The sequence below is a fragment of the Alnus glutinosa genome, chromosome 5, assembly GCF_958979055.1.
Source record: "Alnus glutinosa chromosome 5, dhAlnGlut1.1, whole genome shotgun sequence".
NCBI classification, from domain to species: Eukaryota; Viridiplantae; Streptophyta; class Magnoliopsida; order Fagales; family Betulaceae; genus Alnus; species Alnus glutinosa.
In genome coordinates this window covers 15024255-15162538 of record NC_084890.1, presented here as the reverse complement: position 1 = coordinate 15162538, position 138284 = coordinate 15024255, and the positions used below count along the sequence as shown (strand labels likewise).

General features: G+C 37.3%; 5 protein-coding genes across 9 annotated transcripts; 3 read left to right on the top strand and 2 right to left on the bottom strand.

Annotated features, from left to right (window-relative positions):
* Positions 1–14389: 14389 nt before the first annotated feature.
* On the top strand, positions 14390–18623 carry LOC133867624 (glycine cleavage system H protein 2, mitochondrial). Its single transcript, XM_062304374.1, has 3 exons — positions 14390–14568; positions 16529–16788; positions 18190–18623. The coding sequence occupies exons 1-3, from the start codon at positions 14490–14492 to the stop codon at positions 18316–18318; spliced, it is 468 nt and encodes a 155-aa protein (XP_062160358.1). The 5' UTR covers positions 14390–14489; the 3' UTR covers positions 18319–18623.
* Positions 18624–35019: 16396 nt separating this feature from the next.
* LOC133869544 (chaperonin 60 subunit alpha 2, chloroplastic) lies at positions 35020–49033 on the top strand. 4 transcript variants are annotated; one of them, XR_009900469.1, is made up of 10 exons: positions 35020–35154; positions 35326–35500; positions 43145–43266; positions 43369–43576; positions 43655–43800; positions 44508–44814; positions 45839–46089; positions 46871–47071; positions 47854–48207; positions 48632–49033. XR_009900469.1 is itself a non-coding variant. In XM_062306571.1 (9 exons), exons 1-9 carry the CDS (start codon positions 35101–35103, stop codon positions 48139–48141), a joined length of 1752 nt encoding a protein of 583 aa, XP_062162555.1. In that variant the 5' UTR covers positions 35020–35100; the 3' UTR covers positions 48142–48560. The 4 variants fall into 4 exon arrangements, 1 of the variants encoding a protein (XP_062162555.1); XR_009900468.1 differs by having other exon boundaries at positions 47854–48388; XR_009900470.1 differs by lacking the exon at positions 48632–49033 and having other exon boundaries at positions 46871–47795; positions 47894–48025.
* A 501-nt stretch (positions 49034–49534) lies between these two features.
* Positions 49535–51841, bottom strand: LOC133868628 (probable E3 ubiquitin-protein ligase ARI8). The gene has a single exon (XM_062305560.1). The coding sequence runs from the start codon at positions 51669–51671 to the stop codon at positions 50091–50093; it is 1581 nt and encodes a 526-aa protein (XP_062161544.1). The 5' UTR covers positions 51672–51841; the 3' UTR covers positions 49535–50090.
* Positions 51842–79868: 28027 nt separating this feature from the next.
* LOC133867692 (protein NAP1) lies at positions 79869–118712 on the top strand. 2 transcript variants are annotated; one of them, XM_062304458.1, is made up of 24 exons: positions 79869–80051; positions 81331–81762; positions 81862–81936; positions 83110–83190; positions 83981–84061; positions 84235–84317; positions 85425–85509; positions 86940–87065; positions 87220–87327; positions 91525–91569; positions 91687–91829; positions 94323–94455; positions 98760–98870; positions 98986–99064; positions 106463–106656; positions 110069–110214; positions 112228–112309; positions 113156–113266; positions 113766–113891; positions 113986–114125; positions 114230–114326; positions 116254–117245; positions 117556–117768; positions 117985–118712. In XM_062304458.1, the coding sequence occupies exons 2-24, from the start codon at positions 81349–81351 to the stop codon at positions 118478–118480; spliced, it is 4161 nt and encodes a 1386-aa protein (XP_062160442.1). In that variant the 5' UTR covers positions 79869–80051; positions 81331–81348; the 3' UTR covers positions 118481–118712. The 2 variants fall into 2 exon arrangements, with proteins under 2 accessions (XP_062160442.1, XP_062160443.1); XM_062304459.1 differs by lacking the exon at positions 79869–80051 and adding an exon at positions 80061–80253 and having other exon boundaries at positions 81378–81762.
* A 7640-nt stretch (positions 118713–126352) lies between these two features.
* Positions 126353–128934, bottom strand: LOC133868794 (sulfiredoxin, chloroplastic/mitochondrial). The gene is made up of 5 exons (XM_062305805.1): positions 128772–128934; positions 128488–128651; positions 127334–127367; positions 126836–126929; positions 126353–126740 (listed from the first exon to the last, which is right to left on the bottom strand). The coding sequence occupies exons 1-5, from the start codon at positions 128836–128838 to the stop codon at positions 126725–126727; spliced, it is 375 nt and encodes a 124-aa protein (XP_062161789.1). The 5' UTR covers positions 128839–128934; the 3' UTR covers positions 126353–126724.
* Positions 128935–138284: the final 9350 nt, after the last annotated feature.

Genomic DNA, 138284 nt, shown 5'->3' with positions numbered 1-138284 from the left:
GCATAATGACCAACCACAGCAAAACCCAAAAAAATACACAACAATATATATATACAAACCCAACAAAATCAATAGCATTGCATTGCATGGAAAAAAAACAAAAAATAGGTCATTGTTAATTGCTATATCCACGTATTGGAAAAGAAAAGCAATTAGGAAAATATCTAAACAAATACATTAAAATGTACCAAGTTCATTATAGCAAAAAAATCAAGAAAAAAAAATGTAAAAATTACTCACAATGGATTTTGTGGTGTAATTTATGATTCAAATATATGTGTACCTGCATTTTTGGGGGAGAAAAAATAATAATAATAATAATAAAAAAACACGTTAGATTACACTGTATGTACAAACCGAGAGAGAGAGAGAGAGAGAGAGAGCGAGAGATATTATAGAGAGAGAGAGGGAACTACTTCTCCACTGTGCACTACCGGAAAGAATGGCGCCGGCCAGAGTTTACCTCTTTTAGGTTAGAGAGAGAGAGAGAGATATTAGTGAGAGAGAGGGGGGATATCAAGCTGAGAGAGCTATAGAGAGAGTACACCGTGGACGGTGGAGGAAACACGCCGGAGGGAAGGCCGGACGCTCGGTGGTGGGGCTGCTGGCCAGTGGTGCTGTGACGGAGAGAGAGAGAGAGAGAGAGAGAGAGAGTGTGTGTGTGTGTGTGTGTGTGTAGATCGAAATGGGTAGCTTCCTCTGGAAGCTACCCATTTCATTATATTTTTTGTTTTTTTTTAAAAAAATTTAATTATTTTTTAAATTATTTTTCTTTGAAATAAATGGCCAGGTGGTGCGCAGGAATTGTCCAGCGCAGCGCACCTGGCCAAATTTTGGCCACGTGGCATTATACATGTGGCAAAATATATATATATTATGTATTTGTAAACATAAACACAAACCCTAACCCGACCCTAAGTGTATGTACTATACATATTGCTAAACCCTAAGCCCTAAAACATATATGTTTTAGGGTTTATATAAACCCTAACCCAAAAACTAACCCATAAAACTAAAACCTAAACCCTAACCCTAAAACTAACCAATAAAACTAAACCTTAAACCCTAACCCTAAAACTAAATCTTAAACCCTAACCCTAAGTATATATACTGTATATATAAATTTTTTAACGTGAATACTGTATATATAGTATATTCGTATTTAGCCACTTCACAAACTGTATAATATTTTATGTAAATTTAAAATACTATATATAAATATATATTTTTGGTGTTATTTGTAAAACGCAAATACAAACCCTAACCCTGAGAGTATGTACTATACATAGTACAAATTAAGCCCTAAGCCCTAAAGCATGAACCATATATAAGGAACTCAACCCATAAACCCTAAGTATACTATTTACATATAGCACATAGCCCTAAAACATAACCCTAAGTGTATATACTATATATAGCCATAAACCATATATATATATAGTTTTTAAACCGCTTACGTGAATTATGCATGTATATAGTATTAATTATAGGTTTTATATTTTTTTTTTTATATTTTTCATTTATACAAGGATTGTTAAGGCGATAGTATACAAAACTAAAACTAATTGGGTGCAATATATATATAGTTAGGGTATATATATAGTATTATATAGTATATATATAGTACCAAATTAGGATTTAGTTTTGTACAATATGCATATAGCACTAAACTAGGATTATGGTTCTATTAGTAAAATATACTATTAACACTTGTATATATATATATAATATACAAGGACTTATATGAGATTTGACTAAATGAGGAGAGTTCCACGAATGTAAACGCTAACCCTAATTAGGGTTAGGGTTTACTTATAAGTATACCATATGTAAGGAACTCAACCTGTAAACTCTAAGTATACTATTTACATATAACACATAGCCCTAAAACCTAACCCTAAGTGTATATACTATATATAGCCATAAACCCTAACTATATATATATACGCATACTATATATAGCACAAATCTAAGGTTAGGATATATACGAGTCATTATGCATGTATATAGTTTTTAAACTACTTACGTGAATTATGCATGTATATAATACTAATTATAGGTTTTGTATTTTTTTTATATATTTTTCCTTTATACAAGGATTGTTAAGGCAGTCTAAGGCGTAGAGCTGTGGTTTCTCTAGTCCTTTTCTAGGACGTAGAGCTGAAGCGGTGGTTTTGATTTTCTCATTGACGTAGCGCAATTAACCATTCTTGTCTGGGTGTTAGTTGTTTGTGATGGAAGAGATTTCGGCCATGTGGGGAAAACTATCGTTGAGAGAGGAGGAAATGATAGGGGTGTCTCTGGAGACTCCGGAGATAGTCCCTATGGTTAATCGTGACAGTTTGTGTTTGGTGGGTAAATTGGTGGCTGACAGAATAATTCCCAAGGAGTTCTATAAGGCTCCGCTGATGCGTGCTTGGAGACCTACAGGGTCGGCGTCATTTAAAGTGATTGGCAAAAACATGTTCATCGTTGAGTTTGAGTACGACTAGGACAAATCCTGAATTATGGAGGGAAGGCTTTGGCTGTTTGATGGTAATCTGGTGTCTCTGGCTGAGTTCGATGGACTCACACCGCCTGCTAAGATTAACTTCGACAGGGCATCGTTTTAGATAAGGATGTACAATTTACCTCTTGCTTGCATGGGAAGGAATACTGGTCAGAAGATCGGGGCTACTGTAGGTGTGGTGGAAGAGGTAGATGTGCTTGAGGAGGAGGCTAGTTGGGGAGAATATTTGAGGGTGAAGGTTCTGATTGATTTGTCTAAACCTTTGGCCAGAGGGAGAATGCTCCAGTTACAAGATAGTTCTACTTGGGTGGCTTTCAAATATGAAAAGTTACCCAAGTTCTGTTTTACTTGTGGTTTGATCAAGCATGGCCGCATGGGGTGTGAGAGGTCTTGACATCGCACAAAGACAGGAGATGCAGAAGAACAACAGTATGGAACGTGGATTTGTGTTCAATTTCCTCCGCATAGGGGAATGGGTGGTGAGAATCGCTTTGGGAGTTATCGGTACGAAGGGCACCCGGGTGAGGAACAGCATTTGAGGGCGGCTGGAAAATTTACTGATACCACTCCGACTAGTCCTCCGGCGGAGGGGTAGTGGTTAGGTGGCAGCGGGGAGCCTTCCGCACCAAACCCTAGTCTACCATGTATGGCTCCAGATATGGAAGGTGAGAAGATACGACGAGAGGAATTTGCTGCGGAGGATGCGCCCATGACAGCAGTGCGGAATTCCCACGAGATTGAGGGAGAATCAAAAAGGAAATAGGGGAGGTTTTTAGAAGGAAAGAAGTTGGTGGATGAAGGGGTCGTGGGAGATTTAAATATGGAAGGGAGTGGGCCAGCTGGAGGGTCAGATTTAGAAATGGAGAGGCCTATGGCAAAGAAGAAAAAGTAGTATTTGGGCCGCTGGGATTCCAAATTGGGCCAGATGGTGTACGAGTGTATCGATGAGGACTCTAGCACAATTTTGATGGAGAGGGACCCCCGCAGTGATACCTACCATCCACGTGTTGTTACCAGAAGTAAGGAGAAATGCTTGGCTGTCTCCAACTTAAGTGATAGAAATGGCAATCTCTCGAGGAAGCTTCCAGATGACAATTCGAGCTACTCAAACAAAAAGGTGCGCATGAAGCCCACAGAAGCACAATTGCAGACCCTCCCCTCCGGAAACACGAACTAAGGCACCTAATGGCTCGGTGTCCAACTGGAAGAAAAGGGCTAGACAGGGTGCAGCCTCTACATAGCTTAAAGATCAGAAGGGTGCTTCTGATGATGGACGCAAGGAGGATCAGAGAGAGTTGGAGGTGGCTAATTATCAATCGAAAAAAGGTAAGAAATCTATGGAAGCACAACCTTGTTTCATTCTTGAATCGGCGGTGGCTGTGGAACAGCTCCGCCAAGCCCAATGATTGTCTTGTGTTGGAACTGCCGGGGGCTTGGGAACCCCCAGCCAGTTCGGATACTCCACCGCTTGGTGCGAGTAAAGAAGCCCAGCCTGGTTTTCTCGATGGAAACCAAGCTTAGACGGAGTAAGATGGAGGCAATAAAATCAAGACTTGGCTTTGAGGGTCTATTTGTGGTTGATTGTCACGGACGTAGTGGAGGTTTAGCCCTAATGTGGAATCGGGAAGCTCATGTGAGTATACAAAATTATAGCAGAGGTCATATAAGTGTTGTAGTTCAGTCTGGGAGAGTGGGAAAGGAATGGAAATTTACGGGCTTTTATGGAAACCTGGATGTGGCCAAGAGATCGGACTCGTGGGCTTTACTCAGGCATCTTTCACGCCTGACCCCCGAACCTTGGCTCTGCGTAGGTGATTTCAATGAAATTACCACTGCCACAGAGAAATCTAGCTCTACTATTCGGCCTCCTAACCAAATGCAAGCTTTCAAGCGGGCCTTGGAGGACAGTTAATTAGCTGACCTAGGCTTCTCGGGACCTAAGTTTACATAGTGTAATGGGAGAAATGGTAGTACTTATACTAGGGAGAGGTTGGACAGGGCAGTGGCAAATGCGAGCTGGACACTGATGTTTGATGTGGTGGGAGTCGGTGTTTTGGCACGGAGCATTTCGGATCACCACCCCATTATAGTGGATTTTTCCAATAACAGAGATATCAGTTGGAATAAGAGCCGATTTTTCATATTTGAGGCTAGTTGGACAAAACAGAATGAGCACAAGGAAAACATTAAACAAGTGTGGAGGGTTAAACAGAAGGTTTAAGACCCGTGGCATACATTCCATAACAAGTTATTTAGATGTCGAAGTTCATTGAAACAATGGGTGAGAAAGCAAGCCAATACAGTAGAAGAGCGGATCCAATTTATAGAACAGGAGCTTCACCAACTGCAGGAGCAAGAGCTAATGGAGTTTCCTGTGTCTGAAGCCTCTCTCAAAGATGAAATGCATACCTTGATGGAACAGGAGGAGCTGAAGTGGAAGCAAAGAGCGAAAGAAAATTGGCTGCGAAGCAGAGACCGTAATTCCAAGTTTTTCCATGCATGTGCTAGTCAGAAGCACGGCCGAGGCAGGATATCAGAAATCAAAGATAAGGATGACAGACCATGTAGCTCTAAAGAAGAAATTGAGAATGCATTTGTGTCTTACTTCCAAGAGCTTTTCACGGGTGGAGCAAATCTGGAGGTGTCTGCTTGTATTGCGGCGCTAGAATGTAAGGTGACTGAGTCTATGAATCAGAAACTGGTGGCAACATTCACAATGGAGGAGATCTCGGTGGCATTAAACCAGATGCCCCCCCTCAAGGCCCCTGGGCCAGATGGTTTTACTGCGTATTTCTACCAACATAATTGGGCCACGGTTCACCCTGAGGTTTGCTCTGCTATTTTACACTTCCTCAATACTGGTAATATGGATGCTAGGATCAATATTACTCACATAGCTCTTATTCCAAAAAATGTGTCCCCTACCTCTGTCATGGATTTCCGCCCTATTAGTTTATGTAATGTTATCTATAAGCTGATTTCAAAATTATTGGCTAATAGATTGAAGGTTGTTTTGCCCGATATTATTTCTCCCACACAGAGTGCTTTCCTCCCAGGTCGGCTGATCATAGATAATATCCTTGCTGCCTATGAGACAATGCATTCCATGCAAACTAGGATGTGGAGTAAGACTAGATATATAGGCCTTAAACTTGACATGAGTAAGGCATATGATCGAGTCGAATGGGAATTTTTGGAGGCAGCTATGAGGCGGTTGGGCTTTGATGAAAAATGGGTGAATCTGGTAATAACTTGTGTCCGAACAGTGATCTATTCAATGGTGGTTAATGGCAATCCAGTGGGTAACATTCGGTCTTCTAGGGGCATAAGGCAGGGAGATCCTATCTCACCTTATCTTTTTCTCATTTGTGCAGAGGCCCTCAATGCACTTCTCCATAAGGCGGAGCAAAAGGGAATCATAACTGGGGTCCCTACCTCCCCTAAGGGCCCCCGGCTGAGCCACCTTTTCTTTGCCAACGATAGCATGTTGTTTTGTAGATCAAATTCTGTGGAGTGGAGAAGACTAATCAAAATCCTGGGGACTTACGAGGCGGGATTAGGGCAAAAGCTAAATCTGAATAAAACGTCAATTTTTTTCAGCCGCAATACAAGCTTTGAGAGAAAACAAGAGATCCTTTCACTTTCAGGTCTGACAGAAGCACATCGTATTGACAAGTACTTGGGGTTACCATCTTTTGTGGGCAAGTCTAGAAAATTGGCATTCCATGACATTATTGACAAAGTTGCACAAAGGCTTGGAAACTAGAAGGTGAAATTTCTATCACAAGTAGGGAAGGAGGTTCTGTTGAAGGCGGTGATCCAGGCAATCCCAACTTATTGTATGGGGGTGCTCCAGCTCCCTATCTCCCTTTGCAAAGAGCTTAACCAAATGATGCAGAATTTTTGGTGGTACCATGTGTCCCAATCGTCCAAAATTCATTGGATGAGTTGGGAAAAAATAGGTAGATCAAAAGCTATTGGAGGACTTGGGTTTAGAGACTTGGTACTCTTTAACAAAGTCATGCTCGCCAAGCAAGGTTGGCGAATCTTGCAGGAGCCTTCCTCTCTGACGGCGCAAATACTTAAAGCAAAGTACTTTCCAAAGGAATCTTTTTTGCAAGCATCATTGGGGTCTAGGCCCTCTTTTGCATGGAAAAGTATTTTTAATGCTAGATCATTACTGAGTAAAGGGTTGATGTGGAGAGTGGGAGATGGCAAAGCTATTAAGGTGTGGGGGGAGCAATGGATACCTACGCCTACCACCTTTACTGTTTAGTCCTCTCCAAGAATTCTAGATGAAAATGCTCTAGTAGCTGACTTGATAGACACAGAGACACAGGGCTGGAAAGTTGATCTAATAAGGGCAGTTTTTGGGGAGGAAGAGGCGACGGTAATCATTAATATTCCCCTTAGTCCGATGTTACCACGAGACCGGCTGATATGGAGGGGCACTGAAAATGGCGTTTTCACCGTTAGAAGTGCGTATCACTTGGGAAAGGAGCTACAAGATCAAGGAGGCCAATGCTCTCAAGGGCACAAGGGACAAAAGGTATGGAAAGCTATTTGGTCTTTGGAAGTCCCAAACTCGGTAAAGCTTTTTATGTGGAAGGCATGTAACGATTTATTGCCAACCAAGGCCAACCTATTTAAAAGAAAGGTAGTAGAAGCCAAGAGTTGCCCATGCTGCACTTTAGAAGAGGAGACTACCTTTCATGCCCTATGGTCCTGCCCTGCTGCTAGGGATGTTTGGGAAAGTCATCTTTCCTGTTTTCAAAAATGCTACTGTGAAGGTGCTACGTTTAAATCTTTAGTTGAGCATTGTATGGGAAAAATGAGTGAGGAGGACCTCGAGCTTTTGGCCGTCTTAGCCCGGAGGATATGGCTTCGAAGGAACACGTTGGTGTTTTAGGGAACTTTTGTCCACCATGATACTGTGTGCAAAGAAGGGGCCACCTCATTGAATGAATTCAAAAGATGCAATGGGAAGGAATGCATAGAACGTTCACCAAGGGGAACGGAACCCATCTTTAGACCTTCTTCCTAGATTCCACCTCCCAGTGGTATTTTCAAAGTAAATTGGGATGCCTCATTGAGCTTGAAAAAAGGATGGCTTGGGATTGGAGTGATTGACAGAGACTGTAATGGAGTCTGCTTGGGGGCTAGGAGTGTGACAAAGCAAGTGAAGGTAGACCCCAAGACAACAGAGGTTATTGCAGCTTTATTTGCAATGCATTTCAGCAAAGAAGTGGGCTTCCTAGATGTAATCTTTGAAGGTGATGCAGCCAAGTGGTCAAAGAAATAAATTCTACACCTCCTTATGTTTCACGAGTTGGCCATTTTTTAGAAAATATCCATCTTGAAAAGGGCTATTTCCGGTCAGTGAGCTTTGCTTATACCCCACGCGAATGTAATGCTGCAGCCCATGTTTTAGCTAAGGAGGCCTCTAGTAATAAAGTAGATTTAGGTTAGTTGGAAGAGACTCCAAGGAGTGTTAGTGATATTGTTTTTAGGGATTCTTTTTATCCCTAGATCCTTTGTTTCGATAGGATCAAGATTTGTTATTTTGAGTAATGAAAGTGGTGATGATTATTCTGTTAAAAAAAAAAAAGGATTGTTAAGGCAATAGTGTACAAAACTAAAACTAATTGAGTGATATATATATATATATATATATATATATATATATATAGTACCAAATTAGGGTTTAGTTTTATACAATATGCATATAGCACTAAACCGGGTTAGGGTTTACTTATAAGTATACCATATATAAGGAACTTAACACGTAAATCCTAAGTATATTACTTACATATAGCACATAGCCTTAAAACCTAACCCTATGTGTATATACTATATATAGACATAAACCCTAACTATATATATATATATATATGCACACACACACTATATATAGCACAAATCTAAGGTTAAGATATATATGGGTCATTATGCATGTATATAGTAATAATAATAAGATTTTATTTTATTTAAAAAAAAAAATTAAATATAAGGATTAATATGAATAGTGTACAAAACGAGTCATTATGCATGTATATAGTAATATTATTATGCAGTGTACAAAACCCTAACTATATATTTTTTTAATTTAAAAAAAAAAAAAAAAAAAAACTGTTGGCCACATGGCATATTGACACGTGGCACACATATGGCCATGTGCCCAAATTCCACGTGGCCATTTGGCCATGCACATTGGAACAAGTGGCGACATGGCCGAGTGTAAGAAATCCACATGGCGGACTTTGGCCACATGGATTTCAGGCACGTGTCCGAACGGCCACATGTATAAATCCAAGTGGTCGTTCGGACACGTGTATAAATCCACGTGGCCGTTCGGACACATGTATTTATTACACGTGCCCACATGGCCGTTTGGATCACTTACACGCAGCCATGTGGCCATGTGTAATAAATACACGTGGCCACATGTCTTCTAGCTGCATCGTGCCACGTTTTCATTAAGACACGTGGCTACCTGGCCACGTGGTTACAGTAACCGCTATTGTACTCACGTGGCTAATAGCACCATTTTTTGTGGTGGTAGCACTGAAATCACGTGAGACATGGAGGCGCAGGGAGACAAGCTAGTTTAATTACCTAAGTTGTGCATTCTTTCCAAAATTGGCATTCTTCAGATCGAATAGCACCAAAAGACCTAGCAAATTAGTCTATATATATATATATATATGAGTCTTTTCTCTTGTAAAAGTATGTGTGGACGGTAGGCAGAATTTCAGAGTTTTCTAGGGCAATTTGTGTGTCTTCTTTCTCTTGCAACGTTTTTTTCTTTCTAGTTGTTTTAATTTTGATGTTTTAAATACAAGTTAGCATGTTATTTTTAGCCATGAGAGATGAAAATTGAAATTTGACTTCTAAATAAAAAGACAAGTGTGTGCGCAAAGTGTCAACAAAAATAAACACAACAGAAAGTAAATGACACAAAGATTTTTGTTGACGAAGTGGAAACTCAATCAAGAGAAAAACCACTCCGGGGCAGCCAAACCCAGGAATTCCACTATTCAGAAGACATAGCTAGATACAAGATAGTAACACTCACATATACCTAATGCAGTGGTCGTACCTTGCTCTCTGACGTGTAATCCAACACGAACGCTTCCCAACCAAGTCTCCTACCTAAAAGGGTCTTCAATGGAATCCTTTACCTTAGGACCAACCCCTAAGATAGACTTCAGATGTAGCGCAACAACAGCACACTTGAAATAGCTTCAAAGGAAATATCACGTCTCTGAGCAGTTATGGAATTCAATACCGAATTCTTGCAATTCTCAATGCCCAGGGCCTCTATTTATAGGCTAGGAGCTCAAATGAGCGTCAGGCAAAATATAGCTGGGCGCCGTCCGGACGGACAACTGTGCGACAGATTTTTCCGAAAATTTCGCTAAGAAATCTTTCCTGTTTAAAAGCCACGTCCGGACGGGATGGTACATCGTCCGGACGGTCGCACGTCCGCTGCAAGTAATTTTCTTATAAGGCTTCGCGCGTCCGAACCATGGGGGATGAGCGTTCGGACGACTGAACTTCAACACGCATTTCCATATCTGCTATGCGCGCGTCCGGACCATGAGAGGCAATCGTCCGGACGGTTGAAGTCGAATCGGCAATTTCCATATTAGTTGCACGCGCGTCCGGACCAAGACTGACAGACGTCCAGACGGGGATATTTGAATTGCGATTCTTGCCTTACGGAGACGTGCGTCCGGACGGTTGGACGATCTTTCCTTTATCGAAACTTGGAAAGTATCTGAGACTGGTCGAGTACCGAGAGGCGTCCGGACGTGCTGCTGAAACATCTGGACGGATGCAAGCTGGATGGAACCTTCTCGACATAGTGGAGGGTCCGGACGTAAGTGCACGTCGTCCGGACGGATGATGCTTGGTCTGACTGGCGTTCGGACGGTATGGCATGTCGTCCGGACGGATGGAACAGTTGTCAGATGAGCGTCCGGACAGGATGGCTCGATCGTCCGGACGGCTGACAGGGAACCGAAATCTTCGCAGTGCAAAGTCTTCTGAGAGAGCTCTGAATAGTGAAATCCCTGTTTACAGCATCTTTTCACATACAAGTGATTTTGTCCAAAACACAGAATTAGGCTAAAATACTAACAAGAGGCTAAACCATCAACTAAGGTTAAGGATGAAGCCTCACTTATGATTAGCAACACTATTCTCATGTAATGTAATATTTTCCAATTTTAATGAGTTTGATTTTTTAATTTTTTTACTTCAACTTAATTTTGTGAAATGATTCTTGAATATCTTTTGTGATTCAATGATACATTTGATGATTTAAGATAGTTTCATAAAATTGTTTGTGCTTGGTTTTCTTTGTTTACAAAATGAATATCCCTTGTGCTTTATTTTACGGATACAATTGATGTTTTGATTTAAATTAGATATCTTGTTATGATTTACAGATATACTTGATGATTTGATTTAAATTAGATTTCTTTTGTAATTTGTGTAAATAATGGATACATTGGATAGTTTTGATTAAATATTTTAAGCAAAAGTAAAACATATTTAAGATTTTATTGTGAAAACTTTGGACAATATTATTGATCATGGGAATATATGTTGCTATGAATTTGTGAATGCATATTTCGATACCTTAATGCTTATTTTTTACTTGATTACATTCACTCTTATTTTGTTCATGCTTTTGGTTTTTTTTTTTTTTAATTCACAAAAAAATCTCTCAATTTTTCATAACTAGGTTAAGATTTGATTAATTTAGTTATAAATTTCGTTTTCAAAAGCACAATCCCCTGTGGGATCAACCTCGCACTTGTAATACATTAACTGCAAACGATTTGTGCACTTGTGAATACAATTAAAATTCACAACACTTTTCCTTCCAAAAACTCAGCTATGGATTTCATATCCGGCTTTCTCTAAGCCTGATCTATCACCCTCCGTTTATCCCTTCCACCAACGCACCGCTCCACTGTGTTCCTCGACATCTCTGCGCCCCGTCCATGTCCTCCTCACCGCCTTACAACCACCACTCGCAGTCATGTGGTCCTCACGTGCGGACGTGTGGATCTCACGTGTCTGTCAATGTTCTCTTATCGACACCCCCCACTAGAGCTGTTGTTTATTGGATTCTTTTTGTTGTTGTTTTTTTTTAATAATAATAATAATAATAATAATAATAATTTTCCCTATATTTCTATTGTTTTTTTGTGAGTTTTATTCTCCCTACAGCAGAGACTTTTGCAATTGGCGTTTGTGCCTCTTCATTGACAGTCCGTGTTTAGTTTGGTAGTGCTTCCCTTTCTTCAACCTCATTCCGGTGATTGTTGTTACCTTATGGTGGTTTAGGAATAGTTGAGAGGCATTTCGAGGTTCGTATCATTTTTCGTACCTCTTGGTTGTGCCATCCCCGGTACTCCTTTTCATACCACCTTAACTAGTGTCCATTTTTCTTGTGTTTGTGCCAAGAAATAAGGTCGTGCCATTCATTTGACACATTCTCCTTTATTTTAAGTTTTAGTGCATTGTTCTAACTGTATTAGAGCTTATTGTTGGATTGTCCGGTCTTTTTTTTTTTTTTTTTTTTTTTTGGTGTATTAGTCCCCTCCCCCTTGTTGTTGCTTAGAAAAATGACTATTTTTTTATTTGATAAAAAAGGACCATTTGAAAGATAAATAAACTAAATTTGAGGACTTAATTTTGGGCTTAAATTGTTTATTAATAGCCCTATTTAGACCCCCCCCCCCCCCCCCCCCCCCAAAAAAAAAAAAAAAAAAAGTGAAAGGGAAAAACTTTCATAAGTTGCATTAAAATTCTAATTAACAATTAACAAAAACTACAAATACCTTAGTTTATAGAACAATTACCAAATAAACCCCAAAATTTTGACCTTAGTTTTAATTGCATCAAAGTCTATACCATAGTATCAAAAACTATTGTAATAGGAACCTTCAAGGAGTTTTTATTAACTAAGAATTAATGAAAAAAATCATGTTATGCAAGTTCTCTTTGAGATATGCATGTATTCCAAAAATTCCTCTATTTGAATTACTGGAAGTATTTTAACATTAAAGGTGTTGGTAAATAATCCTGCCAAGACTAGCCCACTCCATGTGTATTGGGGAGGTTGGGTCTGCGTCGGCCCATGTAAATTTTTTAGTCGCTCAAAGCCCACTATGGTCCAATTATTTTGTACATCTCTAGCTCGGTGTACGCCAACCTCGATTAGAAAATTTTCTCTGGATGTCAAAAATGTCACGGTGAGGTCTTAACCCTAGATTCTCGGGGATTGGCCCTTATCCCTAACCCTTGGATTGGATCTTATCTCGAATTCTCTTGGATAAACATTCACTATGCATGATATTGGGATGAGAGACCATCTCAAATTCAAACAGTAACGGCCCTAGTCTACCAAAATTCATTGTCTATAAATAGACCAATACCCACGTATGAAAAACGATTTTGATCTTTATGCTTTTCTGTTCCATATGAATTACTTTGTAAGAATCTGACTCAATTATCGAAATGAGATCTTGTCGACACACCCAACACACTATTTTGTGTACTTTTATTATTCCAAAAAGTGTACGTCACGAATCCGAAAATTTTTCTAACAAAAGGGACTCACAAAATAGCTTTTTTCTGGTTAATTATATATGAAACAGGACATTTTTAATTCCAAGAGGGTCAACATTAAATAAAATTATAGGATTAATAATCCAATACCCACTTGACACTTGTCTGAAGAGTACCTCGGTACCATGAAAATTCCACAGAACCGCCATGGACCACGTGATATCGCCATCAAATCAAAGCCACCACTGGGCCACTCACCAACTTCTGCCTAATGGGTTTGTTGACACATCGACCCACCACCTTATACCATTTTTAATTCTCAATTCTGTCAAAGATTTTGGCCTGTTTATGTTTTATTTCCAGTAAAGAAACCAAGTAAAAGAACCCAACATAATTAAAATTAAAAAAATTAAAAAAAGAAAAGAAAGAAGGTACTTATACCTCTTTTTATTTATATTCAATTTGCAGTGTATTCTCGAAATATTGATTTCATTAATGTCCTTCTAAACCATAAAAAGTTTGTAATATTCCTAAATTTTTCAAAAAGACTTGTTTGTTTGGATATTCGATTTTTGAAATTAGAATTAAATTCTTATTTGGTTTACGAATTTTGAGTAAAAAAAATGTATTTGAATAATGAGTAGAATTTAAATTCTTTTTAAAATTGTGTTTGGGTGTTGGATTTTTGAGATTGAAAGTTAGTATTTTTTAATGGTAAGAAATGATTGAAGGTATGAACAGTTGTGTATAATGATTGGTATTATAAAAAGTAGTATGAAATAATAATTGAAATAATAATTATTTATTAGAAGAAAAAAAAATTAAAAAAATTATTATTTAATTTAAATAATTATTATTTGTGTTTAGTGGGTGTACTGTGCTAAAGGACGTGTGAGACCCACGAGAATTCACGGCAGGTTTTGAAAAATGGCTAAATTTCGAGTTGGATTCAAACACTTGGTTGGAAGGAAAAAACCCGAAGAGGATATGATTCTCTCTTCCGTTCCCAAACGAATATCTTTACAAATTTGAAAAAAAAAAAAAAAAAGCAAAAAGGAATGAAAGAAAAAAACCGTCGTCGAGGGTCACCAATATATATATATATATATATATATATATATATATAAGATTTTATTTTTTGTATTTTTTACTAAATTTTTTATTATTATTTTTAGTGGAAATAATTTCATGCAATTTTTAGTTGGAGATGGCAATAAAAATTGAATGTTAATTTGTGGGGATACGGATACCTCTACTTTTCCGTATAAATACTTATTGGAAGTTTGAAACACCCACCAACTCTCCAAACCCCCCACCTATATTTTTATAAGAGAGGGACGAGTTTAGTGTTGGTTGAGAGAAGGAAGCAGGGTTTTTGTTTTCAGGTACACGCATGGCTTCAAGGATGTTGTGGGCATCGAGGGCTGCCTCGTTCCTCAGGATCTCAGCGTTCCAAAGAGGCTTTGCTTCTGGTATATTACACGCTTTTGTCTTCATGCTGTCCTTTCTGTATTGATGGGTGATTCTCTGTTTGCTTTTCATTTGTATTTATTGATCGGAAAGGAGATGAATGCTTGTATAATATTTCGTAGCCTTTGATGGGGATGTGGATCTCTCGTTTATGTCTTTGTTAAAATGCTTGATCTATGATTCTTCCAGCAGAATATTTGACTTTCTTTTCGGAATATAATGGGTTTGTTTGCTTTTGTCATCCGTATCATATCTGCCAAGCTTCCGATTTTATTACTGCAGAGATCAACGGGTTCTTGAATCTGGGCGTTCATACATTCATGTACTCTGTCTCTGTCTCTGTGAAAGCAAGGAATTTGTCTTTTTTAGCTTTAATGATTGTAAGAAATGCTTTTTACAGTGCGGTAAAAAATCTGCAAAATTTTATTGATTAAATCTTAGGCAAATTTTTCTGTAAATTCTTTTCTTTTCAATGAAAAAATGAAACCTAAGCCATTGTCTCGCACGTTTTATTTTCAAAAACGAAACCCAAGTCCGTTTATTTTGAAGCTGAAGCTGTCACTGTCACTACGGACGATGATCTGGACTACAATGGTGGAAAGGTCGGAATGCCACTGGATCTTCTTGTTTGCCCCCTTGGGTTATATCATTTAATACTATGGCAACTGTTTGTTTGTCACCATTGGAGAAGGTTTAGGGAACAAAAGCTTCAATTTTAACTTCCAATATTCCACAAGCAACCATATATATCTTTTTGTTATGTTTATTTATATAAAAGCGGGTTGAGAATTTTGAGTGGCGAAGATTCTGTATGAAATAACAACCCAAAAATACTATGGGGTTCCAAAATCAAGTAATTATAATTACCATGAGAGGGTGTGTATAGAAATAAAAGGTAGGTACGATCATATGCTCTATAGAGTGTACTGATGTTATTTTGTGATGATTGATGCAGTGAATATTTTAGGGTTGTAAGCACTTGGAGTCTGATAAAAAAAGAGTATGATAATTAAGAAATACAGTCACATGCAGAAAGTTTTGATGATTTGTCAGTGGACAAATAAAATAATAAGTTTTTAAACGTTTCCACTCTTAAAGGGTTTCCAAAGTGATGCCCACAAAATCTGCAGCTCTAGTCTCTTTTTCATTTGAGAATGCAGTGGCACTCCTCATTTTCAATTAGCATAGCAACGAGCAGTGAACAGAGTTATACCTGTTGCATATTGTGATATTATTGTTATTAGTTTTAGCATTAACGTTATGATCATCTGTGTGAAAATCATTGTCTAAATTTCCCGCACAGGTTGTTGTACAAGAGCGCCCTAAAAAGCTGCAACTTTCATGATAATCGTTCTAGCTCCATTTTGACTCTTTGACAGATTCTTTTGTTCATACTAAATCCAAATGGTCCTCAACAAGGCAAACGTGATGCTTTTTGCAGCAATTCTCCCCCCCCCCCCCCCCCCCCCCCCCCCCCCCACCTGTTTTTGTCTATGTTCAACTATTTAAAATCTTTCAACTCTTTGTTTTAAAACTTTTTAGCACTCAGCAATAGACGTCATCTTTTCTTTTATTGTGATCAGTGTTACTGGTTTGCTTATAATATGGTTCATCATATGCACATGTTATATGGAGCTTATATGTATTAAGAGTTTGTACAAAGTTATGTAAAGATGATAGACATTTATGTTTTTGGTGGGCATACTTCAATTTCTCCATAACAGCATAAGCATTTACATTTATGGAAAAGCAAATTTCTTCAATGAAAATGTAACCATGCTACTATCAATTATCATGTGCCAAGACCATAAGGGGTGTCAAGAAATATTGTTGTGTGCTGCAATATTTCTTTTTGTTTCTAGAAATAGAATCACCTTAGTTAATCTTGATTTTGGGGAAATGTGGAAATGAGATATTGACCTGCCTTTTGTGCTTATAATTTTCTTCCCATTTCATGTGCAGTTGTGAAGGATCTTAAGTATGCTGACTCGCATGAATGGGTGAAAGTTGAAGGGAATTCTGCTACTGTTGGTATAACTGACCATGCTCAAGATCATTTAGGTGATGTTGTGTATGTTGAATTACCGGAAGTGGGGGCTCCTGTAACACAGGGCAGCGGCTTTGGTGCAGTTGAGAGTGTCAAGGCTACTAGCGATATATATTCTCCCCTTTCAGGGAAAGTGCTTGAAGTTAATGCAGAGCTCACCAACTCTCCTGGTCTGGTGAGTCTCGTGTTTTGATTTGAGTTTCAGTTCTTTTTGTGGATTTTTCCCTTTTTCCCTATGGTCTAGCCAAACTCCAGTAAATGCATAGAGTGGAACTGGAAAGAAAAGATAACCATATTTCCTGATAACCATATTTCCTTTTCCATGGTTGACTGAAACCGAATGTCTCTATGTTGTGAAACATCTAGGAGCTACACTAGTGTTTCAGCATTTGTGCCAGCAAAACATATACTGAAGTTGGTTTGTGTCAGTGGTACCCAAGGTTCTATTGGTTTATGTATACGAAATTCCAAGCACAAGTGCTCTTGAGCTCTTTTATTTTTGTAGTGGACTTACCAAATAAAGTACTCTCTCTCTCCCTTCTTTTTGTTTTTTTGGCAAACAGTCTTTCTTTATTATCTCCTCTTCATCCCAAAGCTTTCTGATAACCTGTTATTTTCCTTCTTCCTAGTCCCTATGTAACCTAAATAGCTCAATCAAACACTTTTTCATCTTCTAATCAACAGGCCAGCCAGTCCTCTTCGACGTATATCATTGCCCTTCTCATAGGTACTGTAGAATCCCCCCCCCCCCCCCCCCCCCCCAAGGGAAAGAGGTACCACTTTGCTGCAAAGGTTATGTTGGGTCAATCCAACACTTATTTTCTCCGTCTTTGACTGCGTCCCATAAAGTTGTAACTAATCCTACAATTTATATGTTCTGCCTTTTTTCCTGGGTTTTCCAACCCCTCTCCTAATCAGTTATGAGCAATTAATTGGTTCGTGCCGAGAAATACCTTGTTTTCTTGTATTATTTTCTACTTCCTCTTAGATGCCTTTCTTGTATACTTCCTGTGTACTTGATTGCGCTTTGCGCTTTTTAATGATATTTCTCTTACTTATCAAAAAAAAAAAAAAATACCTTGTCCAGCTACATTTAATGCAGACAATGCCTTGGTAAAACCTATTAGAGCCTCAATCTTCATCTCCAGCTGTTTGTTTGAATGCTCTGGAAGTTGTACATATTATGCCCCCATGGCTCTTTTGTGTACAGTAGTTTTTCCTTCCTTTAATTTGTGAAGTTTAATATGAAGTTTGGACTTCACTTATTTTATCAAGAATATGTCCTTTTCCCTCACGCTTCTATTTGTTGTATGGTTATTGTATCATTTGAAAATACTTTTTAAAAAATTACGATTTAAAAATGTAGAAAGTCTGCATTTTCAAATCGCTGACAAAGAAGTGCATTTTAAAAAACGCACGATTTTAAAAGCTAAAATGCTATTTTAAATGTCAAACTGTGATTTTATCAAACACTTGAGTAAGTTTTAAAAAATTGCGTTTTGAAATCGTTTTTTTTTTTAAATCACACGTTTTGAAATCACAAACTCAAATGGACCATATGTTTGATGTGATGCAGGTTAATGCAAGCCCATATGAAAAAGGATGGATAATTAAGGTAGAGGTGAGTGACAGTGGTGAATTGAAGAAGTTGATGGACGCAGATCATTACTCGAAGTTCTGTGAAGAAGAGGACGCAAAGCACTGAGTAGCTTTGGTCATGAAAGAAGTTGTAGTTGTAGGTGCTTTTTGTCATGGAGGGTTTGTTTCACGGATAATCATTTGACAAATCAAGGAATCCAGATGGTGCACACTGCACATTTCTTTCTTTCTGTTTTTATCCAAACATGTGCTTTCACTGCATGCTCTCCATTTGTTTCTTAAGAATAATCATCAGGGTTTCCACTTTTACCATTGGTGCTGCTCTGGTAGGTTTGGGGTTTGAGAACTATTCTTATTATAATGGAATTATTTTGCGGAATGCTTTATAAAGTTGGGAGTTAGCCGTACAAATTATGAAATTCTTAGAGATTATACTTTCATTTATTTATCTTCTTTCTGGGGAGGTTGTTTTATGGCCATTTTGTCTTTTGAGATTACCTTGGCGAGGCTGCTATTGCATTTACAGTAAGCAAGCTGGCAATTACAATTATATTTGTTGATTTAAACAATAAAGTTATCTTTTTAATTTAATCTAATGATATAGCACGTAGTGTGAAAAAGTTTGCAATGTCTGCAAGTTGATATAATGTCGGGACAAATGCTTATTCAACATGTGGGATTCCTTAATTTAAAAATAAAAATAAAAACGTATGGGATTCTTTTTCATAGTTGAAATTTAAAGTTAGTGTATTACCGTGTATCTAATGGTATGCATAATGTCATAGTGTTTATAATTTTTTTACAACTTATTTAAAAAAAAAAAAAAAAAAAAAAAAAAAAAAAAAAAAATGAATTTAATTTTTTTTTTTCATTTTAATTTTTTTAAAAAATTAGTTTTATTTATTTATTTTTTTAAATATTTTTTTTTATTAAGATGGACACATGTCACCATCTTGTTGGTGCTTACGTGGCGTTTAACGGAATCTGTTAAAAATTTTAATTTGTAAATTAAGTTAACTACAGGGATCTCTGAATTCATGTTGATACCACCGGGAGTAATTTGTAATTTAAGCCAATCACAGGGACCAATGGTGCAATTATCCCTACTAATGTAGCATTTTACGTGTAAACTGTCATAAATAAATAACACTAATTTTCATAAAATATAAACTGTCACATAAATTTATAAAGAATTAGTAAAAATTGTAGTACTCCTAACATTTTTCATGATGGTTATTCTCACTGCAGTGTTGTTAATTTTAGGGTTAAACGTGGTTTGAAAACTTTATTTATTACCCCCTATGTTTTCTTTTGTATCACAAATGGTACATGTAGTTTGGAAAAAGACCCGTTAGTTTTTCATCCAAAAACTAACGGTTGAACACATGTCAACTTCTGAGAATAGACACGTATCATTATATTAAAAAAATAAAAAAACTTTAAAAGTTAATAAAAAATTGAAAAAAATAAAACTTTTTTAAAAAAGAGTACTAAAAACTTTTCCATGTTGCCGGTTCGCCCACCTCCAAACCATTTTCAACAGCTAAGAAAAAAAAAAAAAAAGAAAAAAAAAAAAAGGTCTTGTTTGGCCCTTATCAAATGGCAATCATTATCCATTTCTTTCTTTGGTTCTGTTAGTTTTTTTATTGACTGCATTATGTTGACAAAACCATTATTATGTAATGTTGTTGTTTTCATAGGGATGTCATATGTTCCAGAATCTTTAAATTATCTAGAGTTTATTTCTCTAAGATGGAAGGAGCCTTATTATGACAAGTTCAGTGTCACAAGCATGAAGAATGCTATTTCAGAAGTTACAGGAAGATTCTGTGCAGATTCCAACTCAGAGAAGTCCGATTTCAAGATTTCGTCCGGATGGCCTTGTCTAAAGTCCGGACACTCTTCAGTCACCAACATCCGTCCAGACGACATGGTAATACCGTCTAAATGCCCATCAATGTCAAGAAGCTTCGAACAGTTCAAGTTTGCATACGTCTGGACGTCATGGCAACATGTCCGAACGCTCTTTAGAGTTCCAGAAGAATCCTGCATTCAAGTGCATCTGTCCGAACGACGTGATAATACCGTTTGGACGCCAGTCAGTGTTCAACAAGTAAAAGAATTTCCTGCCCATACAGATATGGGAAGACAACTGCAATCGTCTGGACGTCAAGTCTACACCATCCGGACACTATCCTTGATAAGGCAAGACATAGAGAAGATTTGCAACCATCAGGACAACACCGTTCGGATGCCATGCCTTATTATGGAAATTGCATGTAGCAGAAGTGCAACCATCCAGACGCTAGGGTAACACCGTTCGAACGCAACCTTATTCAAGAAAGAAAATCAGCGCTTTATGGAAAGCTAGTTGCACAGCTCACCGTCTGGACGGCCTTAGCTTGCGTCTAGACGCCGCCTAGAGAAAATCGAATCAAAGTCGATTTAGGTCTTCTGTAGCCTATAAATAGAGGCCTCTAGGCATGTATTATTTACAAAAATTGGTATTGAATTTTCTACAGCTTAGAGAGTGTGTTTAGGAAGATATTGAAGATCTGCTAACTCTCTAGCTGTTGCCAGTGTGTGATTTGATCAGCTGTGAAGTCTATTTTAGGAAGGAGCACAAAAGTAAAAGATTCCATTGAAGACCCCTTCAGGTAAGAGACCTAGTTGGGAAACATTTGCGTTGGATTACTCGTCAAAGTTCAAGGTACGACCACTGCATCAGGGGTATGTGAGTGCTACTACTTTGTAACTAACTTTGTCTTCTAAATAGTAGATATCCTAGGTTTGGCTACCTCGGAGTGATTTTTCTCTTAATTGAGTTTCCACTTCGTCAACAAAATATTTATCTCCTTTAAATTCCGCATTTAATATTTTTTTGCACACTGTTCACAGACACACAGTTAATTAGAAGTCATCTTTATTTTTTCAATTGGTATCAAAGCGGATACATTCCATTTAGAGGATTTAATTCCTGAGTGTGATGGATCTTTTGTGACTTCTATTTTTTTATTACATCTTTTATCATAAATTCTTCTCAATTATCTAAAGAGAATTATGATATTAAGCTCTTTAAGGTTTTTGATAAATTGAAAAATGCTAAAAATTCTAAAGTTTTTCATAAAGAACTTAAAAATGTGAAGCAAGAAAAAGAATCTTTAATTGTTCAATAATCTGAATCACATATTTAATTGACTCTTTAAAATCTGAGAATACCATGTTGCTTAATATTATTGATGCACTAGAGAATAAATTGGAAAAATTTTCTAGTGATAATTTGAAAAGCATGCTTTGTATTCATATAGATATTTCTAACAAGCCTGATTTAATTATTGATGATTTGAGTGTTTCTACTTCACATGCTTCTGATTCTGAATCAGATCCTATTATTATTACGCCTGTATAGTAGATACATCTTGTTTAGAAATTTCTTGCTTAAATAATCATGTGATGCCAAAATCCAAAGAATCCGGAACACAAGGTAAGTTTGTTCCTACTTGTCATAATTGTGGGAAGATTGGTCATATTAAACCAAATTGTTATTTGTTGAAATCCCACAGGCCTTGGATTAAGCAGGATGCTCCGAGGAAAGGTAAAGTTGAAAATTCTTCCTCATCTAAATATGCCCCTCTGCATATGAGACATATAAAAGGTAAGGGCAATGTTATTTGTGAGAATGCTAACCTTAAAACTGCAGAGACTGTCAAAAAGCATTCCAACAAAAGAAGCATGCCCACCTGTTATCACTACCGCATCACCGGTCGCATCCGACCTAAATGTCTACAGCTACAAGCTCAGAAGTCGAAGGTTCAGAGGGAGCTATCAACAAGAGCTACATCAGGCACTCTACCTCCGACGACATTTCAGGCTCCACGGCATCAACAGCAATAGCAGAAATTTGCTCATGCTAATCAGAGTGGCAAATCAAAAAAGAACAAATCAAGGCGCTACAAGAGAAAGCTGCAGAAGCCCAATGGCAGCCATGACTATGACGGATTGCTGAGCCTAATACAAAGTATGCTAAGGAGTATGGCCAACATGGACATGACCCGCAAACCACCTCCACGAGTCAAGCAGGTATGGGTCAAAAATGATGAGACCATTCACCCCTTGAGGGGGAGTGGACTCACCTAGTAAAGGTGAAGTCTCACCTAGTAAAGGTGAAGTCTCACCATGCCTAGGATTTTGGTTCTTAAATCCTAGTGCATATCAGGTATGTTTGCTTAACTTGGTCTATCATATTTTATCTTATTTATGCTTTGCATTCTGTTTGAGGAACCATCTATTCTATCCCTTATGTTTTCTCTTGTTATCTTGAGAAACCTTTACAGGTACTATTTGGGGATGACAGAAAAAGCACATCAAGCTGTTGTTTTTTTGTCTTGGTATGTCCAAACCTCTTTCCCTGAGGTCAGGCTTGATCTTACCATACATACTAGGAGTGTTTTTGCATTCATTGTCATATAGTATGTTTTTTGTTGTTTTTCTGTCTTTTTGTTTTCAACATTAAAAAAAAAAAAAAAAAAACAAAACAAAAAAATTGGGGGAGAAGATGCAGAATTTTATTTTGTTTTCTTTTGATAGCTTTTCAGATATTGCACATATTTTTGTCTGATATCTCAGTTCATTGCGTATTGATTAAATATGCTTATATATGATTAAGAGTCTATGCCTGATGTCTGCAAAGTTTTCTGTGCATCTTAATGCTAGATAGTTGATTTTCTCATGCGATGAAAAATGTGCACTATCCAAGGCTATCCTAAGGTACATTTTCTTTTCTCTCTAACTTTTAGCTTCTGAAAATTCTGATGAAAGAGATTGTTTTTTTGCTAAGATGGTCAAATTGACCAATTTGCTAGTCGAACCTAAAATCTAAAAATTCGTCATTCTCTCCAGGTTGCAGCACCAAGTGATAAAAATCATTTAAAATTCAGAAAATATGGATAAATAAAAAAGATCCACTGCTTTTGTACTATAAATCTATTCTTGAACTTATCCCTATAGAAAAATAGACAATCACTAAAGGACTAAGTAAAATAAAAGTGTTGCATCTTAGGGGGAGTGTATCAGATGAAGGTGGCCAGGCCCTAGTAATAAATAATGTTTGACTTTTGACTGATCTAACATTGATTTTCTCTTATTTAGAAAATCCGGTTGCTAAGTCATATTAGTAAACTTCATACCTTATTGAGAAAGCTTTCACACACACACGCATTGCATGAGTTGAGTAATCTATTTAAAATTTCTATCTGCATGGAAATTTGTGCTTATTGAATACTTAACTCTCATTTATATCTTTGTATATTTTTGCAATGTTATTTGATTGCTTTATCAGTTGATTTTACATGTGTATTCTGAAGCTAACTTTAGGAAAAATATTTTTTTTGCAAATTTTTCTCCAGTTTCAGATTTTCAATGTGAAGCATTCAGACAGACCTATTCTTACGTTCGGGCGAGCGCGGTCTTGCCGTATGCTAATCTAGCAGTAGCCATCCGGACGATCAAGTGACACGTCCGAACGGGATCTCTACAGGTTTAAGACTTGCGTCTCTTTCTTTGCCATCCGCACACCTCTGCATTTTTATTGATTTATCATGTCATGTTGTGTGTTTTTCTTGTGGATTTTTCCAGAGATTTTGGCATTCTTTGCACATCTATTCTCATTCGATGGTATTTGCTGTATCTTCCTTTGTTTTTTTAAGTTTTTGTGCTTTTTAAAATATTAGAATATTTGGTGATTGTAATATTTTCTTGAGATATTGTGCATGAAAATCCTATTCTGTCTATGTGCTAGTTTGATCTTGATATAATTATGCCTTATGAATTGCTTCATTGCTTATATTTTTCTTTGGCATCCAATTGACTACCGTCATAAATACCACATTATTTTTGGAACTAACAAGATCTGATTTTTCTTGGTAGTGGTATTTTTGGAGATATTTCTGTTTAATTTTTTTTTAAGAATATGTCATCCAGCTGCTTCCAGCAAAGTGTTCGACAGATGAATCATTTGGAAAATTAATTTTGTTTGAGGTCATATGTTCAATATTTCCAAAGGTCTCAGGGTTTAAGATGAGATTTTTCCCCCAACTCATGCATAGCCTTCCGTAGCATCTTCCTCAGATCTGTATCAGTTAGAGGTTCAGTGGTGAATCTTCTCATTAATCTTGCAGACCAGTTGCTTAGAGGATGTCAATCTGCGGATAAAGTTTCAGGCTTTGCAAAATCAAGCGACTGAAGGTTTTTCAGTCCATGGTTCTCGGTTTTTGGAGCTAGAAGCCAAAGTAGTACAAATCCAACATTTTATACGGCTTTTTCTCCGTTACTTGATTTCAATGGATCAGCAGGATTTGGTACTTCGAAAATTTTGGTTCCTCTCTTTTAGGCCACTTGCAAACTCTTCTCTATGTTCCTATTATTTTGGATTTTAGAACGTTTTTGTTTGTGGATTTTATATACTTTGTTTACCCTTGTCCTGTTGAGACATCAAGGGGGAGTATTTTATTACTGTGGTTTTTCTATACTCTGTTTACCCTTTGTCCTTTTGAGACAAAAAAGGGGAGTATGTTAGTTTTTGGATCGGGAATGTATTTTCAAACCGGTCAAGTGATTTTTGTCCCAGAATAGCCAAATGAGGAGTTTGTTAGTTTTTGATTGGCTGCATTCTGTTGACAAAATCACTATCATATAATGTTGCTGTTTTCATAGGGATGTCATATATTCCAGAATCTTCAAATTATCTAGAGTTTATTTTTCTAAGATGGAAGGAGCCTTATTATGACAAATTCAGTATCACAAGCATGAAGAAGGCTATTTTAGAAGTTCCAAGAAGATTTTGTGCAGATTCCAACTCAAAGAAGTTGGATCCCAAGATTCCATCTGGATGTCCCTGTCTAGAATTCGGACGCTTTTCAGTCAGCAACATCCATCCGGACGATGTGGCAATACCGTCCAAACGCCCGTCAATGTCAAGAAGCTTCGAACAGTTCAAGTTTGCATACATCTGGACGTCATGGCAACATGTCTGGACGCTCTTTAAAGTTCCAAAAGAATCATGTGTTCAAGTGCATCCGTCCGGACGACGTGGAAATACAGTCCGGACACCAGTCAGTGTTCGACAAGTAAAATGATTTCCTTTGCAGACACAAATATGGGAACATAGCTGCAACCGTCCGGACGCTAGGCCTTATTATGGAAATTGAGTGCAGCAGAAGTGCAACTGTCCAGACACTAGGGTTACACCGTCCAGACGCGGCCTTATTTAGGAAAGAAAATCTGCGCTTTATGGAAAGCCGGTTGCACAATTCACCGTCCAGATCGCCTCAACTTGCGTTCGGACGCTGCCTAGAGAAAACTGAATCAGAGTCGATTTGGGTCTTCTGTAGCCTATAAATAGAGGCCTTTAGGCATGTATTATTTACAGAATTCAGTATTGAATTCTCTATAGCTTAGAGAGGGTGTTTAGATAAATATTGAAGATCTGCTAGCTCTCTAGCTGTTGCCAGTATGTGATTTGATCAGCTATGAAGTCTATCTTAGGGAGGAGTCCTAAGGTAAAGGATTCCATTGAAGATCCCTTCAGGTAGAAGACCTCATTGGGAGGCGTTCGTGTTGGATTACACGTCAGAGTTCAAGGTACGACCACTGCATTAAGGGTATGTGAGTACTACTATTTTGTAACTAGCTTTGTCTTCTGAATAGTGAATATTCTAAGTTTGATTGCCCCATAGTTGTTTTTCTCTTAATTGAGTTTTCACTTCGTCAACAAAATATTTGTCTCATTTAAATTTCGTATTTAATATTTTAATGCACATTGTTCATACACACACAATTAATTAGAAGTCATCTTTATTTTTTCAAGTTCTTTTTCCTAAACTTTAAAAAATGAAATTCAAAGTCCAAATTTCTCGTTCTCTTCCAATTGAGCACCCATTCCTGTTTATGGATCTGAAGGTGGGGTCAATTTCATAGATCGATTGTTAAAGAAGAAGGAGAAGGAGAAGGAGAAGGGTAAGAGGAAAAGTCTTTCTCAAATGGTTTAGATTTTTGGCTGAAAGAATGGGCATATGGGTTTTGGTTGAAAGAAAAAGAAGAAGAAATGGGTGTTTGGGTTTTGGCTAAAAGAATGAGGAGGAAGAGGAAGATAAAGGCTATAATTAAGGGAGAATGAGAAATGGCAAGTTGAATGGAAGATGAATAGTACTGAGTATTGAGGAGGGCTCTTAGAGAGGCCCGATCTCTCAAAATGGAAAACAATTCAATCAAATTCCAGTCTACTCTCTTCCTATCCTTCCCCTTTCTTAAAAAGGCAATTCGGTTAGAATATATTCTAACTGGCTACCGTCCTTTCCCTCCAATATGAATGATTAACTAATCAAAGAAATGCAGAATGAAAAGATGCTTCTAGGCACACCGTTACAAGGTTAAAGCAGTAAAATAACATAGATGGGGTGGACTATGCTAGAAGCTAGATGAATATCCCCTCTGCAACCCGAATCCATTCCATCACTATGGGCTGCTGTTGACAAAGGAAGAATTCCAGCTGACCTATCCAGCATGCCCATAACAAGGCATCCCCCATTAGAGCACCTTGCCCACAAGGTGCGGGTACTATTTCTGGAGGGTCCACAAGAGCTCCCAAGTATCGTCATTTGAAGAAGCTCCATGCCAGCAGACGAGAACTTCAATCACGGCCCGGCCTTGGCGTTTAACAAGGCGGCGATCCACAATAAACTCGGGTTCCGAACGGATTTCACTACTGTTGTCCACCGGCAGCAAAGTGGATAACGGGGAGGAAGACTTGCCAAGTTTTTTCTTCAAGCAAGAGACATGAAAGACAATATGCAAACAAGACTCCGGCGGAAGGTCTAGACGATAAGCCACGGCGCCAATCCTACTCAACACCTGGAAGGCCCCAAAAAACTTGGGGGATAGTTTCAGATGTTTTCGTAAAGTAATGGATTCTTGCTGGTACAGTTGGAGCCTTAAGTAAACCCAATCTCCCACATTGAATTGGCGGTTGAACTTGTGTTTGTCTGCATAGGTCTTCATACGATTTTGGGCGTGTTGTAAGTGTTCCTTTAGTAAAGTGAGCACTATTGTGCGATCCTGCAATTGGGTATCGACGGCCATGTTTGTCAATGTGCCCAGCACATAAGGAAGGAGGGTTGGCGGGGCATAGCTGCAGACGGCTTCGAACGGAGTGTAGCCAGTGGAAGAATGGTGGCTGGTGTTGTACCACCACTCTGCCAGGAGCAGCCAAACACTCCAAGCTTTAGGCTTGGCCCCCGCATAGCAGTGGAGGTATGTCTCAAGGCACTTATTGAGGGCCTCAGTTTGCCAATCAGATTGTGGGTGATAAGCTGAACTAAAGGCCAAAGTGCTACCCTATAAGCAAAAAAGCTCAAGCCAAAAAGAGCTTGTAAATGTAGGGTCCTGATTCAAGATGATGGTAGATGGCATACCATGCAGTTTGAAGATGTTGGCCATAAATAGTTGAGCCACCTGAGAGGCCGAGTAAGGATGAGCCAAACGAAGGAAATGGCCATATTGGGTCAAACTGTCTACGATCACCAAAATGAAGAAAAACCCTTGCGACATAGGTAGACCCTCAATGAAATCAAGGGAGATGTTCGCCCAAACCCGGGAGGGTATAGGTAAGGGTTGGAGTAAGCTTGCCAGTAATAATATCTCGTGCTTATTTTCTTGGCACACTTGACATTCGCGGACAAAGGACTTGATATCCGCCTTCATTCCTTTCCAAAGAAAGTTGGCCTTTGCATGGTGAAGGGTTTTATGGTAACCGGAGTGGCCAGCCGCAGGATTGGAGTGAATGTACTTCAAAATTTGATGTTGGAAAGGAGACCTCTTGACAATCCAGATGCGGCATCGACAAAGGAGCAAGCCTTGCTAGAGAGTGAACCCATTGGAACTGGTGGTACTTGTTTGCAAAGTTGCCAAGATGTCCAAGGATCGTTGGTTCGATTGATAGGATGACTTCAATTTGGTTATCCAATCCGGGGTGGGAAAGAAAATCAAGGAAACAGAGAATTTAGCCTGCTCCGAACCACATTCGGCTTGCCTAGATAAGGCGTCGGCCACTTTGTTATCCCGGCCTTTTTTGAATTCAATGACAAAGTTGTAACCTAGGAGCTTCGACAACCAACGTTGCTGGGCCACAATTCCCACCTTTTGCTCCAAAAGGAACTTTAAGGCCTGATGGTCAGTGCAAACTATAAACGAATGCCCGAGCAAGTAGGGCCACCACTTCTGAACCGTGGTGACTAAGAAGATCAGCTCCTTTTCATAAGTGGAATGAAGGAGGGCTCGACCCTTCAAGGACTTACTGAGAAATGCAATAGGCCGCCTAGTTTGCATCAAGACTGCTCCTAACCCTGTGCCACTGGCATCACATTCGATAACAAAGGACTGCGAGAAGAACCCGGGGGGTTATGACTACCAACTTGAGGGCCTCAAAGGCTTGTGTAGCTTCCGGAGTCCAGAGGAATGAGTTTTTCTTCAAAAGGCTTGTCAAAGGGGCAGTTATCGGGTCATAATTGCGAATGAACTTCCGGTAGTAACCGGTGAGTCCCAAAAATCCATGCAAGGATTTAACTAATTGGGGAAGAGGCCAAGTCACCATAGCCGCCAATTTAGAAGGGTCTGCCCGCACCCCTTGCTGAGAAATCAAGTGGCCAAGGTACTCGATTTCGGATTCAGCAAACCTACACTTTGAGAGTTTGGCAAACGGGTGGTGCTGGACCAGAACCTGAAGCACAGTTTGCAAGTGTATCAAATGATCATCCAAAGAGCTACTGTAAATCAAGATGTCGTCAAAAAAGACGAGGACGAAGCGTCTGAGAAAGGGTTTAAAGATGTTGTTCATAAGCCCTTGAAAAATGGCTAGGGCATTGGTGAGGTCGAAGGGCATGACGAGGAACTCATAATGTCCCTCGTGAGTCCGGAAGGCCGTCTTGGAAATGTTGGCCAGGTGCATCCGGATTTGGTGATACCTGGAGAGCAAGTCCAATTTGGAGAAGATCGCCGCCCCATGGAGTTCAACAAGCAATTCATCGATGACCGGAATTGGAAATTTGTCTTTGATTGTATTGTGGTTAAGAGCTCAGTAGTCAACACAAAGTCTCAAAATTACCATTCGGCTTGCGGACCAGAAGGACTAGGGCAGAAAATGGGCTTTAACTTGGGCGAATGATGCCTGAGGTCAACATTTCTCGAATAAGTTTCTCGATTTCAGACATTTGGAAGTAAGGATAATGATAGGCCCACACATTGATCGGTTGAGAGGTGGTTAAGGGAATTTTATGGTTGTTAGAACGAGTGGGTGGGAGGTCAGTAGGCTTGGCAAAGGCTGATTTATAAATGTGAAGAAGGGATTGTATATCAGGTGGGTATGGTGGGGCTGACTGGTTTGCATTGCCTGAAATAAGTTTTAATAAGAATCCTTTATTGGTTGAAGTATTGGGTTTAAGAAATTGACCACCCTCTTCCAAAGACAACTCCATAGAGCCCAAACCTTTCAACAAGGCTATAACACCCCCATATGTGTACTGCATGGTCATAAGGGAAAAATCCCAAAGAACCAGCCCAAGGGTTTGTAGCCATTGGACCCTGAGGACCATGTCACACCCCCCTAAGGAGATGAGGTAAAATTCCACCAGAATAGGATGACCTTGGACCTTGAGAGATATTGCGTTGACCTGACCAAAGCACTGGATATTATCTCCATTTGTGATCTTCACTTGCAGCAAAGGAGTAAAGGTGACCGGAAGGTTGACTTTGGCCAAGGTAGTTGGATCCAGGAAGTTATGAGTGCTTCTTGAATCAATGAGGATGCTCACCCGTTGATGTTGCAAGACTCCTAGTAAACACATGGATTTTGAACCAAACGATCCAGAAATGGCACTGATGGAGATTTTAGGTTCCTTGCATTCCACCACATCAAATTCGGGTATCAGTTCAACCAAGTTCGTAGAGTCATAGTAAACGTCCTCTGGAGTATCTTCAGGAGGTAGCTCTAGTCCCGACATGAGGAAGAGTCGCGAAGACTTGCACTTATGATCCGGCAACCATTTGTCATCACAATAATAACAAAGGCCTTTGTCGCACCTCTCCTTCATTTGGGTTGGGGAAATGCGTTGGATGGGGAGCCTGGACGTGGTTTTGGCAGGTAAAGCCAGGGGGCTTGAAGACTGGGGTAATGTAGAACTAGGTGAGTTGCTGGTCTGTCCCTAAGATTGTTGATGTCCAAAAGAGAAGGAAGTTGAGGAAGAACGAAGCTGCCTTCAGGAAGTGAGAAGGTATTCTTCCTGCAACTTAGCCACCCAAAAGCTGCCACCAAGTTAGGTGGATGTAACATCTGTACCAGCAAGTGGATGTCATCTCGCAATCCGCTAAGAAAACTGTTGAGTACGTTTTTCTCTGAAATACAATGCAATCGATTTGAGAGAGCCTTAAATTGGGTTGTATAATCAGCCACTGTCGAGACTTGACGAAGTCGCATCAAGGATTCCATCGGGTCATCATATGTTGGGCCAAAACGGATGAGGAGAGCCTGGAGAAAGGCCTCCCAGGTGGGAAATTGACTCGATTCTTCCGCGTCCTGGAACCATATGAGTGCCTCCCCTTCCATGTGGAAGGAGGCCATTCGGATACGTTTATAAAAGGGGGTTTGATAATAATCAAAGAACTGGTTTACCTTGTAAGACCAGCTGGCCGGATTATAGCTGTCGAACCACGAAAAGTCAAGGAAAAAGGGTCCAGTCTGGAATAAGCGATCCTCCCGATGGTGCTTTGGATAATCATCCTCAAAATGGAGTTAGCATTCATCACGGACGTCCCAACCATCATGGCCCATTGGGCGATGGTTGTCACGAGGCAGACGGTGGTCATCACACCCATCCGGCCCATCACGACCCTCTCGTGCATGGACTCTATGGTCATCGCGTCTCGGGGCAAAAGGAAGGTGATAAGGTGGTGGTTCATCAGGGGGAGGGCGGTCACGAGGTGGCCTGGTTTGAGTGGCTACAAAGGTCCAGAACATTTCAGTGAGCTCTGTTAACTGCTGTTGGACTGCGACGTTGGTGGATTCTTGTTGGGCGATATGGTCATGGCAAGTTTTCAATGAATCAGTGAGGTGGGCAAGATGGGTTACGTCGGCCATGAGAAGAGAAAAACAAATTTTGTGGAAAGAATGGAGAAGGCGGAAGTAATGAGTGAGAAAGAATGGCTCTGGATACCACTTGTAAAGGTTATAATTAAGGGAGAATGAGAAATGGCAAGTTGAATGGAAGATGAATAGTACTGAGTATTGAGGAGGGCTCTTAGAGAGGCCCAATTTCTCAAAATGAAAAACAATTCAATCAAATTCCAGTCTACTCTCTACCTATCCTTCCCCTTTCTTAAATAGGCAATTCAATTAGAATATATTCTAACCAACTACTAGCCTTTTCCTCCAATATAAATGATTAACTACTCAAAGAAATGCAGAATGAAAAGATGCTTCTGGGCGCACCGTTACAAGGTTAAAGCAGTAAAATAACACAGATGAGGTGGACTATTCTAGAAGCTAGATGAATATCCTCTAGGCTTGGCAATTTTGACATGACCCGCGAATCCGACACGAACACGACACGAATATACAGGATTTGGGTTTAGGCTATAACTCATTTATGACTCGTCAACCCGTTGATGACCCACCAACCTGTTTATGACACGTTTATGACCCATCAACCCGTTTATGACATATTTATGACGCGTTAATGACACATTTTTTACCAAATTAGCTAAACGGGTTGACACGCCAACTAAATGGGTTGACACGACAACCCAAATTGCCAAGCCTAATATCCTCTGCAACCTGAATCCATTCCATCACTATGGGTTGCTGTTGACCAAGGTAGCATCCCAGCAAACCTATCCAACAAGCCCATATCAAGGAAGAGAGGAGGAAATGTCTTCGTCAAATGGTCTGGGGTTTTTTTTTGGTTGAAAAAATGGGCGTATAGGTTTTTGGGCTTTTGGCTGAAAGAAAGAGAGCGTTTAGTTAAATTTTGAAGGGTTAAATACATATTTGGCCCCTGTGTTTTACGAATTTTATTTTTTGCCCCCTCAGTTTTGTTTTGTACCAAAATTGGTACCTGTGGTATGGGAAAAGACGGAAATGGTACCTTCGTCCAATTTTCCGTCCAAAACTTACGTCCAGCCATGTCATCCTATAGGTGTCGGCGTACATGCGCGACACCTGTCCCCGTGGCACACCTCAGCGCTAACGTGGCTACCATTTTTTTTATTATTATTTTAATGATTTCTTATATATAATAATAATAATTGTGACGTCCCACATCGCATGGGAATGAAGATGTGCTTATATGTATAAATGCACCATTTATGACACAACACGTTTTAAAGCCGTGATGGTCATGAACCTATCAGAACTCCGTAGTTAAACGTGCTTCTGCGAGAGTAATCCCAGGATGGGTGACTTCCGGGGAAGTCTGGTTTGGGGAGCCAAAAGTGGACAATATTGTGTCATTGGGGGTGGGTCATTACAAATGGTATCAGAGCCATTGCCCAGCCTGAGATGGTGGGAGTGTGCACAAGCCCAATGAGGGACGCCAGCGGGGACGCTGGGTCCAAAGAGGGGGTGATTGTGACGTCTCACATCACCTGCGAATGAGGATGTGCTTATATGTATAAATGCACCATTTATAACACAACGCGTTTTAAAGCCGTGATGACCATGAACCTATCAGAACTCCGCAGTTAAGCGTGCTTCTGCGAGAGTAATCCCAAGATGGGTGACCTCCTGGGATGTCTGGTTTGGGGAGCCAAAAGCGGACAATATTGTGTCATTAAGGGTGGGTCATTACAATAATAATATATATATATATATATATATATATATATATATATATATATATATATATATATATATAAAATAAATAAATTTGGGGTGGTTGCCATCCCCATTTTGGCCAAGGGGGTGGCTGAGCCACCCTCAAGGTACCATTTCTGATATTTATTCAAACCACAGGGGACACATCATGAAATTTATAAAACCACAAGGATATATATGGGAAAAAATTTGTATTTAAGTAACAAACATTTAGTCATTTTTTAGGTTATATCAATTGGCCACGCATATAATTTTGTGTTTCCAATTGTTACACATGACTGATTGTGTTTTGTTTTGTTTTGTTTTTTTTTTTTTTAAGGGTTTAATTTTTGTCAACATGTTATTTTGATACACGACATGCATACATCTTACTTTTAGTTCAAAACAGGCATACCAAATATACTAAATATTATTTGTGTATAGAGTACCATTTATGATATAATTACAAAACTAAAGTACTATTTCTGGTACTTATTAAAACCACATGGGGCACATCATGAAATGTATAAAACCACAGGGGTATATATTGGAAAAAAAAATTGTAGGTTTTAATTTTAAGGTTTTTTTAAAAAATAAAAAAAATAAAAAAATTATAGCGGTGGCTCAGCCACCCCTTTGGGGCACTTGGGGTGGCCGAATCACCCATTGGCCAAAATGTGGGTGGCCGGCCACCCCCAAGGGCCAAAGTGAAAAAAAAAAAAATAAATAAATAAAAAATTAGGTTTTGGCCCTTGGGGGTGGCCGAACCACCCCCATGGGCCACGACCACCCCCAAGGGCCAAAACCTAATTTTTAATTTTTTTTTTTTCATTTTGGCCATTGGGGGTGGCCGGCCACTCACATTTTGGTCAAGGGGGTGATTCGGCCACCCCATGTGGCCCAAAGAAGTGGCTGAGCCACCGCTATAATTTTTTTTTTTTCAAAACAAAAAAGAAAAAAAAACCTTAAAATTAAAATCTACAATTTTTTTTTTTTCCAATATATACTCATGTGGTTTTATACATTTCATGATGTGCCCCCTGTGGTTTTAATAAGATCAGAAATGGTACTTTAGTTTTGTAATTATATCATAAATGATACTTTAATTTTGTAATTATATCATAAATGGTACTTTATACACAAATAATATTTGGTATATTTGGTATGTCTGTTTTGAACAAAAAGTAACATGTATGCTTGTCGTGTATCAAAATAACATGTTGACAAGAATTGAACCCTTAAAAAAAAAAAGACAAAACTAAACACAATCAGTCATGTGTAACAATTGGAAACACAAAATTATATGCGTGGCCAATTGATATAACCCAAAAAATGACTGAATGTTTGTTACTTAAACACAATTTTTTTTTTCATATATACCCCTGTGGTTTTATAAATTTCATGATGTGCCCCCCTATGGTTTGAATAAGTATCATAAATAGTACCTTGAGGGTGGCTGACCTTGGCCAAAATGAGGGTGGCAGCCACCCCAGAGATATATATATATATATATATATATATATATATATAAATATATAAGAAATCATTAAAATAATAATAAAAAAAATAGTAGCCATGTCAACCCTGGGGTGTGTTACGAGAACAGGTGTCGCGCATGTACGCCGACACCTGTAGGATGACGTGGCTGGACATTAGTTTTGGACGGAAAATTGGACGGAGGTACCATTTCTGTCTTTTCCCATACCATAGGTACCAATTTTGGTACAAAACAAAACTGAGGTGGCAAAAAATAAAGTTCATAAAGCACAGGGGTATCTAGCCTATTTAACCTAATTTTGAAATTCAAAATTTTTACACGTGGCATGTCCCAGGCCGTTCAATGTCACGAACGACCTAGATTGTTCGAAATGCTGAATCGACAATTTTAAAGAATTGTCGTGGATCCTGACCCAAACCCTCTAAAACCTTTGGAAATCCCCAGCGTTCAGAACCACCGTGTCCTCCAAAACCCATAAACCATTTCTTCAAGAAATGTCTGTTTCCTTCTGTTCTCCTTCACTCTTCTATCAAAAACCTCTCTTTCCTGTAAGTCTCTGAGTTTTTTTCTTCTTCTTTTTTTTTTCCCTGAGCCTGTAAATCTCTGAGTTTGTGTGTGTGTGTGTTTATTTTGGTTTTGAACTGATGGGTATTGTATTTGTTGATTTTGAACTAATGGGTATTGTATTGCTGGTTTTGAAATAATGGGTACTGCTGCAGAATCTTTTTGGGAACCAAAGAGTATCTGTGTTATGGAGAAATCCACATATTTTGAGGAAACTTGTGGTCAGAGCAGGCCCCAAGAGGGTATCTTTTGGAAGAGAATGTAGGGAGGCCTTGCAAGCTGGGATTGATAAGCTAGCTGATGCTGTTTCTATCACCCTAGGACCAAGAGGTATCTATCCCTGTCTTCATCTTCCTCTTTTTTTTTTCTTTTTTTTTTTAATCTTTGTGTATCTGAGTATTTCGCATTTCTCGTTTCTGTTTGTTTCTTTATTTATTTACTTAGTTCTAAATCTTTTAGTTTGCTACCATTATATACTGTCTCTTTATCTCTTTATTGTCCGGATACAGACCAGAGAAGAAGTTGAATCATTATTCAGGAATTGTTTGATGTGACGTGTGGTTAGTTCTTCTGGATAAATTAGTTATTGAGAGATTTGCTCTTTTTTTTTTTTTCAGTAAGACGATTGTTAATTCGGTGACAGTGTGCTGAATTTTAATTTGTTTGTTTATCTAGTTGTAATAATGATGGGAAACGTGCTGGAGACTCATAGTTCCATATTGCCAATGGATGTTTCTTTTAGATGCAGCTGCACATTGAATGAAATTGATCTATTTGAGTGAAGTGGGCCAGCCAGTGATTTGACTTTTATCTTTTAAATTTCCCTTGAAAGTTTGTGGTGCATGGCCTAATTGAGCCACCAAACAAATTCAGTCTGATGGAAGAATGCAGCACCACTTTGCAAGAGTTCAATTTGCAGCTTCATTGCAATTTTTTCTTACTTCACATTTGCATTAGACTGTAGTTTTGCTTATACTTCTTATGTTGTAATTCAGTAAGTCCTAATCAGTGTTTGCTATGAGTAGGGTCTAGAATCAGTTGAAGGCTTACAATCGAAGCTTTGCTTGAAAAGAGCCTTTCTTTTTCCCTTTAAGCTTTAGAAAACCAAGATGGCCTCAGTTTGGCTTTGTAAAGTCCTTATACTAGAGAACTTCAAATTTTCAATTTTTGGCATTGACTTTGGAAGCCATTTGAGCTATCCACTTGTGGCTTTGCCTACTTTCTTTGCAGATGAAGAAAAAAATGAAGTTACTGTAAAACATCCTAATTTTATCCAACATGTGATCGAATCTATAAGGTTAACAAGAAAATTACTTTTTTTTTTTTCTTTGTAAGTAAACAAAATATCATTAAAAGCACAAAGGCGCAACTCAAGTACACAGGGAGTATACATGAGAAACACCTAGTTAGAAAGAGAGAACAAGTCAAGAAAATAATGAAAACTAAATACATTAAAATCTAAAGCAACTGTCCAATGATAAAGAGTTTTGAAAAAAGAAAGACTTAAGTTTCGCCAACGTCTTGTCATTGTCTTTAAAACTTCTATCATTTCTTTCCCACTAAAAACATTGTAAAAGACATGACGACACCATCTTCCACACAATTGTGCCCTGAGGACTACCTCTCAACCCTCTCCAACATGTAAAAAGGTTTACTATTCTCTTAGGCATGACCGACGCCAACCCAACACGGGTGAAAATAGCACTCCACAAGGCACTGGCGACCTCACAATGGAGAAGGAGATGGTTTACAAGCTCCCTACTCCTCTTACACAACAACACCAGTCAACCACAATAACATGTCATTTCCTAAGGTCATCCATGGTAAGGATCTTCCCTAGGGTGGCTGTTCAAGCAAAAAGAATCGCTCTCAATGGGGCCTTTTTGCTAAATACTCTTCCAAGGAAAGGGGGTGCTATCACGAGGTACAAGGACTTTATAGAACGATCTAATGTTAAACTTCCTCCTTTAGAAGGGAACCTAACGGAGCTTGTCTTCACCTCTCTCTCTCTCATTCTAAAGGAGTACATGTAATGGTATAGGAAAAAACGCTAGCTATATCTGCGCTATCACCCTAAAAAGACTAGTCAATTTGGAGCTTCCTTAAAATCTCTTATGAAACTCAGTTTCACCTAGTAACTAGGCAATGTGAGACTTAACACTCATGATTATTTTTACAAACCACCCATTCTATGTGGGCTACTCTTTATCTTCTCAATGTAGGACCAGAGTGTCCCCCTTAAGCCCATGACGTCCTCGTTAGGGTCACGTCATTTGGTGCTCTAGTACCACATGGCCTGACGTTACTATGTGGCTCTGATACCATTTGTAACGGTCCAGAGAAAAGCGCTAGCCGCATTTGTGCTATCACCTCAAAAAGACTAAGAATTTTTCTATAATTCCTTATAAAGCCCAGTTTCACTTATTAATTAGGCAATGTGAGACTTAACACTTATGATTATCTTTGTAGACCACCCACTCTATGTGGGCTACTATTTGTCTTTCCAATGTCGGATCGGGGTGTTACAGTACAAGTTAAAAACCAAAGCAAATGCATCCACCTTCCAATCATGAGCATCTTTGATAAAGCTTACATTCCACTAATGAGAATCATTGGATAACTCCTAAGTAATCTGCCATGGAAGCATCCTTCACACAAGCAAAACTATACAAATCCGGGAAAATATCCTTAAAGACTTCAACCCCATACCATTTGTCATGCCAGAACCTAATTTCGGAGCCATCTCCCAACTCAAATATAGTATGGCTAGAAAACTCCTTCCAACCCCTCCTGATATACTTCCACAAACTCACCCCATACAACCCATGAACCTCATTGGAACACTACCCGCCCCACAAACTGACATATTTAGAATCCGCTACAACTCTCCACAAGGCCTCTCTCTTATGCAAATAGCACCCAAGCCATTTTTCAAAAAGTGCACGATTAAAATACTCATGGGTTTTCCGTCGGCTCGTGTAGGCACATGTCAACACCTCATTTGTTTTTTTGACGTCTCTCTGTTGAGTTTGTTGGTTATTGAAGATGGCTTATCTGAGTTGGTTTTATGTTGAGTCTAAAGCCTTCGAGCTTTTGGTGCTTGAAGGGGGGTCTTTTTTTGCAGTTAGTCAAGAGAAGACATGGGCTCTTCCGTGTTATGTTGGTTGGAAAATTTAGTGTTGCTTGGTGTAGAAGATCAGATTATTTCCACCGGGAGTCTTCTCAACACACTCACTAGGAGTCTTAATTGTTTGAGAACCGCAAGGAGTGTGTTGTGCGTTAATACTTGGCTAAAGAGATCGGTAGAGAAATTGGTTAGTCTGTCAAAAGGCTCCAATTTCGCCGATTCTTCTAGGGAAGGGAACAAGGCTTTCTTTGCCTAGGTAGGATCAAATAGAGCTAGCCGATTCTTGGAGGTGGCGGAGTACGCAATGGGTGGTCGGTGTGGGCTCATTTTAGTACCAGAGGGGCGTGAAGGGTGGGGATGGAAGATTCTCACCATTGAGTTGGGGAAGGCGGTGACTGTGTTTGATTCTCCTCTTGTTGTGCCTTCGAAACTTCATTCCAGAGACTTTGGGTTCTCGTTGTCAAAATCCATGGGTAAGGACCGGGTGGTGGAGCCGAGGATATTGTTGTCCACCAGTTACAGCGGTGGGAAAAGTGTTACAATCATGGCGGAAATGGGCCCTTCGTGGAAGAACGGAAACCGTTGTTTGCAGAGGTGGTTCGCACGGCAGAGCCTAGGCTTGGATTTGTGAAGGGGAAGGCATGCGCCTCAAAAGACCGTTGGGCAAGAAGCTTCCTATGGTAGACTCCGCTTAGGCTTAGATGTCTAGTTTCAAGGCTTGAGGCTTGATTTGTCCCTCGTGTTTCAGAGGAAGACACGAGCATTCAGAATGAAAAGAGGGAGGCTATCGAGGCTAGATGCGGGGACTTTGGCTGTGGAAAAGTTATTTATAGGATATTAAAATGGAGGTTGACTGGGCCCTTTTGCGCGTGATTGAAGGGCTAGAGGCCTTTGGGCTAGCTTCTTTATTTCACTCCAAGCCCAGTGGGTTGTTTCAAAAGCCACCCTTAAAGTTGTTGATGTCTAAGCCCGACAAGAAATGTAAGTTAGGCGTGAAGCTTTGGGCTGGCAAAGGTTTGGTCCAACTGCGTAAGCCCATTACCTAGAGGATTCATAAGCAACGCTTCTTCCCGGATCCGATATTATTATCGGGTTGTGAAGTGGGTCGTGAGCTATTCGACCTGGCTAGTGGGTCTCCGGGGGCTTCCTCGGTGATTGTTGTTCCAAATTTGATGGCGGAGCAAGTTTTTTAGACCCTGTCATCTCAGAATCCTTCGGCGTTGAGGGGTTCGGATATGGAGAACGTGGGTCTGGTTGTAGGTTCGTGTTCTGGGTATCGCAGGTATTTTGATGCGTCTGTTCTGGCCAAGTTGCTGATGTCTGTGGTAAAAGACCTTACCAGTGGTCCTTCCCAGATTGTGCCAAGGCCAACTTTGCTGGTTATCCTTGAGCGAGCTGTGCAGGCCTCTCTATGTGATTGTATTTATCCTCCTGATGGTTTCGTGGCAGAACGACTTACGAGTACCAAGGGGGGTGATCAGCAAAAGGAGGGGAAGGGAGATGTTGTCGATGATAGGATGGATGGGGGTGGTGATGATAGGTTGGAGAGGTCCTCCGAGACTATGCTTCTCTCTGCGGTGCCTAAAAGTCTATCTGGTTTGGATAGGCAAGGTGAAGTTGAAGCCCCTTCTTCGCTTATCACGTCTCTGGTTGTGACGGATAAGAGAGGTGAACAACCAATGGGAGAGAGAGGGAAAGATGTTGCTCTGTGTCTCCTGGATGGGATGGATGGGGGGTGGTGATGGTGAGGTTGGAGAGTTCCTTTATTCCCTTCTATGTATCTATCCCCTTGATGTGTTGGGAGATTCTGGTTACTCGGATTGGGCTCTGCATTGTGTGAAGGAGATCTATTCTATTTTGGGGATCTCTTGTGTGGGTCTGCTCTTTTGACAGTTATTGACGAGGAACATCGTTGTGAGGAATTGGCTTCTCTCTCTAGTCTTGTTATAAAAGGCTGCATAGAGCTAAAAAATTTGGAGTGTTCCATTAACTATGATGCCAGAGGCGATGTTCAAGTCGTGGAAAAGGTAAGGCTGATGCCTCGTAGCATTGTGCGTAGTTTATGGGGGTGTCATCATGTGGGGCTTCAGGTGTTATTTTGTATGTGGGACAAAAGGGTGGTTGGGGACTTCACCTTGGCTGTAATTCTGATAGGGTTAGAAGGCTTCTTTGGGTTGAGATAGTTGGTCTGCTCAGTTGGTGGAACTTGCCTTGGTGTATTGGGGGTGTACTGGGGGTGTTTTTGCTCTTTCTAATTAAGTGTTTCCTCTTGTGTACTTGCTATGTACGCAGAGATGCCTTTCACTTTTAATAAAATTTGTCGATTACTTATCAAAAAAAATAAAAAATAAAATTTAAGTTTCAGACCCCCAACCCTCCCTCACAAATTAGAGAGTAAACCTTGGACCAGCTTACCAAGTGAAACTTGAACTCATCGCCCAACCCACCCCATAAGAAATCTTGTTGAGGCTTCTCTATGCTATTGGCAACACCAACAGGAATGGGAGAAAGAGACAAGAAATACGTGTGCAAATTGGACAAGGTGCATTTTATTAAGGTAATCCTTCCACCTTTAGGCAAGTACATCCTCTTCCACCCGGCTAAACGATGCTCAAACTTTTCAATAACAGCATCCCAAAAAGCCTTAGCCTTGAAAGATGCTCCCAAAGGAAGGTGAAGATCCTTCATAGGCAAAGAAAACACCGTGCAACCTAGAATACAGGCCAGACCATCAACATTATTAACATTACTCACAGGAACCAATTCTGACTTGGTGAGGTTAATTTTCAAACTGGAGACAGCTTCAAAGATCCATCTTCTGGATGATACCCTGCTTCTTTTAACCAAGAACAAGAAGAAAATTACTGCAATTAATTTGTAAGTTTTGCCATTTACTAGTAACATTCTCAACACCAAAGGGTTAGCTCAATCGGATAGGGACCATGTCCCATGAAACGGAGGTTACTAGTTTGAATTTTTCCTGCTTGTTTTGAAGACGCCTAGGTGTCGGATAATTTGTCGGTAGTAGATGGAGTTGCACATTGGAATGTTGTCTTTACTCGCCTTGCACGAGATTGAGAGGTGGAGATGGTTATTTCATTATATGAGCGTTTGTATTCTCATTGGATTTGGCATGGAGCAGTTGTCAGGTTAGTGTGGAGTCCTTCTAAGAAGGACTATTTTGAGGTGAAGTCTTTCTATAAAGCCTTAACTAGTCAAGATGTTGTCTCTTTTCCTTGGAAGAGTATTTGACGTGTTAAGGTTCCGTCGCGAGTGTCGTTTTTTGTGTGGACAACGGCCTTAGGAAAGATCTTGACGCATGACAATTTGTGTAGGCGTCATATAGTGGTGGTTGAGTGGTGCTGTATGTGCAAGAAGAATGAGGAATCCATTGATCACCTCTTACTTCACTGTGATGTTGCACGTGATATCTAGAGTTTTTTCTATAGTTTGTTTGGGGTGGAATGGATCATGTCGAGACGGGTGCTGGATTTGTTGAGTAGTTGGGGCAACTCGCTGGGTCGTGGTCAAGTTCAGCAAATTTGGAAGCAGGTTCATTTGTATGTTATGTGGGGTCTTTGGCGTGAGTGGAATGCACGGCATTTTGAAGATGTGGAAATGCCGGGTTTGGAGTTGTGTTGTAATGTGCTTAATACGTTTTTTGTATGGGTCTTGGCTCATATCCCAAGTAGTGTTACGTTTGCAGAGTTTTTCATACTCTTTTATTTCCTCTAATTAGGAGCACTTTTCTATACTTCCCGTGTACTAGGGTTGTGCCTCTCTGCGTTTCTTAATGATATGAGATTACTTATCAAAAAAAAAATCTCTCATTCTCCCTCCCCTTGGGACCAATTACTTATTAAAAAAAAACACATTCAAGGCCCTTGATCCTCATTAGTTTGTACCAAGGAATATAAATATATATAAATATAAATATACACACACATATATATATATATATACATATATTATGCTAAAAAAGTTGTGGGAAACAAAAACTTATATAACCATATATAAGAAGCTCAAAATTCAAACAAACAGTTGATTGTTCCAATTTCGCCTCTGCTTATGTGCTTGTATCTTTGGTTTCTATGTGTTTGCATCTCTCATAGCAGTAGACATCCTCAGGGCTTCATGATTTGTCTTTTGTGAACCTAAACAATTTAGAAAGTAAGCCTGTGAGGTTCCCTTAAGATCTAATCCTTTGTGCCTTTTCTGACGCCATGAAAAGCTTTAGGATGCTTGATATCACCACATCCTTTAAATACTTAACAAAGAATTTAATTTTCTTTTTTAATCAAATTATTAGTTTTCATGTTGGGCGTCAATAGTGGTGGTAGAGTGATGTTATATGTGTAAGAAGAATGGAGAATCCATTGATCTCCTCCTTCATTGTGATGTGGCACGAGTTGTTTGGTGCTCTTTCTATAGGTTGTTCGGGGTGGAGAGGGTCATGCCAAGAAGCGTGCTGGATTTGTTGAGTGGTTGGGGTATCTTGCTTGGTCGTGGTCTTGTTATGCGTCTTTGGAAGCAGGTTCCCTTGTGTGTAATGTGGGGTCTTTGGCGTGAACGGAATGCAAGGCTATTTGAAGATGTGGAATTACCAGTTGTGGACTTGTGTCGAAATGTGCTTAATATGTTATATGTTTGGGTCTCGGCGCATAGGCCGAGTCGTATTATGTTCGCTGAGTTTTTACATTCATGTTCTTTTGTTTCCTTTGATTAGGGGCACTTTTGTATACTTCATGTGTACTAGGACTGCGCCCCTTTGCGCTTTTTATTGAATTTTATTACTTACCAAAAAATTTGATATGAGGTATTGATTTATTTTAAGTGAAATCATGCAGGACGTAATGTTGTTCTTTTTGAGTCTGGTGCACTAAAGGTAATAAATGATGGTGTTACAATTGCTCGATCCATAGAGCTTTCAGATGCAGTTGAGAATGCAGGAGCAATGCTAATCCAAGAGGTCATTCATGGATGCTAGATAATTCTGTCCCTTAATCTTGTGCTGGTGCTTTTTGGGACATAAGTAATAATAGATATGTAAATCTTCACATCCTACTTGCAGGTTGCAAGTAAAATGAATGATTTGGCTGGTGATGGTACAACTACTGCAATTGTTTTGGCTCGAGCAATGATCAAATCTGGGTCATTGGCAGTTGCTTTTGGTGCTAACCCAATCTCTTTGAAGAAAGGGATGGATAAGACTGTAAAAGAATTGGTCAAGGTCTTGAAGAAGAAAAGTGTGCCTGTAAAAGGAAGGGATGATATTAAAGGTATTGCTTCTCTTTGCAGTTCATTGGTAAAATTCATGGAGTCCAAGCATATGTTTAAGTGTCTTTTCCATTTTGCAGCTGTGGCCTCAATTTCTGCCGGAAATGATGAGTTCATTGGGAACTTAATTTCTGAAGCTATAGAAAAGATTGGCCCTGATGGAATAATCTCTGTCGAGTCATCCACATCATCTGAGACCTCAGTGATAATTGAAGAAGGAATGACGGTAATTAAGATAATTTTGAATTAAAATGATTGTTAACAATCTCTGACAAGGTTCTGATGATAATTTGCATTAGAGAATGGCTAAGTTTCATGTTATAGTTCAATACCAATTTTTCTCCTGGTAAAGTGTGACCCAAATCTTTAAATTTTGGGAAAAAAATTAAATTGATGGAGAAAATTTAACCATAATTCAGGTTCTTAATTATAAATTTTTATTTTTTATTTTTTATGAGTAATCGAAATATCATTAAAAAGCTTAAGGCGCAACCCGAGTATACAAAAGAAAAAACTAAGAAGAATAAACAAGACCAGGGAAATCATGAAAGCTAAGCACGAAAAGAGCTAAAACCGCAGCTGTCCAAGTATACGGAGTATTAAAAAATAAGGACATTCCAATATCCTCTCGCGGTCTTCATAACATCTATCATTGCGTTTCCTCTAGAGACATAGGCCACTCTTTTCTTTTTCTTTTTTTATGACATCCAAAAGAATGCATGTCCCATGGTTTTAATGGTTAGGGTATTCTAACTGCAAATATGTCAATGCTTTGGCAGATGGTCTGCATGTTTGCTAAAAGCTTTTTGCTCTTAGTAGCCCATTGTTGGATTGTTTAAACTTGATCTCTGATTCCTTATTTTAATTTATTTTATTTTATTTTTTTATCATTTTTTTTTCCTTTCAATTTATTCTATTAGATCTTCTGTACAGATTGGCAAAGGTTACATGTCACCCCACTTCATTACAGACCACAACAAATCTGTAGTGGAGTTTGACAATGCTAAAGTTCTAGTAACTGATCAGAGGATTTCTACTGTCAAAGAACTTGTTCCTTTACTGGAAAAGACCACACAACTGAGTGTCCCACTGCTAATCATTGCAGAGGATATCTCCAGGCAAGTACTGGAAACACTAGTGGTGAACAAAATGCAAGGTCTACTAAATGTTGCTGTTGTCAAATGCCCAGGTTTAGGAGAAGGAAAGAAAGCTCTGCTGCAAGATATTGCCCTAATGACAGGTCAACTTATGTACTGCATGCCAAACTTTATTTGCTTGGTAGTTTGATTTTTCCATGGCATATCTCAACAATGAATAAATTTATTAGTCCGAATCAAAGGCTTTTTGATGTCAATTAGAAACTATAATGACCATGACCTGGTTCTCATTCACTAATTTCTTTATTTGTTGGTTTGGTGACGCAGTTCAATTTCATGCTAGCATGTTCTTAAGATCTGTAAATTGTAAAATGATGACTTAGTTCACATGGCAGTTGATATATTCATTGATATTTTTGGTTTCCTAGTTTGCTGGTCCCCACGGTCATATCGAGAGCCTTGCTCATATCAAGAAACTATTGTGATTACGAGCTGGCTCTCATTCACTAAATTTATTAATTTGTGTGTAAATTTTAAACTGATGAGGTAGTTCACATAGGAGCCCAGATATTCATTCACATTTTTAGTTTCGTAATTTCCTGGGCCTCAGGGTCATATCAAGAGCCTCAGTGTTAGTTATGGTAGTGTTAATTAAAACTGAGCTCTTGAGCTTCCATTTTTTTTGAACTTTAAATGAAATTCTAACATTCATATATAAAAATTATGTTAAGTTGATGCAAGGGATGAAGCCCGAAATATTGGTCCACCTAATTGTATTTAGGTCATGTTAATTAATGGGGTTATTAGTATTTAATTTTGAAGAGTCAAGGGTGTTCTTGTAATTTAATAAATAGGTGTTGCCCTAGATTATGTTTAGTAAGTCAATAAATGGGCATTGCCCTAGGGTTTAGTCATGAGTCTATTTAAGTAAGATTTGTATTTCAATGAAGGCAGACTTGATGGAATAAAAAAAAAAATGAAGAATTGATTCTTCTCTCTCCTTCTCTTCCCCCTCTTCTCTCTCTCTCTCTCTCTCTCTCTCTTCCCCATAGCTGCTTCTCTCTTTGTCTCTCTTCTCCCCCTTGCACTTGTCATCAATAGTATTTCTTCTTGAAGAGATTATGTTTCAGCTCCAATTTCTCATTGATGTAGTATTAACATCTTTAGGTGCTGATTTTCTCTCTGGAGATTTGGGTTTGACGCTTGATGTTGCAACATCAGATCAGCTTGGCATTGCACGAAAAGTAACTGTGACGAGTAATTCAACAACCATAGTTGCGGACCCTACTACTCAAGCTGAAATTCAGGCAAGAATTTTGCAGATCAAGAAGGATCTAGCGGAAACAGATAATGCATACTTGTCAAGGAAACTCTCAGAAAGAATTGCTAAACTCTCTGGTGGTGTGGCTGTGATTAAGGTCTGCAATGTGTACAAGTGCTCTTTCTAAATACTATTTTAAAGAAACCTAGTAAAAGAGGTGTCTTCTTCCTTGATGGTGGCTTCATTATTTCTGTCCTATAAAAGATGATTGGCTTTGATGTTAGTTTCAAAACTCAACAAAATTGAGACAGTTTCCAAAGCACTATCACAGAAGGAATAAGAAATTTTGATTATGACTTGAAATGCCATAATTGGGAAAAATGTAGGGTCTTGGATTTGTTTACAAATATAATACCCTAATTCAGTGGTACGATAATTTGATTTGCACTCTCTCTAAAGCATAGGTGCATTTGAATTTCATTATATAATAGGAAGTTTATTGTGTGCACACATAGACTGACATGGAATTTAATTTTAATGAAACATAAACTGATAAACAGATGGCAAGTAGATAATATGTCAATTAAAAAAACTATTACATACTAATTTTTCTCATGTTCTAATACATTGTGGTTAGCTTTTAGCCAACACAGATGTGTCATAAGAATAGGCATATTGGCCTTACTGCACATTTCCATCAGTTTGAACAAGTGTGAAAAGTTTAGTGGAACAGAATTGTGGCAGAAAGGAAATTTATTATAAGAGGTGAAACTTGAAAGATATGTAGGATGAAGAATCTGATCTACATGTATTGGACTTTCAGAAATTCATTATGGTCTTTTGGATCACGACGGATATTCAGAACTTCTATTCATAATTGTTTTACCACTTTCACCTATTGTTATGTTTACGCTGTTAAGAAAAGTGAGTGGGATCAGGTAGGAGCACACACTGAGGTGGAACTTGAAGATCGGAAACTCAGAGTTGAAGATGCAAAGAATGCCACATTTGCTGCCATGGATGAAGGGATAGTGCCTGGGGGTGGTACTGCATATGTACACCTCTCAGAATTGATTCCCATCATAAAGAATTCTATGGAAGATCTAGATGAGCAGATTGGTGCAGATATTGTTGCAAAGGTCTGGTGTCTATTTGTTTTTATCTTCTGTTGGCAGATTTTTCTTCTCTTCTTAATCAAAAAGCCAGATCACAAGAATTTGATCAGGAACTTCCTAAGGTGGCCTTCATGTAGTATCTGGCATAATTTTCTTCCTTGAATCTGGAGACATGTTCTCGGAATACAGAAGAGAAATTAAATAAAAAGATATGTTTCTGACAGGCCTTTTCTGACTACTTATCTTGTTGTCATTGCACCAAATCACCAACCATGTTATGGGAGTTGGCTTAAGAATGCATTGGTGCTTAAGCAGCTTCGGAGCAGATCCATCTTCAGGCCCATTTGATTGAGCTTGACTGACCCTTTTACAAACATGTAAATTTAGGCATTAGACTAATTGAGTCAATGGTTTAGATACTAAACCAAAATATTTTGATCTATGATGTAATAACAATAAGTTTTTTCTCGTATGGTGTAATGGACAAGAGCCCTTATCACCATGCTGATAATTTGATTTGAAGGAGTGATTAATTAAGATGTTCTTAAAGATGGTTGGTACCATGATACATAAACTGGATGGGGCCTAAAGCAGAGATTGCCTGATATGAATTGTGAGCATAGGATTTAATTCGAAGGATTGGGTCTACATGTGTCACCACCTACAACTGGCACTAGTTATGCTGTGACCAATTAGCAAGAAGTATTGTAAGGGACAGTCGAGGGAAAACTACTGTCCTTCATCTAAGGTCTGTCCTTGACATCTACTTTTATGATTTTATAACTATTTCTAATGTTGAATTGCAGGCACTTCTTGCACCTGCAAAATTAATTGCTACCAATGCAGGAGTCGATGGAGACATTGTTGTAGAGAAGACTAGAACCTGTGATTGGCGAACTGGATACAATGCAATGACATGCAGGTATGAAGATCTTCTGAGTGCTGGAGTTGCAGATCCTTGTCGGGTTTCAAGATGTGCACTTCAAAGTGCGGTGTCAATTGCAGGGGTAGTTCTAACCACTCAAGCTGTATTGGTGGAGAAAACAAAGAAGCCCAAGCCACCCATCCCTCTGGTTCCAGGCATAACTCCTTAAAGAAAAGAAAAAAGAAAAAAGAGAGATTAGTTGGAAAGCTAGTTAACAACTGGGAAAGTACTTTATGTGAGTATGCATATTGCACTGGTTCAAAGAAAAGCATTTTGAATATGAGTTTCTTGGTTTTGACTTGAGATGATAGAAGCTTTAGAAACTGCAAAGAGGCCAGACAAGTCAACTTTCAATTCGATATTTTGGAGTGAGAGGGCATGAAATGCCATACATGAACAACGGGGTTTTATATCCGGTAACAGTCAGCTTTTTACTTGTAATCTCATTCCACATGAAAAAATCTATAGGCATTCCAAATTCTTTTTTCGTTTTTTTTTTTTTCTTGGATTTTCTGTAAACTATGAAATGGTATTTATACTGCTAAAAATAGTGATCGGGGGAAGAATCTTCTTTCCTTTTTCTTTTTACATCTTTTCTTCAGAAATCTCTAAAACATATTTCTGATCTTGTCCAAATGTATCTTCCAACTCTGCTGTAGGAAGTTATCGCTACGGGCACGGTACAATGGATGATCGATATTGTTGCAGCCGTGGCAGTAAAGTTATTTATGGAATTGGGGCAGCACACCTCCTTGATCAACCAAATTGTGTGCCAATGTTGCGACATCATCCTCTTAAGACAGGATATTGCGTTCGTGTTTGCTCCCAACACTGCAATGACTAATCAAATTGAGGTTGTACGCAAATCAAATTTTGTATACACAGCAAACGAAGACAAAGTTTGTTGATATCAGCGTCATTTGAAGCAGGTAATTTCCATTTGCACGTCATCTGTATAGAGTTGTCAAAATCAATTTAAGTGACTTCAACTTCCCACACGAATATTTGTTGAACAAACTCGACTCTTTTTTAGCAGAGCTGCCTACTGAGATTTCACATCATAGATGTTAAAAGTGCTTGGAAATGTTATATACTACACAACTATCGATTTCACATCATAGATGTTAAAGTGCTTGGAAATGTTATATACTACATAAATATCTCATATCTCATAATGCTGATGTAGCAATTTTAACCAATCTTTAAATAATTTTTAATTAAAAAAAAAAAAAAATTCAAAGGTTGGTTGAAATTGACACGTCGAAATTGTGTGATAGTTGTAAGATAAAAATGTAGTTTTTAGCGTTACTCTAAATTGCAGGACTCTTTTAGACTATTTTTTATGTGTATTGGATATATATATATATAAATTTTCAAATGGTTTAACGTGTACTAGAGTGAGAATTCAACTCTCAAAATGAGAATCTTCAATCCTATTACTAACTCATATCTGAATTTCAGACCTCCACGACCAAAAAGCTTTTGCATGTTTCAGCTTTTTCAGGCTATGATTTGGGCGGTAAACAAATAGAGTCTAACTCCAGAAAATTTATAAGGCATGATTGGTTATAGCTTCAAGCGCACAGATTCGATCTTATATTTATATATGTACATGTACATGACGAAAGAGGAGGTCTGAAATTCATTCCATTGACTAGGTTTAGTCCCCATAGCTGCGGTTGGTCTCTCCCGCTACCTTTTTACTTACAAAAACGAAAAATAAATACTTAACATAAATCCAAAATCTTCCTGTGCAGAAAAAAGTCTACGAAGTGAGTAATGTTACATATCATCTTCTTGTTCTCCTTTTGTCCCTCAAAATTGATGTGGTTCTTAAAATCACCATTAGATTTATGATATATCACTATTGAATTTTGATTCAATGGTGATTTAAAGAGCCACATCAATTTTGGGAGACAAAAGGAAGACGAGGGTGATATGTAGCATTACTCTGCTTAAATTTTCTAGTGGTATGTTTGATTCCAGAATTGTAACATTCTTCGTAGCAATAACATTCGTTGACAGATTTGGCATCGACATAGAGGTAAAGTGCTCATCACAAGACCATTATGGAGATTGTAAACCTGTGCCTCTCGAGCTTCTGGAACGTCAGCTGGTTCAAGAAGTTTTCTCGATCTGCGGCTCTTCTTTGGCCTTCACCTTGCTGCAAGCCTCCTGAGGGTAGACATCTTCCAGGCCATTCTCCAACGCCTTAACCAGATTCTCAAAATAGGTCCTTGTCACCGCGGTCAGCCGAGTAAGCTTTATACGGAAGTCGTTGAATTTTTCAGCTGATCTCTTTTCTTTCAGGAACTCTTTCATATCATTCTCTGCGGAATGGTGAAGGTTTTCCAAACCAGACTCTGCCTCACCTTGCAAGTACTCAAAGAAAGCCTTCTTAAGCTTCTCATGCTCTGGTAGGTAGTACCCATATGCATAGGTCCACTTGAGCACTCGCCTACATTCGATTATCTGCAGCCACGCCTGTGTAATGAAGTCGAGCCGAGAATAAGTTTCCCCCATTAACTCTTCAAGTTTCTCCATGGACCCTGTTTGCGTTTCATGCAAATCGTTAACTGCTTGTTTCCTTGACGACTCATTACCTGCCCATCTTTCATAGTAATGATTATACCTGTCCAAAGATATCTTGGCCCTCGCTCTTGTACTGTCAAACTCCTTCATCACACTACTATTCTTGTAAGTGTTACAATCATATTGTCCACTTGTATGTTTATCCCAGGAACCAAGGCACAGCCAGCAGAACTCATGTCTACAGGGCCTGCCGCACGTCATGTGCATGCACCCATCTCTCTTCTCAATGGGTCGCTTGCATTTGGGACATGGCTTCGTTTTCGCAAGTATCCATGTCACGTTCTCAGCTTCAGAACTATTCTTCAAAACCCACTTGGCCACAGTCGTACAATCCACCGGACGATGAGCATCCTCCAGACAATTCCAGCAAAACCCGGTAGAGCAAAGACAGCGAACATCATAGTCTCGGGTGCCTTGACCGAAAAACTCCACGGCGTACTCGCAATCCGGCGCCGGACACCACTTGCTTTTCTTATTGTTCTCGATAAAAGACCTCATGAGGTACCGTGAGTACCTCTCTTTATCCTCCTCCGACGTCGCCAATGACTCAACCATGTCCTGCCTCACCGCAGCGCCGCAAGACGGAGCGGGACATGTCAGCATCAGGCAGCCAGGGCCGTCCTGAACGGATGAATTTATGTAGTTTCCCCAGCATTCAGCGCAAAAGGGATGCCCGCAAGCCGCCCATCTCATTACCCGAACAGAGCGGGTTTCCAAGCAGATTCTGCACTCAAGTTTTCTAGTGTTCTCCGGCAACTGAACGACTGGTTTCTCGATCAAGCCGGTGGATTTTCTCACCCTTTCTTCATCGGCAAACCACGCGTCCTGGACTTCAGGAGCCCTCCAGTCGTACTGGAGAAGCAGCACCGTTGCGGCGGCTTTCGATATCGCCAGGACGGTGGATACCTTCGTGATTTCATTCTCCTGACGCCGCCGTATGATGGGTTCCGTCAAGATTTCGTAGTTTTGCTCTGGTTCACGAGGGTCGGCGTCATCGTCCTCGGCGGCCATTTTGTTGCAGTAGTCATAGTCTTCGTCGCTGTTGTAGTAGTCCGAGGGCGTCTCCTCGGCACCGCTGCTTTGATACGTGTCGTCCTCCGAGTCCATGGTGAAGGGAAACGCTAGAGGGATCGAGTTTAGAGGGTTTCGCTGGGGGTGTTTGGCTGGAGAGAAAATAAGGTTATCTAAGAGACTCTGAACTCGAAAAACGGGTATATATAAAGTAGGACTCGGCCGCCCATTGGTTTCTCTTCCCTGCGCTTCTAGGTTTCCAACTTTCCAAGTCATATGTGCGTTAATATATATAAAGTAAATGTCATGAATGTTAATTATTCACTCGGGGAGAACTTCGATTGTAATTCGTGATCTTTCTATTACTTTTGCATTAAGATAACTAAACTTTAAACGGTGTTAATTTAGGATTTTTATTTTTTATTTTTTATTTTAATCATCCGTTAAAATTTTTCATTAAATCCTGTTAAAATTTTCAGAATATTTTTCTTTTCTTTTTTTTATAGGAAAAAGAAAATTGCTAAGATTTAGGTGTTGATCAGAATTTAACAGAATTTGCAAAAATATCTATATCTGAATCCTTGAAAAAATTTATAATTTTTTATAAAATAAAAATAAATACGAATATTTTGAGAATTTTAATAGAATTTAACGAAAAATTCCAACGGATAGTTGAAATTAAAAAATAATAATAATGTTGAGACAGATTCCAGTAGGTGACGTGTTGATCAGTAATTCGCCCGTATGCTCCTTTTAAACTTGCAAGTGAAAGCTGGGTCCGGGGGGGGTGGGGGGTGCCGACAATCCTGCTCTGATGCTTAAGTAAGTGTACTGTTCTGAGAGTATATGTGCAGAGTAATGCTAGGGATTAATTAGCGTACCTTAATGTTTGAGGGAACCTTGGTATTTATAGAGATTAAGGAGCAGTTGAGATTATTCCTATATATGCGGGAATCGGTAGTTGACGTAGACGTGGCTTCGGGCGCACGGATATTCTGGGTTCTACGACCGCTAATCTCGGGCGTTTGATCTTATACGGGCGGCATGACATTGGTGAAGCTCCGAGCGCATGATCTAGTCTGGTGTCGTGCGTCGTGTCCCTTAAATCTCAGGTACTCTCGAGATAAACGCGGATGTTGGTATCGATTGGTGTCCGGGTCGGATAGTCGGGTCGGCTGAACAAGTTAGGCCCTGATGATCTTGGCGGGCCTGGATGGATGAAATTCTTGAACCGCTCTGACCCGGTCGGGCGGACTCAATGGGCCTTGTGTTCGAGCTGGGCTTGGCTATCAAGGAGTATAATATTTTTCCCAACAAATAATAATAATAATTAAAAGATGAATACTTTAAATTGACACTACTTTTTAAAGTTTTGATACATCTTTACAAAAGTGATGAAAGATCATGATTATAAATGAAGTTTTCTCTTTAACTTATTTATTTCTATTCAATTAACTTATTTATCCATAAATGTATAGCCATGAACACTTAACACTCCCCTCAAGTTGGCGTATGAACATCATGGATACCCAACTTGCAAAGGAGGTGAATAAATTGTTGGCGTCCCAATGGTTTGGTAAAAATGTACATGAGTTGATGCGTGATAGGAATATAAGCAGTCTGAATCTATCCCTGATTGAATCTTCTCACAAACGAGATGACAATCCAATTCTGTGAGTGTTTGTCCACTCATGGAAAATGGGCCGGATTGGCGGCAATATGTAAGGCCGCTTTGTTGTCATAATATAGGATTGCTGGTTGTGAATGGGAAACCTGTAAATCATTGGGAAGATAACGAATCCATGTGAAGGAGCGAGATCCAGTTGTATGTTTCTTAGTTTTCCTAGACTAAAGAAACTCCAGGCATGGTGCAAAACGCTGTGGCGGAACGTCTCATGATAGGAAAACTTGCCCAATCTGAATCACAATAGGCCGTAAGATAAAGAGAACTCATGGCCGAATATAAGAGACCTTGACCAGGAGAACTCTTAAGACATGGAAGTACTCACATAGTTGCATCACGGTGAGGTTTCTTAGGTGCATGCATAAATTGACTCAAAGTATGAACCACAAATTCCATAAATCATTTTATACCGAAACAAACGGAGCATTAATAAAAAACTTGCTACATGAAATATTGTTCACGTCAGACCAATGGAAATGAGACACGTGTATTTAGATACATGTTAAATCTGCCACTTGGGCAATTATACCCGAACAAAAAAAATAACCAAAACAGGGAAAAAAAAAAAAAAAAAAAAGAAAGGGGGAAGGGTGGGGGGCTAGCCACGAGGGGAGGAAAACTTCATTACCACCCTCCAACTCTGTAGAGGTGTGTAGTGTCCCTACCCTCGCCCTCTTGGGGGGCGGGGTTGGAGCCGGCCTCCACTAACATCTTATTTTTTTTCTTTTTATTTTTTATTTTTTTTGAAATCAATTAACATGTATCGTGATAGCTGAAATACGTTTCCTTGATTTGACTTGGGCAATATGACATATAGACAAAATTTCGATAAAGACTTGACAAAAAAAATTTCACTCGAGCAAAACTTAGGATTTTAATTATCAAAATTTAAAACTCAGGTTCTTATATGTAATAGCTGCAAAACTCAAGGACTTTTGAAATAATTTCCCTAAACTTTACAAAAATAGGGTAGAATACTGTTGGGTATCAGACCCATGTCAAGAAGAGGCCTCATAAGCTCATAAGAGTACTAAAGCCCATCGTAGGGACCCAGGAACCTGTTTAAGGAAGTCAGCGCCTCACTTGATCCGTGCCTCGCCTGATATATGGATCAAATCAGCCTCTTCTCGTTTGTAATATCCCGCATCTCTTGGGATGGAAGGATATCGATAATCAAACAAGAATCTCTTGATATTCGGAGCTAAACACGGCTATAATTCCTTGGTTAAAAAAAACACAACACTACGTGAGAAGCCTCAAAGTCTATAAAAGGAGTAGCCCGAACCAGGTAAGTCTCTCGACTCTTTCGTCCATATATGCTAAGATTACTTACAGTCTCCTTCCTCTAAGGACTCCTTCTCTGACTTAAGCGTCAGAGTTACCCTCGCCGGTTCACACTGGCAATCTCTTTTGCTTATTCTTTCTTTGTCTTTCAGGTCTTTTCCACTCAGTGGTTGCTAGCCGGAAACTGCATCAACAGTTTAGCTTCGTCTGTCAGAATGACGGTTCAATTCTTAGACAAAATCTGTTATGGTGACCGCGCGATTGAGAAACAACCATCATATCAACGAAGAGGGTAGACTGTTGAATCTGCAAGCCCCCGTCAATCTGAATCAACACCAACTGGTGAATCCGAACCAGCCTGTACGTTGCTACCTTTGAAGAGCACGTGCTCGCCATGTCTCAGAATCTCACTACCTTGATAGAGGAAAACCTGGAGATCCTTAAATGCACTCAGCGCATCCTGGAGAATGGGTCACTTGCATTTGGGACATGGCTTCGTTTTCGCAAGTATCCATGTCACGTTCTCAGCTTTAGAACTTACTCCACGGCAAACTCGCAATCCAGCGCCGGAAAGCACTTGCTATTCTTATTGCTCTCGATATAAAACCTCACGAGGTAACGTGAGTACTTCTCTTTATCCTCCTCCGACATTGCTAATTACTCAATTATGTCCTGCCCCACCGCAGTGCCGCAAGACGGAGAGGGATATGTCAGCATCAGGCAGCCAGGGCCGTCTTGAACGGATGATTTTATGTAGTTTCCCCAGCATTCAGTGCAAAAGGGATGCTCACAAGCTGCCCATCTCATTACCCGAAGAGAGCGGGTTTCCAAGCAGATTCTGCACTCAAGTTTTTTAGTTTTCTTCGACAACTCAACGACTAGTTTCTCAAACAAGCCCTAGGATTTTCTCACACTTTCCTCATCGGCAAAACCACGCATCTTGGACTTCAAGAACCCACCAGTTGTAGTGGAGAAGCAGCATCGTCGCTCCGGCTTTCGAAATCCCCAGGACAATGGATACATTCTTGATTTTCTTCTTCTGACGTTGCCGTATGATGGTTCCTTCAAGACGACATAGTTTTGCCCTAGTTTACGAGAGTCATTGTGTTGGAGATCATGTGTTAATCAAAGTATGCGCAGTAGAATACCGATTTCAAAAATAAAAAATAAATAAATTCGAAGTAAACAAGGCTAGATTAATTAAATTAACATGTTCAAGATACTTATAATCAAAATCGGCCTCTCCTAGGCTACTATGGCTAGTTAAATTTGGTTGATTTGCTCATTGCATGTTGAATAGTGAAAAATGTGTTTCTTCGTGTTCTTGACTCAACTTCCAGATCTTCTCTGTGATAACTGAACATGACCGTGAGTGTAGACTCACAACTTGAGTAGTAAATTAGTAGAAAAATACTTCACTATGACCCTTTGTTTATAGACTTTGATTTACACTTATGATAGGGTTAGAAGATAAGATAAAGTTGTAGCATAAATAGGACTGGAGTAATAGGAGGAGTAGAATCCTAGTCCCTGTTATATAGGGTGCATGGCCATAGGGGAGTGAAACACTCCCACTAGAACGTTCGAGACCTTCCTTAGTCGAACGCTCGACATCCCACTAGAACGTTCAAGACCTTCCCTAGCTGAACTTTCGACATCCCACTAATACGTTCAAGACCTTCCTTAGCTGAACGTTCGATGTCCCACGAGATTGTTCGATCTTGGCTGAGAAAATTTTTATCTTTTAGCCACCTTAACCCTCGAGCGTGTAGAAGCTCCGATAAAGTTATCCTTATCCTTATAAAAATTATATTTTCGCCATTTCTTCACACCAACAACCCTAAAGGAGAGAGAGAGATAGAGAGAGAGAGGGGGGGGGGCTTAGTGAGAGAAACATGTGACTTTTGGTGAGCCTTATTCCTTAAGAGAAGGTAACCCCTAAACCTAAATCCCATTTTAATATGTATTATCATGTTTTCCTTAGTTTTAATCTACTACTTTTGTCGTTTTAAAGACATCCATGCATGTTTCATTAGGATTTTTATAATAATCATGCATGGATTAGCTAAACTTTCAAAAAATTATGAACGCTCATATTTTATGTGCTATATCACGTTGTTATGATTGTTTATGCTTTTTAGGGTTATTATGAGTCTTGGTTGAGTTGGGTAATAAGTTTAGAAAGTATTTTTGGGTTTTTCATACATTATGGCTGTCACCGAACGTTCTACTAGTTATGCTGAATGTTCGCTCCTTGTTGACCAAATGATCGACCCCTAAGCCGAATGTTCGGCCCTTGCTGGCCGAACAATCAACCTCGACACTGAACGTTCGATTAAGACTATAATCTGCATGATTAGGGTTTTTATTATGTAATTAGGGTTCAAGGTGCAAGAATAGGATTCATAGTGTGACGGCGTTTGACTTTAGAATGTGTATCACAGTAACTTGGATATCGAGATGTCTGGCAGTGAGGAGAATTACCTGAGTTAAGTAAATGATTACGAAACTATTTTTACTCTAATATACGATATGTCAGTGGACCAAGCACACTTTACTTTTCAAAAGAATATGGCATGAGCCTATTGATTTTATAACATGATTACAACTACAAAAAAACAATTGATTTCATATATATGTGATTTATAATAAATTAACAATACTTGCATCATATGATATAACTCCGGGTCATGGGCTACCATTATAATGACTTGACTCTATGGTCCAGATATTTAATTTTATTGTTTAGCCTTGGATCCAATTATTGTTTGTGACAGGTGCATCATGTACTGATGGATCACCATTATAGCTTTGCTAGTAGGATGAGCCACCTGAGGTCAAACTCGATCGGGCTACTAATACATGACGGTATGCAACAATATCCAGGGCACCAGTATTGTACTACAGGTCCTTCGAGACAACTCCAACCCGAGCGAGAAGGGGTTAGACCATATAGAGGAAAGTTATGACTATTAATACTTATATATGTATAATGCATGATTTCTTACATTAAAACATAAATGACTTATTACAAGGATTATGTCATCCCTCTTCAAAATAAACCTTACTTTTTAGATGGCATAATAACAAAGACAACACATACCATTTTATTAAAAAAAAGAGAAAAGAAAAAGCTACAAACTGTTACTTAAGGCTCTTTACATAAACAAGTTCCACAATAATTTACTTACGAAATCATGGACTTACGCAGTTACTTCTTTCCACCTGTGAAACACCTCGGTGTTTTGCAGGTTAGCAAGTTCTCACGCTGTAGAATGAGAAATTTGTTGGGATGAAGATGCGAAGCGACTGACTTCCATTATGAGGTTTGCTTAGTTAAAAGATGGCCATTACTGTTATTAGCAAGTTTGTTTGGAAGTTATGAGTCTATTATTGATGATACATAATGTTTTTAAAGGATTTTATTGTTATATGTCTGAGATCATTCATTTCGCTTCCGTCATAGTATACTTTGATAATTAATGTAGCGTTGTGAATTCAGTTAATTAGTAGTTAATTAGTTTAAAGACACTATAAGTAACACTCTAAGTTGAGTAAATATAATTATTTAATTTTGAAAGCGTTACACTCTACGACAAAAGATGAGTTGTTGCCTACCAAGTGTTTGAGGAATTTACTTATATCATTTTCCAACTCATTTTCAAGCATACTACCAAACATAATAATTAAAAAGTAAAATATATAAATAAATAAAAAGCTCATTTTCCTCGAAAATACCTTCAATTGAAAGTAGTTTCCAACAAAATGTTTTATGCAAAAACAAACAAGGCCTTAACCTATCATTTGTATGTCTTCTCTTATGCTCCGTTGTTTCAACGTAAAATGTTTTCCATCGTAAAAAATTTTCAACGAAATCATTTTTCAGAAAAAATGATTTTCCTGAAAATATTTTCCGACATTTGGCTCTTACGAAAAAATCACCAACGGCAAAAAACTATCGATGACAAGATTTCATCACTAGCCAGCAGGATTCCAGCCACTTTCACCAGATTCCAGCTACTGTTGCTGAAATCCAGCGATGGAGGCCGGAATTCGACAACAATGGCTAGATTTTAGCCAGTTTCGCTGGAATTTGGGTTAGCCGGATTCCGGCCAAACTGACCAGAATTTGGCACAGTACAGCCGGATTCTAGTTGTACTGGTCAAATTCTAGGCAGTTTGGCCAGAATCTGGTCCGCCAAAATCCGGCAATGGTGGCCATATGTTGCAGCCTGTTTTGCCAGATTATGACTTGTCAAATTCCCGCGGTGGTTGTCGAATTACGGTGATGTCGCCGGAATCCAGCTAGTGTTGTCGGATTTCGGCAATCGAATACCAAAATTTGAGGACCATTGACGGTAGATTCGGGCTACCAATAAACTTCAATGCCCGACGGTGACGGATTCCCACAAACGTGTGTGAAAGAATGAAGAGTTTAAATCCAGAAAACGATTTACAGATTTCAAAATCGTAAATCGTTTTCAAAAAATTAAAGAGGCTTTTACGATCAAACTGAAAATGATTTTCATTGACCATAATTTTCGGTTGAACCAAACACCTAAAATATAAAAAATATTTTCTAAATAATATTTTTTGCCCAAACAAATGGAATATTAGTGTCATGGTTTATGCCTGAGGAAGGGGGGAGGGGAATGTTTTGCTTTTGTATGAGTGAGGCATGGAGTGAATCTATTTGAATTTTATTTGGTTTTAAATATTTTTCTGTTTTAAAACCGTAATCCTAGTCATAAAGGCAACCATGCATAATATGTAGAACACAAATGTTGGACATGTTAAATCATGTAATCAAACTTGAGTTCTTAATTAGATATAAAACAATACAATTTAATAATATAAAATCAGAAATCTGCTTCTTCAATTAGTTTGTCGATCACATAAATTAGCTAGCTAGTAATCCATAAAAATTTGAAACGTTCCAAATATAGAGGTAAGACAAAAAAATCCAAAACATTCTAAATAGTTTCATATTTATATTTTTTAAACCACCGCTTGTCCCAAAAACTTAAGTCGATAGGAAGAGGTAAATTTAGTTACTTATAATTAATACTTTAACACTCCCCTCACGTGTGGGTTCAAACTCCATTTTAATAGCTAGTATCAAAGACGAATGGGCCTAACTCGCCCTCAAAATACGCCTTGAGAGAGAAATGATGTTTATAGCTTAAAACTTAACAAGTGAGGAAAATCTTGACAATGTGAGACTCTTTGATATACCACCTTATGTGTGGCATTATGACCAAACACATGAACAAAAATATGGAGAAATCGTCCAACAACCTAGGGAACCTACTTTGATACCATATTAAATCATCATTTGTCCCAAAAGCTTAAACTGATAGGAAGAGGTAAATTTATTAACTAAATTAGAGAACTTTTTGGGGTAATTACATTTCCCCCCATGAATTATCGGCCATTGTCAATATGCCACCATGAATTGACACACTCACCAAAAGAGAGCATTGAACTACCATTTACATACCAAAAACCCCATTCCGTTAGGGAATCTCGTTAAATCAAACAGAATATGTTATTTTTAAACGTTAAATTGTGTTTAAAGATAGAAATGCCCTCAAACAGTATTTTAATAAAAATATATTAAACCTAATATATATATATATATATATATATATATATATATATATATAGATATATATATTTTTAAAAAAAAAGGGACAGCCACCCTCAGAGATCGTGCCACCTTTGAGGTGGCTCACGACCACCTCAGGTTTTTTTGGAGTGGCCCACGAGCCACCCCGGATGAAACCCGAGGGTGGCGCGCGGCCACCTCGTAGACGGGGGTGGCTCGCGACCACCTCTGAACCTGGGGGTGGCTGCGCGACCACTCCCGAATTTCATCTGGAGCCACCCCAAAAAAACCTGGGGGTGGCCGTGAGCCTTTTTTTTATTATTATTTGTTTAATTTTGAGGGTATTTTATATAAATTTTGATTTTAAGTTAGGGTATTTAAGTCTTTTCACAAATTTGACTGACGGAATGGGAGTTTTGGTATGTAAATGATAGTTCAATACTCTTTTTTGGTGAGAATGTCAGTTCATGAAGGAAAATATAATTACCCCAAACTTTTTTGTATTTTTGAGAGCCTCTAGCTTTTCCCTCATATTTGCATATTTGCACCATACGCTTGCCTCCCTGCCTCTGTTAGTTGTTCGTCAATTGTACATAAAATGAATTTCTCGACTCAATCTATAACTAACAATAATTTATGAAGTCACAAATTATATTTAACACATGGAAATAACTTGTTGCTTTAAAGTTATATATATATATATATATATATATGAAACAGCTTTAAAGTTATATTGCTAAATTTTTGTGTTGTCCTAAATCGTACTTTATATATATCCTAGACAAAATCAACTGAACATGGGCTTTCATGGACTGCACCTGGCCTACATCTTAATCTTTCTTTCTTGAGGAATGCTAGGCATCCAAACACTTGTTTCCAGAATTTAGTTCCAAACTGATGTGTCACAATCCTATGAGATTGTATCACACTTCCCAAAATGATAGATCTCATGAGATTGTGACACATCAGTTTGGAACTAAATTTTGGAAACAAGTGTTTGAATGCCTAGCATTCCTCTTCTTTCTTTTCTTCGTTGTTAAGATATTGATAGGGAAAGCTAAAGAAATACTTCTTGTAAGAGCCTGGTCTTCAGTTTGTCGAAAAAAGAGAGCCAAAGTTTCACATATATGGCTACGCTATGCTGACTATTTGTAAAAGAGGAAAACATATTATGGTGCCAATAAGTTATTCTAACATATTACTTTATTTTTTTAATGTTTTAAAAAATAATTAAAACATAGAGAGGAAAATGGCCTTTATTTATTTATTTTTTCTCATGTTGTCAAATAATCACCCTTTTTTTTTTCTATTCAATAAGAGGAAAGAGCAAAAGGGAAGATTACATAGGTGGGTCTTTCCCACTATTGATTCTTACAAATATTAAAAAAAAAAGAAAAAAAAAAGGACAAGTAATAGGAATGCTTCATAAATCCTATTGGAAAGCAGCCCATTTAGCAAGTTGTGTGCTATAAAATTAGCACTACTGGAGATCTTTAAAGCGGTCCCAATTTGAAAACATTGGAGCTGCAAGTGAATTTCTCTAATGATTATAGCAAAATTCCAATTAGAAAAAAGATTAGCCAGATTGATAGGTAGGACAATTGTCAGGAAACCTCCTTCTAAGCAAACCTAGTTACAACCAAATGAGGAAGCAAGCCTTACTGCTAACAAGGCAACATGGGCTTTGTTGCCCAGATAATCAACTCTAGAGGAGGGGAGGTGAATAGGTTTGATGACAAACTTTTCTTTTAATAAGAATTAAACCGGATAAAGAACTTAAAGCAATATAAGATGCAGTATAATGCAGAGAATATAAATATGAGCACAATAATAAAGAGATAGAGAGAGATTCAAACTCGGTGATTTATCGTGCTTTGGTCTCCCGGACTTACGTCCACTCCTCAAGCACACCACTTAGGATTTCAATCCACTAAACCAAACTGTAGTTGGAGTTCGAACATTTACATAGCAAGAGCTCACCACTCTTTTTGAGGAGGTGGAATATCTTTTTCTCACCTTACAAGGGTTACACCAACCCTTTTGATACAATTGATTGTGGATAGGATTTGAGGTTTCTCTTACAACAACAATTCTCCTTTTTGAAAAGTATATACAAATAAAGCTCACAGAACAATAACTCTCCTTTCTGAGACTATAGCTCTTGAATGAATTGAACTAGAAAAGGCTCAGAAGAAGATGAATGTAAGAGACATTTGAATGCTTGAATTTGAAAGTGTAAGTTCTGTGTTTAACAAGAGTTCCATACATATATTTATAGACTATATAAAGAATATAGCTGTTTGGAATATATCCGTTTGAAATATAGTTGTTTGGTATACAAACATTTTGACTTCAGGGAGACAAATTCAGGAACTGGTCCAGATTAGTAGCCTTATTTCCATTGAAAACATTTAAGTGATTAAAGGTTTACGTTCATTTATTTTAAGTTTAAAATGTAAATAAGGATTTACCCCCTATTTGGATTCAATAAAAAATATTAGAAAATAGAATTTCCACTTAATCAAAATGTCAAAATCTAGTTTTAGTACAAAATACGACTTCCAATAATTTATTTACAAATGATTCATCGAGTAAACCAATGTAAACTATATAATAAAATCTCATAAAATTGTATTTGGCTATTTAATGTATAAGGAACAAAAATTGGTAATTTACTTTTGAAAAATACCGATTTAGAGAAAAATTATTTTTCACACTTAGCCAAATTTTCATGAAACCCAAGTTCAATGCACCCTCTATCTATTATATCAAAAACTCATGTATGAAATGCATGAAGGTTCCTAAGGTCATTCTAAAGTAAAGAGCCTCAAGAGTTCAAACATAAAATAGCTTTACAAGAATACCCTAATGAAACATAAAGTTTTCAACTTTGAGCTCTTCCATGCTTAATGGTTTCTTACTTTGAATTCCAAATTCCTTTGGTTCTTTTTGGTTTTTTGTGAATGTATGCTCGAATGTTACTTGCAGCTATCATACTTGAAATAAATATATTAGAGCAACAAGATAGAATTTGTTATCATCAAAACATTTGCAACAAACTTGAATTGAAGCCTTAGGGCTAACAATATTTCCACTTAAATCACTAAGCACTACAATTAATCACCTTGTGCTTAGACAAACAAATCAAATAATCACCTTGTGCTTCCATAAATTTTGATTTTAAGACTTTGGTTTTCAATTTTTTTGATTTCACTATCTTAGACTATTCAAATTTTTCAATGTGCAATCTCTATCCTAGTATTTTAGGTATATTCCAAGTATTAGTGGATTGCCATTATTTTGTTTAAAATATGTTGTGCACCATGCAAGACAGGTTTTGAGACATTGTAATGGAAATTGAAAATATATAGCATGTCTAGCTTGTGTTGGCATGAGATGTTGGAAACCTAGGTATGATTTAGTCTTATTGGGCAAATGAATATAGTATGGTAATGGTCTAGCCATTCCAATGAATGTTATTTATTCAGCATAATCAACAGTGTTGGCTTTTATAGAATTGGATCGTTCTCTCTCTTTCTTTTGGAGAGAGAACCTCTCAACCTTCTAGGGTTTGAGACTTTTCTTACTTGCCTGGTGAGGCTTTTCTTTTGCCTTAAGCAATTGTTCTTGGGTAGGAGGCCTCCCTCCTTTTGCTCCCCCACCTCCTTTCCATGCCGCTTTCTTTTCCCCATTTTTCATGTATATGAACTGAGCCGAGCCGGGCTTACGATGTTCGAACTCGGCTCGTTGAAATTTTAGTGTGTTCAAGCTCGGCTCGAGCTTGTTAAAATTCACAGGATTTTAGTTCGAGCTCGGCTCGAACTCGTTTCACATTTTTGAAATGAACGAGCTCAAGCTTGAGCTCATATTTTTTTAGGGGCATTTTACAAGCAATTCAACTATTCAATAATCAAATCCAAAAACACTGAAACTGAAACAGAAACACAATTTAAAATTCTAAATGCATTCAAATTTCAGACTAATCCCAAGATCTTACAACTTAAATCTTACAAATTAAAACTTACAACTGAAAATACAAAACTTAAAACTAACAAATTTACAACTTACAAATTAAACTTACAAACTACAAATTACTAATTAGAAATTACAACTTACACATTACCATTTTCATTCAACTTATAACTTACAACTTAAAACAGTAAAATTAAAACTTACAAATTACAACTTATAAATTACAAATTACAAATTACAAATTAAACTACAAACTACAAATTACAAATTACAAATTACAACTACAAACTGCAGATTACAACTTACAAATTACAACTTAGAACTTACAAATTACACATCACAAATTACAACTTCCAACACATCCAACTATCCAAGCTTCAAGCTAACAATAATACAAATTATACAATATAACACATAAAATAACATGAACTATAATCTAAAAATATAAGTCCAGCTGCATATCCCCATGAATGGATAGTTCACATTTCAAGAATTCCAACAAAAACTAGTCAAAAGATAGCCTATCAGTGCTAACTGCCAAGGCTGCCAACTTGCCAAGCTTCAAGCTAACAATATAACATATTAACATATACAAAAGAAGTTAAACTAGTAAACTACATTACACAAGCATTCAAAAAAATAAGTCCAAGTGCCAAGCTTACAAAATTAACAAGAACTAAGTTTAATTACATGGCAGCCTATACAGCAAATCCCCAAGGAGACAGAGATTAACTTCTTCACCTATTTATTACACATTTACAATAGAAGATGAAAAAATTAGTAAGAATCATAATCAGAAAAAAGTAAGCATGCAAATGGTACATAATCTGTGTATACATAACCATGCAATATTTCACAATCAACTTACCATGAGCATGCCAAATACTAACAAAAAGTGAACACCAAATACAACATATACATCTACAAACTATAATACTTACATTGGAAGATTTTTTAAGTCCATGAAGTGCTCGAACCCAATTAGCACCACACAACAACATTTCCACAGTTTTAGTAGCTAAAGATGCACTATACGGATCAATGACCCTATCACCAGCACTAAATGTTGATTCCGAAGCCACTGTACTGATAGGAATTGCAAGTACGTCCCGCGCCATTTTAGATAAAATGTGGTACTTAAGTTGATTGGATTTCCACCACTCCAATGCATCAAATTTCAAATCAGCACCCTCATCACAAATATAAACATCTTCTTCCAAATATACTTCCAAGTCAGATTTCACACGTTGAAAGGTATCAACACTTCTTATAAAAGATTGAAACATAGCCATTCCACTTCTAGTGCTCCTCCGAATTACACTAGCTGAACTATCACTTGAAGTTGAAGAAGATTCAGAAAAGCTTTCCTGCCCACGTTGTGGGCCAGCAGTACTTAAGTTGTGGTCATCAACACACTCACCATATAACTCATTTAAAACCCTATGGACCCTTTCAATATATCTAGTGGCTTCGGGCTCTTGATAAATTTCAGGGAAACAAAATTGTACAAGTTTCATCTTAAACCTTGGATCCAAAACAGCACCAACAGCCATGAGCAGATTGCATTCCCCCCAATACTTCTCAAACTTCATATTCATTTTTTGTGCCATTGTTCTTATATAAACATTTTCATCCCTACATTTTTTACCTAACACATCTCTTATTCTCCAAACCTCAGGAAGAAACAAATTTGCAGTTGGATAATTACTCCCTGATATTATCTTTGTCACTTCATTAAAAACCTCTAAAACTTGACAAACATTCTCAACTTTAACCCAATCTTCAACAGTTGGCACCTAACGAAAACTTTGATCCTTATCTTCATACCTAGGGAACACTTTCCTAAACTCTAATGCAACAAACAACATCATATAAGTGCTATTCCACCTAGTGGGAACATCTAAAATCAATTTCTTTGAGGACAACTGTAATTGCTTTGCAATTTCACCAAACTGCTTTAACCTCCCCTCCGATGCAACTAAGTACTTTATACCATCCCTAACACAATCCACAATATCCTCAATTTGACTAATCCCATCTTGCACCAACAAATTTATTATATGAGCACAGCAACGTACATGAAAGATTTGTCCCCCAACAGATAATGTTTTTTTCACACCAAAATCATCTTTTAAAATTCGAATGGCCACATCATTGTTTCTTGTATTGTCTACTGTTATTTTACACACCTTATTCTCAATTCCCCCAGTCAATGAAACATTTTTGAAGAGTATCAGCAATAATAACACCACTATGTGGGGGTGGGACATTACAAAAGTTCAAGACACGATTTTGTAAATGCCACCAAGAATGAACAAAATGACATGTAACTACCATATAAGAAACTCTCTGACCTGAGGACCACATGTCAGTTGTTATGTTTACTTTGTTAAAATTTTTCAACAGATTTTTCAGCTTTTTTTTCTCTATTGCACAGGTAGATATACAATCATTTTTTGCAGTTGCACGAGATATCTTTTGCCAATAAGGAGTATTAGCTCTCATAAACTTGTTAAACAGAACATGTTCCATTTGCATAAAAGGATACTCGTGGTAAAGTATCATATGAGAAGCAAGCTCTCTTACCTTCTTATGATCATAAGTAAAATTTGAATTGGAGCTCACATTGCCACCTTCAGAATCGAATGTAAGCACCTTTTGCTTTTTGTTAGCTGCTATGCGTGGAATACAGCTATTCAAGTGCCTATGAAACTGAGTTGTGGCACCCGAAGTAGGAATGCCAAGGATGGATTTACAGTGAATGCATTGAGTTTTCCTAACACCAGATTTCACTATTTCCTTAAAGTCCTTCCAAATTGGAGAAGTCTTCTTCCTCGGCTTCCTTTCATAAGCGTGCTTTTGAGGATCATCCTCATGGACCTCCTCAGCCACAAGAACACCATCCCCACAGGGGACAACATCTCCACCAGGACCACCACCATCATCCTCAGGTGATTCAAGACTTTCATGTCCTTCATCATCTGATGTGATATTTAGTGTATTCAGGTTCACATCAAGTGAACCTTCGTCTACAAGGGCAATGGCTATCAACTCGTCCATGGCCAATTTTTAAGTAACTGACTACATTAGAATAATAACACAAATATGAAATGTATATAGAACATTAAATAAAAAATAATGAATAATAAATTAAGCTAAAATATTTAAATAGCATCATATTCATACTACAAATTAAATGGTAAATGATAAACATCAGAATGTATCCTTTTTCTCGATTTTCTCAGAACCCAAACAAAGACAGAAAGTTGAAAAAAAAAAATCATAGTATACTATACAGAGTTTCTACTTTCTATCCTTAGGGCAAGAGTTTCTCAGAACTCAAACAGAGACAGAAATAGAATTGAAAGAAAGAAAAAATCATAGTATATATACGATAATATACCAGTTACAAAGAAGTTGAAAGAACCCAAACACTTTTTTCATCGTACATCAAACAACTGAAACAAATCAAACAAGGAAAAAGCTTTTTGAAAATATATATCTTCTAATTATTCTTTGTCTCTATCTCTAAAAATCTCATAAGCTTTCTTAAAAATCTTATAAGCTTTCGAAAAAAAACAATATATCTTTTGATTCTTCTCTGTCTCTGTTTTCTGGGGAAAAAAAAATCGTGGATAAATGAGAAAAAAAGGATTTTTTTTTTTTTCTTTCTCGGTTATCTTAGAACCCAAAACTTAGGGCAAGAGTAATGGCGAGAAAGAGCGACAGAAGATGAAAAACATCAGAAGATATGCTAAGAGGATGAAGGAGAAAGAGAGATTCACCATACAAATCGTAACGCCTTTGAGATTTTTGGAGAAAGCATTCAAATCTCAGAGTTCTATCTACAACAATATAACCGAACCAAGTAACAAATAACAAATAACAAAAAAAGAAAAAAGAAACATTTATACAACCTATAAGATGATGAAGCCGAAGCGTGCGATTCGTGGTGCAGGTGAGTCCAAGACAGGTTGTCGTCCTCATGCTCCAGATTTGACTACAAATCTTAGATGTGGAGCTTCGAGATCTAGATCTACAGAAAGAAGATGAGAGAGGCTGAGAGAAGGGTTGAGAGATTCTTAAGGTAAAGCTGCTGGCGGCGAGGGTTAGAGTCTTAGAGAGTCAGAAACGTTTGTGAGAAAGAGCCAAAGAGGATATCAAATCTCATTCAATGCACACAGTGTGGGCAGTTGAGAGCATTTTCTCCTTGAGTCTGTCGAGGAGAGAAACCGAAGATTCGAGAAAAAGTTGAAGAACTGAAGAAGGGAAGTGGGAAGGAAGCGTGCAAGTGTGCAACGAAAAAAAATAAATCTTCAAAAGCACATGTATTTGGCCGTTGGATCTTCATTAATGAAGATCCAACGGCAAAAAAAAAAAAAACACCTTTGGCTCTTTAGGCTTTAGGCTTTTTAGCCTTTAGTCCTTTACGATTTCCAATGCTTAGAAATTATGACTCTATGAATCTCGAGGAGTAGGCATCAGTGCATCAACCATCACTCCATCAGGAAAATTAGGCAATATTCAATAAAGAAAGTTGAGAAACAAAGAATTCAAGACTAACGAGTAACGAGTTGTAGTTTCAAACTTTCAGTGTTTCACTAGTCAATAGTTTTAGTTTGTAATTTGTATAGATTATTATATTCTAATTTCAAAATTTTAAATATATACTTATTAATTATTAGGGGTAATTACCTTTTCCCCCCATGAACTACCGGCCTATGTTATTTTGCCCCCACGAACTACTACTTCGACCAAATGAGAGCATCAAACTACCATTTTTACACACTTTGTCCTCTTATGTCAGTCTAATTCATGCAAAGACTTAAATGCCTTAACTCAATTTTAAAAATGACCTAAATACCTTCATCTTAAAAAAAAACAAACAAAAAAAACAAAAACCTGAAGGAAAACCGCCACCCTTGAGGTGGCCGGGTGGCCTGCGAGCCACCCCAGGTTCTGGGGAGGCCGTGCGGCCACCCCTTAGGCCGGGGTGGGCCACGAACCACCCCAGAGGTGGCCGGAGCCACCTCTGGGGGTGGCTCGCAGGCCACCCAGCCACCTCAGGGGTGGCGGCAGCCACCCCTTTTCCTTCAGGTTTTTGTTTTTGTTTTTTTTTTTAATATATTAATTTTAATATTTTTTATTAATTACTGTAGAGGGTATTTTGGTCTTTAAATTAAAATTAACGGTAAAAAATGGCATATTTCATCCAAGTTAACGGAATTCCTGACGGAAGGGGCCAAAGTGTGTAAAAATGGTAGTTTGATGCTCTCTTTTGATCGAAGTGGTAGTTCGTAGGAGCAAAATGACATAGGCTGGTAGTTCATGGGGGGAAAAGGTAATTACCCTTAATTATTATTATTATTATTATTATTATTATTATTATTATTATTATTATTATTATTATTATTATTATTATTATTATATATATGAACGAGCTCATCGAGCCGAGTTAAGCTTCCTTGAGCTTTATTCACGAGCCTACCTCGAGCCGAACCGAGTATTGACATGTTCAGTTCGTTTATTAAACGAGCATAAAAAAATGTTCAAACTCTGTTCATTTAATACACGAACCGATCTCGAGCCGAGTCCGAGCATGTTCACGAGTAGCTCTGCTCGCTTACAGCCCTAATTATAGACTAAGACTGACATAATTAAGTTTTATCGATTCAAGTGTTTGATATTTCAGATCAGTCTTTGAGTAGCAGTATCGAGGTAAGGGAACCTCTACCCCTTCTAGATTTGTTTTATGTATTATAATTTTATCCATTTATTCTAGCATATTTGTGAATAATTATTCTCGTCATGTATTTAAAATTATATTGTTGCATAAAAGATTGTTTTAAAATAGTGTTGATGTGAAAGTTATTGGTGAAAATGATATTCTTGAAATCAGCGATTTTGAGAAAAATCTTAGTTCTAAAAGACTTTCCAATTATAGAAAATTACTTATATTATTCCCGAAATGGGAAGTCACTACTTTCTGATAGTAATGAAAAGAGAAGTGTAAAACACCTCTCACACGTTGCTTCAAGAGTTACCAAGTATAAAGAAAAGAATAAGAATAGTTATGAAAAGGAGAAAATTTTTTATAAATGAGGAACGTGTGTGGAGGAGACTATTATTTTGGCTCCAGAGATATTCACAGAGATTCACAGAGGCTTAAGCTTGATACCGTTGCTTGGATGGAAGCGCAACCGCTGAAGAACTTTGAGAAGACGGTAATTCATCCCTAGGTCATGCTAAGTGCACTTTGATTAATTAGCTGATGGGGCAAGCCTGTGGCCACAGTTTACCTGCCTAGGTCGCATTGACCGCGCAAGCCTAGTACACAGGGCGTAATAGTATACATAGGCCCTAAATATGAGGAGTTTTATTTATTAACCATAAATTTTATGCTTTAAGCAAAATGCCGAACTTATATTTTGTATCCTGGAAATTTAAATTTCAAGTGTGCTTTAATAATCATTTTGAAGAAAATGAATTTAACTCAACCGTTTTATGGTTGAGGGTTACCTTACTAAGCATTTATCGCTCACCCTTATTTTGTTTTAGTTTTCAGGTTATGAGTAGAAAGACCTAGGCGGCCGGAATGAGATTTAGGCTAGTATTAGGACATTGCATTTCATTTGCCTTAATAAGTGCGCCAACACAATAAATTTAGTTTTACTTTGGATTTTCATTTATTGTATCAAACATAATTATTCTTTTTGAAATACTCGTTTCCGCATTTATTGAAGCTCTGAGTTTAAAAATTATTTTTCTAGTAATTTATTTAATTCAGCATATTAGCTAGGTTATCTGGCAGACCTTATGAACCTTTGCGGCTTTGTGTAAAAAAATGAACAAACCTAACCCTAGCAGTTTGGGGGCGTTACAACAACCATCCCGATTTCTCATGACAAGTTCAAGCTATGGGAAATTATGCTCCTCAATTTCATGAATTGCACCATGCTGAATATCCGCAATTTGAAAACCAAGTCCTTCATCCTTCATCATATGGTCCCCTTCCTCAAAAATCTTCATCGGAAGACACGCTAAAGGAATTTATGGAGATAACTAGCCAATCCACCATTCAAATGCCACAACCAGAGTTATCATTGGCAGATACATTCAAAGCATTCATACACTCAAATAGCCAAATCATACAAGAGCTTAAGAATGTCACAATGGTCGATAGCCAAGTTGTTCAAGAGATCAAAGATGCCACTATGGCCAACACTTCATCGATTGAAAGGTTGGAAGGAGAGCTTGATCGTCTAGTTGCTTAGTTAAATAGAATGGAGGAAGAAGAGCTTCAAAGTCAATTGAGGGTTGAAAGACACTACATGATTGATGAAAATGAGAATGACATCAGCAATCCTTATCATGAGCATGCCCAAGCCACCACCACACTTGGGAGTGAAGAAGTTGTTGAGGAGATTGTTAATAAGCCAAGTCTGAAAGATCCTTTGGAAAAGAGCTTTGCTCAATTTGAATTTGATTTGGACCTTGACATGATAAGTGTGCAAGCTGAGGCCTTATTGGCTTCCACTCCTGAGATACGGCTTGAGAATGGGGAAACCACTGAGATATCATCCCTTGACACATCTTTATTAGCAACTAAAGAAGAAGAGAAAGATGAGCACTTGGAGTCTGTTGAGCACCTGGAGCAAATTGAGCCATCGTTAACTCCAAATTTGTCCAATGACAAGGAAGTGAGTACTGAAACTCATTGCTTCATCACAATCCCTCTTGAGACACTTCATCAGCCTCAAGCTTCAGTTCTTCAATGCCTCAAAGAGTCGTTTTATAATAAACTTGTTAAGGATCTCTGCATACAAGGTCACAAATCTAGGAATCATCTTCCTAAGAAGATCATTCGAAGTAAGTAAGTAGGCTATCTGAGAGGGCAAAACATTCTGCCAGAGGGCTATCAGATTCTAAAGAAGAAATGGTGGAAGGGATTAGTTGGACATCCCAATGATCGAGGAAAGTACGGTGTGCTCATGTTTAAGTTTGGGGGACGCCCTGGTCTTTTTCATACCATGATATTTCCTTACTCCTAGTAATGTATTTCTATATTACACATTGTGGACAATGTGTGATTTAAGTTTGGGGGCGTGGAAACACAATCTGTCTATTTATTTGTTTTTTTTTATTATTCAAAAAAAAAATTATGTTTGTTTGTTTGTTTATTCTAAAAAAAAAAAAAACTGTGTTATGCTGTTGATTGAGCGTGATTACATCGCAACTGTGGTTTGTATATCATTGGTTTGTTTAACATCTTGAACACTACATGTTTTTAGCACTCTAAATCTTTTGACTCATTTATTGGATTAAAGAGACTTCACTTGTTTTAATTGTTTATCACAAGCACATTAACATAAGGTTTATGAGGTATAAGATTTGAATTGAGGAGTGTGTGTCTTGATATTTGTAAGATAATTTGTTGATGAAACCTTAGCTTAAATTAAAAAAAAATATTATAATAATATCATCAGTTTGAGTTCTTATTGAGTAACTAGACCTCTTGCTTCACTAAGCATTGAGTGTTCGTGTAAAAAGATGAGAAATTCAATTTGGTTGATTGTATGGCTAGTTTGGCTTCGTAACCTTTTTGACTGAGTAATTAAGCCCTTAGGGAAGTTTCTACATCTAATGCCCTAAAACCATCTGGTTTGGGAGTCACTGGCTCAACACTCGTTACATAAGTCAATTAGAAAGCTTAAGGGAGTCCGGCATTGCACAACCTACAAAAATAAAAATAAAAAATAAAAAATCGCATTTTGATTTAAGCCTTGGTTGTTTTCATCTGATAAAATTCCTATGAATTTTGGGATACACAAGCTTTGAGAAAAATTGAAACATCATGTGTTTATGTTAATCTCACTTTGCACTTATTGTAGCACGTGTTGTCTTTGTTAGTTTGTGATTGGCTGCATTCTGTTGGACAAAATCACTTCTATGTAATGATGCTTATTAATCAGGGATGTTGTTACATTTAGAGTCTACATCTCGGTTTTGTACTTCAAGAAGACTCTATGTAGAATTCAAGACAGTGAAGTTTAAGTCCCTTGCATCCGTCCAGACGACGTGGTATTCCGTCTGGACGCTCATCTGTCAAGCATCATCCATCTAGATGACGAGAACTTTCCGTCCAAACTCCAATCTGTGTCTAGAAGCTTCAAACTACTCTCAGTTGCAGCCGTTCGGACGTCTTAGCAATACGTCCAGATGCCTTTCAGTGTTCGGCAAGTAAAGGAATTTCCTTTCCGAACGCAGATATGGGAAGACAGTTGCATATGTTCGGACGACAGGTTTACATCGTCTGAACGCCATCCTTGATAAGGCAAGACGTGGAGAAGAATTCCAACCTTCCAAACATCAAGGCAACACCATCTGGACGTCAATCCTTATTATGGAAAGAAAATCAGCGCTTTATGGAAAACCGGTTGCATAGTTCACCTTCCGAAAGGCCTCAACTTGCGTCCGGACGCCACCTAGAGAAAATCGTATCAGACTCGATTTAGGTTTTCTATAGCCTATAAATAGAGGCCTCTAAGCATGTATTATTTTACAGAATTCGGTATTAATTTCTAAATAACTTAGAGATGGTGTTTAGGGAGATTTGAAGATCTGCTAGCTCTCTATCTGTTGCCAATGTGTGATTTGATCAGCTGTGAAGTCTATCTTAGGGAGGAGCCCTAAGGTAAAGGATTCTACTAAAGACATCTTCAGGTAGGTGACTTGGTTGGGAGACGTTCGTGTATAGGTACATGTCAGAGTTCAAGGTACGACCACTGCATCAGGGGTATATGAGTGTTACTGCCTTGTAACTAGCTTTGTCTTATGAATAGTAGAAATCCTGGGTTTGGCAGCCCCGAAGTGGTTTTTCTCTTAATTAAGTTTTCACTTCGTCAACAAAATATTTGTCTCCTTCAACTTCGCATTAATATTTTGTTGTACACTGTTCACACATACATAGTTAATTAGAAGTCATATTTTATTTTCAATTGGTATTAGAGCAGGTACACTACGTTTAAAAGGTTTATTTCCTGAGTATGATCCTTATCTTTTGTGACTTCTATTTTTTGGTTACACCTTATCATGAATTCTTCTCAGTTATCTGAAGAGAATTCTGATATTAAGCTCTTTAAGGTTTTTGATAAATTAAAGAATGTTAAAAATTCTAAAGTTTCTTATAACAAGCTTAAAAAGGTGAAGTAAGAAATAGAGTCTTTGATTATGCAGTTATCTGAATCACATGCTTTGATTGACTCTTTAAAATCTGAGAATACCATGTTGCTTAATATCATTGATGCACTAGAGAATAAGTTAAAAAAATTTTCTAGTGATAATTTAAAAAGCATGTTTTGCATCATACAAATATTTCTAATAAGCCTGATTTAAATGTTGATGATTTGAATACTTCAATTTCACATGCTTCTGATTTTGAATTAGATTCTATTGATATTAAGCCTGTGATTATGGATATAGCTTGTTTAGAAATTTTTTGCTTAAATAATCATGTGATGCCTAAATTCAAGGAATCAGGAACACAAGATGAGTTTATTCATACTTGTCATAATTGTAGGAAGATTGGTCATATTAGACCAAATTGTAATTTTTTGAAATTCTACAGACTTTGGATTAAGCAGGATGCTCTGAGGAAAGGTAATATTGAAGATTCTTTTTCACCTAAATATGTCCCTCCTCATAGGAGATATATAAAAGGTAAGGACAATGTTATTTGTAAGAATGCTAACCATAATTTTGCAGAGAATGTCAAGAAACATTCAAACAAAAGAAGGATGCTCACCTGTCATCACTGCGGCATCACCGGTTACATCCAACCTAAATGTATACAGTTTCAGGCTCAGAAGTCGAAGGTTCAAAAGGAGCTGCTAACAAGAGCTACATCAGGCACTCTACCTTTGACGACGCATCAGGCTCCATCAGCAGAAGTTTGTTTTTACCAATCAGAGTGGCAAACCAAAGAAGAACAAATCAATGCACTACAAGAGAAAGCCGCAAAAGTCCAATAGGTACCATGAATATGATGGGTTGCTGGCCCAGCCACCCCTTTGTTGTTTTTGTTTTTGTTTTTTTTTTTTTGTTTTTTTTTGTTTTTTTTTGTTTTAAATAAGTTTATTTATTAATAAGTTTATATTTTTTTATTCAGACAGACACATGTCGCCATCTTATTGGATTGATGTGGCACTGGCGTAACATTTAACAGAATCTGTAAAATTTTTTAAGGGAATTTGACTCTAGAGATCAATTTGTATTTATAGTTTACCATAAGGACCTCTCATGAACTTTTTAAACCATAGAAAATGATTTGTAATTATGACGTACTCCAAAAATTAATGGTGCAATTATCCCTAATTGCAACGTGATGGTGGAGAAAGAAGTTGAAAGTGACGCATTGGCTGTTTCTGAAATGGCTCACAAGAGGAAAATACGTCGGGGTGGGGGTGTTGTTGGTGCATCATCATCACACATCACTCATCAGCATCATCTCAGTGCGATTTGCTTCATATTTTAGCGCATTACCACTCTTTTACACACTAATACTTACGGCAAAATATGCAATCATGCTGCTGTAATGTCCAAGTCAAGTATGTCGTCCTCAACCCCATATAACCTGAATGGAACCTTATAATCTACGCACGCACGCCTTGAGAATTGGAACTCCCACTAACAAAAAGAAAAGTCAACCATATTACAAAAATTGGTATCGTCAATCATGGCTTCCACTCCACTCCAAAAAAAAAAGGTACAGCTTTTGGGTTCAATTATCCATCATACTTATCATCTTTTATTTTTACTTTTATTTTTAATAATCCTCTGAATAATCACTAATCTTTAAAGGTCTTGTATGGTTGAACCTTAATTCTCCTTAATGAAAAAAGAAAAAAGAAAAAAGAGAAAATTTACTTACCCCACCAAGTATCACAAGTTTTACAATAATAATCTCAAATTATTAAAATTTGTAATACCAGTATCTCAAATTTCATTTCTTTTTAATTTTATCACTATCGTTAAGATTTATGGTTAAATCAATCCAAAAAAAAAGGTAAAACATCTCTTATATCCATATAAAATTTATAAATTAAAAATTTATCCTTAATTAAAAAAATTAATTAATTAATTAATTTTTATTTATTTTTTTTTTAAAAAAAAACTAAACCAAACGACTCAATCTAGACCCACGGCTAGTCGTGGGTCACTAGGGAGGCAAGTTTTGACTTTTTCATTTAAAAAAAAATCGAGGTATTTTAGTTAATTTGTGAGTGAAACTAAAAATGAGTTGAAATTTGAGACATTGGTATTATAAATTTTGATAACATGATATTACGATAGCAAAACCTGTTATATTGAGGATAAATAAAGTTCTTGTTGTTGTTGTTGTTTTTTTTTTTTTTTTTTTTTTCAGATCACTTTATAATAGAAAAAAAAAAGAAAAAAGAAAAAGAAAAAAGATCACTTTCAAATTCCTAAAATTGACTAGTTTAAGAAGCTTCCAACGTGACTGAATAAAGACAAAAGCCTCAACTACCACAACCACAACTTGACAGCGTTTGGTGGGTCATTTTGAGCTTAAAGTATTTACAACCGTATGATTGATATCACACCTTAAAATCTTCAAAGGTACTCAAAATCTTTTATGACATTATTATAATAAAAAATAGAATAAACTTGAAAAAATTGGTTTACTTGCTCCGATGCTTCTTTCATTCAAATAAATGGACCAAAAACTTTCACGCAATTGACCTCCCGCATAGTTTATTATTTATTAGGTTACCAACCGGTTTAGCTTAAGTGTTGTAAAAAAGGGACTAACTTCGTAAAGGAGGATCGTACTATCAACCGTTTTAAAAAATGGTACTAAACCTTCAAATGTCTCAAATTAGGGTATTCAAGTTTCCAAATATTTCAATGAAGAGTAATTCTTGCCGGTAGATCTTGCCAAAATTCTCAAAATATATTTTTTTTTAAAGAAAAAAAAATTGCTAAGATTTAGATATTGGTCAGAATTTAATTTAACGAAATTTGTAAAAATACGCATGTCTAAATCTTTGAAATTTTTTATAAATTTCTTTTAAAAAATAAACATAGAAGGTAATTTGTTGGGCACTTATTAACCCAAAGTATTTTTCAACATATAACTAATTACCCTATATTTTTTTGGCACTTAAATTTACTAGGTTTCACATAAAAGAAAATCTTGGTAGAAGACAATATAGTATTGTTGTTATCATGGGGGACAAGGGTTAAGAAAATGGGTTTTGGGATGCTTACTTGTGATTGTTTGTAAGGAAAAAAAAAAAAAAAAAAAAAAAAAAAAAAGCTTAAATTGGATAATTAATGTTTGGGAAATCGATTACCGTTGATATCTTTGGTCCATAACGGTAAACATCCTGTGACTGATGTGAGAGCCACGTCCTTCATACTTCAGTAAGATCCTAACAACTAAGGTCAAACACAAATTTCAGCAAATGTTAAATTGAAATTTGAAAATAATAGTCTTATAGAACTCCACGTTTCACAACAGATTAACAGTCCAAATATAATTCTCTCTCTCAAAAAAGAAGAAGCAGCAGTCCAAATAGAATTTGAATTAAATTATAACTCAATTTTAGCATTGAATTCAATTTTTTCTAAAACAAGAAAAAGAAGTGCATCTGGTCTCATCAATATTCATAGAAAGTCCCATGCCGCCTTCAACGAGTTTTCTGAGTGAGCCTAGAAAACAGGATGGTTTAGCTAAAAATGGAAATAAAATAAAACAAACTAAAAAGCTGAAATTAAAAAGAGAAATGCTAGAACATCTCCTGATGTTCTCCTAGTGTTCTCCTATAATGGCATAGATGTAATTTTTTAATTACATTTATGCCATTTCAGGAGAACACAATAAGATGCTCTAGTATTCCTCAATTAAAAATATTCTATGTTAGGTAAAATTTTCTGTCTCTTTACTTTGTTTTCTGTTCTAAAAAAAAAATATTAGCAACCAATTCAAAGTATTAAATGCTCATAAACTATTTAAAACTATTTTTATATTTATGTCATATCAAAACATTTTTTTTTTTAAATAAAAAACTGAAAACACCCTCTAAAACACATTAATAAACATATCAAATTTTTCATTATTGCAAATTTATGTGAAATGTGCAATTTACGGTAGATAAAGGTGGTCAAATTTTCTAAAATCATAAAATGGATTTAATTTGTAGTTTTTCTATAAGTTTTAGATATAATTATTAAACATTTTTTTTCAAATCGATTTGTAAAATCTAAAATTTTATCAAATCAATTTTTGAAGTAATATTGTTTTTACAATTATACCCAAATAAATAATTTTAAAACAAATAACACAAAAATAGTAAAATAATAAAACGTAAAAAAAAAAAACTATATTAATAAAAAGAAAAATGCTACACCAATTTCCTCTTTTGCACTCTTAAGTAATGTAACAATTGTCACGTCAGCTTTTCACTATAATGTCTTCTAATCCTATTTGTTTATTTTATTTTTGCAACTATCACGTAGAGAGTAAATTAAAGAAAAAATTCGTGTAGCATTTCACTTTATTAAATTCCATTTAACCATAAGTCCTTGTTATGATATCAGATTTGGATAATTTCTAACGAAAATGAAATTTCTTAATCTCTAATAGCATTTCCAGCAAGAGCAGCTAAAATAGCTATTGAAAATATATAAATTTTTATTTTAGCTACTCATTTTTTTTTTTTTATACACACTCTAATAGATTATCTATTTTACTATCTATTTTTTTTAAAATATTTATTTTCAATCTATTTTTTATTTTTTATTTTCGTCCTCTCTCTCTCTCGTCTCCATCTCCAAGCTTCATTGTAGCGCTCTTATCAACCCCCATTGTATTCGGCTATGGCTACAAAGATGCAATAGAATTCTCTCAATTTCATTCAATGAAATAGATATTATCCATTTATCAATTTCAAATGAAACGTCAGTATTTAAAATTGATGCATCTAATGATGTAGATTAAGTAAATGTTGGCACGTCTTTTAAAAATTTAAATAATGTAAAATTATGTATACCATTAAATATATTAATTTTAAATCTTGACAGAATAGTAAAAAATTTCAACACAAAATACCCTATCTAACTCTTTAAACTATGCAAACAAACACAACCAGATGGTTGAGTTTCGTCCTTAAGGGGTAGCTCAATCGGCTGGGGACTACGCCTCATGAAGCAGAGATCACTAGTTCGAATCCCCTATCCCTCTCTTGGTGGACATGTCAAAAAAATAGAAAAGAAAAGATGGTTGAGTTTCCGAAAAATGATGAGGGAGAGTGATGTGGAGCGAGAAAAAAGAGGGGAGAAAAAAAAATAATAAAAAATTACTTGTAGTTGAAACAATTATGTTGATACTAAGAGAAAAAAATAAAAAGTAAATCTAGCTATTTTGTAAATGACAAAAAATCAACCATAATAGTCAAATTTAATTATTTTCATACATTTACTATGCTCATAGACTGTCCTGCCTTGGACAAAAGCTATCTTTTATTATTAAATTTACAAATAAAAGTAGTATAAAAATAACCTCATATATATAAAAAAAAATAGTACAAAAATTACTTCATCAGGCATTTCTAAATGACTTTTTTTTTTTTTTTTAAAAATAAACTAGTGTTAAGGACTTACGGTGTCATTTTATTTCTGTTATTTTGTTTTAAATTTATAAGGGGATAAAAAAAACATGTGAGAGATGAAAATCCAATCCAGCTCTTACCAACAACTACCACTCTCGCGCACACTTCTCTGTGAAATCCTGTGTCTCTTAAAGAGGTGGAGACAGAGGGACGGACTCAGATCTGAGCTTCATGCCCTCAATCAATCAATCAATCAATCTCAACCGCCTACTCTTTTCAACCTCAAGCACTGAATTGTACGCTCCTCTCTCTCTCTCTGTTTCCACAACTGTTTTGTGCTCCGTTTGGTTGCTGAGAAAAATAGTGAGAAAGTGAAAAGGAATATCAACATGTTGACTTCCGAAATTTTCGTTCGTTGGGATCCGAGAAACCAAAATGCTAACCGTTCTGCTTAGCTGAGCTAAGGTTGAGTTTGCCACTTTTAGAAACCATAAGAAGGTAAGTTTGTTTTTGTTTTTGTTTTTTAGTTTTTTTTTTTTTTTTTTCACTTCCCTCGCATTTTCTCAGCAGCCAAATGAGGGCATTTTTTTTTTTTTTTTTTTTTGTAGTTGTTTGTGCTGGAATTGTATGTGGAATTTCTAAAATTTTGATTTATTGGCTTTTCTTTGGGGTTAATTACTTGTGTTAATCTATCCTCCGTCTTGTTGACGTGAAGTTGGAAGAAAATGAAAAGAAAGTGAAAATTGCGAGTGGTTTTGTGCTTCAAGTTTTAACTTACTCAACTACTTCAAAACTGTTGTCATCAACTAATTCCGGTGGAGATTTTGTTTGTATTGAGTATGGAGTAATGTAAGAGTTTCAACGCTCGAAATTCGAAAATCTTTTCTTTTCCCGCAATTTTTTTTAGCTGCTAACAAGCACGAAAGCCTTGTGTGATAATAGTGAAGCTTCTTTGCATAAATCTTGGATAATGCAGTGTTTTTTTTTTTTTTTTTTTTTTTTTGAATATTGGATAATGCAGTGGTTTAGAAACTGGAAACCAAAAAATCTGATTTATTAACGCAGAATTACGTCCCTTTTGGTTACCTAGAGAAACTGAGGAAAGGAAGATAAGATGTAACTTGAATTCTTCTTCATCTGTATGTTTTTAGTATTCTCTTTCTCTGAGTCTATGCTATTTCCTTGGCAAGTGGATGGTGCATTTTGTGCACAATGGAAATGTGAAACAAGAGAGGTCCTCTAGAGATTATTGTTATTATTATTTTTGAATATTGGATAATGCAGTGGTTTAGAAACTGGAAACCAAAAAATTTGGATTATTAACGCAGAATTACATCGTTTTTGGTTACCTAGAGAAACTGAGGAAAGGAAGATAAGATGTAACTTGAATTCTTCTTCATCTGTATGTTTTTAGTATTCTCTGAGTCTATGCTATTTCCTTGACAAGTGGATGGTGCATTTTGTGCACAATGGAAATGTGAAACAAGAGAAGTCCTCTAGAGATTAATTTTCTTGATTTTCACTTATAAAGAAATTTGACTCGTATGCTACACTTGGTTTGCTGAAATTTTTAAGTGGAGGATTAATTAATCAATGGCAAAATCGCGTCAACAATTTTCAAGTCAAGATTCCTTGATGTCACCCCCTGCTGGAAGATCGAGAGAATGGGAAGGCCCATCAAGATGGACTGAGTACTTGGGTCCACAAATGACACCTCCAACGACTTCTAGGAGCTCTAGGAATGCTGGTCCTGATGGACAGGTTCAAGGTTCAGGGGGGTCTCAAAAGGGGTTGAACATGAAGTGGGTAGTCCAACTTACAGAAGTTGCTGAAGGTCTTATGGCTAAAATCTATCGGTTGAATCAAATCTTGGACTACCCAGACCCAGTCGGCCATGTATTTTCTGAAGCATTTTGGAAAGCGGGTGTGTTCCCTAACTATCCAAAAATTTGCATTCTGCTCTCAAAGAAGTTTCCAGAGCATTTTAGCAAATTACAACTTGAACGTGTAAGAATTGATTTCCTTCCCCTCTCAATGTTAGGTATTTTCTTTGTTATTACATATGCTGTACTAGTAGTTCTTTCATTTCGGATGATGTTGGTGCAGGTTGATAGGGCTGCTTTGGATGCTTTGCATGATAGTGCAGAACTTCAGTTGCAGAGCTTGGAACCATGGGTTCAGGTATATAGTTGGTATTTATGTTTACTTAATTTTTCTTTATTTTCATTCATTATGTGCATGTTCGAAAGTAAGCGTGCAGCTATCAACCTGCATGGCTTTTCCCCCAAGTCTCAAAATATTTGCCAGTGCATGAAAAGCTGAAGTACTTTTTGTGTGACCGAAACATTATTTTCGCTCTCTGCCTCTATAGCATGTATTAGAGCTGAAAGTCAAAAGATTAGTTCTCTTATCACTCTTCGCATTTAAGAAAACTCAATTGCTGTCAATTCTGAAGTAGGCTCAATCATCATGAAGAATGAAGATTCTGAAAATCATATGTTAACCTTGGTCAAAGCTAGTTTTGATTAGTGTTGTTAAATTCACAGCCAAGCCTGTGACTCCAAACGTTCTGTTGTCTAGCTTGTCCATTGTTCTTGCAACGATCACACTTCTTTTGGGATAGAACCTCCATGTACCTTAATGCGTAAGTTTAGCATAGCGGATGAGTTATGGCTTAGCCAAAAATTTAGAGGAAGGCTGTCCAACCTGATAATTACTTCGGAATGGCTTATAAATTGGAGATATGCTTGCAGACAGACTCCACTTTCCAAGGAAAGCATGGAAAGAGGGGGACCAAAATGGCTCTTTCGACCAGCTGAAGGAAGGGGAGATACTTCCTTTTTAGTCGCCTAATAAAGTTCTGGAACTAAAAAGAAAGCAGTGTCATTGCAATTCTGCCATATCATTTGATACATAATTTTATAGAAATATCTTTGTTGTCAACTCATCTCATTTATTGTCTAATCATTACTGAGATTCTGTCTCTGTCCTTGTTCAAAACTTCAAGCTTTGCTAGGGGAGTAATTCAAGAGAACTATTTTTTTTCTTCTCAGTATTTCATGTAATCCATGGTATGACTGGAAATAACCATATAGCTAGTTTGCTACGATGTGCCTATACTTGCCAAACCATTAGGTTCACCTCACATGGCACAATGATTAATAAGAATTAATGAATGAAGCTTTATTTTAACTTAAATTTATTGTTCTAAAATAATCAATGTGAGAAAATAATTGTTCCTAATTAGGGGATAACAAGAAATTTAATGGATGATAATTACTAACTTTTACATAGTTTAAGAATCAATCGCTAGTTAAATGTACTCAGTTAATAGCTTTCTTTTTTGTGGATCAGCTGCTTCTTGACTTGATGACATTTCGTGAACAAGCTCTACGACTTATATTGGATCTAAGTAGCACAGTTATTACTTTGTTGGTGAGTTTCAAATTGCTCTTCTTCATGATGCCAAATATATGTTATAGATGTAAACTTACTTTGACATTAAGGAAAAAAGAATGGCTTAATCAGAGACGTGACTATCATAGAGATGAGTGGAAACTGTTAGCAACTGGTCACCCTATCCACTTATGAGAAATCGCAACCAAAAGTTGTATAGTGCTTGCTGTGGGGAAAAAGGTATAAGATGACATTGAGCTTCCTCTTCCATTTAAAAATTTGACCGAGAACCTTTGGTTTACAAAAGCTTTTGTGTTTTCACTTCTATGCCCTTCTATTATCTGTAAGGTTGTTTGAACTAACTTTCAGGTTCTTCATAGAACCCTTGGCAAGACCGTTACACCAGGAGGGGTGGAGGGTTGTTGGAAGGCTATTTTAACAGCCTTAGTGATGCTAGAAGAAGAACATAGTATTGGAGATGCAAAGCTGTTTGTAAACCAGATGTTTTGTGTCATTTTTGAATGGAAGAGGCAACTCAGTGTCTATCTTGTGCATAATATCCATGAGAACTTTTATACATCTTTTATTCACCATTTCGTTAAAATGAAAGAGTGTAAGTTTTTGGAGTATTTGATTCTTTACATGGTGCAAGAGCAAGTACCAAAGACATGTTTGATTTGGTTTCAAATCCCTTTCATAAGGGCTCACATATGAGGGGATGTTGAAATAATAAATCTTTACTCCTTTCTGTTACTGTTTAAAATTATAGAGTAATTATTTAGCCAAAAAATTATTGCTAGGTTTATTAATTTTGGACAGTATTTTGCAGCCCCATCAGAACTCGCTTATACTACATGCATTTATGGATCTCTTTTGTTCCTTTGTTCGTGTTAACCTTTTTTCTGAGAAGGCAAGTCTACTTTCCATTGTGTTTGTTCAACTTTTTTTCATTTTTTTCCCATTATCCTCCTCTCATGTCCTCTAGTTGAGAACTTTTGAGTTATTTGTCTTAACTATGTTATGGTTGTGTGTATACCAGACATGTATGTTTTTGTTTTTTCTGATACAATGCTTTCATAACAGATACCAAGGAAAATGGTGCTTCAAATGTATAACCTTTTACATGCCATGTCAAATAACGACCGAGATTGTGATTTTTACCATAGGTAGGGGATATTTCTATTTTTTGAAGTTATCTTGGTGCTGCTAGATGGGCCGGTACTTTTTATTTTATTTTTTTTAATTTATTATTATACTGTTAGCTTATACTTTTGTTGTGGTGGCATGGAAACTGACTGAGGTCCAAAGCTGGATATCCTCTTACCTGAAACGTTAGGAGGAAACTTTTTATGCCCGAATCTCTGAAATGAATTAAGGATTCTATTTACTTTGGTGCTTATAACATAGGGGGCGGGGGGGCACATGGCCAGGAGGTTGTACTGTCTTCATGTAAATGAGTGGTGTGACTTTTTGAAGAGAATCTTGTCTTTTATGTTTCGTACATGAGCAAGTCACATCCTATTCTCATAGCCACGTGGCCATATGGTCTGCATATGGAGTTTAGAGCTGGTACTTTTTTTGTTTGATAAATAGTAGTTGTAATTATCTTTGTCATGGGCCAATGATCTTTAGACCAAATTGCATCTCCTCCTATAAATAAGGGCAGAGGGTGAGGTCACGATTTCAATCCAGTAATGGTGTTTGAATTGTATTTGGCTATCAAAAAAAAGGAAAAAAGAAAAAATATTTTTCATGGTCTTCCTTTTTCTTTTATTCTTTGTACTCTTGGACGGCTGTGTTTCTCACCCTTTTAGTGCTTAGTTTTAATGATTTCCTTGTAGTGTTTTCTTCTTCTTCTTAGCCGCCTATCTTGTATACTCCCTGTGTACTTGATTGCGCTTTGCGTTTTTTAATAATATTACTCTTACTTATAAAAAAAAAATGGTTGATGGGTATAACATAACAATCTCTAAGGAGAAGGATAACATTCTTTAGATGCTTAGATTGATATTTCGTGGTCTTGTAGTATGATCATTCTTTTATTTTTTTTAGTTTTTAATTTTTAATTTTTGTAAAGGAGAATTATCGTATGATCCATTAATGAACTCCAACTTAAGGGGAACCTTATCTCCTTGTAAGAACAAGGTGGCGCGTAAGGTTGTGGGTTCAAGACCTACCCGTGTCTCTGGAACTTTGGCCTCTTACCAATAAATAAAAAGTCTTATTCTCACTTGATTCATCACGCATTATATCTTTCTTTCTCTTGATTACAGGTTGGTTCAATTTATAGACTCTTATGATCCACCACTGAAAGGATTACAAGAGGACCTAAATTTTGTGAGCCCACGTATTGGAGAGGTTAATCTCATCCTTTACTTTATCAAAATGGTTTTGCACTGATGTTTTGTTGTATTTCTCTTTCATTTGATTAGATGATTGTCTTATGACGTTTTGGTGCTCAAATTTCTTTTGTAATCTTCTTAGTAGGATCTTTCTGTTGTAGTTGGGAATTTGTGATAAGTTTTATAATCATTTGCCACCTGGATCAGTGCCCCATTTTGCAACTTGGGGTGGCAATAGCCTCCTCTTCTACTCTTTTCTTTAATCCTTGTAAAAAGAAAATGTCTGTCATCTCCAAAGAGAGAAGAGGTTTTATGAACTAAAATAATGTCAACAGTTGTCATGTGTATCTAGAAATGCCTTCAATGGGGTGCTAAAGGAAGTTAGTAATGTTGAAGTCTGTACTTGTATGAAGGGGTAAGTTTTGAAAGACGTTGCTGCTAAATATTTGTCAATAGAATTTTTGGGACATGAGTATAGTGACTGCCCCTATGGCTGTGGTAAGTGGAAGCAATATTTAGAGCTAGGTTTGATTTTAAGATTGGACTCCCAGTTGTAGTAGGCATTTGTGATTCCACCTGGTTTTGGATGACATATCTTTGGGTCTTCTCCTCTATGGTTTAGATATTTGATCTGTTACTGTCAATCAGGAGACTTTGGAAATGCATTCATTCTCCTCTTATTGGGCGGCTGATAATTGGAGGCTCTGTTATCTGTATTATTGGGGAGGCTTAATGAAAAGTTGGTGAAATTTTTTTATGTCAATGTGATGGTGGATGTTATTAGTGGGAGGACTACAATAATGGCGGATTTTTGATATTTCTACATTCTGCCATTTCAGAAACCACTCTGTTGTGGAATCTCAGAGCTTTGTTCCGAAAAAAATCTTACTTTTATTGTTTTCTGGTTTGTTTCTATATAAAGTACCTATTGTGCGAGCTCATCTCAAATGTGAAAGGCGCTTTCCTTTCCCCAAATTGTGATTTATTGGTGACTATTTTCATATATCCAATCTTCTTTTAGCAAGCATGTTCACATGGTATTAATTTTTGCAATGGCTTCCCTAAACATAATGCAATGCAACACTGCTACAATGCCTGTAATGTTACAGAAAAAGAAATCGCTTTTTATAAACTTCTTTGCTTGCTTATCAAAAAAAAAAAAAAAAAAAAAAAAAAATTGTTATAGAAAAAGAATTGCTGAAATAGAATTCTCTGTTACATAGGATTATATTATTGAGGATCCCATTTATTTGAGTCATTGTCAAGTTTGATGTGGAATGGTTGTTCAAGTGATCTCAGGGTTATATGGTCTTCAAATCTCTGTTAATCGTTTAAAATTTCTTCTAAAGATTTTATTTAATGAAACACATTTTGTTTCCCTTTAAATAATTCTTTAGAGGTGTTCATTTCAAAAACTACATGGGGAGTTTCAATTTCCTTTTCCAGGTATTAGAGGCTGTGGGTCCTGTTATTTTCCTATCAACAGATACAAGGAAGCTTAGAAATGAGGGATTTTTGAGTCCGTATCATCCTCGATATCCAGACATACTTACAAATTCGGCTCACCCAATGGTAGATACTTGACTTTGGATGATTTTGAGATAGGTCAAAACTATTTTATTCGCTTAACCTTGCTACTATTTTTAGTATTTCAATTTCCAACTCTTTTGTTAGTGGTATTTACTACTAACTATACTGCATTTCTCATTTCATTTCCCGCTTGCAGAGAGCGCAGGATCTAGCAAATGTTACATCTTACCGGGAATGGGTATTGTTTGGGTATCTTGTTTGTCCGGATGAGCTACTTCGCGCCACTAGCATTGATATTGCTATGGTAAATCCCATTTATTGCCTGGTTCCTTTTAGCCACTGTCATAAATTTTTGATCTAAATTCAGCTTACATCAAGAAGAAGAAAATATTTGCAAATCTATGATAAGCATGCATCATGGAAATTATATACGCTATGCACATACCGCTACCAACGTTGTTTACTATGATTGTAATATATATATATATATACACAATATCGTATACTAGTACACATGCAAAGCTACTCTTGGGAGGCAACAGATACATAAGATTTTGACAAGGATGTGAGGGCCTTTAGGTGTTGTCACTAACATATATGCAAAGTTTTTGTAGTTGAAAGCTAAATGCCACAAATGCTACATAATTAGTGCATTACTAATATTTGACCAATGTACATGTGTCAGTACGGATAAAAGGCGGAATTGGATGTCATTGTCTAAGAGTCTCTTAGATCTTTTTAAATAATCTCATGTCATATAATTCTGGCTTCTTATTATCCCTTATATGCAATTATGTAAAACTGCACTTCACAGCCCACTGAATAATCAGCAAAAAAACACAAACATTAGGGAAAAAGATCGGCCGATCTGGTTGTTATTTTTTTGGTGTTTTTCTCCTGGTTTCTTTGATCAGTGGAAAAAGGTATGGTCATCATTTAGCTCAGCTGATAAAATTTTTATACTCCATCCATACCATAATGAATGTCTTCTTTGAAATATACACTTATTTTTAAAAGAAAGCATTTAATATCCTTACAACTAATATATTATATATGATCTTGAAAATTAACCTTATACTATTGTTGTTTTAACTTTTTTCATAAAGGAAAAATATTTTGAAGTGCGCCGTAATAGGGGAAAAGAAAATTCTGAGAATCAATGTTGGTCAATAATTGATAAGTTTCTTCTTTCTCCTGATTAGGAAGAACAATTTCCTGATGTTGTTCAAAGGAGACATCCTAAACTAATGTCATATCATTTTCCATTGTTGCTCGATTGTGGGGTTTCGAGTAGGAGAAGTCGGTTGAAGTCAGAAGGCTTTGTGGATCAAGTGAAAATATGGTGGAAGTCGTACAATTTTAGGGTTTCCCTAGCTTTATGTTGGCATATAAATTGAGAGCTTTGAAAAAATGGAATGAAGAGATCTTTGATGATGTTGGGAAGAGGAAAAAGGAGTTAGTGGATGGTATTCGAGAGCTTGAAATTATTGTAGAAGGTAAATCGTTGATTGAGAGGAGGAAAGGAAGAGAGAGGAGGATTATTCTAGGGACTTGGAGAGGCTGATTCTTTATGAAGAAGTGAGTTGGAGAAATAAATCTAGGGCTCTTTGGTTGAAAGAGAGTGATAAGAATATAGAGTTTTTTCACCGGCTGGCAAATTCAAATTGAAGAAATAATACCGTGGTTGCTCTAGTTGTTGATGGGTCTTTATCTTCGGATTCTATAGAAATAAGGGAGCATATAGTGCAGTTTTATTTTCAACTCTACTTAGAACGGTTTAGTTGGAGGCCAAAGTTGGATCACCTTTCTTTTAATTTCATTGGAAAGAGATTTGAGCAGATTGAGGTATATGTCTGGTGCGTTTGGTTCGTAGTGATATTCAATATTCGAACCGGGTTTTTATTCAAAAACCCATACCCGGATCCAAGTTGAATAAAACCCATGGGTCACTTGAATAAAGTTTGAATAGTTTGAATAAATCCATCATATATATTTTTTAATTATTTTTTACCATACCAATCATTATACACAACTTTTCATACAATCCAATCATTTCCAATCATTTTATACTATTATAAAACACTTTTTTAAAACCCATCATATATTTTTTGTTATTATTTTTTACCATACCAATCATTATACACAACTTTTCATACAATCCAATCATTTCCAATCACTTTATACTATTATAAAACATTTTTTTCCAATCTTCCAAATTTAACACCCAAACACATATTCAAAAGAATCTAAATTATATTCAACATCCAAACACATTTTCATTGCCTTGAAATCCGTGATCAGATTCTGAATATTATTCATATTCGAAATATTCGATACCGAGAAATTTGAATGGTGATAAGTTCATGAACCCTGTTTTTTTTTTTTTTTTTTTTTTTTTTTTTTTTTTTTTTTTTTTTTTTTTTTTTCGCCCCAGACGTGTTGGGAGGTTCTAAAAGAGAATTTAATGGCAGTATTCAAGGAGTTTCATGGTAGAGGAAACTTTTAGAAGAGCATATATGCAATGTTTATCTCTCTAATTTATAAGAAAGCTGGTCCGTGGATATTAAGAACTTCCATCCTATAAGTTTGATGGGTGGTATATATAAATCATATCTAAGGTACCGGCGAACAAGTTGTAAAAAGTGTTTGAGGAGATCATCTCAAGTTCACAGAATGTGTTTGTTCTTTTATAAGTAATCGAAATGTTATTAAAAAGCGTAAGGCGCTCCAGGTACACAAGAAGTATACAAGAGTAAATACTTGGCTAGTAAGAGCAAAAGGAACAAGGAAATCATGATAACTAATCACCAAATGAGAAAAAAAGTAACTGTCCAAAGATACTGAGTATTGAAAAATAACGACTCAAGGTCTTCTCATGGTTCTCAAAACTTTTGTCGTTCATTTCCTTCCAAAGGAACCACCAAAGGCACTGAGTCACCATCTTCCACACAACAGTACTCTCAGTGCTGCCAATAGTGTACTAACAAGTATACAAGTTGAGTATTTGTCTAGGTATAACCCAAGACAACCCAAATCGACTGAAGAAAACATTTTTCACATGGCACAAGCAACCTCACAATGGAGAAGAAGGTGGTCCACAGACTCCCCATTCCTTTTACACATGCAGCACCTATCAACCACTATGACTTGCTACTTACTGACATTATCCATAGTAAGGATCTTCCATAGGGCCGCCGATCAAGGAAAAAAAGTCGCCTTCAAAGGAATCTTAGTCTGCAAAACATTGAATGCGCTTATTAGTGGGAGACAGATATTGGATTCATTTTTGGTTGCTAATGAATGTATTGATAGTCAAATTCGATCAGGGTCCCTGGCTTGTTTTGTAAATTGGACTTGGAGAAGCTTATGACCACGTGAATTCAGAGTTTCTGTTGTATTTATTGAAGAGAAGTGGTTTTGGGGAGAAATGGCGAGCTTCGATAGCACATTGAATATATACGGTGCGACTCTTGGGTGAGTTTCTCAAAGATGTGATGATGCAGATTTTGGATTTGTGTTGGTGTTGCGGAAGGAGTAAGGATGGAAAGAGGGGGTGAGGTTTGGGTGGAGGATTCGGTTTTAGAAGTTGGAGTGGCTATAGACGTTGGTCTTGAGATGACTCTGATACCATATAGGATTTAGAGTATTTGTTAATCTGTCTACCTAAACCGTAGGGCAATGTGCTTGTATATATAGAACAGAATCTAAGTATATCAGATCTAGATAATCACTAAGGTGATTCACATCAATAGGACTTGTAGCAGCATACATCTATCCTTTTCCCATGTTTATAGAAACCTAGTTTGTTACAACTCAACTAGTCTATCGTTTATCTAAAGAAGTTTCTTGATCTAACTCTGCACTCTAGCTTTATCATTAGTTGATAAGTCGTGTGATCCAATAGTTTCTGTCACAACTTATCAAAAAAAAAAAATAGTTTCTGTCACAACATACAATCAACATTCAACTAAACAAAGAGCTAGATAGTGAAGGCACAAGATTCACATAATGGTAGCTGACAATGCTGATGGTGGAGAAGCAATCCATTTCAGAGGAAGCTCAAGTCTTTTGTGTGCATTTGCATGTGGAATGACAATCTTGGGATGATAGGGATGCCATCAAAAGCAACCCAGTGTATGCAGTGTGGGCATGCCATGAAAGGATTTCCGTTTCTCCCTCACTCATTCTCTATCTGTTTTCTTCTTCTTTGTAAAATGTTTGCTGTTAGTCGTGCGACTAAGTTCTGTTCAAGACATCACTTGTAAGGATCTATTAGTATATTTCTCGAAGTTATTGAGGTTTAATTGTTGCAACTAAAACCATCTGCGGTTCTATGCGTTAATTACCTAAATGTGGACAGTTCTCTCTACATTTTACCTTAAAACTGTAGGCATCCTCATTTTGTTGACAATATTTTTTATACATGATGATGCTTTTGTAATTGAATCATGCAGAGTTTGTTTCCTTTCTTTTCCTTTTTTAAATTGGTTGTGGCTTTCAGGTTGCACTGAAGGAAAATTTAGTTCTTACATTATTCAGGGATGAGGTGAGTTCTAACACCTATTGTTGAAACCGTGTTTGTCATTTGCATTAGCTTTTTTTTTTTTTTGGTTCCAAGTCATTTGCAGTGGCTTGACTATCATTGTAAAACATTAAAATGCAGTACATACTTCTGCATGAGGACTATCATTTATATGTTCTGCCACGGATATTAGAATCAAAGAAGATGGCAAAATCAGGACGTACAAAGCAGAAAGAAGCGGATCTGGAGTATAGTGTTGCAAAGCAGGTTGAGAAAATGATAAGGTATAACCAAAAGTTTCTTATTAACTTAATTTTCTTCTATTCCAAAGTCTAAATGCAAAATGCTGAAGTTAAAATGACAACTTGTTATGGCCAATTAAATTAATGATTTCAATTAAAATAGTAACTGTTTGTTGGTGAATATTGAATAAGAATGAGGAAAAAAAATTGTTATAGGTGGATTGAAATAATGGTTGTGCAGTTTTCTTTTGATCATACTGTTTACTATATCATATTGCGGAAACTGTCATATCTCTAAAAGCTCAACTCGGTCCTTGGTTTTTATATTCTTATATTAATATCATTCTTGGTGGCCATTCTGGAGTTGTGCACAATTTGGAGAGTTCTACTAGTTTCAAGTTCCACTGTTTCAGTATACTTGTATTTGCTCGTTAAGAAAAAAATCAAGAACTCAATTTTCAGAAGTAGCATCTTTGAAACCCTCAGTATTAAATGATGTTTTAACCATAATCAATTTCAGATGCAGGATCCAGTTTTAAATGACACGTAATGCAAAACCTGTGCAAAGTTTTGGAAGATGAAAAAATAGTTATTTTTCATTTTTTTTCTTTCAGGCTAAGTAGGAAAAGAAATTTTTAGTGTAAATAGACATGAAGGGCATTCAAATGTATTGTCATTTTTTAAGTTTCAGAATCACTAGATTTTTTTAATTTGGTTCCTTGAGGGTTTTTGAGTGGTAGGTCAAGAAAGCATAGTGATTGGAACTTAGGAATGGCTTTGAATATGTTAAAGGTAAAACCATTATAGGTTTGTTAGGAATGTGGAACTTTATCATGGAAGGAATTTCAACTCTGTCATTGCTTTTGAAGGAGAAGGGGCATTGACAACTTTAATCTTTGCCCTTAGCAACACTGTTCTCATCTGCGGAGTTTAATAACAAGCTCTTGGGAAGTGAGAGCTTGTTATTAAACTCCACAGATGAGAATAGTATTTCTAAAAACAAAGGTTAAAGTTGCCATGCTCTTGGTGGATGATGATTTTTGGCCTTTAAGGGATCTCATACTCATCGACTTTCTGATGCTAGGACATAGAGTTGCTAATGGGAACATTTTGAAAATTGGAGATCATGATAGACGTGTTAGTGATATCTATTCTCCCTGGAAGGTGCAAATGGTTCATTGGTTCTTGGAAGTGAGAGGTGGTACGCTGGTCTCCCAGGTTTTCTGTTTCATGGAGACTAATCGAAGATCTAATAGTGGAGGTCAGGGGTTTTGCCATATCTTCTGTAAATTTAAGGTGATAATATTGAAAACCCTAATGAGGTTTTGATGGGTAGGGCTACCAATTTCATCATTTTGTTGTGGTAGTCTATGATAAAGTGGGAATCTATGTGATTCTTTTGATTTGATATGGAAATTCATGCAAGACAATCTTAGAATCCTTGACTAGAATTGTTGTTGGTAGGAAAGGTGGTGAAATTTCTGTAGAGATGCAAGTGATGGGAGATTGGTAGAATTGATTTGGAGGGATTCTTGTATTATTGCGATGTGCATAATGTTAGAAAACAGCAAGTCCGCGAGATTGGTGGGAAATTGAGGAGAAGGAAGAAGAAAAGATGACGAAGAAAGAGAAATGGGAAGTAGGCAATCAATGCCTTTAATGCTATTTCTGGTTATTAAGGCAATTCACTTAAGTTCTAAAAGTTGTGCAATTGCAGTACAAGGGGAGCATATGATGGTAATAACCATGCCTTCCATGCCCCAAAATGCTCAATTTCGATTAATCAAGATCCAATTGTGTTCTGATTATTTATTTATTTTTTAGCACTCTCCACATCTTTCTAGACATACAAAAGCCTTTGAAAACAAGCCCGCTCAAATATAGAAACCCAATAAAATTCAATATTGACAATGATAGTCCCTAAGAAACGTATTATGGACTACCTTGAAACCCAATGAAATTAATCTAGGAGTCTTAGAAATTGCTAAGAAACTCTGGAACCAGCTTAAACTGGTAAGAAACTCTTGCAAGATTTGCAGAAAGTAATTATTCTGCAACTCGCATGTAATATAGCTCTTTCAGCACTGAACTAATCAAAAGTTGGTTTGACCTCAAACTCCTCATATCATCTCTAAAACCGTGTAGGATGTCTCAGAGAATGACAAATGCACGCGCATGCAATGAAACTCAAATCGCTGAAAGCCTGCTCTCATGGTGGCACCACTCCTAAATCATTCCTGGACACATGGACACGCCTCAGACTTTAGGATACGTCCTTTAAAATATTAAAAGAATGTAAAGTTTTGGACCAGTATACATGTCACAGCTGTACCAACATTCTCATATCATAAATGCAATTTTATATCCCTATGAAGTCTTCATTATAAGAAGTAACTATCAATTTCAACCATAGTTTTCATTTTCCATAATCAATCTCAACTAATGTTGGATGTTAAAATATTCTTACTCATGTTCCAAGCATCCATGCTCCATCATCATTGGATATTATATACTAAAGTTTGTTAATCGTTGCAGTGAAGTGCATGAGCAAGCATTAGTATCTTGTGATGCCATACATCATGAGAGGAGAATATTATTGAAGCAAGAGATTGGAAGAATGGTGCTTTTCTTTACTGATCAACCTAGTTTATTAGCTCCAAACATTCAGGTAAACTGTCATTACAGACTAATTTAAATGAGCTATTGGAAACAGTATCAACACCTGTTAATGTCCTTTAGGCCACACACCCATCCACACAGGCGTACAAGCAGCAGTACTTGATTTCAGCCAACCCCATTTAGTGATTAAGATTTAGTTGAATTGGCTCCTTTTGTGGTACTACCATGTGCTTCCCCTTGATATTCTGTGTGGTGCCACTATGTTATGAATATGCCTGCTGTATAAGCAGGACCTACTGTGACGAGGACATGACAATACATGCATTTCACACAACAGCACAAATTATGACTCAGTGGTGATTGAAACTACGGTTGTTTCCCACTACCATTTCTTTAAATGGTCGAATCCTTTTTTTCTTTTCTTCTTTTTCAGTTCTGTCACTGTATGTCCAAATATCATTATTGTTTTTTTATTCAAGTTAAATTCTATATCCAGAATAAAAAGATAAGTGACCTCAAAGTGTTAACTACATGTCTGAAGGCTGGTGAATGAATTAGCTAATCCTCATGCAAGTAAGCAATGCCATTTGCAAAAAAGATAGAAGCAATGCATGCGCTATGGAAGGTAGACATGACAGTGATTGGGGAAGAAGATGTGGTAAACTCGTATAAGGTGTTTTAATCATGAACAATGAAAGCCTCAAGTGTAACAATACAAACAAGTAACATTTTTCAAGAAGATGCTAAAAGGGCAAGAGCAAACCCATCTTTTGGTGCGCCCTCAAGAAGACGAAACTTGGTTCTCATTTAGGTTGCTCTTCCTCTTCCTCGGACGTGGATGCAGGTCACGGGATTCTGAGCTCCCCAGATTTAGCACCGTCACCGGCGACCTCGTCTGAAGATTCTCGTCGTGGTGGGTGTTCTTCAACATCTCTAATTGGTGCCGGTGACTCCTTCTGCGAGCGTTGATGCCGGGTATGGGCCTGTTTTGGGTGTTGATCCGCGTATGTTGCTTGAGGTGCTGGGTTCTTCTCCGTCGATGTCTAAGCGTGATGTCACTGGGCCTTCTTCAGCCGTTGAGGTTGTATCGGGGATGGGTTCTTCGTTGGAGTTCTCTTCTGAACTTGTTCTTAAGGTTATGACAGGGTTGGATTCCTCTTCGGGGACCGCTTAGAAGGAAGTCGTGCTTGCCTCTCCGGCGGTCACTCCGATGTTTTCTGCGCAACCTCTTTTCTTGTTTGTTTTGGTTCGGCAAGATGGGTTTCGGTCAGAGACTATCTTGCTTGCTACACAAGCAATGTCGGTGGCTACTCTTTCCCTGATCCTGTCTAAGCCTATGTTTTTATACTTGCACAAGCTTAAGGTATTGAAAGCTTTAGGCATTTTTTGTTCTTCGTCGTTTGCTGGGATCACCTCTTCTTCTCCGACGGAGGCGCTCTTCCTCAGGTGGGTCTCCTCTGGAGTTGACGGTGGATGCTGCCCAAGATTCGTCCTCTGCTTCTGCGATGTCGATGGATTTTTTTTTCAGTCCTTGTCTGTCCCGATGAGGTCAAATGTTTTTGATGGGTGCCTCTCGCCAGCTTCTCAGCCTTTAGCCTCTGTTTCGGTGTTGTTAGTAGACAGTGCCACGACTCCTGTTTCTATGGCGTCTGTTTTGAAGGCCATTCTTCAAGAAGCTACAACGTCTATGAGTCTTATTGATTGGAATTTTGGGATTGACTCGGATGAGGACGAAAGTATTGTCTGGGCTGAGGAGGGAGAAGATTACCCGCGGGAGGGTGATGAAGTCTTTCCCCAGGCTCAGAAGGAAGGGACGATGCAGCTGTTGCTATGTTTCTGTCGGGTGCTTGGTCTTTCACTTAGGCTTTAGATGGGATGTCTCGAGTCCCCCCCCCCACTGCCCCCCCTCCCTTCCATAGAAGGCGGGTTTAGCTTGCAAGTTGAAAGGCTAGAGGGAACTGAATAACTTAAAGTGTTCAGTTAACTATGAGGGGTCCAGCCGTGGCAAAGGCATAAGAAAGTAGTGTCGTTGTGGGATTTTGTTTCTTTGGTTTGTTGGGTTCTTTGTTTGCCTGGGCTATTTTGTGGGTTTTGAGTTTTTTTAGTTCTTGCTTCTTTGTTCTTATTTTCTTTCTTTTGTTTGGTGACCTTGTGTATACTTCTAGTGTACTTTAGGGTAGCCTTATGTTTTTTATAAACTGTGCTTGCTTATCTATAAAAAAAGAAAAGACAATGATTACCAAGGACTTGAAAGAGGAAATAGGTCTATATAGTGTGAAATGGTGCAAAAGATTCTATGCTGGTGACTCCATGTATTGAGGATTGGGGCTTAGTTAAGTTTTATTGTGCAAAAGCTATTTTACCAAAATTTAATAGTATAGAGGACATGGAGTACGTCCTAGTAGAGAATTATTTAAATGGAAGAGAACATCTAATATCCAATCAAGCATCAAAATACGTCAATTCAACTTAAGTTGAATATAACTGGTCTTTGAAATACTCTCCTGGAAGATATTGTTGCAACCATCTTAACCAAGAAATTGACCTATGTACTTCCACATCTTTATATCCCATGAAATATTTGGGTCTTCCCATGGGTGCTTCTTTTTGAGTCAAAAGGGATTTAGGATGGGAGAAAATGGTGAGTCCATGAACCATCTTTTTCTTCATTGTGACGCGGCTTGTGACATTTGAATTACCTTTTTCAGTTGTTTTGGACTGTCTTGGGTTATGCATGGACGTGGGCTTCTAGCAGTCCACAAAGTGCTGTTGTGTAGAATATGGTGCTTACATGCCTTTTTATAGTATTTATGGAGGGAAATAAATAACAAAAGTTTTGAGGACCGGGAGAGGACATGGAGGAGATTAAGTCCTTATTCTTCAAAACTTTGTATATGTAGGTAGTGACTTATGTGTCTGATTTGATGATTAGTTATAGTGATTTTCTTGTTCTTTTTGCTCCTTCTAGCTAGGTGTTTCTTTTTGTATACTTCATGTGTATTCAGAGGCGCTTTATACTTTAAATGATATTTGTTGATTACATATAAAAACAAGTTGAGAAAATGGAAAGAAAAGATTGGCTAGTTGGAATAAAATATACTTCTCTTGGGGTGGTCGCCTAAGGAGTACGTTATCCGGTTTATCGACGTAGTTCTTGTCCTTTTTTTTCTTTTACTAGCTGGTATAGCTCGGAGATTGGAGTGTCTTCAAAGAGATTTTCTTTGGGATGGATCCAGCCTAAGTTTCATCTAGTGAACTAGAAGACTATTAGCTCCTTAATTTCTAGTGGAGGGTTGAGAGTTAATAATCTCATGTTGTTCAATAAAGCTCTACAGGGGACTTATTAAAAAAAAAAATTTAAAGCTCCACGAGGGAAATGGCTTTAGAGATTTGTGCAAGAGAAGAATTCTCTTTGGAGACAAGTGATCATTGAGAAGTATGGGGTCAAGAGAGGGGGTTGGTGTTCAGAAGAAGCTTGAACGCCCTACGGGGTGTGCCTTTGGAAGAATATTAGGAATGATTGGGGGAATTTCTCCAATCTTGTTTCCTTCAAGGTTGGGGAAGGTTGTTCGGGTTTTCGTGTGGGTTTTGGGGGATTGTTGGGTTGGGGTGCTTTTAGGGCAGGTTTGGGTGTTTGTTGGGGACTTCTACTGCATTTTGGGTTTTTGTGGGCTTCGGGTGTTGTGGGTTTTATTGGGTTCTTTTTATGAGCTAGCTGGGTTGTTTATGTGTATACTACTTGTGTAGTTAAGGGCGCCTTACGTTTTTTTAATAAATTTCCGTACTTATCAATTTATTTATTTATTTTTATTTTTTTTAATCTCTTTTGGATTGGGCTGTAGTCTTTGTTCCAAATTTCTCTTTTTTGAGTCTTTTAGACCTTGTTTCCTTTTTAGATTTTAGACAGTTGTAGGGTGTTTGTCTTTCTTGTATGCTTTTCGTGTACAAGGGGCTTTGCTTTTTTCAATAAATTATTATTCATAAAAAAATATTTGTTGGTAATATGCATCGCACCCTGTCTATACAACACACTCTTTCTAGTGATACTAACATCTCACTACACAGTCATCTCTTCAATAATCATATGAAAAAAAAATGAAAAAAAAAAGAGAGAAACAATCGCTCCTCAACACTCCCTCCTCTTCCTTATTCCTTTAACAATTTCAAAATACATTGATATCGTATTTCTTAGCATGCATGATCAGCTGGTTAGTTCTTTTTCCTCTGTTTGTCGATCAGTGTGAGTTGTTTTTCCATGTAAAATACTTTGATGTGTTAATAGTTTCGTAAAATAGATACATATACATTTTAATATAATTGATGTTTTCTCCAATGATTTGGTGTTTCGTACAGATGGTGTTTTCTGCCTTGGCTTTAGCTCAATCTGAGGTCATCTGGTTTTTCCAACATGTAGGAATTGCATCATCAAAATCTAAGGCTGCACGAATGGTACCGGTGGAAATAGTAAGTCAAGTGTTTCTTCTCTTTATTGGTTAGATCTGTTACTAGCTGTTTGTTTGCCGAATGCCGACCAACTAAATGAAGTTCTTCACTTTAACTCCAATGACTTTGGTTTCAGGATCCAAGTGATCCAACTATTGGGTTCTTATTAGATGGAATGGACCACCTATGCTGTTTAGTGCGCAAGTATATTGCAGGTAAGATTTATTCTGATATATATATATATATATATTTTTTTTTTTCTTCTTCTTATTATTGAAGATTTATCAATATCTATTTTCCTCATTAAATAGTTCAGATAAAATTTTAAGTCCTTGGCTAATTTGATTATATTATATATAATATAAGAATGAGAGGTGGAGAAGAGATTTTCTATTGACCAATTTTCTTTCCCAATTCTTTTTTTTTTTTTTTCTCTCTTCAGCCATAGAGCCTGTATGATTAGGTGTCATTGCATAGAGGTTGAGTTAGTTGATGGTGGGTGACACATCGTTGTCATGGAGGATGTGTTGCCATCTAATGTGGAACAACAAGAGTTAACTGGGTCCTATAATTTTATTTAGGTTTTAGTAGCTTTAATGCATGTTTATTTTAATTTTCAAGAGTCAATGTATTATGTGTTGCCCTAAATTATTTTGGGTAATTCAATAATGGGCACTGTCATTTTAGGTAAGCCAATAAAATTATGTTAGGTAGGTCAATAAAGTAATCTTAGGTAAGTTAATAAATAGGTGTCGCCCCATAGATTTTATGGAATATGATTATGAGAAAGTGAGTTTCTCTCTCCTCTCTCTTCTCCCCTCTTCACTCTTCACTCTTCTTTCTTCTCTCTTTCCCTAGCTTTTTCTTTCTCTTTCTAGCTTCTCTCTCCTCTCTTCGCTTTTTTGCCCTAATTTCTTTGTTTTTGTGACTATTGTATATTCCACATCAAATTGATATCAAAGCCTCTGCGATTATTTTCTATCAACAGTCACGTGATCCGATACACCACAATTCAGTCTCATCCCAACACTACCTTCATTTTAGTGAAACACAAGAACTTTCATCACCTAGACAAAGCCACACCCCGAAACCTAGCGTTTCTGTCAGTCCCAATCAAATTATACTGACAATCCATTCCTTCACCAGTGTCACCTAAAACCATCCCAAACACCCACACCCAAGCGGCAACAACAACCATTAAAAAACAAAATAAAGAACAAAACAAAAGACATCTTCATCAACATCCTCTTCTTCGAGTCCATTCGCTTTGGCCTCAGCAACTCCATATTTCTCCTCGACATCCAGCAATTTCTCATCATCTTACACTCTGAACATATGGTATCCATCTGTCAAATCACTGTTTGACCCAAAAGCTTAAGCTTATTGGAAATGTACTGAACCGACTTGAAAAGACATTGAACCGGTAAGAAAACAGACTAAACCGGACCAAAAATGCACTGAACCAGATAAAAAATTACTGAACTGGTTGGAATATACTCTGAATCGGGAAGAAACCCAGTGAACCGTTAAGAAAAGACACTAAACCGGACCGAGTAAAATATGTAAAATATGTACTGGACTAGACGAAAACCAATTGAACTGGCCGAGAACCAGCAAATCGGGTTGGGCTGGATTGAATCTGGGCCTCCTTTTTTTTTTTTTAAACAACACAACCTACAAGTCAAGTGACAGCCCATCAAATTATGAGGAGCCCAATATAGAGAAGCCCAACCATAGGGCTGAACCATCAGAGCACAAGCACTACCCCTAGCTATTCTTATCTAGGGGAAACACCAAACACCGCTCTAGCTATGCTTATCCAGGCTCGGGAACAACAACAGACTGAGAACCAAACAGGGGTCTTCTTTCCAAACAAGATGCCGGAATCTCGCCGGCGACAACCAAACCTCGCCGGAGACACCTCAGGACACCCCAAAAGTAGGCGGAGAACTCAAAAAGCCGCCGGAAAAAACCACAACAGCCATCAAAATTTCCAGATTTCGTCGGGAATTCGCCGGAGATAGGCAAATAGCGCCGTAAACGACCACTACTCGCTGGCGTAGCCTCCGAGCACCACAGAGAAGGCCGCCGATCACCAAAACTATTGAGAGACACCACAAAAGCACCGAAAACAACGTCAATGACCTGCGAAACACCAAAAATTCTACCAAGGATAGCCGCAAAACGTGTCTACCAACCAAAACCAGTATACGGGTTGGGGTTTGAATGAACTTAACAATAGATTTTTATTTTTATTTTTCTTTCACGGAGACTTCCGATCACCATGAACAGCTCTTTTAGAGCTTATCAAGGCACTGCCCGGGGCTAAGCCCATACAGGCGGTGCTACAACCAAGGGAGAAAAAACAAAACAAGAGGTTTAGAAAGATCTAAACCTAAACCTGCTCTGATACCAAGTAGAAAAATAGAGAATAATAATAACGAAGGAGGAGAGAGAATTAGAGAATGGTATTCTTATTCCTTGATATTTTCCATACGGTTACATAGGTTAAATAGAAGAGACTTATAAACTAATATGGAAAGAAATAATGACATATTACAATAAGATCAAATCAGAATAATAATAGGCATAAATCAAGGAGGACCAAATTGCATAGATCGTTTCCATCTCCAACACCATTTTGGGCACTGCTGTCATGGGTCATATTATCACAGCCCTTCAGCCGCACGCCACCACTCCGCAGATCGATGCAGATCATTGGCCCACTTTGATTGACGGTCCACAGCGCTGGTTGAGGACCAACATCACTGCCCTGCCGTTCGCTCCCCATGCCCTGCTGCCCTCACGCCCTTACACTGCCAACCCCTGCCGCACTCATCTTGCCTCCGCGCTGTCACTGCTGCCGCTGGTCGGTGAAGTGGGTGCCCATGATTGTGTTGACGCTTGGACGCGATATGCTGTCTTGTTTCGAGGACAAATTGGCTCTGTTTGGTTACTTGTAGTCATTGTCCGGCATAGAGGGAAAAAAAATAAAAATAAAAAGAAAAAAACCAGAAAAGAAAAACCAAAAAATTGATCTTGGATCCAAATTTTTTCGAGCTTATGTTTCAACCTTTCAGCATTTCAAAACTCGAGGTCGAGCTTTCTCCAACTAGGAGTGAATGATGTGGAACGAAAAGAGTTAATTTGGTCCTGTAATTTTATTTAGGTTTTATTAGTTTAATTTATGTTTTTTTCAATTTTCAATAGCCAATGTATTAAGTGTTGCCTTAAATTATCATGGGTAGGTCAATAATGGGCATTGTCAAGTTAGGTAATTCAATAAAATTATGTTAGAAAAGTCTTAGGTAAGTTAATAAATGGGCGTTGCTCTAAGGTTTAGTTGGAGTCTATTTATGCATGCATTGTACTCCAATAAAATCTGATTTGATGGAATAAAATTATGAAAAAGTGAATTTCTCTCTCCTTCTCATTCTCTTCTCCCCCTCTTCTCTCTCTCCCCAGCTTCTTCTTGCCCTAATTTTGCCTTAACTTCTCTGTGTATTTTCGCGACTATTGTTTGTCTTGAATCATCGTCGTTGTCATTCTTGTGGGTACCAAAGTAAATTTCGGTGATTGATTCTTTGTTAATAGTGGTAGTTGGTAGTCTCTAGCCTTTTCTATGGCGGTCAGTGGTTGAGATGTTTTGGTGATCAGTTTTCAGTGTGGGAGTTGTTTGTCAATGGTGGTAATTGGTTGTTTCCTTGGTTGCCTTTGCCATTGCCATTGCCATTGCTGCTGTAGGTGAATCCCTTGTTTTGCTTCTTGATCTATCCAATATGCTTGTTGGCTTCTTGGTGATTGTCTTGTGGTATTCATTGAGTTTGCCACTATTGAAAACTGCCAATGTCTTTGTTGTTGGTTGGCGTATAAACGAGTGTTTGGTTGCCAGTACATAGTGTCCCTTATTTGGGTTAAGTCTCTATCCTTATCAGAATGATATTTGTTTGGTAGCTAGAATACAGAAATTCCTATTCATGATAATCCTTTAGTTCCTTTTTGTTTTGATTTAAGTTATTCTCAGGTTGAAAATTGTTAAATCGCCATTTATCCCGAAAGTTTAAGCTGATAGAAAATGGTTAATTTTATCATTTAATTAATATTCTAGCATTTCTCCTCACGTGTGGATTCAAATTCCTCAACAAGTGAGGCTTAATACGTGGAATATTTAATTGAAATAAGGGGTGAATTATGGAGTTAGAGTTCGAACTCATGACCTCTACTTTGATTCCATGTTAAATTACTACTAATCTTAAAAGTTTAAGGTGAGAGGAAGTCGTTAATTTAATCATTTAATGAATATTCTAAAAAAATTAATCTGTTTAAATCAGAGTTAGCCCTTGCTGGTGCCATGGAAGATGTTGGAAACTTGGCTAGTAACCTCTATTGCAGGGTGTCCTCTTTGCCTATGAAGTACATGTGTCTGTCACTGGGGACTTTAGTCAAGGTAAAGTATATTTGGAATGGTAGGTATTTATTGAAAAAATGGAATGTCGTTTAGCAGGTTGGAAGCGATTTATTTGTCAAAGGGTAGTAGGATTACTTTGATTAAAAGCATGCTTTCCAATTTGCTTATTTATGTTTTGTCCATTTTTCCCATCCCTGTTGGAGTTGCTAACCATATTAAGAAACTTCAAAGGGACATCTTGTGGGGCGGAGTAAGTGATGAGTTCAAATTCCATTTAGTCAGTTGGACAAAGATTTGTACTCGGTTTTATTTAGGAGTTTTGGGGATTAGAAACTTGCTTTTTTTTAACCAAGCTCTCTTAAGGAAATGGTTATGGCGTTGCGCCACGAAAAAGGAGGATTTGCGGAGATCGGTGGTGGAATTTAAATATGATAGCATGCATGTTCCAATGTGGTTTTTGGATCCTATGGGATTGGGGTGCAGAAAAACATTAGAAGGGGGTGTAGGGAATTCTCTAGATTTGTGAGATTTGAGGTGAGAGATGAGTCTAAGATTAGGTTTTGGCAAGATGTATGGTGTGGTGATCAGACTTCGAAGGCTTCTTTCCTGGTGTTTAATATAGTTCGTTATAAGGAGGCCTCGGTGGCAGACCATATGTTGTTTTCTAATAATACTTTCCAGAGGAATATCACCTTCATCAAATCAGTGCATCATTGGTTCAGGCTGTTTCAGCCTGGAGTATCAGGGGTTCTGTTCACTCATTTTTCCTATTAAGATTCTAGATTCTAGCTAACAAGTTGGAAATGGTTGTGGAGAAGATCATCTCCAAGTGTTAGAATGCTTTCATTAGGGGTAGGCAAATTATAGATTCTGTTATTATAGCTAATGGATGCCTTGATAGCAGAATCAAATCTAGGGAGCTAGGTGTGCTTTGCAAATTGGATATTGAAAAGGCTTATAATCATGTCAATTGGAATTGTTTGCTATATATTCTGAGGAGGTGTGGTTTTGGGGAGAAATTACGTATTTGGATAGCGTATTGTATCTCTTCGGTGCGTTTTTTTGTATTGGTGAACGACACTTTCAATGGGATTTTTAAATAGTTCTTGTCGCTTGAGACAAGGAGACCGTTTCTCCTATGTTGTTTGTCATCGTTATGGAGGTTTTAAGTAAAATGATCTCTACTACAGTGAATGGAGGCTTGTTATTAGGCTTCTTTGTTGGGTCTAGGAATGTAGGTGCGCTTAACATCTCTCATCTTTTGTTTGAGAATGACACTTTGATATTCTGTGAGGCGAACTCAGATCTCCTTCGTTACATACGTTGCTTGTTCTTATGTTTCGAAGCTGTCTCAATTTTGAAGATTAATTTGACTAAATTAGAGTTGGTCTGTGTTGGTCATGCCAATAATTTTGATGGTTTGGGTACTATTTTGGGTTGCAGCGTCTCTTCTTTGCCTATGAAGTATCTAGGTCTTCCGTTGGGACCTTCTTTTATGGTCAAATCTATTTGGGATGGCATTATTGAGAAGATAGATTGCTTATTGGCTAGTTGGAAGATTATATACTTGTCTAAGGGCGGAACGATTGCTTTGATTAAGAGCACCTTATTAATCTGCCTACTTATTTCATCTCTTTTTCTCCTCTTTGTTGATGTTGCTAATCGCATAGAGAAGTTACAACGCGGCTTCTTATTGGGTGGTATTGGTAAAGAGTTCAAATCTCACCTACCCGGTGAGTTGGTTCAAGGTTTGTTCTCTAATATCGCGCCGAGGGGGATCCAAAATCTACTTCTGTTCATTCGAGCTCGCTGAGGGAAGTGGTTATGACACCATGTGCTTGAGCGATAGGCTCTGTGGAGGGTGGTAGTGGATTTTAAATATGGCAACTTGTGGGGTGGGTGGTTTTATAATGATCATTGGTTGTATGAGGTGGGTCTATGGAACAATATCAGGAGGGTTGGGAAGAGTTTTCTAGTCATACTAGATTTGAGGTGGGTAATGGTTCTAAGATTAGATTTTGGCATGACGTGTGGTGTGGGGATCAGACCCTTTGAGTTATTAAGTATTGCTCGTTTTAAGAATGCTTTTGTAGCGGATTATTTGACGTCTTCTAATGACTCTCATCAGTGTAACGTTAATTTTATCAGAGCGGCGCATGACTGGGAGGTGAATTTCTTTACCCTATTCTTTAATCTATTGTACTTCTTCAAACTGAGACGAGGGTGGAGACAAGCTTTGTTGGGCCCCTTCGAAGAGAGGGTTGTTTTATGTCAGGTTGTTCTATAATGTCGTAATTCCTCATGTTAGTATTCCTTTCCCTTGGAGGAGTATTTAGCAGAATAAGGTTCATTTTAAAAGTGGCTTTCTTTGCTTGGTCGGCATCATTAGAGAAGATACTCACTACAGATAACCTAAGGAAGCGGCATATCATAGTGGTAGATTGGTGTTACATGTGTAAGAAGAGTAGAGAATTTGTTGATCACCTCTTACTCCGCTGTGAGATTGCTAGTGCCTTACAAATTACTATTTGAGTCTTTTTGGGTTAGACTGGGTCATGCATAGACGAGTTGTAGACCCCTTCGCCTGACGGATAGGGCATTGATACTCTTCATAATGCAATAGTGTGGAAGATTGTTCCGTCCTTCCTAATGTGGTGTACTTGGAGAGAAAAAAATGGTCAAAGATTTGAAAAACCGCGAGGATGGTGGTGGTATTAAAAGCCTTTTTTTTTTCAATATCTTTACTACTGGATGATTGCCTATGATTGCTTTCATTTTCTAGCTTTCCTGATTTTCTTAATTCTTTTTTTTTTTGGTTAGTTGTTTTTCTTGTATACTTCTGGTGTACTTGGATTGTGTTTTTGCATTTTCTTAATGAATTTCATTTACTTACAAAAAACAAAAAACTCCCTCTGGATTTTTATTGATAAAATTATATTTAGTTATCAAGATAAAAGAAAAGGAAGAACAGAATACCAACAGTGCAAGACAAGTTGCATTCATTCGAAAATGAGATTTCATATATTAGTGATCTTGGCTTCACCTCGATATAACATTGATGTTTTTATATGCATTTTGTCTTATATATCTGTGGTAAACTTTGCTGTGCAGCAGCTAGGACTTATACTATGTTGTTTTGTTTCTACAGCTAGAGTTCTCTTATATAAATAATGATAGTTTATAAAATTTTCATACTTGTATGCAGCAATTCGAGGTTACGCATTATCATATCTTTCTTCCTGTGCTGGTAGAATCCGTTTCTTGCTGGGCACTCCAGGAATGGTGGCTCTTGACTTAGATGTGAGCTTGAAAGGACTTTTTCAGCAAATTGTTCGGCACCTTGAAAACATACCTAAACCACAGGGTGAAAATATTTCTGCCATCACATGCGATCTATCGGTAAGATGTCTCTGCAAATCATGTTCTACTTTTGTCAGAGTAGATATCACTTATCAGAGGGCTTCTGAGGTTTCTGAAATAATACTAACTTGCACAGCCTGTGATTTTCTGTTACCTCTCTTGGATGAAAGTTCATATATTTAAAGCACTTAGCGACTACACATATAGTTAATTTGTTGTCACTTATTAGGTATCCCATGAAGCCTAAAATTTTATAGTGATGGCCTTTATCAATCTTAGCAATTGTAATAGTCTAATGGTAGCAAGTCTTGGGAGACCATCAGCTTTTATTTTATACTTTATTTTTCTTGTTCTTTGTGCCTCTTCTGTTTTCACTTTTCCTTGAAGCGATTATTCATTGAATATTCGCTTTGTACTTGGGTTGCCACTCTTCTGTGCCTCCTTAATTTTATTTCTTATGTATACAGAAAACACATCACTTGGAATACTAATGCATATATTAAAGGGATAATTGCACCATTGGTTTCTGGGGTTGGCCTAAATTATGAATCACTCCCTGTGGTATAAAAAATTATTGTAAGGTTCTTGTGGTAAACTAAAATTACGAATTACTCATTGAAGTCGTTTTCTGTGCACAAAGTTAACAGAAACAGTTAGGTTGCTACGTTAGACCAACAAAAACGCGACATGTGTCACTCTTAATAAAAAAAAAATTAATATATTAAAGATTAAAAACCTATTTTTTTTTTTTTTTTTTTTAAAAAAGGAAAAAAAAACGGGCAGCCACCCCTAGTTTCCTTTGGGGTGTCCTGCGGGCCACTCCGAGCCTCTAGGGGTGGCCGCATGCCACCTCCGGCCACCTCTGGGAGTGGCAAGCGACCACTCTTAGGGGCTAGGGGTGGCCGCTTGCCACCACCAAAGGAACCTAGGGGTGGCGCGCGGCCACCCCCAATGAACTAGGGGTGATTGCACGCTACCCCCAATGTACCGGGGGTGACTGCGCGCCACCCCCGGCCACCTCTATGGGTGGCACGCGGCCACCCCCATTGGCCGAGGGTGGCTACCCAATCGGCAACCACCCCTTTCCTTTCCCTATTTTTTTTATTTTTTAAAAAAATAAAATTTTAGGTTTTTAATATATATATATTAAGAGTGACACGTGTCGCTTTTTATTGGTTTGATGTGACAATCTAACAGTTTTTGTTAACTTTGTGAATGGAAAACAACTTTAATGAATGATTCGTAATTTTAGTTTACCACAAGGACCCTATAATAATTTTTTGTATCAAAGGGAGTGATTCGTAATTTAAGCCAACTCCATAGACCAATGGTGCAATTATCTCTCTATTAAACTCATTACTTGGGATGCTTTTTTTTTTTTCCTTGGTGATGGCTGAAATTGTTGGTACATGGTTCAATATTGTATGATGTACTAAAAATGTTGAAGAAGGTTATTCATATTTGTCAAAACCCTAGAGTTTTCAATTAGTTTCTTACATTTGAGTTATGTGTTTGTGTGCATCTCAAACCTAGTCCTTTTAACTTATTTGTTAAAGTATTAATTATCAACCAAAGTGGTGAAGACAAGCTTTGTTGGGTTCCTTCCAAGAGAGGTTTGTTCGATGTTAGATCATACTACAATGTGCTTGTTCCCCATGATAGTACTCCCTTCCCTTAGAGGAGTATTTGGCAAAATAAGGTTCCCTGGAGAGTGGCGTTCTTTGCTTGGTCGGCCTCATTAGGGAAGATCCTTACCATAAACAACCTTAGGAAGAGGCATATCATTGTGGTTGATCGGTGTTACATGTGTAAGAAGAGTGGGGAGTTAGCGGATTACCTTTTGCTCCATTGTGAGATTGCCAATGCACTTTGGAACACTATCCTCAGCGGTGTAGGGCTCGCTTAGGTTATGCCTAGTCAAGTTGTAGACTTTTTCGTATGCTGAAGAGGGCAAGTTGGTAGGCTTCGGTTCGATGCAGTGTGGAAGATGATACCGTCCTGCCTTATGTGGTGTCTTTAGTGGGTAAGAAATGATTGGAAGTTTGAGGATTGTGAGCGGACATCGATGGAGTTAAAAGCTTTTTTCTTTAAGATACTTTACTGTTGGGCTGCTGCCTTTGATTTTAATATTTCTAGATTTTAAGTTTTTCTAGATCTTTTCTCTTCTTCTAGTTAGGTGTCTCTTTTGTTTACTGTTTGTGTACTTGGGTTGTGCCTTTGCGCTTTTTTAATGAACTTGCGATTACTTATTAAAAAAGAAATTAATTAAATAATTAAATTCACAATTTCTTATTTGCTCAAGTTTTTGGGATAACTAATAATTTACCATGGTATCAGAGCAGAGGTTCTAAGTTTGAACCTTTGACTCCACAATTTACTCCTCATTTCAATTAAATATTCTACAAGTTGGGCCTCTTGTTTCTTTCCTATCAACTTAAGCTTTTGGAATTATTGATGATTTAACATTATTCATATTTATGTTTTATAGTAATGTGAGAGAGGTCGCTGATACAATTAAAAATGCTCTCTTATCATGTATGCGTGAAGGACGAGAGATAATAGAAAAAATAAGTCAGGGAAAATGCATAGGGAACTTCAAAGCCCCTCAAACATATGGATGCATGTATATATGTGTGAGAAGATGATGGACACGATTATAGAAAATAGAGAAGATACTAAAAAAAAAAAAAAGAAAAAAAAAAGAAAAATAGAAGACCGCTTATGCTTTTGAAGTCTCTTAACTTTCTCAATTATCTGATCACATTTTGCACTTTTCTGGTAACACATGCATGCAAGCATATATACCTGCTGCTATCTTCTCTTGTTATCAGGAGGCATGGAAGACCGCTTATGCATTTCTCTCTTATCTTCATTATTCCCTCTTCTCCTCTTGCACCATACTAAATTTATAAAAAAAATAAAAACAAAAAATGACGCAACATGTTAGTCATGCATGGACTTCAATGAATTTACAAGGGGCTTGGAAGTTTTCTTGTGTTCACCCTGTCATATCTTCTGTCTATTGGCCTTGCTATGGTTTTCTCTTGTTATTAGGAAGCTTGGAAGACCATGCGGTGCCCCTTCGTCCTTGTTCTCTCTGATCTTTATTACTTCTTCTCCTTATCCTTTGTTTCTCTCTTACCACATTCGTTTGACCTGAGCGTTGGTTCTCTGTCATGTTTAGTGAAATACTGCAAAGCCTTCAAATTACATCAGATATCTAATTTGCACTCAAGAGTTTGTAATTCTAGCTATTTTATATTTCATTATGTATAACTTGCACCTATTTTTAGGTGTCCTTTTGTAGCTCATCCTCAGTCAAATTTCTCCGAAATGGAGTCTTGTTTTTAATATTCTCATCATTGTTTTATCAGTATCATAGTTCTCATCTTTTTGCTGGCTTATGTAAGGTTACATTATGAATAAATAACTATTTACGGTTATTAATCAGGATTTCAGAAAGGACTGGTTAACGATATTGATGATAATCACATCTTCTCGGTCATCTACAAATATAAGACATTTGGAGAAAGCTACAGTCTCCACTGGGAAGGAAGGATTACTATCAGAGGGAAATGCTGCATACAATTGGTCCAGGTGCTCCATCTGACTTTGATTAGTTTCCTAAATGAATACAATAGTCGATTGTTGCAATAAGATACACCGCTCAATTTTGATATTTCACTGACAAAGACTTTGTACTTAAGTGTGGAAATGGGCCTCTACAGCATTTACGGGTAGAGTTGCTATATTTATTGTTTGCGAATATCTTTTATAATGAATTCAAACAATTGTGGCCATACATTTAGCATGAAAATATGCATGCATTAATAACACAATTTTACATAGATATTAATAACCATACATGCCATTATACTTGTTTTATTATACTATTTTGGTCAGATTATTTGTTAAAATTAAGGGAAAAGTACACATACTTTCTTCAAACTACTACTCAATTGTTAAAGTTCTCACCCCACACAAACTACCAAAATTTGTCAGGTCTCCCTTCTGTCTCGGAAAAAGACAAAAATGGTCTCAACAATTTTTTAAAAAGACAAAACTGACATGGATCTTGTGAGGGTCACCATTTTTTTTTTTAAAGAATATATATATATTATTTTATTTTTATTAAGGATATTTTGTACGAGACCCACCGCACTCTCGTGGGTCACCGTTTTTTTTAAAATTTTTTTTATTTAAGGGTATTTTTGTCATTGGAGAGACGTTGACAATTTTTTTGTAGTTTGGGGAGATATCGACACAATCTTTAGTTTGGGGGGACTTTGTTGCAACATTATGGGCTTGTGTTTAGGAGTTAAGAAGGGTGATAGTTATTGCTAGAAAAAAAATGCTCATGAACGGTTTCTTTGTTGTGTTGGGCCTACGGAGGCAAAAAGGATCAAATAATTTTTCGTTGGAATCCTAAGTTCACAAAATTTCAGTAATGAGCAATTCACAGGATGAGGAATTCACTGGCTCAGTTTTCAATGCATGGCATAGTATGGCTGTTTCTAATTTTTATGAGTTCTTAGAATTATGTTCTTCTTCTCTATGATGTAGGGGTTCTTTGTATACTCCATGTGTATTAGGGTTGCACCCCTCTGCCTTTTGATTGAATACGAATTACTTATTAAAAAAATAAAAATAAATAAAATTTTGGGGTAATTACATTTTCCCCTCATCAACTACCATTCATTGTCAACATGTCCCCATAAACTGACACTTCGACCAAAAAAGAGCATCAAACTACCATCTTTACATAGTTTGGCCCCTTCCGTCAGTCTAATTCATGCAAAGACTTAAATGCCCTAACTCAATTTAAAAAATGACCTAAATGCCCTCATTTTAAACAAAAATAAATAAATAAATAAAACTAAAGGAAAAGGGGGTGGCTGTCGAGGTGGCCGGGTGGCCTGCGAGCCACCCCTAGAGGTGGCTCCGGCCACCTCTGGGTGGCTCGCGGCTACCTCGGGACTAGGGGTGGCTGCGCGGCCACCCCAGCTTATCTCTAGGGTGGCCGTGCAGCCACCCCAGAGGCCGTGGGTGGCCCGCAAGCCACCCCTAAATTTTTCTAGGGTGGTCGTGAGGCCATCCTAGAAAATAGCTCGTGGCCACCCTGGAAATTGGGTGGCCGCGCGACCCTGGGGTGGCTGCGAGCCACCCCCTTAGGGTTTTTTTTTTTTTTTTTAAAAAAAATATTAATTTTAATATTTTTTATTAATTACTGTAGTAGGCATTTTGGTTTTTAAACCAAAATTAACGCTAAAAAATGTCATATTCCATCAAAGTTAATGGAATTCCCTGACGGAATGGGCCAAAGTATGTAAAGATGGTAGTTTGATGTTCTTTTTTGGTCGAAGTGTCAGTTCATGGGAGAATGTTGACAATGACTGGCAGTTGATGGGGGGAAAAAGGTAATTACCCCAAAAAGTTTTCAATGCATTTTTACCAACACTTCTGAGTTTAATGTGCTAGGTCATCATATTCTCAAAGTGATAGCTAAATTGTTTCTTCACATACAGTTGGAGTAGTTATGCATGCTAGCTTACATACTTGGATGTCTGTAGAATAGAGTAATTGCATGCATCTCCTTCTCTTTTGATACAGATGTGTTGATGAACTGGAGTCTCAATTATCAAAGCATGGAAGTCTTAAGAAGCTCTATTTCTACCACCAGCACCTTACAGCAGTAATTTTTTCTTTCTATTTCTGCAAGTTGTTCTCTAGACTCCCCGCTACTATAACTAATCTGAATTATTTAAAGAGTTTCTATTTAGGGAAAAGTAGTAAATTGATCACTGTGGTTTAACCTATAACAAATAAATCCTATGGTTTCAAAATGAGTTTATAAATCCTTGTGGTATCCTTTGTAACAAAATGATCTCCGTGCAAATTCCTACCATTTTTCTGCCAGTCTATGAATTTAAAATTTTACCCTGAAATTAAGAAAAAAAAATCATAAAAAAAAAACAGAAAAAAAGGTTGTTGAGGTGGCCGACCACCCCAAGAATTGGCCTTTGAGGGTGGCCGAACCACCCCTATAGCCTGGGGGTATTTTGGCCACCCCTAACCGACCAATAGGGTTGGCGGACCACTACTAGAACCAATCTTTGGGGGTGGTCGAACCACCTCTACACTATCAGATGGTTCAGCCACTCCCAGAATTAACCGTTAGTGGTGACCAAACCACCCCCAAAGGCTGTTGGTGTTGACGACCCCTAAAACTTGCTAGAGGGTCACCCTAAACCAAATGTTTTCCTTTTTTTTCTTTATTTTTGTTATTTTATGATTTTTTTTTTATTTGAGGGTAAAATTGTAATTTTAAAATGGCTCTGTCAGAAAAATGGCTTAATTTGTACGGAGGGATCATTTTGTTATAGAGGCATCCTACTGTGATTTATAAGCTCATTTTGAAACCACAGATTTATTTATTACAAGATCAAACCACAAGGACGGATTTATCAATTTTCCCGTCTATTTATTTGTTGAAATGGTGTCTATCTATTGCTGACATGGATCTTAATTGTTATGATAGGTCTTCAGGAACACCATGTTTGGACCAGAAGGGCGTCCTCAACATTGTTGTGCATGGCTCGGTGTTGCAAGTAGTTTTCCTGAGTGTGCTTCTCCCATTGTTCCAGAAGAGGTAGAAAAATCACAAATTTTTTTGCATGCTGGATTTAGAAAAAATGAGAAGAATGTTTTTCCCAAATCAAATTTTTTTTTGTATGAGGATGATATGGCCAAAAGTTGCATGCATATATTGTTGTTTTACTGAATCTACCTAAAAAGAGGATCATGTGCATTTCTGGAGTTTTCATTTTTTCAAGGTTCAAGGTTTACAAACATGCTTTTGATTATTATGAAAATTAAGGTTGAAGCAAAGTTTTTCTCCTATAAATTTTATATTATCCTGTAACGTGTAACACAATAGGGAAATTTGATTTCACTTTTACCCACTACAGTGACTTTGTTTGCTGATTGCAACACTGCCAGGCTAATGAATCTTGTCTTAGTGATGCGCAAACCAAGCTCATATTAATATACAGTTCCACCTTTTACTATGTGTTCTGCTCCACGTACACGCGCATATAGAAAAATGAGGGAAATGATATGATAGTCACTTTACCCCATACTGCAAGCAGGTAACTAAAACTGGTCGGGATGCGGTACTTTATGTTGAATCTCTCATTGAATCAATCATGGGAGGATTGGAGGGATTAATCAACATTCTTGATTCAGAAGGAGGATTTGGTGCCCTTGAGATGCAGGTTGATACTTCTATGTCCTATTTTAACATAAAGGAATACTTGAACTTTATCCTGTGTTCCTGTTCCATGAAATTGATTTTGAGAAATCTCTCAGCTTCTTCCGGAGCAGGCAGCTTCTTATATCAATCATGCATCTAAAGTTTCAATTCCTTCAACTAAATCTCCAAAGTTAGCAGCTGGTTTTCCTTTGCCTGGCCATGAGAGCTATCCTGAAAATAATAGTTCTATAAAAATGTATGTATTTTTTTAAAAAAAAAAATTTAATTGCAAGTTCTCTTTGGATTTCTTTCACTTGGAGAGTTCACAACTTAGCGTGTCTAATGCTTTGGTTATGGCAGGTTAGAAGCTGCAATGCAGAGGTTGACCAATTTGTGCTCAGTTTTGAATGATATGGAGCCTATATGTGTTCTAAACCACGTCTTTGTCTTGAGGGAGGTGAAGCACTATATTTTTTTCTTTCTTTCGTCTCTTTGCCGCTGTCTCTTCAATTGCTTGGATGATAAGGAAATAGGGTATATTTGGCAGATTTGTCAACTACTCAAAAAGAAAAATAACTCCTTTGTGCTAATTCGATTCACTAACGTACGATACAGAACGCAAGTGTGAGTCCGATCAGAAGAAACCTTGAACATACAACTTTATCAACAATTTTTTTTTTAACGTCAAACGGAACAGAATCGGTACATCCTTGGTGTTTCTAATATTTTAAGAGCGAGAGATGAATTTGAAATCTTTTCGGTATACCAAAATTTGATTCACTAACGTACAATGCAGAACGCAAGTGAGTCCGATCGGAAGAAACCTTAAACATACAACTTTTATCAACAATTTTTTTGCGTCAAACGGAACAGAATCGATATACCCTTGGTGTTTCTTAGCAAACTGGGTTGTCTCCACATTCAATGACCATCTAAAAGATTCACCAGAAGACTTTGTTGCATAATATTTTATGTACCTTTAAACAAATGACACTAGATGCTCTGCCATGGCTAACTTAAGAGCAACAAGAGCCCTTCTTCAATTCATATTTAGATAACATTAACAGAGCCGAATACAGCTTTCCTTCAATGCCCCAGCTGTCTGATGCTTGTGGGTTTCTATAACTCAAGTCATCAACACCCATATTGACTTGTTCAGTGATCCTTGCAAGCCTTATCCCTTTCTTTCTTTCTTTCTTCTTCTTCTTTCTTTCTTTCTTTCTTTTTTTTAATCAATTTTGTGATGTTTGATAACTAACCAATAAGAAAAAGTTTGATGTAATAAAAAATACAATGGCAAATAACATTTTTTTCTTACCCATGATGTAATGCTAATTATTTTATTTATTTGGGGTATACATACCCTTATTTTCCTATTAGGATCTGATCCTTGGTAGTTTTAGTTAAATATTTAATTTCATAGTCAATCTAGTTTTTCTTATGGGAACCTTAGGGGATGAGTTGTGAGGGCAGACATGTGAGATGATATCAAAACTGATAAGATCATAACCTAAAGGGGAAAAGCCCCAACCTAAGGTCCCAGGGGACATTCCAAGTCAATATACATGGTTTAGTTATAAAAACAACTGACATATCAAGTACAATGGCACTAACGTGCACATACAAATACTCCCACTCCTAGAGCAATGGAATTTATCTGGTTTTTTGGTTTCGTTGATGGGTTTTGTGATACAACTTAAAAGGACTTAAGGTTGCCCACAGGTACCTATGTAGCCCATCTCCTGAAATACTGAAACTTATAAAATAGTTTTGGTTCTAGTCTCAAGAAATCAAATGATTTTTTATTTTGGCTGGCTTTACTGGTAGTTAGTGTCTTATGAATGTTATTTTTACTGCATAATAATGACAGTTGGTAATTAATTAGGAAACTGTTTAAAATCCTTAAAGCACTCAGGATTCCTGCAATATATGTATATATATATATATATATATATATATATATATATATATATATATATATATATATATATATATATATATATATATATATATATATATATATAAAGGCATGTTTTATGTGATGAATTTTGCTGTCTTAAATACTAAAACTAGTTTTAAAAGGGTTTTAGGAGCCTGTACCATTATAAAAGTTAGCTTTTAGTATTTTTCCCTTTTATTCATATAGTACTTTTCTGAATTTTTGTTGTAAGATGCTTTGGCTTCTTGCCTCTTTTGCATTAATATATAGAATAATCTCGTTGTTCTTACGTGCTTGCAATAATACTAGTTTATGATACAATCACGTCAGATTCATATGGATATTTGTGTAAGTACATGTGCATGGAGGTACACACATTTGGGACCTAAACAAAACCATACCAGATTCGTGTAATTCCTCTCTAACATACAGTCATCAACTGCAGTATATGAGAGAATGCATCCTTGGGAACTTCAGGAGGAGATTGCTTGCAGTACTTAAAACTGATAATGATCTTCAACGACCTTCTATTTTGGAGTCACTAATTCACAGACATATCAGCATTGTCCTTCTCACAGAGCAGCATATTAGCATGGATTTAACGCAGGGTATCCGAGAAGTTTTACTCACAGAAGCCTTCTCAGGACCAGTTTCTTCTCTGCACTTGTTTGACAATCCGACGGAACAACATACTGGTTCAGCCGCTGAAGCTGTATGTAACTGGTACATAGAAAACATAATCAAAGATATCTCAGGTGCTGGAATCCTGTTTGCACCCATTCATAAATGTTTCAAGAGCACAAGGCCTGTTGGTGGATATTTTGCTGAGTCAGTCGCTGATTTGAGAGAACTACAGGCATTTGTTCGCATTTTTGGTGGCTATGGAGTTGACAGGCTTGACCGTCTGCTGAAAGAACACACAGCTGCTCTTTTAAATTGCATTGACACATCATTGCGATCAAACCGTGAGGTGCTAGAGGCAATTGCTGGCAGCCTGCATTCTGGTGACCGAATAGAAAGAGAGGCATCTATGAAGCAGATTGTAGATGCGGACACAGTGATTGAATTTTGTGCTCAGGCTGGGCTGGCCATGGCTTTTGTTGGGCTTCTAGCTGAAGCTGCTGGAGCTGTGCTTGAAGAAGGAGCACCCTTGATATATTCATTGCTAGCTGAGGTAGTTAAGCATATACCTGATGAAGTACCTGAAAAGAAGGAAATTAGGAGGTTGAAAGGAGTGGCAAATAGTATTGGTGTAGTCTGTGATCATGATTCCCAGTGGGTCAGATCAGTCTTGGAAGAAGTTGGGGGTGCAAATGATGGTTCATGGAGCTTGTTACCATATTTATTTACCACCTTCATGACATCTAATGTTTGGAACACCACTGCCTTCAACGTGGAAACGGGGGGCTTCAACAACAATATCCATTGCTTGGCAAGGTGGGTATGGATTCATTTTGACAAATTAGAATCAGGTTGATGACAAGTATTCTTGAATGCTTATGAGTTGGATGCTATCTCAAACACTAAGTTAACAAACGCATATGAGCAAATGAGTTAAGCTCATTCTTTTGTTCCATGGTAGATCTGCTCAAACTACTAAGTTTGTTAGCACAATATCTGATTGTTAATCTTCTAGAGACCCTTAACGAATATTGAATTGAAAAGTTAAGCTATGGTCTGCTGCACATGAACTACTGTAGTGGATCTTATTACATCTCACTTTGACAACCATTTTTTTTTTTTGCAGGTGCATTAGTGCTGTGATTGCAGGAAGTGAGTTTGTTAGATTGGAGCGTGAACATCAGCAGAGACGATCTTTTTCAAATGGACGTGTTGATGAGACACTAGATCCTGAAATTCAGAGTCATTTGTCAGCTGAAGCAAGCATAAAGTCCACATTGCAACTCTTTGTCAAATTCTCTGCAGGCATTATACTGGATTCTTGGAGCGAAACTAACAGGTATGATTAAGATTTCATAGAATACTGCATAATAATATGACATGTCCAATGCCCCTGTAACCAAAAATAAAATAAAATAGAGGGCAAACACTGTTGGAGTAACTTTCTCTGTAGTGGTTGCCCTGTAATTCTCCAGTTCAACTATTAGCGATTTATGTAGTTCTTGTTAATATGCAAATGATTCCAACTGTTAAGGTCTTCCACTTCTCTGCACAGATCTCATCTTGTAGCACAGCTTATCTTCCTAGATCAACTTTGTGAGATCTCGCCATACCTTCCAAGAAGTTCTCTGGAACCCTATGTTCCTTATGCCATTCTCCGTTCAATATATAGCCAATACTACACAAATAATCCATCCTCGCTGCTGGCCTTGCTAAGCGTATCACCCCGCCATTCACCTGCTGTATCACTAGCTCATGCATCCCCTGTAGTCCGGCAGCTCCGCGGTGACTCAACCCCTCAGTATGGTGCTCATGATTCGGGTTACTTTAAAGGATCATCATCACATAGTCAGGAGCACGTTTATGATAATGACAATGGAACTCTACGGGGGACTGAAAACAAACACCGGAATGTTCGTCGGTCTGGGCCACTGGATTACAGCTCAAGCCGTAAAACGAAGTTTGTTGAAGGCTCAAATTCGGGGAGTACAGGTCCCAGTCCATTACCAAGGTTTGCAGTATCGAGGTCTGGTCCAATAGCATACAAGTAGAAGGATCTCCAACAACAAAGAGAGGAGGGTGGTAAATTATCTGCTTTTCGTTAAGGATTAGTTATTAATAAGTATATATGCTTGAGCTAGTTCATACAAATTTTGACATAATGTATACATGAAATCACTTTCCTTTTTGAAGTAGCCTTGGTCATGTAAATTAATGCCTTTTACGCCATTCCCTAGAACCTCGAGGCTGTTTATCAGAACTAGACATTACAATTTGCAAATTTATCGCTTGCCGGGTAAATATTAGGCCTTGTTTGGTCTGCGTAATGAGTATTCTATTGGGAAATAGAATAGTTATTACCGGGAATAAAAGAGGAATAGAATGGCTTTTCCTACTCTTTAGTTTGGTAACAACTCATATATTTTTATTGGAATCCATTGGAATCCAATGGGTAGTTGGCCAACCACTGTAAAGGGGGGTTTTGGTTTTTTTCTTTCTTACCAATCAAAGTAATGACTATTCCCATGGAATAGTTATTTCATTTTAAGGGTCTATTTCCGTGAACTTAATAAGGCCTTAGTATTCAATCATGGATTCTAGGTGGTTTCCTGGCCACCAATTTGGGCTTGCAGATATAATATATGCTTAATTTTACAGCTTCAAAAGCAAGAATATTGTTTTGTTTTGAAATCGATGAGTATTTGTGTATTATATCTGCAAAATGCTTGTACCATTTATAATGCACCGAGAGACTCATTTATCTGGAGTGGACATTCATACTTGTAATTATTTGCAGTTGTTTTTGTTTCGTTTTTGGGATCCAATGCCGGTATTTGGTTGAATTAGTAACCGGCTGACTACCAAATTTGCCAATAGTTTTAAATTGGTCCATGACCATCCCCATTGGAACTCTGATGCTGCAGAAGTATATGGTCCTAGGCATGCTTGTCTTTTATATTTGGCCAAGACAAACCAAAATGCTAGTTTGAGAATTTGATGGGTTTGACCAAACTCCGTAAAAAGCTTCAAAATTACCTGAAACTCTTCAAACTCTACCAATGCATTAATATATATATATATATATATATATATATAAGCAGAGTTCTTCTTTAGAGAGAGCCTAAACTCTGGACACGTGGCATGAACCGTGAGTTTTAATCACTGAACCGGAAGTGTTTAAACGTGTGTTTCAGTAAATGTTTTTATTCTTGGGCTTCTTATCGGGTTTGGTGTCGTGCGTTTACTCGAGTGTCGTGCGTTTTGATATCTTCATTTGTTTTGTTTTAAAGACTTTAAAACCATGCAAATTATGCTCAGTGCATTTTGATGTCTTCATTCGTTTTTGTCAAACATTTGTTTTTGTATTACTGGATTTAAAATCATGCAAATTCGATTCACACCCTCTAAAACTCTCCACCTTCACTCTTTTTTTTCATTTACGTTGTTTCTCTACTTGCCCCAGTGAATTAGATTTAAACTCCCTTACCTTCTCTCTATTTACTCTTCTACACTGTCTCCCACACTTCCTGAGTAAGTTTTCTTTGTTTTAGAGTTCTTTTATATTCTTTTGTGGGTTTTTATGTTTATATGATGATTATGTCTATAAAATTTTGTCTTTTGCTGTGAATGTGCCTTCAATTTGTATCTCTGGGTTTTTACATGTGAAAATCAAAACACTAAAATTTTTTCACTTGCAAAAATCAAAACACTAAAATTTTAAGAGAAAACAGACAAATCATATGCTAAATGTTGGAAGATTTAGAATTGCGAAACTTACTAGGAAACAAACCCAAAGCCACAGCCACTGATGCCATGTGCGAAGGCTCAAGAGCAGAACATTCTATCAAATGCTCTGCTCTTGAGCTTTATATTTTAAAAGGTCTTGATGGGAGTCACCTTAAGTTGGGGGGTCATCGCTGTGTGTGTGTGAGATATTACTTCAACAGTGTCACATACCTTTCTATGCATAAGACTTTTCGTGTTCTATTTGCTATGTTTAGGTTATAAAGAAAAGGCAACACTCTTGAGGACATGAACGGAAGGTTTGATATGGGCATTTTGGTCATAACCATTTTTTTATGTGCTTTTCTTGCTTTGGTCATGTAAGGTCATAGTCGGATAGTCCCATTACCTATTTACTTATTCCAACCAACAAATGATTTTTTCTTTATTTTTTTTTTCCTTTATTTGTTTTGTTTATCCCCTCTGGCCTATGCCCATGATACGTGTTGTTTAAGTTGTTTGTTAGTAAAATGTGTCTAAATTGTACTTGATTTTGTATTGAAATATTAGATTGATTTTGTATAATATGTCGATGACCATCGAACAAAAAATGAAACTTAAAAGTGCTTTATGTTTAATCCAATATTTCTTTTTAATCCAATACAATATTTCGCTGTTTAATAAATTTGTCCACCATCCTGATTCTCTCCTTATGGATAGCATGTGATTTTATTATTTAGTAAATACCATTTCAGAATTATGGTTATATTCAAATTTGTCTTAACATGTATCAAGTTATACTTATTTTGGCTTAGTATTCGTTTTATTTGATATAATATATTCATTATCGGGTATTTGCATACTGCTATCTTCAGATTTTAGATTCTTAGTTTTTTATTTATTTATTTTAAATTCTAATACAATCAACTTTGAAAATAAATACTTCATTCTAGTACATGAATGGGTTTTCGGACTCTAGCTAGAATGGGCCTAGGTTAGTATTACGAAAGATCTAAATATTTCATTGATAAAAGATCACGAGCATAAAGCTCTTACATCACAAAGCATAAAGCTCTGCAAAATTATAGCCACATGCTATGAGGTTACAAAGTCATAGATACAATGAAAATCTTACAATAAGGTGCTATCTATGACTTTTAACTTTCGCTAACCCATCTACAAAAATAGTTAAAGAGCATATCTGCTCCGAGCAGACTAACTTACGCATCAAAATGAGACCCCTAGAAGGGTTTCTTAACTTTAATTGTTTTGTAGGAATCTCAAGAAGGCGTGAAGAACCTAGAAGGATGTGTTGTGTTTACACCATACCGGAAACTGTATCAACAGTTTGGTGCCATCTGTTGGAACTATTATTCGTTTCTCATAACAAAAATCTGTCATGGTGATGAACACAAGCTCTGGAAGCCAAGCCAACCGGTAAAGGAGATCCCAGCTGGAACAGATTCTTTAGCTCAACTCGATTTCAGGAGTTCAGAACAATCCACTGCCTCCACCATTCCTTCCCCTGGGCGGTGGAGGTCAAGATCGCATAGTAGTATTGGAAGCAAGGATGGAAGCTTTGACATGGCAGAATGTAGAGTTATTGCTCAGAATCTTGGAACAATCCCATCCCGAGGTGAATCGGGATGAGCATGAAGAAGAAGAGCACAACAACCACAGTAACAGTTGCAATCTTTGGGAGGATGATCATCTAGAAGACAACTTCCGGGAGCATGATCACCTAGAACAAGGGAACAGAAGGGCCAACCGTCAGGGAAACTGATGGGAAGATGCACCAGATATCAATAGAATTGTTGCAGATTTGGAGAAGAGGTGCACAAATATAGAGATGGAAAGGAAGGATAAAAATAAGTCCATAGTTGTGGACAAGCTCTTATCGGGTACCGACTCACCCTTCATCAGACGGTAGCAGATTACTGACTACCAGAGTAGTTCTAGGTCCCTTAGATCATGAGTTACATTGGAGACGGGAATCCTCGTGACCACTTGGAGAATTTTTGAGCTCACCTAGACCTTTACGGGATATCCGATGAAGTGGCATGTTGGGCCTTCCCTCTGACTCTTAGGGAATGCTCGGGATTGGTTCAAGAAATTGCCCCTAACTTTGTTGACAAATTTAAGGAGTTGAGTAAGATATTCTTGACAGAATTCCCAGCTTTTCGGACACGAAAGGATCCGTCCGGATATTTGTAGCAACGAAACTCTTAAAAAGTTTGTGACCCGATTCAATAGAGAGAAGATGGCGATTGAAGACACAATCGAGGACATGGTTTATGCTGCCCTCTATCAGGGCAACATTTCACTTGAGGAGCCTTTGATGAAGAAGTTGGCCCGGAAACAACCGAGTACCCTGCAAAACTTGATGGATAAAGTACATGAATACATCAATCAGAAAGAGACACTGAACGCTATGACTAGTTCAAGGCCGTCCCGAGATAGGTCCCCGAAAAAAAAGAAAAAAAGAAAAAGGGAAAGAGTTTAGGAAAGCTGATGGGGAAGGGCAGAGGCCAATAAAGAAGTACAAAAATTACAACTTTACACCTCTCAATGCCGAGATATCAGAAGTCCTCATGGACATCAAAAGAGATTTAGAGTTCCGCCGACCACCAAAGATACCAGATAATCCTCCTCAAAAGAATGAAGGCAAGTATTGCGATTTCCATGAACAAACAAGTCATCATACCAAGGGGTGCATAGCCCTAAGATTGTTAATCGGGGAGCTTATCAAAAATGGCAAGTTGGCTCGGTTTTTGGTAGAGCAAAGGAACCAGCTAGGGAATAACATACTCTAGAATCGTCGAGATTATCAGCCCCAGGGCCAGCAGCCTCGGGATTATTATCCTTGAGACAGTCAACGAGAAGAGAGGGATAGAGAGAATGATCCCTGGGAGGATGAAGAAAAAAGGGAGGACCGAAAAAGCAGGAGTCCGTGACGTGGAGACCCGAGATCAGGTAGTAAGGCTGGTCGGGAGCCCCGAGCAAGACTCATATTTATTTGCAGTTATGTTTCAAAGAACTATGTTATTATTTTAATTATAATAAAGACAAAAGATTTCCTAGATTTTGGGAATAAGTGTATTTAAAATAAAAGAATAGAGCTGACTCAAACATTAGAGCGTTCTCGGTCTAGAGATTGAGAACCCGTTGATGTCACTTCTTTTACAGGAAGGAAGCAGGGAGACAATCCTGCAGAGAAAACAAAGATGTGAGATAACCTTAAGGCAAATCCAGGGAGATAACCTTGGAGAGAAAACAAGGATGAGAGATAACCCTAAGACAAATCCAGGGAGACAACCCTGTAGAGAAAACAAGGATGGGAGAAATTCCTAAAGCAAATCTTGGGAGGCAACGTTGCAAAGAAAACAAGGAAGAATGGGGTGTTGGATTTAACCCTCGGTTTTGCAGGTTTTTAGCAGGCAGGACTCCTGGGTAGTCCTATCCCAGGAGATAGGGAGAAAACCCTAAAGAAGAAAGCTTGGGGGGTCAAATTACACCCTCGAGTTTTGCAGATTTAAGGAACCACAAGGGCGTCTTATAATTTTGGAAGGAGCCCAGGCTCGGATTTTTTGACACGCAGAATTCCCATTGTTTGAGTATGCATCGAACAAGGAAATTCGAGGGTAACTGTTGGGAATAATCCCACTCAAACCGGCCCATCTGAAGAATCATGAGCCTTAAGGTCAGTATCGACCTAAGGAGAATTGGCGACCATAAAGCCCAGATAGCAGGACTCCTGAGTAGTCCTATCTTAGGAGATAGACACAGAGTTATTATCCTTAGGAAAACTATACACTACAGGAGGTGCATCCTAATTGAGTCTCGGGAATGCAGACATCCTTGCACCGAGATTCAATTCAGCCAACCAAGCCCCGGGACAAGCATGTCCCGGGAACTCAGCTATCAAGTCAACCAAGGCCCATGACAAGGATGTCTCGAGAACTCAAGTATCAACTGCATCCTAGAAAATTCGGATTAGAATCCTACTTCAAGTTGAATTAAGATAGAAGTCATGATCCGGATCTCTTGAGATCGCGCCTAGTTCCTGGAAATCCAGATTGAAGCTAATCTCGAATTCGTTGCTGAGGATTACGCTTGGAGGTTGATAAGGAAAGAATCTCGAGATTGGAGGATAGAAGAGTCCGAGTCTAAGTCAGACTCTGACGGCGCTCTTAGGCAAAAGAGCACAAACCCTAGTAATAAGGGCGCTTATCATTCAGCCTATAAATAGGCCTATACCCCAGGTATAAGACTGAATTTTTTGGATTAAGGAGATTTTTTCTCTCAGATTCTAACTTAGGCATTGGAGTGAGACCCTCGGAAGGGTCTCCTAACTTTAATTGTTTTGTAGGATTCTCAGGAAGGCGTGAAGAACCTAGAATGACGTGTTGTGTTTACATCATATACTAAAAACTGTACCAACAACTATGGCCTACTTACTTTCGTCTCTGTTCGACCAGTCGGTCTTATGAGTGTAAATCCAGCAACAAAGCGATAACCAGAGTCGGTTACCGGTTATTGCATTTTAATATACTCGGTTATAACCGAGTAACCGGGTATATATATATATATTAAATATTAAAATATTATTTATTGAAAATATAACCTGTTAGGGGCTTAGGGTTAGAGGTTTCTTAGGGTTTTCGACTTATACCTTCCGCCTAACTTAGCTGCGCCTCATTTTAGCATTTCTCATTTTTTAGACTTTTTAGCCTTTCAGTTTAGGGTTTTTGCCTCACTTAGTCACTTTCCTTCTTTTCCTCACTTCGAAGATTCAACCTCCGAGTCTCCGACCTTACGCCTGACTTCAACCTCCGACCTTTCCCTTTCCAACGCCGACGTCGTCAATGCATCTGTGCCTCAGCCGACGTCAATGCCTCTGGTTCTACACCTCAGCATCTGTGCCTTAGCTGACCCTATCAATGCCATTTGAGGTTTGGCTCTCTCTTTCTCTGTTTTGATTCTTCTCTTCATGGTAAACCATAAACTCATGGGCCGATGTGGAGCAATAGGTCTCTTTCTCTGTTTTATTTCTTATTTAAAATGTTGTTGTGCCTTGCAGATCTTTGGTTGCTTGGGATTAAGTTTTGGAGCTCTGCCTCTGCCTTGATCAGTCTTAGCTTTCTAGGTGTCTGTGATTCAATCAAAGCTTATATAACACGGTTTCGTCCTCAAAGTTTTGATGCACTGGGTCTTACTGTCTAGTCGTTGGTACTCTACATCTTCATAGAGAATTCAATTCCACCGGGTCCATTGTGGAGACAGCAGGGCAGTTGTTACACCATTTGTCCTGGTCACTACTTATGCAACAAGTAATTCCACTACCTTAGGACAGTTAAGAGTTACGACCTCCGTTTATCATGGCTTCCATTCAAAGCTTATAACACTTCTCCTTTCGACCTTCTAGCATTGGGCATGTGTCAGACTCAATACATCATGTTACCACTTAGCAAAGTCTTGTGTTTTAAATAAACAATTTCTACCCCTTGGTATGTGCCTCTTTCCTAGTCAAAAGATAGGAGAGCACTCCTCCACAAGTTATGGGGTTAGACATGGTTCTCTCAATCGCATCTCAATCACCCTAGCTCTACTTGTTCATTTGTGTCGGTTTTGGGTATAGCCAGTTCACGGGGGATTCCCCACCCCCACCCCCATGAAAGGGCGGTACGCTCTACTCTCTCGAGAACCCTACTCTAATCAAAAGACTAAAGGCCCCTATCAAAGATTCAAAAGGCGAGCATTGAAATGAAAAAGGCTTGTAGACTTGTGACGTTGAACGAACATATTCTAAAACTAAAGTGCATACTAAGAAGTGTTTGGATAGGCGTCAGAAGGTGCTAATGAGTGCTTTCTTTAATTAGGTTGCGGTTTTCATGAAAGGAAAGATGTGCAATATCTCTTTTTTTTATCCAGTTAGTCATTTGCTTATAACATATTTCGGAGTGAAAAGAATATTTAGTTTATAATTATAATTAAATTTACCTATAAACTTGTTACAAATTCAAATTAAACTGCAGTAAACTTGTACTTTTAACATGACAAATAATTGCATCGGTAGAGTCAAGTCATAATCCCCACAGCCAATACTTCCTAGTTTAAGGCAGGGGCTTATTGCCTGAATGGAATTGCCATTTCATTCCATTTCGTGGGATCGTTGGTTTTCTTCTTGAAAGCAATAGAAATGAGAAATTACTGCATTCTAATAATGTGTAGTGGTGGTTCTATCACAGCTAACAAATAATGTTCCTAGAAGAAATTGGAAAGCCAACTATGATCAATAATTCTTATAATGATGCCATATCTCTTTGTTTTAAAGAAAAATAGAAAAAGAAATATTGGCATTATGCCTTTTGTTTTACATCTTTCCATAGCTGACAACACACTACGAAATGCAAGCCAATTCTATCTAAAATTAAATATATCGGTAATGATATGCATAGAAACATCTATAGACACAAAGAAGCATAGACAACGCTAGTGTCTTTTGCAGTAAGGCTTTGGAGGTTCACAGAAAGCTGATTAAATCATATAAAGTTGCATAGTCCCTCCCATGTTTACCGAAGGTGATGCCTACAAGATGTAATAGGAAATTTATGTAATGTCTCCCCACATATAAATGTAAAATTAGATACTCACTGATAAACAAGGCAAAATAAACCATAAACCTCAAAGTTTCTTTTGTTCCACGTCGAACTTTGCAACGGATTGTAGGCAGCCCTAGGCGTTGGTGAGCCTCGTAGCGATGGCAACCAGAGAAACCTACAAATTACAAAGAAGAATGGATGAGCTTGGGTCCTGGCAAGACACAAGAAAGGCTTTGATATTTACAGTTTATTAGAGTATATATTAAATTATTAAATTAACCATTTTCTATAAACTTGAGTTTTTAGGATAAATGATGATTTAACATGGTATCAGAGTTAAAGGTTTTGAGTTTGAACCTTGTCTCCGTCGTTCACCTCCCACTTTAATTAATATTCCATGTTAACGGCTTCATAATTAAGGGGGAGTTTGAGCTCACACTTGAGGGAGAGTGTTAAAGTATAAATTAAATAATTAAACTAACAATTTTCTATCAACTTAATCTTTTGGGATAAGTGGTGACTTAACGTTGCCAAGTTAACCTTATGGAAGTTTCTTTTTGAATTTAGATAAACACTTACCATAGTAAACTCCATCAACCTCGAGAACATCAATCTGCATCGATTAGGAGACAAAGAGTAAGTCCACTAAAATTGGTATTGGTATCATATATAAATTTCTCCTATGGAAAGAAAACGAAACTTAAAGGAGCATCTATGTTTGAATATATATTATTACATGCTCTTATTACTAATTTTATTTTGTTAGAATATATATTTCATATTACGTTGGTTATATTTTATATTATGTAGGTGTATTTTCTTAAAAGAAAATATTTTCCATTTAGGTTTGATTGTAATGAGATTTGATTACAATTTTATATTCTCTTTTATTCTACTTTCTTGTAGGGTTTATTCTATTTCTTAATTAGTTTAGGTCTACTTTATGTTTACTTGTTCATCACTCATAGTCTCTCTATAAATTAAGAGTATTGTAATACAGTTCAATATACTTAACAGTAAATATACAAGATGTAGCATTTACGTCTTTCTCCGCTTCTGCTCTTTTTCTCTTCTCTTTCATTTTTTTTTTGGGTTAAGGTTAGAATTAAATAAAACAAAAGAACAAGAACAAGAGCACAGGGGTGTTCTTCAGAAAAACTCAAACATTCAAGAGAGAGAGAGGGGAAGAACATGCAATTCTCCTGCTCTCCCAAAGTAAAGAGTAATACTATATACTCAACTCTCTTCTCATTCTCATACAACTAGGTTGATGTATTAGTACCCATAAACTTTTGGATCAACATTTATTAAAATAAAATAAAATAAAAATTAAGGATTGATGGCACTGCCACATTAGCCCAATTATACATAAGTAGGATAAAAGTTGATAGCTTACTACACAAAGAAACTTTGCAGATATAAATTCATCCTCAAAAAGACCCCCATGGCCTTTAAAGTTATCTGCTTTGTTGAGAAGACTGAAAGATCATGGGGGCTAATTGCACCTACTCTTTCATTTCATAACAAACAAACTGTGATCCTCCCTCCCAACTATTTTAAAGTTTAACTATCAGTGACAAACTCTACTTTTAAATTTTAACTGAAATTAACGGTTGTCGTTCATTTTCTCGGAAACCAAACAAAGCCCACAACTCAATTTAGCAATTCAAAGACTAAACAGAAGAAGAAGAAAATCAATAAAACAGAAACAGGGGAAGTGAGAGATTGCTCACAGGTACTTGGAGGCCAATTTCTTCGATACTGTCCATGAGTTCCTTGACTTTGTGAGGATCGTTGGCTCTCGTTCGCATCAACGGCCTCCTTATCTGCTCAATCGGAAGCTCCACTATCACTGGACCACCATTCCCTCCACTCTGAGGCCCACCCACTGAAGCCCCTGCTCAACATTTTAGAAATATACCACAAAAAAAAAAAAAAAGAGAAACAGAGGATTTATACTGCACACACAAAATAAAAAGATTACCCAGAAAGCAGAAACGAATAAATAATAGTATACCGTTAGATGTAGCAGAAAGAGAGAAGCTTCTCAGCGTCCTTGGGACTTGCAGTACAAAATTCGCCATTTTCTTTTCCTTTTTCTTTCTGGGTTTCGATTGTGTTCGAGAAATGGGGAGATGTAGAAATAGTACAGGAAAGAAGAGTCAAGGAGGACAAACCTGGTGATATGATTATATCATGAGCGTTACATGGGGGGATGATCGTAGCCCACCCAACTTTAAACGGTCCAGATGATAAGCTTTTACTGCTTAATCTTCGTATGTGATTTATTTAAATAACCATGAAATCTGTATTATGTGATACCAAATTATAATTATATAAGTTATTAATTAATCCGATGATTTATTTAAATTTTGGAAAATATACAAAAATGTTTTGAAAATTAACTAGAAACTATTATTTAACCATAAGAAAAAAAAAAAAGAAAAGAAAGAAAAAGAAAAAAAAAGAAGCCTCCTTAAGGTAAGCAAAATCAAATCAAATTAAATAACGTTTGACTTAGAGCATTTCTAATAGCCTCATCAAATTTTACTTACCAAAGTAGTTAAAAACTAATTTTTTCTATTCTGATGAGCTATTTTTTTTTTTTTTTTTTTTTTTTTTTTTTTTTTTTTAATTTCTACCAGCAGTCTCACTATTTTAACTATTCATTATCACTATTCCATTTAAATAATATTTTTTCAAATTTCTTTATTCCTTCTCTATTTAATCTTTTTATACAACAAGCTACCATACACCTTCATCTTAAGATTAGATCATTGTTAAAAAATTCATAGAAGTTTTCATTTGCTTCTCAACCAAATTCAATAAAGAAATAAAGAAAATATAAATGAAAGAATCACAAAGTTTATGTCAAGGACAAAGAAACATTCATGTCCATAAAATAAGGACACCATTGTGTGAGAGAGATGGGAGATGGGAGAAAAAATGAAAAAAAAATGTGTTGATCATGTGAGTGAGAGAGAAATGAGAAACAAAATTAGTGAGAGAGTTGGTGAGTGAATATTACTCATCAAAATTGGTAAGTATTTTCACTCACCAAAACTTTTTGGTTAAAGTGGTGAGGCTGCTGAAAGTGCTTTTTTTAGTATTTTTCTCAAGCCTTAAATAGAAAAACTTAAACATGCATGAACATGAAACACTTCACAATCAACTTACCATGAGCATACCAAATACCAACAAAAACTTAACACCAAATACAACACTTCAAGTCTTCAAGCATACTAAGTACCTACATAAATAACCTGTTAAAAACAAAGCAATAGATAAATTAGTTTTACTCGAGGCATAATTAATAAAAGAAATCAATCATAAATTAGAATTTGATCTCATTAACTATAACAAAAAAAAAAAAAAAATTACACAATCCAGCATTGCTCCCAACTTGCTAAGTAACTAAGGCAACACAATCTCCACTAAAGATAGTTTATCTTACAAAAAAAAAAGAACATTAATTACTTTTTATTTAAGGGAGAAGCAATAAAAAAAATAGACCTCTACAAATTATAATACTTACACAGATGATTTTTAAGTCCATGTAGTGTTCGACCCCAATCAGAGCCACACAACTGCATTTACACAGTTTCAGTAGATAAAGATGCATGATACAGATCAATGACCCTACCACCAGCACTGAATGTTGATTTCAAAGCCACCGTAGTGTTAGGAATTGCAAGTATGTCTCGTGCCATCTTAGATAAAATGTGGTAGTTAAGTTGATTGGATTTCCACCATTCCAAAGCATCAAATTTCAATCATCACCCTCATCACAAATATAAACATCTTCTTCCAAATATACTTCCAAATCAGATTTCACAAGTCGAAAGGTATCAACACTTCTTACAAAATATTGAAACATAGCCATTCCACTTGTAGTGCTCATCCAAACAACACTGGCTAAGATACTACTTGAAGTTGAAGAAGACTCATAAACATTTTCTTGCCCACAAAGTAGATAAGTTATGGTCATCAACATACTCACATACAACTCATTTAAAAGGCTACGGACCATTTCAATAGTAGTAAGGGCTTCAAACTCATAATAAATTTCAGGGAAAGAAAATTGTACAAGTTTTATCTTGAATCTTGGAAACAAAACATCACCAATAACCATGAGCATATTGCATTTCCCCCAATACTTCTCAAACTTCAAATTCATTTTTTTTTTTGTCATTGCTCTTATATAACCATTTTCATCCCTACATTTCTTACCCAACACATCTTTGCTTCTCCAAACCTCAAGAAGAAATAAATTTGGAATTGGATAATTACTTCATGATATTATGTTGTCACTTCATTAAAAACCTCTAAAATATAACAAACATTCTCAACTTTCCTTAAATCTTCAACAGTTGGTATCCAATGAAAACTTTGATCCCTATCTTTTTTTTACATAAACCCGTTAAGACCCGCGACCCATTTAAGCTAGACCCAGACACGACACGACACGGCTATTTCACGGGTCACCCGACACGACCCGTGAAACCCGTTTAGCATAATGGGTCGAGTCGGGTCAACACGACCCATTTAAAAGAAGAAAAAAAAAATATCTGCAAACATATATAATATATTACGGAAAAGAAAAAAAAAATCACCCTACTTAATCTCAGCCTCTTCCAAAATCAAGAAAATAAATGCAAAATCAATACAACAATCGAATGAAAATCAGCTATATAAGTTTATGATGTTTATCATTGAAAGTTAAACTGCAGGCAGGGTATTCCTATAAGTCAAAAGCTCATAAATAATAAAAATACAGCCCAAAATCACATTTAAAAACACAAATTATTAGCAACCAAGATTTAAATTCCTTCAATTTCCTATACTTTCTCATCAATCAAGCACACTTGTTCACCTTCAAACTCAACTCCACTGCCGTGATTCGCTCCCAGGTCCAAACTCATTGGATCAGCCGATCAGTCCCTGAAACGTCCCGATTCGCACCACTAATGTCCCCGAACTGTGCGCTTGGCACTCCCCAGCTCTAATCCCCGTCCAAACTCCCCCACGACCCCGTTGCCATTCATCGAGAACTGAAGAAGAAGGGGTGGCGTTGAAGAAGACCAAAGAGAGAGAGCGTCGCTGCATCGAGCGGGTCTAGCGAGAGGAAGAAGAAGAAAATGGAAGAAGAAGAGGGGGTGGCGGCGGTGGTGGCGCGGCGCTGAAGAAGAAGAAAATGGAAGAAAAGGGGGCGGGGCGGGGTGGCACGGTGTGAAGGAGAAAGAAAAGAAAACTGAAGAAATGGAGAAGTTAGGGCAACCGGTCCTAAATTACCTAAATACCTAATAATCCTAAAATTCTAAATCACTAAATCTAATCCCATTTCCTTTTTTTTTTTGTTTTTTTTAATAATATATATATAATTAAAAAGAAAAAAGAAAAAAGAAGCTAATTGTGTTTGGTGGGTCACCCGCGGGTGACCTGCAACCTGACCCGCCAAACTAAGATAAACGGGTAGACCCGTTTATGACCTAAACCCGTTTAAGGCAGACCCAAACCCGCTAATTTCGTGTCGGGTTGTCGTGTCATGTCAAAATTGCCGGCCCTAGCAGTCAACATCATATAAGTGATATTCCATCTTATGGGAACACCCAAAATCAGTTTCTTTGAGGACAACTGTAACTGCTTTGCAATTTCACCAAACTACTTCAACCTCTCCCTGCGATGCAAGTAGATATGCTATACCATCCCTACCACAATCCACAATATCCCTAGTTTGACTAATCCCATCTTGCACCAACAAAATTGTTATATGAGTACAACAATGTACATGAAACATTTGTCCCCTGATAGATAATGTTTTTTTTCACAGCAAAATCATCTCTTAAACTTCAAATTGCCACATCATTGTTTCTTGTGATAATAGCTTAAATGTGCATGTTTTTCGGGATTAAAATAAGCATTATCATACTATGTATTTCAATAGATATTTTCATAATTATTTCTATTAGGAGAAACGTATGTACATCATACGAAGAAGAAGTTAAAACCAAATACAAATCTTAACAATGTTATCTCTTATCGCTTTTATCTACATGATTATCTTTAGATATATGTATGTTGAGATAACGTTTTGATTGGGAGGAAGTCTTTGTTGTGGAACCCATGACTTGAAAGACAATTCATATGCTGCTAGCCTACGTGTAGAGAGTTACATTGAAGAGTGAAGACCAAAGAAAAAAAAGAAAAGAAAGAAGTCAAACCATGTGGGACTACTTGGCTCAAAAGAAGGAATTCAAATAATGAGAAGATAAAAAAAGATCAGATAACCACCTTGAATAAAAGAGGAAAATCTGGATAAAATAGATGGTGGAACCAACGTCTCTTCTGCTTGCTCTTATCTGCTGCCTTTGTTGTCATCAATAAAATGGAAGAAAACGTGAACTAGTAGTTAACAATAAATGAGATTTTACAGAACAAAAACCATTTTCTAAAATAAATCATGCAATCAATTAAAAAGATTATACATTACAAACCATAGAAGAGTTGGAGAATAAATACTATAATTTCATTAAAATTTCACCCCTAGCCTTAGCTAGAGATTTAGCTATACATGACTACGAAAATAAATTCCATCATCAAGGTTCTAAACATCAAGCTAGCAAAATAAAATAACTGAAAAGAAAATAAGAACAAAGCTATGGTGATAGAAAAATGTTTATAAAAAAATATTGAACGTCTGGTTCACGTTTTCTTCCCTTTTATTGATGACAACAAAGGCAGTAGATAAGAGCAAGCAGGAGAGACGTTGGTTCCACCATCTATTTTATCCAGATTTTCCTCCTTTATTCAAGGTGGTTATCTGATCTTTTTTTATCTTTTAATTATTTGAATTCATTCTTTTAAGCCAAGTGGTCCCACATGGTTTGACTTATTTCTTTTCTTCTCTTTTTTCTTTTCTTTGGTCTTCACTCTTCAAGGTGACTCTCTACACGCAGGCTAGCAGCATATGAATTGTCTTCCAAGTCATGGGTCTCACAGCAAAGACTTCCTCCCAATCAAGAACTTTATCTCAACATACATATATCTAAAGATAATCATGTAGATAAAAGTGATAAGAAATAACATTGTTAAGATTTGTATTTGGTTTTAACTTCTTCTCCCTATGATGTATATACGTTTCTCATGATAGAAACAGTGAAAAATGCTAAAAAAACACTCAAAATTACACATCCACTACACACCCCCTCACATGGACCCCACCCCATGTGAGGAGTTGTGTAGTGGGTGTCTAATTTTGGGTGTTTTTCTAACACTCCCTAGAAATAGTTAGGAAAATATCTATTCAAATACATAGTATGATAATGCTTATTTTAATCCCGAAAAACATGCATATTTAAGCTATTATCATCTTGCATTGTCCACTGTTATTGTACACATTTTATTCTTAATTCCCCAGTCAATGAAACTATTTTGAAGAGCATCAGCAACAATAACACCACTATGTGGGGGTGCGACGTTACAAAAGTTCAAGACACATTTTTGTAAATTCCACAAAGAATCAACGAAATGACATGTAACTACCATATAAGATACTCTATGATCTGAGGATCACATGTCAATTGCTATGTTTACTTTGTTAACATTTTTCAAGAAATTTTTCAGCTTCTTTTTCTCTATTTAATAGGTAGATCTACAATCATTTTTTGCAGTTGCACGATATATCTTTTGCTAATAAGGAGTGTTAGCTCTCATAAACTTATTCAACAAAGTATGTTCCATTTGCAAAAAAGGATACTCGTGGTAAAGTATCATATGAGAAGCAAGTTTTCTTATCTTCTTATGATCACCTGTAAAATTTGCACTATAGCTCAAAATTCCACCTTCAGAATCAAATATAAGCACCTTCAGCTTCTTGTTAGTTGCTATGCGTGGAATACAACTATTCAAGTGCCTATGAAATTGAGATGTGGCACCAGAGTAAGGAATAGCAAGGATTGATCTACAATGATTACATTGAATTTTCTTAACACCAGATTACACTACTTCCTTAAAATCCTTTCAAACTGGAGAAGTCTTTTTCGTCGACTTCTTCTCATAAGCATGCTTCTGAGGATCCTCCTCCTGGACTTCCTTAGCCACAAGAGTACCTTCCTGTACTAGGGACAACATTTCCACCACCATCATTATCAGAAGTGATATCCATTAGATTTAGGTTCATAACAAGTGAACTTTCTTTTGAATCTTCTCCAATGGCTATCAGCTCGTCCATGGACAGTTTTTTAGTAACTGACTATCTACATAAGAATAATAAACACAAACATATACAGATCATTAAATAAAAAAGAATGAAAAATAAATCACACTTATATATTTAAACAACATTGTATTACAAATTAAATGGTAAATGATAAACAACATCAGCATGTATCATTTTTCTTATTTTCTTAGAACCCAAATAGAGAGACAAAGAGTTAAAAAATAACCTTTTTTTTTTTTTTTTTTTCATTGTATATATACCATTTACTTAAGAACCCAAACAAAGAGACCAAAACACTTCTTTCATCATACATCAAACAATGAAAAAACTTCTTAAAATCCGCGTTCTTGATAACATAAACAATGAGTAAGACTTTTGCGGTTTTAGAGAAATCACACATCTTTGAGTCTTTTGACTCAAAATGATTTTTTTTATTTTAGGAAAAAAAAAAGAAAAAGATTCTATCTGTTTTTCGAGAACACAAACAGAGAGCAAGAGAGTAATTGCTAAAAATGCGGATAAATGAGAAAAAATGAGGTTTTTTTTTTTTTTCCTTTTCTTTTCTTTATTTCTCGGTTTTCTTAAGACCCAAAACTTAGGGCATGAGTGATGGGGAGAAAGAGTGACAGAAGATGAAGTGATAAGAAGATAGGCTAAGAGGATGAAGGAGAATGAGAGATTCACCAAACAAATCACAACGCCTGCGAGATTTTCGGAGAAAGAACTCAAAACTCAAAGTTCTTTCTACAAGAGAGTAACCGAGTAACAAAGAAAAAGTAACCAAAAAAAAACAAAATTGAAATTGTTGGGTTTTTAATATTGGTAAGTTCGGTGTCAAAACTTATTTATTTTATTCAAGAAATGAAAGAGCCAAGTGAGAAGAATATTGTTGAATATTACTCAAGAAAGGAAAGAGCCAAATGAAAAGAATATTGCAGAATATTAATCAAGAAAGGAAAGAGCCAAATAAGAAGAACATTACAGAATACTAACCAAGAAAGGAAAGGGCTGAGTAAGGAGAGTATTGCAGAATATTAATCAAGAAAGGAAAGAGTTGTGATTTGGAAAAAATTCTGCATAATTATTTGTTCCTAAATTTAAGAATTTTTTTCAAGATGTCCGGACAGCCAAAAGCTGTGTCTGGACATGATTGGTAGTAAGTCTATGTTCTCAACATGTCCGGACATCCCAGCGGACACAAGTCACAGTAAGGTCATTTTCTCTCACATGTCTGAATAGCCCAGATAACGCAACTTCCAAAAAGTCTCTGTTCTGCAAGATGTCCGGACAATCAAGACAAGACAGTGAACACAGAAAAGTTTTTCTTACAGATGTCCGAACACCTGGGTAACATGTCTGGACACGCTTCACATAAAGTTTACTTTCTAATACATGTCTAGACACGCAATAGACATGTCCGGACACCGCAGCCTAGGAAGTTGTTCCTAACTTATTTTAGGGTTTTCATAGCCTATTTAAAGGGGCTCCTAGGTAGTGTTTCTTTCAGAAATCCAACAGAGAATTCCATTGTGCTAAGAGAAGAATTATTAGGCTTAAACAGTTATATGTATCTATCTTAGAGTGTTTCATGTATTTGGTGTTCAACCGTTCAACCATTGAAGCCTAACTAGAGTGGAGCTCCAGTTAAGGAAGATCAATTGAAGAACTCTCCAGACGAGTCTGGAGAGGCAAACAAGTAGGCGCTTGTTAAAATTCAAGAGAGTGACTACTGCAAAGGGTTGTGAGTACGAACTTCTTGTAATTATCTATTTATTTTAATAATTGATGTCCTGGGTTTGGCTACCCCGGAGTGGTTTTTCTCTTTGGTGCAAAGAGTTTCCACTTTGTAACCAAATATCTTTGTTATTTATCTTTACTGCTTTGCATATTTGGTTATCTATTTGGTTGAGTTTGCATAAGAGTCTATATTTATTTTCATTTAGTATCAAAGCGGGTTCACTCATTTTGGATTAATTTCCTAAGTGTGATCCTAGACTCCTTTCTATTATGTCACTTTCCCTTAATTCTATTCCTCACTTTGATGGATATAATTATGGCTATTGGAAATCACGCATGAGATTTTTTTTCTGAAATCAATAGACGTTTGACATATTGTCGAATTTGGATGGACTACACCGGATACGGCAATAGCTGAATGGACTGTTCTCCAAAAACATATTCGTATTGCGAATGACAGATGTTAGTTTTTGTGTTGGCTGCATTCTGTTTGACAAAATCACTATTATGTATTGTTGCTGCTCTCACAGGGATAATGTATTTTCCAGAGTCTTCAGTTTATCAGAGTCTATTTCTCTAAAGATGGAAAGAGCCTTATAATGACAAGTTCCAACGTCACAAGCTACAAAAAGGCTATTTCAGTGTTCAAGAAAAATTCTATGCAGTTTCCAAATCAGAAAAGTTGGATCCTTTGTTTCTGTCAGGACGACGCAGTAAAGCGTTCGGACGCTAATCAGTCAAGCAACATCTATCCTGATGACGTGGTTATTTCGTCCGGACTCCCATCAATGTCCAGAAGTTTTGAATTGTTCAATGTTGCATCCGTTCGGACAAGTAAAAGGTTTTCCTTTGCAAACACAGATATGGGAAGATAGCTGCAACTGTCCGGACAACAGGTCTACACCGTCCGGACGCTATCTTTGACAAGGCAAGACGTGGGGCAGATTTGCAACCGTTCGAACGTCAAAACAACACCGTTCGGACGCCTGTCCTTATTATGAAAATTGCACGTAGCATAAGTGCAACTGTCCGGATGTGGCCCTATTCAGGAAAGAATATCAGCGATTTTGGAAAGCCATTTGCAACTAGCTTTGTCTTCTGAATAGTGAAAATCCTGGGTTTGGCTGTCCCGAAGTGGTTTTTCTCTTAATTGAGTTTTCACTTCGTTAACAAAATATTTGTCTTATTTATGTTAGTATTTTATATTGGCTACATTCTGGATAACAAAAACACTTTATGTAATGGTTGTGAATTAACAGTAACAGGATGATCGGTTCTTCTTCAGAATTGTCATGTATTCGAACTGTGTTCATTTCAAAGCATGTGACTGATCACAAGCTTCTAGAAAATGTCCATGAAGATTCCGCCAAATCAACCTGTTCCTGTGTAACCGTCCGGACGAGCCTTTGAAGGCGTCCAGACACGTCGCAGTGTCTAGCAGAATACGTTGACATCGTCCAGACGATAGAGCAAAACTGTTCGGACGCTAGGTCAATCATAATTCTACACTGAACTGGATTTCAGAAGTCAACACTGTTAAGGAAGTCTCTGCAAGTCGTCTGGACGACGTGGCAA

Excerpts from the sequence above, each read along its gene's own strand:
- LOC133868628 (XM_062305560.1), bottom strand. The coding sequence starts at position 51,671 with ATGGACTCGGAGGACGACACGTATCAAAGCAGCGGTGCCGAGGAGACG.
- LOC133867692 (XM_062304458.1), top strand. The coding sequence starts at position 81,349 with ATGGCAAAATCGCGTCAACAATTTTCAAGTCAAGATTCCTTGATGTCA. Across the intron at positions 84,318-85,424 it reads GATTGTGATTTTTACCATAG|GTTGGTTCAATTTATAGACT; the intron begins GTAGGGGATATT and ends TCTTGATTACAG. Across the intron at positions 117,246-117,555 it reads AATATCCATTGCTTGGCAAG|GTGCATTAGTGCTGTGATTG; the intron begins GTGGGTATGGAT and ends TTTTTTTTGCAG.
- LOC133868794 (XM_062305805.1), bottom strand. The coding sequence starts at position 128,838 with ATGGCGAATTTTGTACTGCAAGTCCCAAGGACGCTGAGAAGCTTCTCT. Across the intron at positions 128,652-128,771 it reads TCTTTCTGCTACATCTAACG|GGGCTTCAGTGGGTGGGCCT; the intron begins GTATACTATTAT and ends AATGTTGAGCAG. Across the intron at positions 126,930-127,333 it reads GGTTGATGGAGTTTACTATG|GTTTCTCTGGTTGCCATCGC; the intron begins GTAAGTGTTTAT and ends TGTAATTTGTAG.
- LOC133869544 (XM_062306571.1), top strand. The coding sequence starts at position 35,101 with ATGTCTGTTTCCTTCTGTTCTCCTTCACTCTTCTATCAAAAACCTCTC. Across the intron at positions 43,577-43,654 it reads AGGAAGGGATGATATTAAAG|CTGTGGCCTCAATTTCTGCC; the intron begins GTATTGCTTCTC and ends TCCATTTTGCAG. Across the intron at positions 46,090-46,870 it reads GTGGTGTGGCTGTGATTAAG|GTAGGAGCACACACTGAGGT; the intron begins GTCTGCAATGTG and ends GAGTGGGATCAG.
- LOC133867624 (XM_062304374.1), top strand. The coding sequence starts at position 14,490 with ATGGCTTCAAGGATGTTGTGGGCATCGAGGGCTGCCTCGTTCCTCAGG. Across the intron at positions 14,569-16,528 it reads CCAAAGAGGCTTTGCTTCTG|TTGTGAAGGATCTTAAGTAT; the intron begins GTATATTACACG and ends TTTCATGTGCAG. Across the intron at positions 16,789-18,189 it reads TCACCAACTCTCCTGGTCTG|GTTAATGCAAGCCCATATGA; the intron begins GTGAGTCTCGTG and ends GATGTGATGCAG.